The following is a 135,261-nucleotide window of genomic DNA, read 5'->3' on the forward strand; positions in this document are numbered from 1 at the left end:
TTAGCCCTCTGCTCTTCCCCAGTAGCATATTGGACACCTTCTGACCTGAGGTGCTCATCTTCCGGCATCATATCTCTTTGCCTTTTGGTACCATCCATGGGGATTTCATGGCAAGGATACTGGAGTGGGTTGCCATTTCCTTCTCTAGTGGATCACCTTTTGTCAGAGCTCTCTGCTCTGTCCGTCTTGGGTGCCCCTGCACTGCATAGCTCATAGCTTCATTGTACTACGCAAGCCCCTTTGCTACGGCAAGGCAGTGATCCATGAAGTGGGTATAACATCAGATATGGTAAATATCTGACATGGAGAATTTGCTAGTTGTGCGAAGGGATCTGTCATTTAGAAAACCATGAGATCATAAATTATTTTCCCAAAGTCCAGAGCAAAGAATCAGCTTTTTTCTGGGTGCATCATAGAGGCTACAATACAAAAAAGCCACCAGTGTGGGCACAACTGATCATCTGTAATTAAGTTATTTGAATATGCCTGTCCCTCAGGATTATACTGTCTATCAACATATTGAGGAAATCTCTCTCCTTAATTTGATAGAATACATCATGTTGCATTGTCCTTATAGGATCAGATAACTTATTTTGATGTTTTCTATTCTCAGCTTATCTTAACCTGAGCTTTACCTGTAGTCCCATCTAATTGTAATAAGGAGCTAGAAAAATCTAATCTTTTTGGTTCATGTGGGCAATTTCCTTCCATTAAGTTAGAATCTTTAACTTTGATCCTGGGCAAATACATTCCAAAGGCATTGAATCTGCTTCTGCACTGAAAAATGAGTTTGGGAGAAAAAATGGAACAGATGAAAGTGATCATGAAGTTTATTTCTGTGAGAGAGTATTCAGAATGTAATCTGTATCCCTAATTGGAGTTTCTTGTCAACTGTGTGTGTGCAGTGGTGTACAGCTGCATCTGTATATTATAATAAACCTGACTGTTTTTCATACTTTATTAACTTGTTAATAAATAATCAAACAAGTTTCTACTTGCTACCCCTTCATACTGTAAATATGCCTGTAGCAGTGTGTTAATGGCATCATTTAGAATGCTGTAAGCTTGAAAGCATTTGAGCCTAATTGCTAAGCAGCAGTTAATTGTGTAAAATTGAACTGTAGCGGTTTTTGAGTTTTGCATTATTGCAACATGAAAGCACATTAAAAGATGTTCATTGTATGGCAAATGTGTGTTCATACAGGTCTATACAGAATCTGTATTTCTTAGGGAAATTGACGTGTACTACAAATGTCCTATATTGTACAATACATACATGTGGCAGACATATGAGTAACTTTCCAGGGAGTCAACAATAAAAAATCTATAGATAATCTGTGACTAGGTGAAATAACATTTTTGTGGGTTCAAGAGTGAACAGTGGTTTTGGTTCTGTTGACGCGTTGCAGAAAGGTTCATCATCTAGAATGGGAGGAATCCTTTTTTAAAAGCTACAGGATGTTTACTTTTTACTAGCAAATATTATTTCTGTTCATTAGTAACCCAGGCCCAAATTTCCAGTATAGCAATCATCTGGCACAGTCTGTAATATGCATTCTGTTTTGTTGCTTCCTCTTCTGTATAAATAATCAGTATGTCTAACTGGTGAAACTTCTGCTTCATGTAATCAGTTGACATTATCACTGTAAAATAACATCCCTAATTCTGTTTTAATAGGATTTGGTCAATACTGGACTCTGCACTTTCTTTTTTTTCATTGCATCTATAGTACTCGCTGCTCTTAACCATAAAAAAGGAGCAGAAATTGCAGCTGTGGTAAGAAAATACTACTTTTTAAATATTGTTTTGCAGGAAACATAAATGCTTCGCTTGTGCCCTTCTCACAATGCAAAGCCGCATTATATGTTTTGCTCAGTTTCTCATTCTGTAAATTTAACAGCCCCGTTTGCAAGAACTGAGAAGACCACAGATGGAATATGCTTTCCTTAGCTAATATTTTGCAAGTAATAAATCCTAGTGCCTGTTTGTTTAGGCTTTATTGCAGTCACAAATGGGCAGGGTCATGTCAAAATCACCATTTTATGCAGCTCTGCCCCCTTTCGGTAATGAGCTTTATGGAATTTTCAAGAATCTTCACCAGTTCTAAAGAGTTGGTCTTATTGAACCTTCCTCACCCTGGCAGCTTCCAGATGTGTTATACAGCCGTTGCTAGCTTTCCTGATAGTCATGAGAATTGAGGGTGATGCCCAAAACATCTGGAGGATACCAGATTGGGGAGTCTAGTTCTAATAATGCTATTTCTATTGGGCATTCATGTTTGGGCTTCAAACAAAGCTGTTTCTCTTTATGCTGGCTGCTATAGGAAGTGCAGGAAAGTCTCTGGAGAAGGAAGGATGAGTGTAATGGTGACAGTTCAAAAAAATGTGAAAACTCTATGCTCTCATTAAAATTATCCAATATATTGCAAATTTGGAGGATTTTTCCTTATTACATATTAAAGGAGTTCACATAATAGCATTTTTGAGTTGACACCATTGCTACAATCAGGTAAATAATTGATATATTTCAGTGTTAATAGAAACAGATCAACTCCATCATGATTGAGATTATTATTCAAAGTATTTTGATCATATCCGGAGCAGGGATTGTTGGTTTATTTCTGACAAGCCTCAAAATCTATCTGTGATTAATGCCATCCATATTTTATATAATTTTAACTTAAAGAACAAGACTGAGACATCACTATACCCTTTTATTTTGTGAAGTCTCTTCTGAGACCTTAGAGTTTGTTGCTGTACTCTCTTTCTGGTTAAATCATTCTTCAAGAGAATCTGTCTCCAGAATCACAACTGACATGTTTCTAGTTTTTAGAGACATTCTTAAAATAGCTCTGGAGATGGGGTTTAGCCTAAAAGAAGCAGAGAGCCACAAACAGACTATAGGTAATATGAAGACCCTCATACCTAATAAATGCAGTCTTGTAGTACATAAAAACTAACAAATCAGATGCATGAGGAAGTTTTTCCTTTCTCTAACTAGCATAGCTATTAAATATTTCTGATGCATAAATGGCTATCCTGTGATCATTAGTGGAAAATATTTGTGGTACGTGGATTCTTTAATTTATGGCTCAAATGAGGTCATATTAAGAATGGTCAGATATCTTGAGTTTGCCCAATCAGAAAAGGAACAGGCATAATATTTCTTGGTTTGTGTTTAAAGGACTTTGCAGAGGCATGGGGTGTGACTATGCTCTGTATTTTGGGCATTACAGTTCTACGAAGTTGACAAAAACGTTAAGGCAGCAATGCAGCTGCAATGTTTCTGCATGAAACTGCTGAAGTCTTACTCTGTTAAAGGAGAGTCACTATTCATGTCAGTAAAATGGCCTTTCTCTGCTTTCCCCCTTTAGGTATTTGGCTTTCTGGCAACCACAGTCTATGCTGTGAATTCATTTTTAGCAGTTAAAAATTGGAGAATTAACAGCCAACCACAAAATACACGACAGACCAGTGATTATATGCGTGCTCGGACAGAATCCAGAGAAGTAGATCATTGCCCAGAGATTCAGCGTTTGGATGGGTGAAAATCATATGCAACGTGGGATTTCCTTAAGAAAAAGAAAAGTAGAAGCATGCAGTCCTTTTTTTTCTTTAACAAGTTATTCACTTTTATAGGAAATGAAGATGAAGATGCGGTGGCCAAGAGCATCTGCATGCCCAGAGAGGGAGGATTGAGAAGCAATTGACATGAAGGTTACAGTGGCTTACCTTTTCTAATGAAGATATTTGTCCATAAATATGGAGGAGAGGAGGAGACATTGGAGGGAAGATCTGTCTTGGTGCACAATATTTTCTTGAGATTGCAAACTCAGAAGGACTTGGTGTTTAGTCTACATTCCTGTCATTAAGTAGAAACATTAAAATTAACACTGGCCTTAGATTTTACTTTTGGAATGGATAATTTCCAACAATAGACATAATGCATTGGAAAGAAAGATAGCAATAACATACATCAGGTATTGGGTTACATAACTGCTACATAACAAGTTTTCCCAGATAACTTCAGTTCTCAAACTCTTACAGTTCTGCTGTATATCTTCAACTTTTTATTGAGAGCATCGGGCAATGTTAACTAAATAAGCTTTCAACTACAGAGAATGAACTAAGTTTACTTGTGGTCATAACCATGTGTCCATTGGTATAACGCCTCCATTTACTACATTTCCTTTTTTGCTTTGTAAGAGAGTAGTGCAAAATTGACAATGAGCTTCTTTGTTTATCAAAGTCTGTACCAAGTCTTTTTTTTTCTTTTTATAGTCAAACATAGGAAAGTCTCATTGTGGTCAGCGTTAAGGAATGTTTGTGTTGTGTCCATGTACAGCAGTGTTTCCGAAATCATGTAATTAGGCTGAGAACTTTTGTTTGGCTGCAAATTTCAATTGCCCAAATCAGGTTGATTTAAAAAAATAAAATTATATGACTAATTTAGTTGGGGATAGTTAAACAATAACTTTTAGGCATAAAAGCAAATCTACAAAATGTGTCAGTAATTGACTACAGATGAAAATTTATTTTTGCCAGTGAACACGAACGGGATAGCATTTATGTGGTCCACTTAGTTTACATACCATTCTATATAACTCCAGGTCTCTCTTCATCTTCCCAGCAAGATTTCATAGGGGAAAAAAATGCACTGTGTGGTAGGGAACTTGGAGCCGGTAATTAGAATCTCTTTAGCTTTTTGTTTTGTGTCTTTGGCATCCGGTGTTTAGGTCAACCACAAGATTAATATGTGAAGTTAATAAAAATTGATAGCCATTTTTCTCAAAATGTCAGGAATGTTTCCCTAATGATGGTGTAGACCAGCATTCCAAAAGTGATTTCCTCCAGATGTTTTGGATGACAACTTTCCCATTGCTGACCATTGTTCATGTTGATTGGGGCTGATGGGAATTTGTAGGCCAAGACATTGGAGGGTACTACCTAGGAAAAGGTTGGCATAGGCTTCTGCTTTGTGTTTTTCCAAGATCACATTCTGTTTGTGTCTTGATAAAGCCAGGAGATAGAATACTGAATGTTGGTTGACTGTTGCTAATTGCAGAACACGCGATTCCCCATTCCTATATTTGCTGACCATGCTGGATGGTATTGGACAGAAGTCAGCAAGCCTTTTGTCCCCAAGGGATATATCCATGCACACATCTGTACACATCAGTTAAAAGGTGGAAATTTAAAGCTTTCCTCCCTTTTCACTGAAATCTGGACATGGAGTCACTCGTGGTAGGAAGTGTGTGTTAAAACCTCTTTCCTTCCCTCCCTGTCCTCACCCAGTAGTGAGGAAGTCACAGCTTCCACATCTGGATGCTTGGGAGGGGACAGGCATAAAATATATTCCATCCGTCCACCTTCATAGAACTGTTCTCTACCTCTCAGCTGAAGGCTGATTTACCTCTGGGCAGTGGGGAAAAGTAGAGGAGCTTTTGTTTGTTGAAAAAGCATGTTTGGAGCATGTCGTCCCATGGAAGCTGGAGTTAGGGAAATCCATTTCTCTGCATAGATCCAGTGGTTAGCAGAAGCAGTATGAGGTATACCAAATTAATGCATACCCAATTTTCATAATTGGTCAAAGAATTTCCCTTCCATTGGGAAAGAATCATCTCTGTCTCAACACACAGAGAGCCATTTTTTGTACATGCAGTCCTGATTTCTTCAGAAAGATTTGGATGGTTCATCAGACTCTTTAAATGGTGGTTCTGAAAGCCAACAGCTATACTGTACACTTGATTTCACACTTGATTACATGATGTACATGATACATTCAGCAGGTGAGTGGTTAGGGGCTGCTGATTCTTCACAAATTGGTTGCAGAAGGGTATCACTTTATGGACTGAAAACTGTTTCTGGTGATCAAATAGATACCAAGGGTAGTATTTTAGCTGGGTATTACTATTTTGGTCATTGCTGGAGACAGTAAAAACAAGATCATTCATGTCAGTTCTGAAGCATTAATTTAAAATTGCACACATTTAAGCGACTGGACTCAGTGGTTTAATGTAGCAATATATTTTAGTAATCTCAGATGCTTTTGTCAACATATTACACACTTTTTATTAATTTTCTAGTTTTGGGTGAGAACTTTTCTCAGAATTGAGTAATGGGAGGACACTGCTTGTTGGCTTGGTTGACTTAGTCAAATAACAGAAGTATACTCAGTTTGTTGTCTGGTTTTTAAAAAGGGTGGAAACTCCCTGATAATCATTGTATGATCCTCCAGTAACCCAGTGCCCTTAATTAATCTGTTTCTGCAGGAGATCTTGTGAACTGTCACAAGTAAACATGGAAATTAATGCATTAAATTTTTATCAGAGTGAGCACTTACAAAATACCCTTCACGACTGCTGGCTGCTTATTGAGCAGGAATCCTTGTAAGCTGTCCTGAGATTTTGGTATAATAGGACGGCATACAAAAGCATTTAATAAACAAACAAATAAATAAATACTCAGTTTGCTTGAGCTTACATATCCTGATAACTATGTATTCTTTGACCTATATGTATGGTATCACATGTTAGCAGGGTAAAATGTGAGTTATGGAAGCACTCTTATTTCTCTGTGATTCTTCCAATACAGTATAATACGTATCTTCATTTTCTGTAGATAGTTTGGCCAGTACCTTTTGTTTTTTCCTTCATAAAAATCCTGGCTACATTAACAATAACAAAGAAAATACATTTCTAAAGCTTTTGGTTAATGTACTGGGCTTTAAAAAGGACTTTTTGAGGAAGGACTTTACATGTACAAATAAACATGCAGTTTTAATTTACATTTTAGAATATTCAGATTGGAGAGGGATTAAAATGTGAAAGGGTTATGTGTGGCATGAAGGTATAAATAACAAAAACAAAATCCCTTAACCAAGTATTCTTTGACAATATGATTCAGTGCAATTAAGGCAGCCATGGAGCACAGATTTGCAAACATTTTTGTAATGTTTCTACTTTTATCTTTATCACTCTCACTGCAATGTTATTTCTGTGCAACACTGTTGTAAAGTGCTGGGGCTTTGATTTTAGAATTCTGTTCAGTTTGAGGGGAAGGAGGGTTGATTATTAGAGTGTGATTCCCAGGAACCATGTACAAAGCTTAGCATACAGAGGACTTTCAAAAGCAGAGCAGTTGGTGGAGGAGTTTGCTATTCAAAGAAAAAAAAAAAAATAAAACATTGGACTGGGTGTGTTGAAACCACTGGGCACACTCAAAATAGCTTTCTAGTTTCTGTTAAGAATAATTATGTTAAAATGGAAATATACAACATGACAAGGATATTCAAAAGACTTACAGATGGTAACAGGATATTTCCTTGTAAGTTTGGCATATTTTCATCCAGCTTGTTGCCTTATTCTAAACAACTAGTTTAAGGGTTTCTTTTCTTCTTTTGCAGCTAAGTACAATTTAATCTGGCACTATCTTTAGGACCATATGGGTTGAAGATCTATATGGGAAGGCTAAGTATGATCAATATAAAACTGACACTTGATTGTGTACAGAATGTAAAGTTGTCGTGGGGAAAGATGGCTGAAGTGACTTTGGAGGCTGAATATCCTTTTTAACAAGGCATTTTAAGGTGAAACTATCTTTAATGTAATAAGGTATGAGATTCTGTTTGAGTATTTATATATCTCAGTAGAGTTTTAAAATTCCATTGTACATGTTTAATCACCAGTCCAACTGATATGTTAGTATCTGCACAGTGTTAGGAGAGGTGCTGGATTACCCCACTGCCATGACTTTCCTGGTGTAAGAGCTGGATTTGCTTTCTGTAGCTCTTGGTGGGTAGGGAGTCAGGGAATCCCCAGATGCGGCTTTTGCTGTGCAGTCACCCTGTCATAGACTTCTATAAGCATCTAGACTTGTTCTTCCACTTTTAACTCTCCAATGTCCCCCCCTCCCCTGCTGTACATTCTTCTTCTTAACACCAAAAATTAAGGAAGAAAAGATATAATAGCTGTATTATAGTCACACTAGAAGCCTCTAGTCTGGAAACATTCTCGGACCGTGCATTTGCTCTAGGATGGATACGTGGGACAACTCGCACATTTTGCCTAGTGGCACTGTTTCAAGGCAAGTGGTTTTGTTTTTCAAAAGGCTGATTGAATCAGTTTCAAGAACCAAATAAACCACTTCATTAATAATATGTACTTCTGTCGAGTTTGTGAAGTGCGTACAGTAATCACTCATCTAATAGACAGCTTGTCTTTACTTGGCTTGGAAGTCTTTACTTGGCTTTTAAGCAGTTAAGCAATTTGTGGTACCTGAATAACGCTTCCACTCTCCATATCTCCCTGCTTTGGGCTTCTTCAGTCTCCTGCCCATATGAAGTATACTATTTTAAACTTGGCAAAAAATGCATTCTGTAGCCTTGATTCTTTGTTAATAATGAAGATGTAAGAACTAAAGGCAAAATTTAGATCTTGAGAGTTGTGGTTTCAGTAGCCAGGTCTGGTCTTTACAGTTATACTAAACCTCTAGTTCAGCCTTCTCTAATCTTGCATCTTCCTGATATTTTGGAACATATCATGCATAATCCAGATCATTGATCATGTTGACAGGGAATGTTGGGTGTTGTAGTCAAAATAGCCGGATATCACCTGGTTGGGAAGGCTGCCAAGGTGATAAACAAGAACTTGAAGATCTACCTATGTTTGGCAGCTACAGGCGATTGTATAGAAGACAATACGGTTTGCTATTAATTTTATTCATGGCTTGAAAAGGCACAGAATTAGATGGCTTGAAGGAAATATGACTTGTGATACGATCAAACTAGTTAGTTTTGTGATTTATATTCTACAAAATTATTATCTTGGAATCGCACTATTGAATGTCAAGGTCATAAATTTACCCAGAAGGAAATTATTTAGATCAGGGGTCTCAAACTCAACTTACCTGGGGGCCGCTGGAAGTAGAGTCTGGGTGAGGCTGGGCCGCATCAAGTATTCCACCACCGCGGCGGTGGTGGGCTGCTCATCCCACGGCCGGCCTGGGCACCGCCGGCGCTTTGAAGGCCGCAGGGCCCCTCCCCCGTGCTCCGCCCATCCCGGCAATTGGCCCGCGGGCCACGAGTTGGAGACCCCTGATTTAGATTGTAATCTTTAAAAAAAACCCACCTTTTATATGTATGATACAATTTGAAAACTCTGGATTCTTGATGTGGGCCTTTCAGTAAAGGTGCAAGCAAAGGATAAGAAACCTCTCACTTAGTATGTCCTGCTCAGCCTTAATTGAACTGGAAGGCAGTGCCAACATGACAGGGACCTCTGTGTTTTTTTTCTTTTCTGTTTTCTCTGGCAGAGAATGCATGTGCGTGCACGCACCGTGGAGGAAAATCCTTTTTTTTCTCCTTGGACTTGAAAATCCATCTTTTTTTCCTTTCCTTTTCTGTTTCTCTGTCTGGTTCTTATGCATGAGACAGGAGTTATGAGCTCTGCCGAAAAGTAAACTTTGTCTTTCATTTGCTTTATACCCACTTACCTGAAAGCAATGGCATTTGCTTTAAGTTGATCTATATAGGGCTGTGTTGTGAATTATAGGGAGGTTCATCTCATTTGTGTCCTGCCAGAGAGTCCATTTGTATTCTGCCAGAGGGTTTGAGAGCTTCCATGCTTAAATTAAATACTAGTAACACTAAATGGAGCTGATATTTCCAGGGCCAGAGTAGTTCTCACACTATAATATCCCAGCTTGCATTTTTAAGTGCTGACTTCATTTGTCCTGTGTTTGTATTTGGGACTTGCATGTTTACACTCCCTTAATTGTATGTCATGGACTCCCAGGGCACTGTTGCTTGTGCACCTTTTGGTGAAAGATTGTCGTTTGTGAACAGTAGTGCATGCTTGATATTTGTTTATTGGTTTGATGACCTCTGTGATAACTCCCATACAGTCATTTAGTCTGGAATAAATGATGCACTTAAATTGTCTTTTGCAGACAAGTTTCTCCTCTTCTGAATAATTGTGGATGGAACTTATTTGTATATATTGAAGTTTATGTAACTGATATAATACAATAATGAATTGTAAACTGTATATTTATTACTCATTTTATTGTCCCAGTTTGGATTTGAGAAGTTGATCCTTGTCCTGCCTTTCATATGAGTTGTCAAACATATTTCACCTAGGGTGCCTTTGTGTGTTTTGTGTATATATGGTGCAAGTACTTCTCAGTCAAATAGAGGTCCTCCACGCAAACACTATTTTTGTAACCATGAATTGCTAACACATTGTGGTTTTAAAATAATTCTGTTAAACAGCAGCCTTAATGGATTCCCCAGGCTACTTTTTGGCCTGTGCACTAAATCTTGTACTTCCTAAGTAGAACTGGAAGGTTTACTCCTGCTGTGTTGCCATGATGCAAATCCAGTATTTTTAGCAGGAAGTAGAAGTAGTTTGGTGAAAGACCCGTATTGATCTGTGCCGAATATAAAAAAGGTTTGTTGGGCTATTGGTGGGACCAATGGAAACAGGGAGGAAAGGGGAAGTACCCAGTTTCTGGGCCAGCCCAAGGCAATACTTTGAAGGTCGTGAACAGGCAATTCTTCCATCAGCTACAACAGTTTCCAGTCTATGCTAAGGTAAAATTGCACATTCTGTTTCCTTGTCCAGTCTAAGTAGTCCATATCTGTCTCCGTTGCATTGACTGAAACTGAGCTCCAGCTGGCCTCTTCACAAAGAAAAGGTTTGTGACCAAAAATGTTACCTGAATTTTCCATGGATTTTGTTGTCTTGTGTTTTAGGTATTTCTCTGTCAAGATCTTTGAGGCTTATTTGTAAGCATATCTGGAAGTCAAAATTTGGGTTGCTTTATATTAAGTTATATAGTTTATTATATATGCTTTAAAACCTGTGCATTGCTCTTAATTTCTTGCTTAGAGCTTTGTGTTTCAGTCAATGTCGATGACAGGAAGCTCAAAAAAGGCTTATAAAAATACTTTAATCTGGAGTTAAATTTATTTTTAATTGGGCAACTCTTGGGTTAGGTAGAATGGGTCCAGTTTTCTTTTATGGTAGTGTGCAGCTGCTCTTAATAATTCTCTCTAGATTTATTGGGTGCTGTGAAATAATTCAAACATTCCTAATGAGTACAGAAGAGGGTAAGAGAATCCAAAGCCTGGCTCCATTATACGAAACACTCTTGGAAGCAAGACCCATAGACATGAATGTTCTAACTTCCAAATTGCTGTGGTTGCAATCATGTGCTTAGAGCTATATTACTAGGTTGAGTCTGAACAAAAAATGATAAGTGAAATGCTTGGGACTTTGCACTTGTACTTAGAACTAAGGCTAAAAAGTTGTTCGAGTTGTAACCTTGTTGTAGGTGTTGCTACGGATTTCAGATGAGCTTGCCTTGATCCTGGGTTTTCACATTATTTTGACACAGACTGGTCAAATTTCAGAGCTGATCTAGATAGAAATTGTAACATGTTTACACTAGCAAAATCCACCCTCAGAATGATGTCGTTATTACACAAATTTCCATTGTAATCCTTTATTTTGCTCTCTAGACTGGTGTCATTTTTGAGCCATTTGGGATCTGTATCCGCATCTGATGCGGCCATCATAGGTCTGATTCACACATTGCCGGGGTGGCACAGGATGGAGTGATGTTTGGCATGCCTGCTTGCCTTCCTGCCTCCTAACAAGCATTCTTAGAGTAGGTTGGAAGGAGCTGCATGGTGCTCCAGTCATATATAGTAAGCGTTTGAGGGCCATCAGTTTGTGTGGCTGGTCTAGAGGTTGATCTGAAACACCATTGCAGCTGTGGTATTCCAGCCCCACTTGCATCCTTCCAGTGGGTGTGGGGGGCATTTTAGTCAGGAGCACCCTTACCATTTTAGTCAGGAGTTGTCTCTTTGTTTCTTGCCTTTTTCGTTTAGTGCAGAAAGTAACAACTTGAGCATATAGGAAGTTCCTTCTGGGTCCATATATGAGAGAACTTGTTTGTGCTGTGAAAGCCTTTCTAAAGTTTAGTTCAGCCACTCCGAACCGTTATCAAGACAAGTAACAGCTGCATGTCATGCACTTGCTTTTCATTTGCAATATTAGTACACAGGTATCAAGTTTAAAATGAAGGATTGTAATGATTTTTACTTATTGTGATACTGAAGGCAATCACTAAATTGCTGCTTGATTATGTGTTTTAAAATTTATTCTCCTGCAATGTATTTTATCAGTATTGCTTTGTATATTGGCACTTTTTTGTAATTTACAATTTAATGTTGCTATCTTCCTGCCTTTTGATTTATGCTAATTTTTCTGTTCTATTTGATACACCAAGATACTGAACTCTCATGGTACTTGTTTGTTTTCATAGTGTTTTTTTAAAAAACTGTATTTTTGTATGTAGGGAAAATCATAGATTTTCTGAACACTAATCTTGTATGGAATCATTGTAAAGATTTGTTTAATAAATGGATAGAAGTAAAAAAAAAGTCTGCGCTTCCTTTGTATATGCATTTGGTAAACTAGGGAAACCAAATAGAATAATGGCCACTGCTTTAGATTTCTGTAGGTAAACTACCAATGAAGTTCAAGAGTGTGTAGATTTTTCAAAGACTGAAGCTGCAATGGAGATGGCGCTACGGAGAGCTGAACACAGAACACTCTCAAAACAAGGCCAGAGACCTTGTCACTCATGAGTCCATTAAAGCATTCATGGACAATTTAGGTACCTGAGTATCTAGTAGCTTGGCCCATGTAACCTTTCTACACATCACAGCTTTGGACTCAAGCAAGACCTTGAGTATAATCAGTGAGTTTTATCTATATAAATATAGGAGATTCACATACCAAAATGTGGGTCAAATATCTTCAGAAACCATTCAAAATGAGAAAAGGCTGGATTGTGTTCCTTCATTATCTGCTTTGGAAAAGGGGTAATTAAACCAAATATTGTCTAGAAAACCTACTACAATCCCTCTCCCAAGCTACCCAAATATTTCTGGACTCAAGCTTACCTAGTGAGAGCTGACTGAGCATTCAAAGACCTCTGAAATAAAGCTACATATTTAATCTGGTATCAACAGTTTATTCCAGCATGATTCATAAATGCCAACCCAGTGCTGGTTTTGACATACAAGATGAAAACTGAAAATACATGGGTATATATAAAATCACATTCAAATGCCTGTAGAAAGAGGGAGAAATATAAAATGTTTAAGGCATATGCCTCAGACCATGGCAGAGCTGCTAGTTACACTGAAGGAGCCAGCCCTCAGGAACACTATTCTCAAGCAAAGCCAATTCTGAAAAGCACCTTGTCTTACTGCTAGGGAGCCTACTAGCAATATACACTGAAGTTTTATCTTAGCAACCTCTCTATGTACAAAGCTATTATTTCATGCATTGTGACGTTGTATAAGTGGTAAATACTGTATAACAATACATTGTGTGATAATTCCCTTCAATAGACGGAAAGCTGACACAAAAGGTTGGAAATGTCCTCAGAAGTCATCTAGCCCCTCTTTGCTCAGTGCAGGATGTGACTACATCATTCTACTCTAAACAGATGGCGATAAAACCTCTCCTTAAATATTTCCAGCAAAGGTGAGCCCACAACTGCCTGAGATGATCTGTTTCACTGTTCAGCAGCACTTGTTATTAGACTGTTTCTTCTAATGTTCAGCGATTATCTACTTCGTTATAATTACCACCCACTGGTTGTACTCCTTTCCCCCGGAGCAGCGGATTCCATTTTCTGTGTGATGGCCCTTCAGATATTTTAAGAAGGGCTATCATCCCATAACTGCTAAACAAATACCCTCGTCTTCTGGCCAAGCATATCCAGCTCCTTAAACATGTCTCATAAGAGTTGATCTCCTTTGCCTTGGTTGTTCTTCTCTGGACATGCTCATTTGTTCAAGTACTTTAAAAAACGTGTTGCCTCAAAACTGCTCCAGATGCTGCCTGTCTGGTGAAGAATCAAGTGGCATGATCTCGTGTGAACAGGATTCTGTGCTTCTGGTGGACGGGCTTGTAGGCATAGGCCTAATTATTTATTTGTGTGTGCACATGCACAAGATTGCACCCTTAACGCATCCCAAGTTTCAGTAGCTTTTTTCTCCTGTATATTTATAACATAGTGAATGGAACTATTCATGTAGCTCATTAAAAAGGACCTTTTGTGCCTGGTTTTCTTTATGGGTATATACTCAGGTAATTGTACCTTAGAAGTGATGTTCCCATGTGTGTAGCGATTCTTTAGAACTGCAGCTGCTGTTTCAGTTAATCTTTGGTACTGTAAACTATTACAATTCTCATATATCTGTACACCAGTTTTTTTTCCTTTTCACCTCTTCTATTACACATTTTGTATAAATAGGAACAGCACTGGGCTTAGAGAACTAAACTTAGAAAATTTAGCAACGTGCCAGACTTTTGTTGCTACAAGGCAAGTTCAAAGGCAGATCTTTGGTACCTGTGGCACAAGCCCACATACAACACAGCTGAGGCACCTTCTGCTTGTCGCCATGAGGTTCTGTGCATACTCTTAAAGTTCCAGACATTACACTTAATTCCAGACATACAGTGGAAGAACAACAAATTTCCTCAAGCCAGTGCTTGAAAATGTCCACTAATACCTATCCTTTCCCTCTTGTAATCTAGTAATTTCATGAAAGCACAGAATAGTTGTCACAAGAACCCAGTTGTCTGAGTTGCAACAGCCCTTTGTGTCTGCAAGACAAACTGCATGCGATATTAAATGTACCTTTGCATCTAATTTGCAGGCTTTTAAAAATGAAAATGGCACTGGGGCAAGCAGAGGATATGTTTAACTCCCTCCTCTCCTGCTGTGGTCATATGGAAATTACTTTTTCTGAAGCTGGTGAGGGGAGTCACCCATTGGTGTCAGTGGGAGCTTTTCTCCCAGTGCAAAGAGCAGCTTCCACAGCGTACGCTGCACTACTGAGCCATAACATTTCCTTTAAAAAGGGTCAAAACAGGATGTGTACAGGAAAGCAAGACTATGCATAACTCAAGTGTGCCACACTTTAGGGACTTCCTACATGGTGCATGCAAACTGGGCAGGAACTCTGGGGCTGTTTTCCGCACAAGGAGCTCTAGAAATGCAGATCTTGTGGTGAAGAGTAGGGAGGCTTGGCCCGTTTTCTAGTCCTCCATTCCATTTATTCTTCCAGCATTCTGGTGGACGACTATATCTTTTTATACTTTGCAGAGGAGGAAATGGTTTGGGGCGCTGTGTGTGCACAGAAAGGGGGGCATATACAGTACAGAACTGGTGGACAGGAGGTGGCCTCAGTGGTGGTGCGACTCGGCCTTGAAGCACAGGGCCCCCGAGTCTAGGGGTCCCCCAAATGACCAGCCAGGAAGTGACAAGCAATAAGGGCAGTAGATGCAACTCCACTTTATTCCTGCTGTCATCATGATGCCGTGATAGGAGTGCAAAATGCACACGCTTAGATTTTTAAAATTCATGTTTGGTGAAGAATGTTTTTCTGACATTTCAGGAATGTAGCAGCAGTTATAAAGCGCTGAATGTGGATAGGGAAAAGATCAGAAATTGAATTGACCCACAAAAGGGACTCAGGATCTGATTCCCAAAGACAGCGCTGAGAATTGGAGGTGTTCCCCCTCCCCACACCCACACACACAGTGTAGCTGGTGCAGAAAGAACTCCACTCTTAAAATGCTTATCTTATGGAATGCATTGCAAACTTGTTAAGTGTGGATTTCTGATGACAAATTGTGTTTAGTTTCTTGTTACGGGGGTGCAACTGGGTAATTTTGCATTAAAATGTGAAGGCAATGGATTTCTCATCCCTACATACTTGCCTGACAGAGTTGTTCTAAAGTAATAAAGGACACATTTCTGTGGCTCCCAGACAGCATCTGAGGGACTGCAGGATAGTTTGCACTGCCAGACGAAGAAGATAGGTTTTCTGACCTCAAAGCCCGGAATCTGAGTTTCTAACCCACTCTCTTTCCCCCTTGCAGCTGACACGAAAATAACTGTTCTAGCTGCCTCCAACATCAGGAACTGACTTTGCAGGTGAGTAAAAAGGCACAGGAAGAGGAAGAAACTGGAGAGGCCAGGATACGAGGTGTCTTGCGGCTGCTTACTCCATTACTCCTCAGCTGTGAGAATACAGCCTCTTTGCATTCCTCTATATTTGCAGCAAATATTGACCCTTTTTGTGTCCTCTTCCAAACTTAAAAATGTAAAATGTCTCAGTGTAGAAAACTGATTTTTTAAGGTTGCCAAGTTCACATGGTCTGTAGAATTCTGTGCCTAGCACCAAATTCCATGCTTGCTTGGTGCACATTCTTCTATATACGCTCAGCGCTGATGATAGAATCTAAGTCTGTGTATAAAAGGTTCAGTTTTAAAAATATACCTATGCATTATACCATAGGGTCAAATGACGAAGGGTAGAGGAAAACCAGTCTAGGCTCAACCAACAGCTGGCCAAGTTTGCCTGAGTAAGTTGCCCATGAGATTGGAGGCTCTTTGGCAGCGGGTTCAGTCATGTTTTGTACAAAAGTAGAAAAAATGTTCGTAAGAAGGTTACAAAGGCAAAAATAAAAGCCACATTCCTCATTCTCTCTCCAGGTTGTCCGGCGTTCATCAGTGTGTTGTGCTTCTGTCTGAGTCCGAGTATGAATCTGAATCATCTTCTGAAAAGAGAAAGGACAAAATGGGGACTGGGCATATTCTTCATCCACACACCGTGCAGACATGAAATCTGGACTGGGGGCTCACCAGGGTAAGGACAACGACCAGTTTCATCCCCCCCTTCATCAGGTACAGGTCAGGACATGGCTGCCCTGATCGAGTGCTTGGGCAGAGGAGGGCAAACAAACAGAACCTCAAGTCAGACAAGACAATGGCAAGGGCTGACCTGCATTTTAGAGAAGTCTTGTGCACATATTCCAATGGTGGGGAAGGCTCAAAGTGAATACTGGGGTGCCGCTGAAAATGCTACCATATTGTAGCTGAAAGCTTTTTATGTATGTATTATCCCCTTTTTTACATTTATGCCCTTTTTTGTCCTGCAAGAAACTCCAGATGGCTTGCATTATCCCCAATTTATCCTCACAGAGCCCTGTGTGGAAAGTGAGGCTGAGAGCCAGTGTCTGGCCGCAGGCAACCAAATCTCAAACTGCTACACCACACTGCCTCTCAAGTTACTGTTGCCAGTGCATGAACACTGGGAGAGACATTGTAGTCTCTGAGAACAGGAGGAAAAACCAGCACAAAAGCCAGTGCAGAGAAGGAAGGGTTGGGGCCAGGGAAAGGAGGCATGACCATCTTAGGGGCCAGAGGTCCAATTTGGTCCTGGGTCTTACTCTTCTAAATCCCTGCTCCAAATGGTCAGCTCTGGAGGTATGTATTCATCGGACAGAGTCATTAGCGCCTCAAGGGATCCTGTGGCCCCAAGCACATTTTTTCAGCTTTGACAGATAACCCAGCTGCAAGAATCCCTAGTTTGAGACAGCTCACCCACAACTCCAGCAGCCTCTGGCCTAGAGAACCATATCATGCCTTTGAGGCCGCTTTGGAGATGGCAGTTTGCAAACTGGGGGGTTTTACCCACATTTCTCCTGGACTTTGTCAGCTGCACTTGCCCCAAGTTCATTTCCAGCCCAATTTAAAATGCTGGTTTTAATCTTTAAACCCTGTCTTGGGGCCAGGTTACCTGCAAGGCACATGTACCTAACTGAGCCTAAAGTCTTTATTCGTAGACCCTGCTCTGAGTTCCCACATCATGAAATGAGGAGATTAATCTTTCTAGCAGGGACTCCTGTGATGTGCAGCATGGAGACCTCCTGAGGCTCACCTAATGCCACCACCTCTGTGGTATTTTCGGTGCCGAGGGAAGTCTTTTTATCCACCCAAGCAGTGTACATCTCACAGGCAGCTCCACTCAGCTGAAACACTGCTTTGGTGTTCGCAGTTTTGCATTGTGTGCTGCCGTGCATCAGTGCAAGGCGGGCCCAGCTGCTAGAGTGATGCAACTGCCTCAGGTTGCCACGGGTGACCTATTCCCCGAGCCGCCTCAGTGTGGCTTGTTTGTGCTGCTTGTCCATCTTGACAAATCGCTTCCCCCCATACATTACAGAAAGCATCGCTGGGAACAGCCTCAGACCGAGTGGAGAGGCAGCTATTCCAGCACGGCACGTGCACTCGGTGTGCTTGAGCAGGCAGTGCCTGGGACTGGTGGTGGTCGTGCAGCAGCAAGGGCCAGGGAGAGCCGGGTGTGCCCCGCAGCTGGCACTTACGCCCCAGGCTAGCCTTGTGCCCTGTGCTGTGAGGGAGGCTGCCTGCACGTGTCCTGCACCTCAGGCAGAGATGTGTCTTAGTCCATCCCTGATCGGTGCTCTAATTCACAGGCTGTCAACTAGTGGCTCCCAGATGTTTTGAATTCAGCAAAACAAGAATCTACCCCCAAGGTGCCAAAAGTAAACAAGGAAGTGAAAGAGGTGTGTTACTTCACGAACATCAACAGTTCAGACCCATTTTAGATCACTTGTAAATCCTGCTTCAGGGAAATACATAAAATAATGCACAAAATGTAAGTTAGAGGCTTTAAACATGTCCCTGTAGCTTAAAAATATGTACATACATACATGATTACAAAAATACCAATGCAATTGTTTATCATAACTAAAGACATACTCAAAATTGTGCATAATCTGAATAAACTGAATAACATCTCAGAATAAACTTTGGCACAATCCTATCCATGTTGAGGCATAAAAAGTTTACAAGTCACAGCACTCCAAGCCAGCCACACTGTGTGCAGAATGCTGGAAACTGCAGGCCCCTTTTCCAGGTAAACCCATGCATTTTCCATCTAAATCCATGCATAGGACTGTGCCTTGATGCAGTCCGACCAAGCTCACAGAAGACTGGAATCGGAAGAGCAAGCATGGTCAAATTTGGTCTACAACCCCCATCACCCCTCACTATTTGGTTAATTGGTTAGGGATGATGGGAATCATAGGCCAAAATATCCGGAGGCCCACAAGTTGCTGTTTGTTCTGTGAGCTGCCAGGATAATTCATGTTCTGGGGAGACTATACCAGTACATTAAATGAGTTTGTAATCCAGCGCATGGTTAGACAGACAAAAAAATCCCTACAACTCCCAGCATGCCATTATCAGAAAATTCCCAGTCTGGGAGTTGACCTGGTCATCTGAGGCCACATCCAGCCAAATAAACAGCCATATCCTGCCCTAAGAGGCACTTCCGGGGTCCTGCAGGATACAGGAGGCCATTCCAGTTTCAGTCATTCATTTTTCTTCTCTGCCTTGTACAGCCCAGTCTGGCTTTTTTGAAAAATAGAATTAGAAATGTGTGACAAAATACCCCCATACAAACAAAATATTCTAAAGGCAAAAGGTGGTGTTTTGTCAGTGCAGACTGCCCTGAATTGGGCATGCGCTGATGGGAAGGGCTTTGCATGTGACTAGGCAGACCAGCTCACATGGTTTGATGGAGTTCGATCTGTGGTAGGTGGCAAGGAAAATCTGGTTTTACCTACCAGTTGATTTATGTGGCTCAGGGCCCTCAGAAGACTCTCCTTGCTTGAGAAATGTCACCAGGTCGTTAAAGGCAAAGTAGACATAAACACAATAGACAATTGTGGCAATGAAACCAAATACCTAAAAAAGAAGAAGAGATGGCATTTGAAAGGAGGGTGAATAACTTTGGAGGAAACTGAATTCATACAGGATTAGAATTCCTGTCTTCTAGAATTTGACTTGGGCCAGGAAATAGGAGCATCTGGGCAAAATAGTTTGGCATTTCAAATTCAAATATATTATTTGCACATACCAGAGTGGATTTAAATCAGAATTTAAATCACAATGTAAATCAACAGTCAATAAGACTAGATTTAAATCATGGGTTTGCAAGTAGGTAAAATGTCATTAAAATATTCCCAAACTAGGTTTTTTCTGCCAGGGAAAGAATAATATGATAAATCCCAGGCCATACAAAAAACATCACAGACTCATGGAGTATTCTGCTCAAAGGTTTCACTTTCATTTTTACTGCTTGTCTCTCCCTCCTCACACTTAGCGTCTTCTACAGATCTAATCCACTCCCCACAATCTTCTTCTATTCATTGAATGTTTTGAAACTTAGCATTTTAGAGATAAGGGATTGATTCTGTGTATTTAGATTTGCAAAGGAATAATGGGATTAATTATTAATTCTGTATGTTTATTTTATAACATTTCTGCTGTGAAGAGGCATGTGATCTCTGCAGGAACAAATTCACAGTTTTGAGAACTGTAAAACCAAGCATCTGTGATAGTATCTTCTAGATAGAAAACTGCCCAATAATCTTACGGAAATCTCTGGAAAAGCATGACATTGTGAATGGATTAATGGAATTCATTTAGCAAAAAAATTAAACATTGCATGAACATGCTACACAATTAAAAACAAATCCTTATTATGTGATGAATAGCCTTTGGACTATAATGTATCTTAAATAGGAAACTAGGTAGATTTTTCCTCAAAAAAACATTTTATTTTAAAAAATCCAATTTAAATTAAAAATCCAATTTAAGCTAAAAAAAATTGAGTCTTTTATTTAAAAAAACCAATTGATTTTTATCCACCCTGGCACATACAACCTGTTAAAGTGAAATAAAATATTTTTATCATAAAAGATTTGTTTACACACACCATTCATTCTTAATACAGAACTAGAAGAAAGACTGATGACAAATTTTCGGCAAAGGTCACAGAAGTTCTTCTAGAGTGGAAAAGAAGATAATAATCTCACCCAGCAGGTAACCTTTCTTTTTATGCTCATTAAGCCATCTGCCAATTTTGCTTAAAGCCTAAGTGTTGTGCTGCATGGCAGAAGCGCTTCTCCTCCCTCTAAAGAGCATTCTTGCTTAACGGAGGGGATCTCAGAACGTGTGTCCCACTATGTTGCATGAGCTTTTGGCCAGCAGGCCCAAATTCCAGTGCAACACAAGTCGTTCCTGCAAGCTCAGAACCGGCCCACTCCTGTTTCAGCACCCAATCTCAGGCTAGCCTGAACCAGTAACTTACTCCTGCTGCTTTGGATGCGGTGTCAGAGTACTTGGAGACTGCAGCAATTGAGATGGCAAAGTATATAATGGCAGCGATGATACCACAGATGAAATCCTGCAAAATAACGTGTTTGGAAAATCTGTTAGCAAGGAAGCAACACCCAGGAGACGTGTCAAACTCCACTACTTCCACTGCTGCAGAGTGTCTTCAAATCATTCTCCTAACTATCCCCGCTTTTCAGAGTTTTCATTTTCCCTTCCACTGGGATTCCTCTTGTGCCTCATCTTGATGTTGCACTTCTAGCTTCTGTCCTCCACTTAGCGGTTGCAGTTCTGTCTAAAAACCGCTCTGTCTAAAAACTCTCCAGCTTCTCTCATTCCTTTGAGGGTGGGTACTTCCCTTCTAACGATCTCACTTCAGCCTTGCACTCATGGCATGTGTAGGCCATGCTGACCTCAGGTCAGAAAACACGAATTCCTAGACTTTGCTGGTCTCTATCACTTGAGTGTCTTCTTTGTCCATACTTTCTGCTACCTTTCTGATTCTACTTTGGTGTTGTAACCACCAGTACTTTCTCATGTCTTCCCTGATGGTTAACAACATAGTCCTACCAGTAAATGAGAATGTGGTACAAGGATGAGAACGAATAGGAAAGAAGAAGAATAGTTAGGCGCCTTCCCCTTGGCCAACTCCACTGCCACACTCCTGTTGGCGTTCGCACCGATTGCTTGCTGTCTGAGAGCCTGTATCTGGTAGTCCCTAGATGAGCTGAGACAGCTTCCTCTGATCACTAAGAGTAATGAATTGGAATCAGATGGATTTTCCAGAATTTATTCTACAGTCTGGCTAGGTGTGAGGTGGATAGGCTAGGTGGCAAAAAACACATTTCCGGTTCCAGGACCACATTTCCATCGAATGGATTCTTAAACAGGAAATAAGTTGAACTAAATCGATGGGCCCTAAGAGGTCCCAGACAGGGATGGGACACTGACTCAAAAAGGGATGCAGCTAGTTCAGTATGGTCCAGATGAACAGATGCACCCAGAGCGATTTTGTGCATGTGACAGCTCACAGGTGGTACCTCTGGCTAGGCTGCGCTGACAGGTGCTTACAAACAGCCTCCTTAGCTTTTTAGCAACAGGAGGTGGGCTGTGGCTCAGCGGCAGAGCAGCTGCTTTACAGGCAGAACGTCCTGCGCTTGTTCTCCATGATCTTCCCCTAAGGCTAAAAAATTTCCTGAACCCAGGAAGGCTGCTGCCAGTCAACTGTCCGGGGTTAGGTGGACCAAGGGACTGAGCTGATAAGGCTGCTTCTGGAGCAAGGGTGCCTCAGTTGTTGCAAAAAGCTCGAACATCTCCGCTCTTGAACACGTGGGAAGACCAGAGTTTTCCATTCTGAAAAGCCAGTCCCTTGGAGGTAGTAAAGGGGATTCCCTACTTGGTGTAATTCTGCAAGCTGTTCATAGGCTTCACGTTCATTCCATTTTCTCTTTGATACCTTTCCAGAACATTCCAAAACAACAAAGGGGAGGTGAGCTAAATTTTATGCATTTATGGGCAAGTCATCCATGGTTTTCTACAGGACATGACTAGCACTGCCCTGGCAAACCAGTTACTGCTTTAGGAGATTAGGTGCCTGGTGGAAGATAACAGTCAGGGAAAAAGTAAACTGGAGTGTGACTCTGTGATTCTGTTTTCCCAATCTGCTTGGCTGAACAAGGCCTTTGTTTGGAAGCACAGCAGCATCTAGTGGTCAGTCTGAAGAATAACCGGTATTCATGGCAGGATTCTAGGGAAGCGGACAATACGCCCACCCAGTCACGTTAAGAGGCGCTGTGTGGGGTCAGACTACCGACCCACACTGTGCAAGCAAGGCAGGGATGCCACAGCACCTTCCCCGCGACTGGGGCACAGGAGCGTGCTGCCTTCGCGAAGGTTGGCTGCTGCAACGTGAGTGGTCGTCTGTGCATTCACACATATGGGGCTCTGCACGTGAGTGGGGCTCGCTCAGGAGGATGCTGAGGCTAATGGATGTATATCCCCCAGGCACACCCTGGCATGAGGGTGTGGGCCTGATAGCCATGAGGCCACCATGGTGGTCCCCAGCCCAGAGACACAAGACCCCAGGCGCCCCCGTGATTTCAGAGGGGGCACTTGGCTGCCATGAGGTGAAACCAAAGCGGGGAAGGCAGGCGGGTTTGTGTGAATGCACGGAGGACCACTCAAGGAGCCACCGCTGCAGGTAAGCAGCCTGCCTTTATTCTTTGTGGCCTCTGTGCCTCACGCCGATGGGCAACTGGCGAGCTTCCCTCGTGGAATTAGGCAGGGCTGCTACCAGAGGATTGAAGCATCGAGGCAGGAGTGTCTCGCGAAGCTCAACGGGTCTGACCAGGTGGCAGCCTTGCTGAGGTCTGGCAGGGGCACTCTGGTGTACAGGTGCGGGGAGGTGGCCACAGCTTGCGGCTTACTGGTCTGGAGAGCTCGTGTCTGGCCAGTTCACAGAAAATGAGATCATGTATCTCACCCTCCAAAAACAAGGTGGCCAAGACCACCTGGCAGGGCAGTGCCAAGGCCTCCCGGCCTCCCCCTGCAGCCAGGGAAGAGCAGGGCTTGGTGTCGGGCTCTTGCTCCATGTCCAGGGCGTGCAGGGAGGGCAGCTTATCACAGCGTTTGGCCTTGGTGTGTCTGCCGTCATCTTTGGCTTTAGCTGTGTCAGCCATTTTGGAGGCGCTCGCCCTTGGTGATATTCAGGGTGTGGCCTGGGGCTGGGGAGAGTGCCAGAGGCCTTGCCACCCAGTGGTGGTGTGGAAGAAGACACCTGGCACCCAGTGCTGCCTCCCGCTCTGGCGGTTGTGGGAAGCCAGCCTCGCAGAGGATGCTGTAGCAGAGCTCCGCTTTCTGGCAAGCAGCCCAGCGTGTTCTTGCTCGCCGGGTGAAGGCTGAGCGGTGGTCGCAGGCCTCCACCAAGTGGCTCTCCCTGAGGCAGGAGAGGCAACGCGAGTGGCTGCTGGCTGCAGCCTGCGCAGTTTCTAAATGGAGCTTTGAGGCCAGGAGGGCAAGACAAAGCCAGAGACGGACAGAATGAGGTGCAGGGCAGTAGAGGGCAGTGGGATGGCGTATACAGATATTTATGTTTTTTAAGGGGGTGGTTAGGATGAGAAGGCAAGAGAAAGGAGATGAGAAAGAGGATGAAGATCTCAGTTAGAGGAGGAAAGAACTCACAGAAGGAAGGGAAGCATATAGCTATGAGGAGCAGAGGAGGAACTTCCCGATGCCCCCACAGTGGTGGTCAAAGAACTGAGGATTGGGCGGGAGCCCCTCCCTCATACCAGGGCATGTCCAGGGAAGGGGCTCCAGCCAAGAGAAATTAATTAGCTTCAGAACCTTCCTGATCAGGCTCCATGCATGTGCACAGAGCCCCATCTGTGATGCTCAGAGACCACAAAGAAGAACTGGAAGCGACTTAGGACTAGTAGCTGCTGATAGCCTTATCATGCATGAATCTGCATGATACCTTTCAATACTCTTAAAAGGTATTCAGAGCCACCAAGCTGGCAAATTCCTGCTCAGCCATGCACTATGTGAAGATGTCCCTCCTATTCTGTGTCCTCAGTCTCTCACTAACCCGCTTCCAAACGTTGGACACAGTTTGATGCATGGGTAGCCCAAAGAGCCTGAGCTGAGCAGGCGTGGCAGGTGGGCAGCTGCCTCCCCGCCCCCGCTGCAGAGTCAGAACTAGGAGACCCAGCGGGCCATGAAACTCTCAGCAGATGGCTGGCCCCTGGGGAGTGCAAACAGGAAAGAGGGAGAGGCAAGTCAGCCAGGCACAGCATGCCCAGCTGTGATTTCTGTGGCTGTGTTGTTAGCAGTGGCAGCAGGAGCGCGGAGCACGTCTGCCACGTGAAGGAGCCAGAACGGTCAACAAATATTGGGCTTCAGGTGCTGCTTCTGCCCATAAGTGAAAGTACTTTGCCCATCAATGAGCCCCCATTCACTCGCTTGCCCATCAAGGCTTCAAGGAGCTTTGCCTTGGTGCTCCCCAGATGTGTCAACCTGCAACTGCCAGCATTCCCCAGCTAGGCCTCCAAATCTGGAGGGCACAAGACTGGGGAAAGGTGGACTATAAGCAATGGAAAGTGACCAAAGTGTCTGCTTACCAGCCCGTGGCGGAAAGAGTGGAGCCGCAAGACACCAGCCCCCCAGTTCGTGTGGGATTACAGCCTCTCTTTCTGTTTATAGAATCAGAAAAGTGGGGTATGGGGTGATGGGGAGAGGCTGCAAGTTAACTTATTTCGGCTCAGGGAGCCCTGCTGATTCGTGTGAACTTTGTGCCGCAGTTTACAACATGCTGATATGAAAACAGGAGATCTGGAAACGGTGAACATTGGCCACTATGCACTAGGAGCATCTTCTGGCATGCTGCTGCAAGCGAACCTTAGTTGTGGGGTCATGTGGGGATGGTGAGACTTTTTGCTCTGGCTGCCATGAGAGCAGGTGGCCAGGAAAACTATACCCATTGACACAGGAGACCCGCACAGGATTCCCACTTTATCATCACACTCCCCTCCCCTCCCCATCTTCAGGTATTCCAACTGAGAAGGCAGAAAAAGCCTTCTCTAAGTGGGTGCCTATCAAAGGCTTTGGATAACAACTCCCATTAGCCCCAGCCAGCACCACCAATGACCATGTTGAGTGGGGTGATGCGATTTGTCTTCTCATGTGTTGGGACTGTATCGGGTTTAGGAAGGAGAAAGGGAGAGAAATCATTTTGCAGATGCTTTTCCATTTGTTCCCATGTGTGCATCCACTTACCGCCAGAAGCCAGTAGATTCCTTTGAACCTTTCATTCAGTTTTAAGGAATTCACGAAGAAAAAGAACAGGGCCAGCAGGAAGGTTAACAAGGGTACCATCAGGAAAGCTGCTGCTTTTGAGGCAATATAACAGATGAAGATGATAAACGACAGCACCTACAGGGCAAAGGAAATGATCGATCGTAAGTTATCTGTAACACTGGAAAGATGAGTCTGCAGTTGCCCACCTCCTGAGATGGTTTTGAGGAGGAAAACTCCAGGCATGGTTCTTTTTTATTTTAACCCTGAAAAATCAAGCTAGTATCCACAGTGCACGTTTGTAAGTTTGAATGCTGAAGAGCTTAATAAAATCCTAAGAAGGTAAATAGTGAAAAAACCCACTGCAGAACAGATAAATTTTGATCTTCTCCCGAAGGGAACCAAGAAGCAGTCTAAGATTTGCAAATTGCCCAGGTTTAACCAGTAGCTTAAATCACTTGAATATGGTAGATAAAAGTCTAGTGGCTAGGAAAGCTGGAAGTGGCAGTCTGGCACATCTGGACAGCTCTGGTTTGCCAAGGGCTGTTCTGTTTTGTCACTGTTTTCCTCGCCATCATTTCCATTTCCTTGTCTATACAGCCCCAAAGTCGAAGGTCTCTGTGCAGCCCATAAAACAAGATAATAAAATAGCATAAAATCAGAGAAACACTGAAAAGTTTAAAACAGCAAAAACAAACACCAAAAAGGGGGACTCTGTAAAAACTCCTGGGATGGATAATCCCCCCAGGCCTCTGGGTTCCTAAGTAAGTCTTTACAAGCCTCCCAATAAATACTTGCATGCATTGCATAGCAGAACTTGTAATTTAGGCAGATCTCCAAGTTTGGGAGTGGAGTTGTAGGAAATTCACAAATCTGCAATCCCTTGGATACACAGAAATAGTTGTGCTCTTCAGATCTTGGTCATTTATTCATTAATTATTACATTTATAGCTCCTGGAGTGCACCAAAGAATTTCAGAAAATGACCCATCTATGTGTACAGACTATAACCGAGGCCTTAACTGTCTAGATCACAAGAAATCATGGATGGTCCTGAAAACTTGGGCATGCCTCGGCACTCAATGTTCCTGCTGCGTAACCTGCATCATGAACAAGCTGCTGCATATGGAGGAAACAAATGTTTCCCGTCCCTTTTCTTTGCAAGCAACCAAGGCTGTTTACATGGTCTTCCTCCTCCCTTTATTCTCAGAACAACCCTGTGACATAGCTTGGGCTGAGAGTCAGTGAATGGCCCAAAGTGAGCTTTATGGCAGAGCAGGGGCTTGAACTGAGGTCTCCCAGATCCCAGTCCAACTCTCTAACCATCACACCACACTTAACTTTAAAAAGCGCACTAAATGAAGTGTCTACAATGATTGGGCATCACACCTTTTGACTGGGGATGTCAGCTCCATGGTTCCAATATTGCCCTTGTATCATTAGATGCTTTTCTACTGTGACTGCTCAGTAGAGGCACTGTAGACTTTCTTGGAAGTGCGACCTCCGTACTTCCAGTCACGTGAGGCCAGAGCATATGAAATGTTTCAGCTGATGCTGGTTCTTGGCTGGCATAAAGCAGGGTCTCGGCAATTTGGGGCCCTCCGGATGCATTTGTCTGCAACTCCCATGATCTGTAACCATTGCTATACTGATGAGGGCTCAGGAGGCTGCAGACCAAAATTCCCAGAACCACAGTATTCAAAATGTTTCCCCAAAAGCCTGGGGTTCTGTGAGAATCCCCGCGGGATTCACTCCTGTGATTGCACTGAAATGGGAAGATCACCATTCCTTTGTTTCATTTAAAAGAAAGTGGGCAGTCTGACAAGGTAAGGTCTTCATTCATTTTAATACAGAACCTTTAAAAACACACCTTTAAAAGCAGATTAATTTGTCTTAAATCCAAAATGATTACATTCAAGTGGATTCAGATTGCAAGGAATAACAATCATGCTGGCTAAATACAGGCATAAAACGGGGGCAGAACCAGAAATGTGCCTGCAACTAACATCAACACCACACATGTATTTTCTTTGTGGCAAAAACCAAGCACATCCAAATTGTTAAAATGAAGTATGATTTTCCATACTGTTATACTAAAATTTAGTATGTACTCAGCAATGTCTCAATACCACCGATATAAAAGCTATGAATAAATAAATGTAATTACTTAGTTACCAAATAATAACTGAGTTCTTTAATGTATTTATACTTTCTGTTTACATTACATGAAATATATTTTTGCAACATTGATGGTAACTTTTTTTCAAATAAAATGTATTACATGAGGCGTATTTATGAATGGCACTGATTTTTTACTGAAATCAGCACTTGTATTTCACATTTAGAAAGGTTGAGTATCTCTTGATGAACACTGGACTCGAGGGATTGAAGTTGCCCAACTCTTGTGGGAAGGGAAAGAAATACATTTTGCAGCATATACTGTCCAATATGCCAGCAAAGGGATGGGATGTTTTATTGTACCAAGTATTAAGCCAACTCTAGAAATTTGGATTTTCCACTTAATAGTCGAATACTGCTGATTCAGCATTGTCACTTCTGCTTGGAAAGTCAAATCTCTGAATTTCTGCTTACTGAACATAGTTCAGATTCTGAAAATAGTTTGAGAATTAGGCATTCTGATGAGGAGGGGCCACTTCCATCCTTTTGCCCCTAACTCAAACAAAAACAAATAGTTTTGAGATTCATATAATCTCTTTTGAGAGAGAAAAACAAGGACCTGCTATTACGTCCTTAGGCAAATTTCTTTGCTGCGACGGGGATACCAGGCAAAGCCAGTGACTTGGCCAGTGCTGGGAGAAGTGGATTGTCCACCAGGGTCCACCAAGTTGCTTTCTCCATGCTCAAAGAGAAATGCTGAAACTGGCAGAAAGATGATATCCATGGGTATGGATACACCCAGTGAATCACACAGGCCATGGAGCTCCTGGAGGTGGGGAAATCTGGCCCATTCTGTAACAGAGCTCTGTGCCCCCACCCCGAATGGATTGCAGCCCAAATATCTGAAGGAGCATGTCCTCCTGGAGCAGATGGCCTGAGATGCCAGACCTTTCTTCGAGGGGCTTCCCTATGTGCCTTCCTCAGGGTGTGAGTAATTTATTTAGACTACGATGAGGTTGCCACACTGTCAATGAGCGACTGCTCATGGTATCAAAGAAAAAACAGGAATAAAAAGCATTCACAGAAGTGAACCGCTTGGTCTGATTTTTACTTTCTGCTGAATTATTCTAAACAAGGAAGCCTTTTACAGGAAGAAGGCCTCTTCTTCACAGGCAGAAGTTCCTGCATTTTTAGACTCAGGAAATTGGTCAGACATTCAATGCAAGCAGCACATTGGCTGCCTTTGTGAGAGAGCTGCAGCAGAAGGCCCACTGGCTTTTTGGAAACAATTATGCAACCAGTTTTGTTTAGAATCTGGAAATGGTTTCTCCTCTGAAACAGCTTGTGATAGGACACTGATGTCTCTGAGGTTAAGCAGTGAATCATGAGTGCTGTAAAAATAATTTAAGCCTTGTATAACCCATGATTTCTGGGTTCACACAACCTGGCAAGCTCTGAGTAGGGGCTACATATTCAAACCAGTCACCATGAGCATGACTACAATCTCCTAACCACTTGCCTTTGAGTAAGCCCCATTTAATTGCGGTCCTGCGCACGGGGAGGCGGTGAGCGCGCACGTGGCGAGGCAGCAGCTTGCTCACTCGCTCGGAGATCAGTAAGAAAAGTGGGGGGGCGTGCTATACATGGGGGCGTCTTATAGACGGAAAAATACAGTAAATGGAAATTTCTCAGAACTTAAGACTGGAAGATCACCAGAAAGTGATCTAATTTAAGATAAACAACAACAATAAAAAGTATCCCATTCCAGTTATGAGTTCTAATACACCAAAGGAATTTGGCTTGGAATATCTGACTGGCCTTGCTAATGTGCGCTGTGCGCCCAATCCAATAGTGAAGAGTGCAAGCCCCAAACTCGGAGGCTTATGCTTGTCCTAGGCAGGGTGGGGGAAGCAGCGGAAACAATCTTCACCTCCTTGGCTCCTGCCCTGAGTTTCTGCCAAACAAGTCAGCTAAAACGTTTGTGGGAGACTGGGGAAGCTTCAGGACGATTCACTCCAAACTCTTCCCTTCTCTGCCTACCAAAGCATCCCTTTCTCCCTTCCCTGAGGCTGCTTTCCCAACCCTGGAGAACGGGTGGCACCGTTCATTCTGCATAGCGACACGGGTGGGGGTGGGCCCTGAGCTTTGATCCCCAGCTCCAAGGGCAAGTCAGTACCTCCAAACTATGATATGGGAATCCCAAATATCCCATGAAATCACAGATACTATGTAATGGCCACAGGATTAGTCCTTTAATGCTTAATGTTACTTTATCATCTTTTATGGTAATACCTCTCAAACTTTAAAGACAACAGCATGTGCTTCCATTACATCAAACACAAGAAAACAACAAAAAGTACTAAAACTTGCTGATACCCTAATTTAGTTTATCATGATCTAGTGCCCCAAGAGGTTGCGTTACAACTCCTGGCACCCTTCAGTCAGCATGGCTAGCTGGATCGGTTGGGACATGTAGCCCAATCCATCTGGAAGGCAAGACCCTCATCCCCTTTCAGTGAGAGAGGGGGGGGACCATTCACACAAGTTCCTCTGCGCATGTGTGCACACACGCCAGACCAGACACAAGAAGCAATGTCATGTGGTGTCAATATGAAACTTCACTCTTCCTTCCTTCCTGAGCACACAGCCTTTCGGGCAGCCTCCTGCAACCTGATGCTGCCAGATGCGCTGTGCTGTGATTCCCATCGCTGCCACAGCAGAAGCCACTTTCCCAGCTCCAGTGCCCTCAAGGACGGACCTGCATGTGCAGAATAATCCCTTAGTGCAGCCTGCAGCACTTGCGGGGCAAACTCTGCTGCTGCTTTATAAGTACGGCTTCCAGAAAACTTCTTGGACGTTACCTATCCATTATTATTATTGTCATTATTTCATTTCTATACCTTCCCACAGTTGAACCTCTCTGGGCTACATCCACAAGGGTACAACCCAGAAGGAAACCACCACAGAGAACAACTAATAAAGAGCCTTACAGCACCTTAACGATGCACAAATTAAGGCCGAAGCTTCCATGGACAACGTTTGGTGCCAGCTGCAGGTCTTTGGGGGTCGGTGCACAAGGCCGCCTCAGCTGGTGTCTCCCAACAGGTCAGAGTGAGGAAGAGGAGCAACTCCAGGGGCTCAAGCCCAACCACACCCGCCCCAACACTGCCTCGGCTGCAGTCCAGCAACTGGAGAGATCGGGGTGGGCCAGGGCGGGGAAACGGGGGTCGTTCACTTGGTTTGCACGCCTTTTAAACAGAAAACATCACATCTTGTTTAACCATTACTTTTACGTTAAAAAGCGGGGTGGCGAGAAAGTCGGAAGGGGCGACGCCCCAACTCAGGCTGCTTACGCCTTCGCACGGTATCCCAAGACCCATGACTTGCCGCAAACGGGCTCACACGCCGCCCGCAACACGCGAGCCCGCCGCCGTGCAGCGCCCAAACCTCGGCCGGGTGGGCGTGGCGGGCAGGGCACGGCACGGCATGGCGCGGGCTGGGCCGGCCGCAAGGAGCGCCTGCTTTCCCGGGCGGGCGCGTGCGCGGGACGGATCCTCGCACGCGGCGATCCGCGGGCCGGTTCCGCTTCGGCAGCCCCGCGCCCAGCGCGCGCCGGAGGGGGCGAGGGGAGCCCTGGCGGTGGGGGCGGCGCGGGGCAGCCCAGCCCCGCTTTGTTGCCGACGAGCGCCGCGGCCCCACGCCCGCCCGGGTTTGCAAGGGGCCGGCGGCCCGCTCGCCCTGCAACGCCCGCGCCCTCTTACCGCCTGGGCCAGCAGGAACATGCCCTTGCGAGAGCGCAGGAACTCTTTGACGGGCAGGAGGAGGCTCGCCCCCGGCGGCCCCTCGGCCCGGTCGGGGTCTTCCCCGGCGCCGGGTCGCTCCATGCCTGGGCGCGGCGGCGGCGGCGGGCTCCGTGGGCGCCCCGCTGGTCTGCAGGGAGGCGGTGCGCAGCTGCCGAGCTCGCGGGCGGAGAAGCGGAAGTGCTGCAGCGGCGAGGCGGGGGGCGCAGCAGCAGACGCGCGGGAGGGAGGCGGCCGGGCAGGCTCTGCCCCCGCCCCCGCCGCGCCCCTCGCCCCGAGCCGAGCGAGCCGAGCCGAGCCCGCTGCCACGTCGGGTCCCACCCAGCCCCGACCTCCTCCCGCCGCCGGGGAGGTGGGGGAAGCGCGCCTGCTCCGAGGCGCCTCCTTGCGCAAGCCCCGCACGGCAACGGGGCTCGGCGCTGAAGGGCAGCGCTCGTCCTAACGGCCCTCGAGGCCGCGCTGGGTCCGCAAGGTGCGCATCCGTGTCAGCCGGCCAGGTGTGGGCGTTTCCGTCCGCTTCGGGAGCTGCTCTGGTAAAGCGAGGGGGTGCCATACACCACCGGCAGGGGATGGAAGCGAAGGGCGTCCCGGCTTGGTCCCCAGATGTTGGGATTCCAGCAGGCCAGGTCGAGGCTCGGGCCCCCACCCAGCCATAACGTTTGCTCGGCGACTTTCACCTGAGGACAGTCACTGTCAGCCCTACCTCACAGGGTTGTCATGAGGATAAAATGGAGACGAGGTGCGTGCTCCTTGCAGGAAACAGTGGGATAGCAATAGAATGAATGCATACAGGAAATATCATAGTATGAAATGCTGCTTGTCCAGAGTTTCAGCCACCTCCGTGCATTTGCTTGCACACCCTCTTCTGCCCTCCCAATTAATTGAATAATCAGGGCAGGTTTTGGAGACTACCTTTTCTTATAGCTCTCCTAGGCTAGTGCAGAGTTCTTTTGCACTGACAGCTTTGGATGCCCCACACAAGACGCTTCCCTCTTGAGTGTGTGGGTGCTGATGGCTGTATATGCAGATACTTTATTTAAAGGCCAGGCATAGCACTCATCATCACAATCCCCACAGCTGCCCAAGGGAGCTGGAAAGCACAGGTACTTGTGTTGATGTGTGTGTGTGTGTGTGTGTTGTGTTGATTTGTATCTATATATATGATGTGTATGTAGCCAGGTCAAGGTACCAGGGAGACATTTTTTCTTCAGTAGAAAAACGTTTTAGCAGTTTTTATTGCCACCCAGGGCAGGGTTCATGTTTAGACAGAAAAAGCAATCCTAAGCATGTTTAGACAGAAAAAGCAGACTACATCCCTGTGTACCCCAGCCAGTATTAACTGTAGCCCATAATTCCAGTCTAAACATGCATAGGATCATGCTCTTAGCTGCTTATTCAAGACCAAGCCATCCCAAGTTTTTGCATTGTATCAGAGACAGACCTAGCCTGAAGAGCTGAAACACTGAGCACTGCAAAGGAACCAGCAGCATCTCTGCGTGTGCTGGTCCGTTTGGACCCTGCTCACTGGGTGACTTTGCACTGTGCACTGACTTCCAGTCTGACCCACCTCATAACTTCGTTGTTGTAAGGATAAAATGTAACGGGGGGGGGGTTGTGGGTATACATGTAGTATCATCATAATCTTAATAGTTCTTTCTCAGGCTGGAGATTGGCTTGAGTAAACAGAGGTGTGAACCAGCAAGCTGAAGCATGACCAAAGGGCACTGGCTCATTCCAATGAAAATATAGACACTTTTATACGTCACTTTCTCTGCCTTCTGTAGATGTTCTTGAGTGGGATATGAAGAAAGGCAAACTCTTATCTCACACCAAGCATGTGAGAAAGTGCTTCTTTGCACCCCTTTGAGCTGGGCTAGTAATGCATGTATTCCTGTCTGTTCTACAATACATACTTACAACTGAATAGCATTACATGCAATTCTTTTAATTCAAAACATTAAGATTTAACAAAAACAAGTTCAGCAAGTATCACTTGATAATCATTTGAAATGTAATGCTGGTTGGAACTTTCATAAAGTACATTGGATCATTTTTTGTTACAGATTTTTCATACTGGTAAAAAGGAATTTTAGAAAACAAGTGTATAAGAACAAATTTACATTTGTTGATGCATATTTTAATATAAGGGCACAATCCAGCTGAAATTAAACACTTTTTTATAATGCTGATTTTGATAGAAGAATTAAGCATTTGCTTAGCATTTTGTTTAAGATCAGTAAGTTTTTTAAGTGCTTGACTGGCTGGCTTGGCTCTTAGTGTGTAGAAAATACAAGAAAAAAGTGACACCAACAGCCTATTGTTGACTAGGTTTTCCAAACAGATTATAATGTTATTTGTTGGACATTCTATCTCTGAGAAACTGTCCTTGGGGCACCTCTATTAAAATTAACCTTCAACATAATAAGAGTTGCATCTGTTACGCAGAGAGCACACAGAATCAGACAAAATACCTGCAAATGGAAAAAAAATCAGTTCAGATTCCAGAAAAAAACATATGGAATATTATAAAATCATTGGTTTACAGGAAGTGACACAGCTCAGTTACTTAGTTCTGTTTGTGAATTTGTGATAAATAAGAAATTGCTTGCATTTCACATTCAATAAAGTAATTTCTCTCCTTTTACTTGGCAAACACTTCCTTGGACTTCACCTGAATAATAATACCAAGGACATCTTGATAAGCTACTCTGAAGACACAATTCTATGCATGTAGTATATTTTTGTCCTAAAAAAATCAGCTCCCAATGTTCTTCAGCTGGGGAATGCTGGGAATTTTAGAGCTTTTTCCCGTTTAAACAGGCAGAATATTGTGAGCCACCTAGGTAAAATGGAAATCTCACTAGCTGAGATCCCAATCTGGATGGAGCCTCACACCAACTATTTGTATCAGGTGCAAAGCTCCTACCAGTGGTTGAGATCCAAACATAGTTTACTAGCCAAAATTTAGCAAGCTGGGAATATTGAAATTGAAAAGGACATACTGACTTGCACTCAACTTTATGGAACAAAGTACATGGGAAACACCTTACTTAAGTTACTGCAGTCATCATCAGAGTCTGTTAGTAGGTTTAGCCTTCAAACCGCCGATGGCCTGAAATAAATGGTTTACATTCTTCCATGTAAATGAATGGCTTACAATGGAGGAAGGTAATGCACTGTCTTGGGGCACAGTTGCAGTAAGGGCAAAACCTACTCTGACCCTGAGCAGTGTGGTCCACTCAGACAGACGTCTTTGACAGGTGTATTTTTATGTGTATTTTTATTTCTTAAAGTGGTGTGTTACTTACTCCTCCAACTAAAGATTCAATTAGGATCTTCTTTATTACTGCGTACAGGCCCACAATGAAGAGGAAAAGAGCTGCCACCAGAGAATTGAAGGCATCCTGCAAAATGCAACAATGCGCTTACATGTCAGCCAGTGCTGGCTGATGCCATATTGCTACTGGCAACAGAGTAGTACCTGGCACCTGCCCCCAAGCCCACTCCAGGGTAACTAAGTTACTTTGGCACCTGAGGCAGAACCCCCCCCCCCCGTTCCCACTCTCTGCTATAGACATACACATAAATGAACATAGTAATGTAACTAATACCTACCTGAATCAACTGCCTGAGATGGTTGCCTCACTGAGTCCAATGGTACACCTCTGCTCAAAATGATCCAATTCCCATCCTAGAATGAGTGTGGGATAGGAGACCTGCACCTCTTTAGTAGCTGTAGCCTTTCAGTTGAGAAGTAATTGCAATGGGAACAGCAATGAAACATGGCACAGTGGACCATGTTTCATTGTTCTGCTCAGTGTGCCTGCCCTGGGTCCTCCTCCAGGGCTTTCCTCGCCTCCACCCTCTCAGCATTCCATGCTCACCGAGCATGCTCAATCCCGGCTAGGCTGTTGGGACTGTTTCTCTCAGGAGTTTCCCCCTCTAACTTATGTTATGCAAGTGTTGGGAGCTTTCCCTACAAACCTGTTGACACTTTGTTCTTGAGTGCGGATGATGCTGTTTTGGCTATATAAGGATCAGCACGTGGAGAACTAAATTTGTCGTTAGTATGTATGACATAGTCTGCACAAAACCTATGCACAGTGAAAGAGGCCCAAGAATTATTTATGAGTTGCATGACTGGACTCCCCTGCCTTTTCCCTTAATGCTACCTTCCCATCCATTGTATTTATCTATTCTCTTTTTTCTGTACATTTATTCATTTTGACCATTCTTTTATTGAGCCAAAATGTAAATTTTATTACAAAGTAATAAACCATTGCTAAGAAAATTTTACATGCTTGTTGGGACTGTGATTAATCCTATACTGAGCAGCAGACAAGCTTCTATGGTGAAACAAGTTTACTTTAATCATTTGAGCCCTTTCTTATACTAAAGCAAAAGATGTATAATTTAAATCCAGGCAACAGTGCCACCAAGTGGCTTTCCACCAGTAATGCCCAAACTGCTTAAGATTTCACCTTTACTCTCCAAACATATCCCAGCTGATGAACATGTGAAATAATACTAGGATTAAAGGCTTGCAAACAGTGCATTTTCATTGTTAACATTTTGCTATATGTGGTACAGAGCCTGGTTTATTATGTGACTAAGAAATAAATTTAATGATGATAATGATGATGCAGTTCTGACATTCAGGACAACTTGATTAGCAGAGACTTATTAGCTGGAGTACCCAACATTATTTCCTAGAATACATAATGGATTTAGCTTTCTTAGCATGGGGCAGAAAGGATGTATTCTGCCTCTTCCAGTCTGGTGCCCTCAGATATGTCAGACTACAGCTTCCATCATTTCCAGCCAACATGCCCATCACCCTGCTGTATGCACTCTCATTCTTTGGCCATGCTGCCTGGGGATGATAGGAATGGTAGTTCTATCAGATTTGCAGAACACCAGGTTCTTGGTTTGAAAGGCCTTGGTATGAATATCAGCATGTAATTATGATAGTTTCTGTGGAGCCCAGATCAGTTTTCAAGTGAAGACTGGTGAAGCACAGCTAAGAGACTGTAATATGAATCATGGAGATGCTGGTTTGAATCTTGCCTCTTTCATATACTTGCTAGGCAGCCTTAGCCTTGGACTTCCCATTTTCAGCATGGCAGATGTCCTTACAACCTTGAAATAAGTAAGGTTAACACACAGAAAATGCTTTTAAGATTGAGAATAAGTTACCTTGGAAAAGTGGAGATAAATATGAATGCATCCTCTGACTGTTGTAATTTGAGAGCTTTTCAACATAATTCCATTGCAAATAAAATGGAAAGGGACCAATTTCAATAAGGAAACATTTTTTAAAATAGTGACGGAAAAGAGCCAACAAATTCTCAAAGTAGATGTGACATGGTAGATCTGTGATCTTGCTATTTTAATGGCTCCCTGTAATGCTGCTGCCCTGGCATCTTGAAGCTAGGGAGGAGTAAGATGGAGGGACTGATGCACATCCATTCAGTCACTCAGTAACATGCCCTTGCTCTTCTAAACACTGAACGGGGCTGAAAATTAGTTCAAAACATCAAACAAAATGGGGCAAATCCTGATCTAGTTTGGTTCTTCAGGAATGGTGTCAGCCCATCTGTGCTGTTTCTAGATAAAGCTTTAAAGATGCAATTCTATGCACATCTAGACAGAAAAAAGCTGTCATTTCCCAGCACTGAAGGGAAATGTTGGGAATTGTACGGCTTTTTTTCTGTCTAAGCATGCATAGAACTGGCCTGCATCCCAACTGTTTGGCCAGCCTGTTTCACTCACAGAATGCTGAGGGGTCCAAATGGGAATGGCTACCATTTTTAACCATCCCATGTTTTTGCAACCCTTGTCTTCTTCTTATTGCAGAACATCTGTTGAAGTAGGAAAAGACAGAATATCTGCCTGGACGCGCTCCCAGTCTGGACTGTTCCCATCTGTCTGTTCTTTGTTTTAGCTAGTGGCAGCTGACTTCAAACCACTTGCTGGACTGAATTTTCTGCAATGCCCCACAGTGAGCTATTAAGTTTAAAATGATGAGTGGATTACAACTACATGTCTCAGCTTGTGGGGGCAGTGCTGCCAGTAAGTCCATCAGGGTGACAGACACCACAACAAGGAGTTTAGTCAGCCGTACCCAGAGATGCTGAGGACTGAACCTGAAACTTACTACATGTAAAACATGAACCTGGTCCCTGAGCTACAGACTCTCTTTTGTAAATAGATGAAACCTTCTCAACCATGTGGATTTGAGAGAATAGTGAAGGGCTGAAACATCAGTTACACAATATATTACAAGTAAGCATGTTGCACCATCAGACAGAAAAAGACAAAGGATCAAATCTTGACTAGCAAAAAATACACAGAACAATTCCAGTTTAGATTTTGACTTAAAACATTTGTCCCTACTTTGTGCCCGTAGCCTTGAGCAATCACTTCCTTATATGAAATGGCCATTGCAATTTAAAGCCCAGGGCCAGAGTTTTCCTAGTACAGAACAGCGGAAATATAATAAAGAATGCATGCAGCTGTGAAGGCCATTTCACACATTGTGGTAAAGGCAGGCTCAGCTGGGCGCACTGACAATATCATTTGACAACTGTACCAGTTACAAATATCTATTTGTAACATTTTAGGCCCTAAAAATTTAGGCCCTAAAATTTAGGGCCTTAGGTGTACACTTAAAACATCTTAGGTAAGTTATTTAGGACTGCAGCCAAAGCAAAATGTTTGCATATATAAATCAGAGTCAGAACTGTGAATTAAAGAGCAAAAACTATTTGTACCTAGCCTATTTTTCAAGAATTATTATATTCCCTAAGTTCTAGCTCCACACCTGCCTTTTGTATTGGCTTCAGAATGTGTACATAGATTTATGCAAATTAATACTTACAATCAAGGGCCAAAAGAACCAGGTTAACACTTTCTGCAGATCCAGCAGATACAAAAGGAAGAATAATGAATCAACTACAAGTTCTATGATAGTGAGTGTTAGAAATGCTTCCTGAATGTTGGTAAGTCCAAAACAAATGGTAGCTATGAAAGCTGCAACCTGCAAGAAAAATGACAAAGTAGATATTTAGTATCATACAGACATCCTAAAAATACAATTGTTCTGCCAAATTAACTACCTGAATCAAACACAAAGCTTAAAACTCCCACTGAAAGCATAGACTTTCAAAATGTATTATTTGCTTATTCAATGTTCTATTTGGGACTAATGGAATATATAGTTGTTTGAGTTTTGATGGATCTTGTATTCATTAATTCATTTTCTATTATATTTGTATCCCCAGCTGAACCTTCTTAGCAGCCAGAAGAATCAGAACCAGAAGTAGATGAAGAATGGTATATAAAACCCCTGTTTTGTGAGGAACTGGATAGGGTGAAGTTCAGGGAAATCTGATCTAAAGTAAAAACTATTGAGAACTATTTACCTGAGGAAGACCTTCTCACCTTTCTGGAATGGTAAGCAATCACATTTAAGAACCTTTAAGAAATTGCATCTTATTACAGTATTTGAAGAGTAACAATTTATTTATTTATTTATTTATTTATTTATTTAATTCTCCTAAACAATTTCTGTTAATAAACATTTTTTGTTCATTCTCAAGTTTGCCTTTAGTGGCAGTGTCAATCCCATGTCTACACTATATAGCAATCACGTTGCTATAGATAGAGGGTTATTCCAGTGGCAAGGTTTAAAACAGTTTTATAGCTGAGGTGACATTCCCAAGCAGAGAAGTCTAACAGGGACTTTATTAAAAACTGTGGCAGTCAATTCCATAGACGAAAAACTAAAGGTTAGTATTTTAAAAAATGATGGAATATTTCAAATGGTTTTCTGTTAAATCTTGCAGCAGGAGTAAATGTAGTAAGTAAAATAAATAAAATATAATGGAAAGGATGGGTATCTCTCAATCAGTACACAAGCATGTACCTACATACAGTACTGGACCGCATGTGCAACTTTTAACCTGGGAAGGTTTGTAGTGCAACACCAGAAGAGCTCGCACACACTCAATAGAAGCAAATGAGAGAGGAAAAACCGTATTTCCCAAAAATAAGACTGGGTCTTATATTAATTTTTGCTCCAAAAGACGCATTAGGGCTTATTTTCAGGTGATGTCTTATGTACAACAATCTACATTTATTCAAATAGTCATTCCATCTTCTTCTGGAGCATTCTCATAACTCTCCAAACCTCAAATTGTCTTGCAACAGACATACTAAACGTGTCTGTCTGGCTGACGATCTTAACTGGGGCTTATTTTGGGGGGTAGGGCTTATATTACAAGCATCCTGAAAAATCATGCTAGGGCTTATTTTCTGGTTAGGTCATATTTTAGGGGAAACAGGCAAGTAGCAGAGTTTTGCTGAGAATAGCTTTCAAGGTTTTTGCTGTTTCCTTGCAAATTATTAAAGGGCTCTGCAAATGCCCCTTTCTAAAGAGAAAAGAAATAAACTGCGGAATGAAAGAAAACAGTTAAAGTATCCACAGTGGCACAGGAGCAGACTAGTAGCATGGCCCAGCAGCAGCTACCAGTGAGCAAGCCCCACAGGAGTTGTTTTTGCAGAAACGCTGCCGTTACTCACAGCAGTAGAATATAGAGGACTGCTTGCTGGGTTTAATGTGTACAAAAAGTAGTAAGCGATGCCAGAGCTTTAGTAGGAGTCCTCCACCCCAGTCCTCTTACATCTGTTGTTCCTAAATCCCCGGCTGGATGGCAGGGGAGGCTGGGGATCGTGTTCATTGCTTCTTGTCTCTTGGGAGCGACGGTCGTCGTCCTTGGCGGACCCATCTGGGGGGTGCCGTGCGGCCCCATCGCAGGATGCAACCTTTAAAACTCGCAGAAATATGACGAGAGGAGCCTTACGGGCAGAGGCGCTACCGACTTCCCTTGCTGCGCGGAGGCTCCCCAGTGGTGGCAGTGAGGGAGCGAGAAATGCCCTCTGCACGCGCTCAGAGGCACCTCCCCCACTCCTGCTTCAAAAGTGAGTGCGTGGGGCTGAAAACTGGAGGATGCAAATGGAGAAGCCCGGATTCAGGGGGCAATCCTAAGCAGATTTAGACGGGGAAAAGCCCCACGGCCCCCAGCGTTCCCCCCCAAGCCCACTTTTTCCGGGCTGAAGCGGCACGGGACAGCGCTCGCGATTCATGTTGGGAGAGAAGCCGCCCCGAAGCAGCCCGGCCGCCCACGGGCCTCCCTCCGCCTGGCCGCCTACCATGCGGGCAATCTTCAAGGCGCCCTTCACGGAGCGCAGGAAGGCGCGATTCACCTCCACCATGGTGGCCTCCGAGGCGCCGCGCCCGGGCAGGGAGCGCGCCTCGGCCCGGGCGGGAGAGCGGGAGGGGGGGCGGTGCCGGAAGGGCGCCCGTTGCTCTTCGCGCCTCCGGGCGGCGGCGCGCGGGGGCCAAGGCGGTGCCCACCCTGCGGGGGTGTTGTGAGGACACCATGCGGGAGGTGGGGCGCGCCGGCTTCCCCCCGCTTCTGGTACGGGCGGAGAATTGGCAGCGAATGGGTAGTTTGCGAGAACCGTTTCTTCTATGGATTGACTTAGGCTGTCGGAGAAAGGTGGGCTAGACACGTGTCACAATATTTAGTCCGCCTTTCCTTCAGGGACCCCAAGGCGGGTTTGTGTGGGGCAAGAGGTCGACATGCAAGTTCCCTAGCCCGGCGGCGTTGCAAATGGCTCTGCTGGCTCGTCTCAGGCATCCTCAGGTGGAGGGGGAGCAACATCCCAGGGCAGGGGTCAATCCCGGCCCTCTCGGGATCCCAGTCCAGCCTTCAGGGGTCTCCCAGAGGCTGTATGGGTGGCTGACTCTCTAGGGTTGGAGCCCTGAATTTCTGGTAGGCCCTCTGCCTCAGCACCCTGCTGGCAATGGGCACTTGTTGAACAAAGGTCTAGGAATTAAAGGATCTCTGTTGCATCGGATTCCCCTGGGCGAGCGGGCTCTTTGCCACGGGTGTGTTCCCTCTTTGAAATTTTCTGCCTGAAGTCTTTTTCTGAAATCAGATGCCCTCCTCCCTCCATTCACAGATCCCTTTTTAAATATAAGAGTGACCCTAAGAGACTAGGTCCTTTATGCACACAGACTTTAGAGTACATGTGAATTAGCACACAACTCTGTATTTTTTGTTTTGTTTTTGCATTTTTTATTTTTGGTCCTGTGAGGCTAAGACCTGAATCTGCCCCGTTCCAGGTGGTAATGGCAGCTCTCCTCCAACCACTGCCCATTTGGTGTTTTCCCATGTTTTGTGCTGTCCCCCCAACAGTTGGATAACATGGCTTTTTAAGGCAAAGAAGTGCCTGTTTTTTCTCCCTTGCAAGGAACCCAGGGTGGCTGGCATAGTCTTCCACTGTTCTATTTTGTCCACCCAACAATCTAGTGAGGTAGGTTAGGCTGAAAGTCAGTGACAGGCTCAAAAGGCACCCAAGTGTGCCTTCTGGCTGGGTGGGGACAAGAGTTTGGGTTTTCAGTGCTCTGGTCAAGCACTGTAACCTGCATCAGTCTGGCTTAAATTAGGCTGCAATGGCTAATGGAGTAATTTCTCAGATTCATTGCTAAGAAATATTTTGGATTAATTAAAAAGGTGTCCCAGTTTATTGGCTATAATAAGGATAATTTAAACATTAAAGTGAATACAAGTGCAATGCAGATGGTAAGTGTTGGCTTAGAAGAGGCATTCCTGTTTACAGATGAAGTTCTTTGAAGTTGCCTAGGCTGAAGACTCTGCTCATCACATTGTTTACTAACAGCATACTAGTCGCCACACATGCCCCCTCCCGTCTTCGTTAATCAACTCCTAAATGTCTGTACTGGGGCAGGAAACCCTTTTGCAAGACCTGTTGTGACAGCTCTCGGCTAAACTGCAGAATTAGACCTCACCAGGAAGTCTGATTTTATCTGCATAGACTTGCATCTAGGCAGTGCGTTGAATTCACACTTAGTGAATGCTTGAAGTAGACATTGAAGTCAGTGAGGCAAGTTAGTCATGAATAACCCTAAGGATTATGAAATTTGGGTTCAGCCATCCTGGCTGGGGAATGTTGAGAGATTTAGAACTGTTTTCTGTTCTAACATGCATAGGATTGCTCCTTTACGTTATTTCTGCTTTATTTTCCTGTTGCCGTTCCCCTTTTGTTTTTGTTATATTTGAAGTATAATACTAATAACATAAATTTGGATCCAATGAAATGATTTCTTGTTGGACAATTATGTAATCCCCAGTTAGTGCTGCAATGAGCAGCAATATTATGACTGGCAAACATAAGCATGTTCGTGAATATAAACATGCATAGGATTGTTTCCATCATTATTAATTTATATCACCCTTTTCCTCTCAAGGTGATGTATGTGATCCTTATAGGAAAGTTTCTATACAATTGTTTCAGATGTGTTTTTTGTGGGGGAGGGAAAGGGGATTTTAAAGCTATGTACTATGTGGTTTGTTTTGACCCCTGCCTCCCCCCCCCCCCACACACACTCATGTCTATCTTCTAGTCAAGGACAACACTTTATGCAGCTGTTGTGTGAGCGCTGTAATGCTGTGGCATATCAATGCAAGTCTACCAGGTGCCAGAAAATGCTTCTTTTTGCTGCAACAACGTATGGATGCTTCTCGGGATAATACATGGCAAGAGCTGCGTGCATCATGTACCCTAACTTAAGAAGGGAGCAAGTTTCATGATGTAGTTTCAATGTTTTGGTTTAAGCCATGCATGTTTTTCTGAAATAAGGGCTACTTAGTGCAATGGATCAGCAGGAGAGGCCCTCCTCCGGGAGCCCTCACTGAAGGAAATTAGGAGGGTGGCTACTCGGAGGAGGGCTTTCTCAGCGGTGGCGCCTAAGTTATGGAATGCGCTCCCCAGAGAGGTCCGCCTGGCGCCGTCGTTATTTGTTTTTCCACGCCAGGCGAAGACCTTTTTATTTAAACAGCATTTTAAATGTTAATATTATTGAATTTTATTCAGCCAGGGCGGCTTATTTTATTTTACTGTATATATTTTAATTGTTATTGTTTTAATGTATTTTGTATTTGATGTTGTAAGCCGCCCCGAGGCCTTGGCAAGGGGCGGCATAGAAATGTTTTAATAAATAAATAAATAAATAAGATTGCATCTAGAGTTTTTTTTTTAAGCATTAATTGAAGAAGTTGTATTTATGCAAGGCACTGAAAAACAGCTTTGAGCCTGTTGTATATAGTTTGTTCGGTCATGGAGATATATATGCAGCCCAGAAATTGAAGGACAGTTCTGGTATTCATACCTGATAACGTTAAAGGCAGTTTTGGACGTTAAGGCGCAATCCTATGCGTGCTGGCTGGGGAAAATGGGGGGTTGCAGAACTCTCTTTTCCCCTGTCTAACCGTATAGGATCGTGCCCTTAAAATATTTTTCTCCTTCTCGAGCAAAAAACAAAACAAAACAAAAACCCCGTTCTTGGAGCAGCTTACAATCGGTGAAATAAGGCAGACCCTGCACGCGGTAAAAAGATGACACGCAAAGAAAGGGATGGGCGAGGGAGAGGGGAGAGCAGATTTTGAGCGGGACCGGTGGCCCCTGCTGCACCTCTCGTCTAGTGGGGGCGGACAGTCCGGGTGGAGCACGCCTTGGTGTCCTCCCGGTCTGCTCCTTTCTTCCTCAGCCCTTTTTCATTCCCACAGGACAGCTGGCGGTGTGCGTGTATCCAACTGGATATTCCCTTGGCCTGCTCCTCCCAAACATCAGTACAATTAACAATTATCTAGGAATTCACTTCATTGCGGTTGCTTATTTGAAATGGTCCACTCCGGCGCTTTGTCGGACGGCATGCACGTCCAAATGATGGCCGATGACACGCACGAAGGGAGGCGCTTGCCCAGCTCTACGCCTTGCGGACTCCCCCTTGCGGAGCTTCGCGCAGGAGGCGGAAGGAAGCATCGCGGCGAGAGGGGCGGAAGGAAGCGAGCCGAGCCGAGCCGAGCCTCGGGGGCGACGCCGTAGCCGCTGCTTCTCTCGCGTCTCTGCGCGGCGGGCGGCCCCCTTCGTGTGAACGCTCCCACGTCCGGACATGGGCGATGCCGCTCTCGCGGGCGCTCCGCCGTTGTCAGACCTTGCTGGGCCTGCCTGGCCGTGCCTTCCGCCACTGGACGGCCCGGCCTCCCGAGCTTCGTCTGCGGGGAGATCAGCGCGGCCACGGCTTGAGGGACTCCTCTCACAACGCCGCCTGTACGTCTCTGCCCCTGCCTTGGCCCCTGCATGGCTCTGCGCTCCTTTACATCCAGCCGCGCCGCTTTTTTCCGACCCCCCCCCCCCGGTTTGGAGGATCCCAACAGGATCCCCTCCTCGCAGCGGGCTTGTTCCTCGTAAACGTGCCTGCCTTTAGATCCAGGCAGCAGCCCCAGGGGCGCTATTCTGTTTGTATTTATAGAGAGAGATTCCCCCAGGCTCTAGCATTCCTCAACCAGCAGTGGAACTCACATGGGATCGTGCCCTAAATAAACTTAACAGTAAGCTAGGGAGCAAGCCGTAAGACTTTCTGCTGTGTGAATAGGATCGTGCTGTCCATAGTATAGCAGTGCGCGAATTTTCAGTGGATTGCAAAATTTTAGATATGTTTTAATCTTTGTGCACACTTGCTTGGGAGTAGGCCTCATTGCGTAGAGTAGGGCTTATTTCTCAGTAAACATGAATTTATTGAGGGCACAATTCCATGTATGTTTAGACAGAAAAGTGCTACAGCTTCCAGCATGCCCCCAGATAGAGATTTTGGCCGGGGCATGTTGGGAATTGTAGGATTTATTTTGGTCTAAACCTGCATAGGATTGTTCCCTTCATTATTAATTAGAATCACACCTTTTAACCCATACAATCCTCCTCTCCGTTTTCTTCTTGCAACAACTCTGGTTGAGGGTAAACAGTTGGCCCAAGGGCACCCAGTAAGCTTCATGGCAGAGGGGCTTCCAACCGCAGTTTCTCCAGTCGTGGTCCCAACAGTTATGCTTAACGTGTATCAAAATACGATTCTGCAGCTCTTCCTCCCTTGCCTCCCCTTTGCTTGTGTATGTTTTCATAAGTTTATAGCTTTATCATATAAAACTCTGTCTATTGATATTCTTGCTTCATTTCCCCAACAGTGTGTATGCAAATTAACCTGAGACCATGTACCAAATGAGGGAATTTTCTTCTTAAAGGCAAATCGTTTAAGAGGCCATTTTAATTGGACAATTTCATGACTCTCTCAAGTTGGGCTGTGGAACCTAAGGCCTGGAGTTCAAATCGGACCCTCTTGGGATCTTGATCTGGCCTTCTGGGGTTCCCCTTATAGTTATGTCCCTTCTCTCAGCCACAAGCCAGACTGATCGGTGGTTTCCCACCTTTTGCACTTTCAGTAACTCTGAAAATTTGAAATGCCGCTCTCAAGGCTTTGTTCCTGGCAGTAAGGGCTTCAAGACAGTATACACGGGTATTTTTGGCCCTGTCATTTTGGCTCAGCTCACCAGTGGAATGCAGACCCACAACAGCTTTTTTGACATTTAATTCAGCCTTCAGGCTGAAAGAAGTTAATCACTACTGATCAAAAGCATGCTTGTGAAAGGTCTGCATTGCACAAGCAGTAGCCCACGTTTTTTCCTTTTAAAATGAAATCTTGGGTTCTTTTTTGTGGGCTTTCCATGTCACAGGTATGGATTCTGTTCTCCTGCTTGGTTCCTTCTGTCAGTTGGAATGGTTAAACAAGTTTGTTCAGCATCAGGTCGGAATCCACAACTCTGGCTTGCCTTCTTCCCAGCAAGCTGGAGCTGGAACCCGAGTGGTTTATCTATCCAGTGTGGTTGCAGGACCAGGAGAAAACACTGAGTTGCCCTGCCAGAACCAAGCACATGTTTCTCCCTGTACGGAGACATTGAAAAAAATTGACATGTTTAGCCTCAAGAAGAGAGAAGAATGAGGGCAGACATGGCAGCACTCTTCGAGTACTTGAAAGGCTGTCTTAAAGAGGAAGGCCAGGATCTCTTCTCGATAATCCCAGAGTACAAGGCATGGAATAATAGTCTCAATTTACAAGAATCCGGGTTCTGGCTTTATTGTTTAGTCTCAAAGCCATGTCTGACCAATCACGACCCCATGGACCACATTCCTCCAGGCTCTCCTGTCCACCATCCTCCAGAGTCCACCCAAGCCCACACCCACCGCCCCAGTTACCCCCATCCAGCCACCTCAACCTCTGCTGTCCCCTTCTTTTGCCATCAATTGTTTCCAACAGCAGGGTCTTCTCCAGTGAGTTGTTCCTTCTCATTAGGTGGCCAAAGTATTTGAGTTTCATCTTCACTACCTGGCCTTCTAAAGAGCAGTCAGGGTTGATCTCCTCTAAGATTGACTGGTTTGATCTCCTTGCAGGCCGGGGGACTCACAGGAGTCTCCTACAGCACCACAGTTCAAAGGCCTCCATTCTTCGGTGCTCAGCCTTCCTTATGGTCCAGCTTTCACAGCCATACATTAAAACTGGGAAAACCATAGCCTTGACTATACGCACTTTTGTCGGCAAGGTGATGTCTCTGCCTTATAGTATGCTGTCCAGATTTGCCATAGCTTTCTTCCCAAGGAGCAAGTGTCTTTTAATTTCTTGGCTGCAGCCAGCATCTCCAGTGATCTTGGAACCTAAGAAAACAAAATTTTGTCACTACCTCCATTTCTTCCTCATCTATTCCCCAGGAAGTGAGAGGACTGGCTGCCATGATCTTAGTTTCCTTAATGTTGAGTTTCAAGCCAACTTTTGTGCTCTCCCCTTTCACCCGCAGGTTCTGGCTAGATACCAGGAAAAATTTGCTGATTGTTAGAGCAGTACAAAAAAGGGACTGATGACTTAGGGAGGTTGTGGGCTCTCCCATACTAAAGGCATTCAAGATACAACTGGCCACCATCTTAGAAGGATGGTTTAACAGGGAATTCTGCACTGGGCACAGTGTTGGACCCTGTGGCCTTCTGGCCCCTTCCAACTCTGCTGTGATGCTATGATATAGTCTGTAGTCAAGTCACACAGTGCTTACCATTTCCTGTCTTCTGATCCATAATATAAATTGAATGAAGTATTTATTATAATTAGGACCTGCAGCAAATTGTTGCAGTGTGGAATGCTTCTGCTTCTGGATTCCATTCCATTCCATTCCATTCCATTCCATTCCATTCCATTCTTCTTTCTTAAAAATATTTTAGGAAATATTTTGCAAGCATTGGTATTTACCTGAACCATGTGTGTTTGTTCCTGCTTTGATTACATGTGCAATGACACTTAAAGCTTGAATGTAGGAAATAGAAGAAATGGTTATTACAAATTACATGCATGGTTCTGCTTTGCATTTTAGCTGCACAGATGCTTGTGTTTTAGGTTAGGCTGAGAGCTAGCATGTGGCCAAGTTTGCCTAGCAATTCCTTTAACCATGACTGTCCACTGTCTCTTCAACTGTATCACTAAAATTTAAGCAAATGGACAGCCCCAGTTACTCTTCCATAGTTTACTAATTAGTATTTTTTATTTTTTTTAAAGATAAACACCTGGCAAATGTCGGAGAGAAGAAGACAGTTGTGAGTATGAGACCACCCCAACACCCTACTAATAAAGGCAAAATTAACAGTACATGAGATTGTTATAAAATGCAGAGGGAGGCAGTAAATAGAATGGCCAGTGCATTTGCAATGTATTGCAGATTCAGCCTGCAATACATTATAATGGAGACAAATAATTCTGTTCGCATAATATCTTTTTGAAGCAGGTTGAATTTAAAAATGCCAATGTATTCAATAATTTTTGATGATTTAAAATCTAAACTGATTTTTGCATTCTATAACACAGTGACATCAGATTTTATTTGTTTATTTCATATGGCATTGGTTCAATTGAGCCAGGAAGTCTGCCCTGCTAGTGCAGAGTAGTTTGGCTGCCTAAGATAGCTGTTGCTTCAGTCCACGCTTGAGCGCGATCCACAGTGCACCATTGTGGGGAGGGGGTGAACTAGCTTCATGCAAAGCCCCTAGCATTAATCTGCAGGAGTGTCGGTCTCTTCCAGGGTCTTTCTCTGCTGCTGCAGGTCCATCATGGACTGGTCTTACTAGCTCACTAGCTCCCACCAAAGTGGATACCTATTTATTTACTCATGCTTTTGCACACTCCTGAACCGCTAGGTGGGCAGGAGCCGGGGCAAGGAGTCGAACCACTAGCTTTCCGGTCGGCAAGTTCAGTGGCTCAGTGGTCTCACCCGCAATGCCACCTCCCATCCCACTGACATCGTATTAAAAAAAGCCTGGCATTGTGAATGAAATAGGACAGGGGTGACTGTATTGGGTTGCCACATGCTAGGCACAAGCTGCTGATCTCGGAGGCTTCTGTGGTTTCTAAGGTCTGGGAGGCTGCTGCTAGCAGAGCAAGAGAAGGATGGAGGCAGTTTCCCCCCCGTGCTCTTTTCGTGAGAGTCCCCCGAGCCCGTCTGGTGGAGGTGAGCTGTTGAGGGCTGACATGGGGCTTGAATGCAGCGTCTGGAGCATCTTGTGCTTTCCTACTCCCACCCCTCTGTGCCCACCAGCTTGTCTCCTTTTGTGACACCCAGCTCAAAAGAGGTGCCCTTGTGGAGCTTACTGCAGGAGCTGGGAACCAGCAGTGCTGAGAGCTGAAATGAGGATTTTTACCTATAAGATTCTAGCACCTTCTGTGGCCTTGGAGGCAGAAATTCCTGACATGCTGCACTGCCTCAGACAATTTCTGGCTAGAGGTGACAGGATCACACCGAAAGTGATATCTTACTAATAAAATAAAATAAAATAAAATAAAATAATTGCATGAAAAATAGGTCAGAGTGTATTTTTCATGATCACATTTGTAGGATATAATAAATATGTGGGACTTGTGATAAAGTATTTCCGTGTCTACTGTTTCTGTTCAAAATTTATTCAGCCAGCAACGGTCTCTTCCAGAATACTCCAATCCTTTTACCCCTCTCCCAGCATATTCTCATCTTCCCCTTTACACACATGCAACACTTGAAACACAAAATGTTTCACACACGAATGTCTGGTTTTGGTTCCTCGCTGCCCTCCTAGGGTTCTCTCCCATTCCAAGCTTTTTATGGTACTTCGGCAAGCCTTGAATCTGTCCTCATTAGCCTCTTAATCTTGTTCTGCCATCTATGGATAGTGCTGGTTTGATGACAAAAGGAATGGACATGCACCCAGCTTGGGGTGGGGGCACATGGAACAAGGAAAACCCCCCTCATCAATGTTTAGATCTAAAAATATGTGGTTTGCTCAGTCTTGCTCTGAATGCTTAGGAAGAATATATACTCACAGCTTTCCCTTCACAAAGTTCAAGCATCACTCTTCTTATGCTTAATTTAATTTCTGTACTGCCCTAAAGTCAAAGCTCTGTGGGTGGTTCTATGTATCATCAGAACGCCATCCTCATCTGCTGTTTTTCTCCTCCCCAGATTTGTATCGAGGGCAATATCGCAAGCGGGAAAACAACATGTCTGGATTATTTTGCTACAAATACCAACATTGAGGTGACACATTTTGGATTTCTGTCAAATTTATAACAAGTTTTCTGGGCTGAATTGTGATCTAAGTCTGGCTGCAAAGAATTGAATGCCGAGGGAATTCTGTAGGTTAGGATTGGGTTTATGTTGTTCAGTGGAACCCCATTTTTTGAATATTGTTTCCTTAAATTCCTCTGAAGTCTACGTTGCACTAAATGATCTTGGACCATCACTGGTTTTTCGGAAAGGCTGCTTAAGAAGTGTCTGAGCTGTTTGCTGGCTGCACTTACTTCTGTTTGGTCACTAGGTTGATGACAAGAGACATGGGAGTAATATGCACATTGCCCAGAGTTAGTTTAGGGAGCTCAGTTACCCACCAGTGCAGAGGTGGTCAGATTTCATTCTTATTTCTTTATTACGAGAACTCTACGTTCCCCTGGTGTGCTTGTTTACACAGTGTGCATGTCTGCTGAGCATCACCTCATGCAGATGAGTCATGATTTTCATGTTGTGTGATCTGCCATTCTCACTGAAGGGTCTTGTAGGATTTGTTCAAGATCTGTCTAATTCAGAAATATTCATATGAAACCAAGCAGGCATTTGGTGCTAGGAATCTAAGCAGGAAGGGACAGGAGAGAATCAAAATGGGAATTCAATGAAGTGGGATGGCAGGAAGACAAGTGGGAATTCAAGCAAGCTAGGAGGATACAAAAGGTCAGAATCCAAGCACGTGCGGTTAAAGCGTAGTTCACATGAAATGACAACCCATGATTAAATGGTTACCTGCATTCTACTATGGGGGCTCTGCATATGGGCTCTGTGCCTTATTTCTTGTTTGGCTTTTCTTCTCCTCCCAATGGCACTCGGTGCCCTTTTGGAAGTGTGTTTGTCTCCCATGGATGGGTACCCCTTGTGCCTCCTCTGTTTGGCAGAGGAGCACTGTGTGGATGCCTGTGCAGACATTCATGCTGCAAGCCTGGAAAAACTGGGCGGGCCGATTTTGGGCCAAGCTTTGCAGCTGCACCCTTTTAGCTATCAGCTCAGCCGCAGTGGTGCTGCCTGAATGCCCATCCACCCTGTGGGCAGTTCTTCCTTCCCACCCTCCATCGGCTGCCCTGTCTGTGCTGCACTCACCTGGGCGTGTAGAAGAAGAATACCATGTGAAGAAGCTGGCCAAGAAGACCAAAAAGATGGCAGAGGCTCAGAAGGCCAAATACAAGAAGTGGCCTAAGCTCTGTTCTCCACCAGCGTTGTCTGCACATGCTTCAACACCAGCTCCTTTGACATCTTGACCTGTCCTGACAACAGAACTGGTGGGTCTCCGTTGTCTGTCTGTCTCTGAAGAGGAGATTCAGGCTTCACCACCCTGTACTCTGGTCCACCTACAGTCAGTGATCTTATGGGTGAGAGTGTTGTTCTCCCCTCATTGGGACCAACTGCCCATGATGCTGCCAGTGGGTTCAGCCGCTGGCCCTTCGCCACATAGAGTCTACTCTCCCACACCATCTTGTGCCTCCAGCCACAGGCTGAGAGAATGGTCCAGGTCTTGGCTGCCGACCTGGAGCCCGGAGGCCTAGAGGGTGCTTCTACTGCCACTGCTGCACTTCTGCCATGGTTATCCAGGAGAGAGAAGCCTCATTGACCCTCAGTTCCTGCAATGGGGGTGTCGTGCGCACTGACTCAGGGGACTCTTTAACGCGCGCACGAGGGAGAGAAGCTTCCCGTGAGAACCAAAGGCCTATAGACGAGGCTCTGTATTTGGTGCCAGCAGATCAAATGACATACTCATACTCAACATGGTGGCCCTGGTAGGCATGGTTTACCCACCTCCTCTGCTTGTCCAAACAGCTTGCATGGCTCCCGTGGAGACCAGACATCAACTCTGGCACCCAGGCACCATCCTGCATTGGTACCATCAGCCTCATGGTGTAGACCAGGAGATCCCTCTCTGTCCCGAAATGCAGGTGATCCCAGATGCCCTCCTGTGACCAAACACAAGGTGTTTCTATACAGCGAAATGTATAGGCTTTGCAGCCTTTGCCCGGGGGGAAGCCATCAGTCCACATCAGGCACCCCTCTGTCAGATCCTTGGCTTCCTCTATATGCTGCACTCCAGAGGCTTGAAAACGTCCTCCGTTAAAGTATGCATAGCAGCAATATCATTGTTCCACAGGACAGTGGATGGCTTCTCCATGTTCTGGCATCCATTGTCCCACTGCTTCATGAAAGGTCTGCCTAACCAGTCCTGCACCCGCATCTGTTTATGTCAGGACAGAACCTGTCGGTGGACCTGCAGGCTCCCCTTGAGCCTCTGGCCACTGTGGGCTTGCTTCTCTTCTCCAAGGAGGTTGCTTCTCTGGTGGTGATCACATTGGCTGATGGAGCACGTGAACTTTGCACATGGAATTGCCAGTCCTCACTTTCCATAGGGACCAGACAGTCCTTCGCTGACGACACTTGCCTACCTTCATTTCGAGGCAAACTTGCTAGTCACCCATATATGTGATGCACAGAAGCCACAAAGAAGCTACAGTTGCTTCTCTGTGGCTGACGTTCTTTGAGTGGTCATCTGTGCGACTCCCCCACCAGTCCCACGTCAGTGTCAACAGTTTTGGGACCATAGTTTTTCCTTTGGACCTGTATTGAGATGGTCTGGGTTGGCTGTTCACTGGCCTTTTCCCCCAGTTCAAAGGCCGCAACTTTGATCTTGAAAGAATTGGAGAAAATGGCAGGAACCCTCCTAGATATACCGGGAAGGGAGGGGCTGCCCCTGGGACGAGTCTAGCTTGGAAAACCTTTCTGACAACAGGTTCCACACAGGCACAGAGCCCACATGTGTGAATGTGCAGATACCCACATAAAGAGTGTCAGTTATAGGTAAATAATCCCACTATTCTGTGGCAAGCCATATTCAGTGCTTTGTTGTTAGTTGTGAATTCTGGGTTGTTTGAGGCGAACAATCCATAGCTATTGTAGTGCATCATCACACGTAGCAACAGTGCTTGATTCAGTGACAACCAATATTCCGTGTGTACTGTGTTGCCATTACATGTGAGCCAGGTTTGTATGTCTGTATCAGTTGATAACATCTGTACTGAAAAATACATGCTGGTAAATATATATTTTTCAAACTCAGGTTTTGACTGAACCAGTGTCTAAATGGAGGAATGTTAAGGGTCATAATCCTCTGGTAAGTTCTCAGATACATTTTTAATACCTTTTCTGTTGAAAATATAATTGAGTATTTTAATAGTTTGAGTCTATGTTGCTTATGGTAAAAAAACATTTTTTTTGCTGTTATTCCCCTGCCTTTGTTTATTTATTTTAAACATTTCTATGCCGCCCCATTCGCCAAAGCCTCGGGGCGGCTCACAGCATAAATTAAAATATAATACATTAAAAATATAAAATTAACAATATAAAACAAGTCGCCCTGGCCAGATAAAATAAGCAAATAATATTAACAATTAAAATGCCCTGGTCATCTCCCCGTTCCACAGTTCGACTAGAGCCTCGACAGGAGCACCAGTCTTGTCAGCCGGAAACTCCCCCAGGACCTTCAGGAATCCATCTGGATCCATCTGGCTCCGGGAGCGGACCCACACAATCGGGTCCGCACCCTTGCAGAGGGAGAGGTCGCTCTCAAGCACAAACCTCACCAGGAAGTGATCTGACCGTGACAGGGGAGTCAAACATAAATTCCTCACCCTCAGACCACCCTCTTCCTGCCCCGTCAAGAAAACCAGGTCCAGAGTGTGTCCACATTCATGGGTCGGGCTGGTGACATGTTGAGACAGCCCCATGGCCGTCATGGTGGCCATGAAGTCCTGAGCTGCCCTGGTCAGACCAGTCTCGGCATGGAGATTGAAGTCCCCCAGGACCAACATCCTGGGGGTCCTCAACACCAGGTCCGAGACGATCTCCGTCAGCTCAGGCAGGGAGACTGTTGGGCAGAAGGGTGCACGGTACACCAACAGAATCCCCAATCTGTCGCTGTCGCCCAACACCAAGTAGAGGCACTCCAGCCCTGGTCTCGGAGGGACTGGAAGTCCCGTGAGAAAGATGGAGGCTCTGTAAACCAAAGCGACCCCTCCTCCCCTCCCGGGCGTGAACAGTGCTGAACCAGATACCCAGGCGGGCACATTTGAGAGAGGGCGACATCCCCCCCCGCCCCGTCCAGGTTTCCGTTATGCAAGCCAGGTCGGCCCCCTCATCCACAATCAAGTCATGGATGAGGGAAGATTTATTGTTGACCGACCTGGCATTGAGCAGCAGCACCGTCAGGCCCGAGGGGCGGTTGACAAGTCTACCTGGAACCCTCTGGCTGGGGGCAAAACCAGAAGGAGGGACAGGTGTCAACCATCTGTCCCTCCTTCTTCTACGCGGATACGTTAAGCCCCCACCGCTGTTACGTCCATTGCCCATGACCACCCCAATGGTGGTGCCCCTGCGTTCCCCAGGAAACACAAACATCGACATGGCCAGGGATGACTCCATAAAAACAAAACAGATTAAAATACAATAAAATTATAAAAACAATCAAACCCCCCCCCTTCCCTCATTGGAGAGAGTATGTGCTACAATCTGTTTTTTAGTGAAATATGATGAACAAAAGCCAAATTTTTATGTATTTTCAGGAGGTAAAAATTCCCCAAATTCCTGTGTGAGGTGTCAGATGAAAGACACTGTATGCATGCATGTTGTGAGTGGCCCAGACAGTCTTATGGCTAATGGGGCGACATACAAGTCAAATTGAATAAACGAATAAATTATTTTTATACCACCTTTTTTATACCGCCCAGTAGCTGAAGCTCTAATCTAAGGCACAGTGCTTTGCATCTGAGAAGCTAAAAGTACTGCAAGTCCCCACAAGCCCCAGCTGTGTGGCTGGGAAATACTAGGAGTTGTAGGACCCCTTTCTTTGTAAATATGCTTGGAATTGCTCCCTGTCTGCTTTCCTGTTTGAAATACGGTTTTGGATCATTCGTATGCAGTACTTTCCACTGTCTAGGCCCAAAAAAACTCCAGTGATAGAAATCCATATACTTGCTGGGCTAGGTTTTTGTCCCAATCTCTTTGGTTTTCAGAAATAAAACTGTATGGGCAGTTGCTTCCCTGGATCTGCTTGATCTGAATAATATTACCTTAATATTTGATAGATAGATAGATAAAAACTTTATTACGGTCAAAGACCAACTCCATTCAATAAATAAATAGATTTTTAGAAAGAGAAAAATACATTGAAGATTATCCGTCATAGAAACCCCAGTTGGATTTTTATACCTTAATATTAATCTTTAATACCTTAATATTTTACATTGACTGAGACAATATAAAACCTTAAGAAGAATCCCAAGAAGAACTTTATTCTAATTAAAAGGAGACAATAAAAATACAATTGAAACAAAATAACTGGAATATGTGCGTGTAGATTTTTCCTTCTTATTCCAGGGCTTAATGTACCAGGATGCAACGCGGTGGGGAATAACATTGCAGACTTATGTGCAGCTTACCATGTTGGACCATCATACAAGAACACAGGTATAATTTGAAGCTTTGTTTCTCTTAATGTGAAGAGATTTCATTCCTGACTGAAATAATACCTCAGTGTATGTAACTTGCATTGACTTGTATTCACCTCTTACTACTTTTTCTTCCTCTCATTGCTGCTCCTGTTTTCTTCTCCAGTGTTGAAATTTAAATTATAAAGTTCCCTAGGTGCTCTTTCTATAAGGAAGGCATCATTTATCGCAGGGCCTCTGGACTGGATATGTTGATGTGAGGGTTGCTGTTGTTTTGGTCCCCGACCCTTTGTCCTGGCCTCTGCCTGCTGTTGCCTTTGCCCTGCCCACCGCCAAGAAGGCAGTCCCTGAGAGCTTCTCGGAAATAGACGTCGGCCCTCAGAATGGAAAAGGTTCTGTCAAGGTAGAATCGTGTTTAAATCACGATTCAAATCAATAGTCAGTAAGACTAGGTTTCATTCATAGTTTTGCAAGCATGACTGCCTTACCCATAGGTAGAACTTCATTAAAATATTCCCAAACTGGCTCTCTTTTAACCCAGGGAAAGAATAATATGATAAATCCCAGGCTATACAAAAAAGATCAAAGACTCATGGAGTATTCCATTCAAAAGGCTTCATTTTCATTTTTACTGCTTGCCCCTCCCTCCTCACACTTAGCTTCTTCTACAGATCTAATCCATTCCCCACTATCTTCTATTCCAGTGGTGGCGAACCTATGGCAAGCATGCCACAGTGGGCACACACAGCCCTCTCTGTCGGCACATAAGCCAAGTCGCCCCAGCATTGCCCCAGCAGCTGAGCATCGGATGCTCAGAAAGGAGTAGCTCCACCAGGCAATGATGTCACGAGCTGCGACTCATTAGCCGCGACTCATCCGAGCTTTCTCATGGACAGTCAGTGCGCTGCCAAGGATATATATATATATATTTGCTTGGACTGGCTGTGAGTTGTTTTTTCTAAACTAAAAGCTCAGTTTTCAGGTTTTATTGTAGTGTTGGCACTTGGTGATAAATAAGTGGGTTTTGGGTTGCAGTTTGGGCACTTGGTCTCTAAAAGGTTCACCATCACTGTTCTATTCATTGAATGTTTTGAAACTTCACATTTAAGAGGTAAGGGGTTGATTCTGTGTACATAGATTTGCAAAGGAATAATGGGATTAAGGTCTTTTGTATGTTTATTTTATAACTTTTTGCTGTGAAAAAGCGACATGGTCTCTGCAGAAACAAATTCAGTTTTGAGAACTGTAAAACCAAAGCATCTGTGATAGTATCTTCTAGACAGTAAAATTCCCCAATAATTTTAGGGAAACCTCTGGAAGGGCATGACATTGTGAATGGATTAATGGAATACATTTACCAAAAAAAAAATTAAACATTGCATGAACATGCTGCATAATTAAAAACAAATCCTTATTTTGTGATGAATAACCTTTGGACTATAATGTATCTTAAATAGGAAACTATAGCTAGATTTTTCCTCAAAAAGCATTCTATTAAAAAAATAAATTTTAAAAATCCAATTTAAATTAAACAGTCATTGATTTTTATTCATCCTGGGTTCTACATCCTGATGTACAGTAATTCAGCTGCATAATGAGAGAGGAGACTTTTCTACTGAGGTTGAAACCTGGCATGGTCTGCAGTGGGTGGGGATGGAGTTTGAAAAGCAGAACAAGACCAGCAGGCACGTAGTCTGAGGTTGACACGGGCCATCAGGGTCACATGTTCCCTCCCGGGGCATAACCAGTACCATAAACGAGTGAGCTTGCTTGCACGCAAACTGTGATAACCTAAGACAATACATTTTGGAATTGAGATCTGTGTAAACTGGATTCCACCTTGTGTCCCAGGATTTGATCTGAAGTTGTTGTCTCTGGAATGAACATGGAAGAAGCAGTTTGTGGTGGGAGCTGTTCGTGCCTTCAGGCCGACGTCGGCCAGAAGCCTTCTTAATAGCCATGCCGCTAGTGCTTCTTTCCTTCATTTAGGACTGCCTTCACCCCTGGGTTAAAATGGAATCCCCGTCTTGTTTTGCCATTTTTGCTGCAGTGGACTCTGTCCTACAGCCTTTAGAGCAGCATTGCAAAGCGAGTGCTCCTTGCTTTTAAAATTCCCCTGCGCGTTGCATCAGCCCTGAGCAATTAGGGTCACCAGTCGGGTAGGCAGCATGGGGCACTTTCTTGGAGCCCACAAAGTTTCCCTACCCTCCCGCTTAAAGCGAAGTGAAAGTATTTTTGCAGCAGCAGCTGGATCTCTTCAGAGCAAAGTGAGATCTGCTACCAGCTGCTGTTTCATTTCCTATGAACACCTCTGGGATAATATGCCTTTGGCAGCCATCCCATGGCAGCCATTTTGTGGTGATGCCCATGGCCATGCCTCATATGGCCAAATAAGTCAATGGACCCCAAAAGTTTGCCCTTTCCTGTACTTGCAGAAGTAGAACGACAAAGCAAACAGATACACGTACAGGGGAAAACTAAGGGCTGCCAACTTCTCCTTTCCCCAGTCTCATGATTAGTGGCCACTTAATTTCAAGTATCTTTTAGAAGGAAAAAATGGAAAACTGAGGGCAGGGCGATTGGAATGGAGGGCCTGGCTTGAGACGGGTGCACCACATGGCAACATTTTATGGAAATATTCATGTACGGCAATTGGTTGGAAGGCATCTGAAGTTGTGCATTACTGAAGCTGACTAAGAAAAGCTTTGATTAGTTCTTTGGGTGGTGGACTTCTTGGAAGCCTGTGTGAGTGTGGTGTTATACAGGAAAAATTAATGCGCCTTTTTGAAAAAGAAGCAGTGATACAGGGTTTAGTGGAAGTTGTAAGTGTCTTCTACTGCTCCACTGGAATTCTTCAGTCCTCAGACAAGGCCAGCTAATATTAGATTCCAAACAGAATAGAAACGTCATCCAGTAGCTCTGAAGAAAACTGTTAAATGACTCCTGACATTTTCATTTTGCAGATTTCCCCCATAAGAATGATGGAGAGGTCAATTTACAGTGCAAAATACATTTTTGTAGAAAACCTCTACCAAAGGTACAATACTCAGTGTTGCTTTTGTTGTTGTTTTAATGAACGTAGTTCATATTTGCATTTTACATTTTTGCACCTGGATTTTAATGTATATTTTTATTACATTTATATCCCACCATTGTTCCTTTTGCAAGGAACTCAGGGCAGCTCACATGATCCTCCTCCTTTCAATTTCATCCTCACAACAGCCCTGTGAGGTAGGTAAGGCTCAGAGTTGGCGACTGACACAAAGTTACCCAGTGAACTTCTGGTTCAAGTTTGGACTAGAACCCAGATCGGAGTCCTAGTCCCACACTGACAAGTTCACCACAGGGACTCTCCATGTATTCTGTTGTAACTTGCATTTTAATTTTACTGTACTTCAGTGTGTTGTGTTTTTGATTTTATGAAGGACAGATGAACAGATTTGATTAAAACGTTGCTGCAAAGAGCAAGTTGAGGAGCACTTTGAAATCTTATGATAACTAAGCCCGGTCCTAATATATAAACATTTGAAGGAGGCTTCTAAGGTTGTTGGCATGTGGTGAATCTATTCTGAATAAAGAAACACACAGCAAGAACCATGAGCCCGATGTATGTTTTATGTGTCAGGTGCATGTGATGAACATTATGGATGTGAAAGCAGGGAAAAAGAGAAAGATCGGTTTAAAAAGGTCCTCCCCCAGGCACTCTCTTGCTTTTCTCCTGAAAAATGTAGGGATGCTCTAAGTCACGCTCCGTTTCGTATAACACTGGGGATACAAGTTTTAAGAAATTCTAATTGGGAATTTCTTTTTGTAAATTCTCTGTAAGAGACCCAGCATGGTTTATTTTTCATTTCTTATAAAAAGTACTGTTGAAATGTATCTTCTGTAGACATTTAGGGATGCTCCAAGTCATGCTTAATTTCCTAACATGTCATGACAATGTGTATTGTTGACAGTTTGGGATTTATTCTGTTTCTGGGCTTGTTCCGACTAGACGCTGTAGGAGTCACTGGCCTTGTTTGTATGTAATAGTGGGTTTTGTGCTACATCTGCTTATATACTCAGCCTCTGCTTAGACTCTATCATAAGCAGTGTGATGTGCAAACCTGGATTCTTAGGTTATTTGTAGGCTAAGGAGCCCAACCTTTATTTATTTATTACATTTTTATATGTGCATTTATTGATTAAGCTTTCAAATACTGAGAGTCTTGTACAGATTTGGAGGCTGTGCATCAGTATTACTTGGTGTGCAGTACTATGCAGAAAGAAAGGACCACAACTTCCAGAATCCCCTAGCCACTTTTTCTGCCTAAACATACATAAGATTGTACTCATATGAGAATTGATGAATGATGAATCTAAAATCTAACCTAAAGATTTTGTGTTTCACATGTAATGAGCCAAGCATCTTCTTCAAGTTTTGTTGAATTCATTGCTACAAACTGCAGCATAGCAAAACAGCCTTGCTGGTTGCATTTCAACCAGGAAATCTTTAAAGCTTTGAGAGGGAGAGGGGTGATGACAGACAGCTGCAATGGGGCTTTAAAGGCTAAAATTACTCCATGGCAAAGGATAAGCTTCCCTCCTTCCCCTTTCATGAATGTCTCAGTAATAAAGATTCAATAATTATAGATAATCTTTTTTCATCAAAATTATTTGGAACAAGTTTGTAAATAAGCTATCAAAATTTACTAGATGGTAATCTTGTTTTTATTTTTATCGGTCTCCTAAGAAGCAAATGCCCTGCATTTCCATGCAGCTGTGGAAGAGGGGTCCAGTATGGAAATGCAGGCTGCTTTCCTCTTAGCAGGCTAATAAAAAATTGACAAGTACAAAGCAGGCCATTCTGCCTTCTCCTTCATGCAGGTCACGGAGGCTTTCCTTCTTCTGTAGCTTGAGCAGAAATCAAGCAGACTGGCAAGAAAGGGATAGAATAACCTGTACCTTCCTCATCACCCAGCTTATTTGCCCACAGGGAATTCCTGGTCACCTAGAGGCAATTGATCAAATACAAGGTTGATTCAGAATCTCACTGAAGTAGTTTCAGTGAATGCTGATTGTAGATGCAGCCAGCTTTTAGGGAAATATTTTGGCAGAAGTGTGGGTGTGGTAGAAGACAAAGCTGGTTTCTGCTGGGGGTTTCCAAGGGAACAGATGTAAAATGTGTGTTGAGCTGCAGGGCAGCACCATCTGTTGTGTGACAGATGGGCACTCTCTTAAATTATTATTTAAGTTGTACAACTGTGCACGTTTATTCAACTATGTATTTCTTATTTGTTGTAGTGGGAAAATGCCTGAAGTGGATTACGTGGTATTGACGGAATGGTTTGAGTGGATCCTAAAGAACATTAATGTTTCAGTTGACCTGATAGGTAACATGCATGTGTCTTGGCAGTCTTTTCTTTGAAACCTAACCATGAGTTGGTTGCATGAGATGGGCTGTAGTTGTAATTTTTGTCTTATGTTTAAGGGACTAACAGCATATTTTAGGAGAATGTGAAATGGAGCCCAGCTTATTTTCTCCCATTGAAAACAGAGGAGGAATTAATCCTTTTCCTTTCAGGCCTTTCTCCGCTCTAAAGCCCTTCTCCCCCCATGTAGTTCCCTTTGTGCAGTTCAAATGCATATTTGCCTGCTTTGGAAGCCCTACAATGTGTGTAGGATAAACTGCACGCTGAGTGATTTGGAGCAGGGATAAGGGGCACAGGCAGAATGAAGCCTGGCTGACCCAATGCACCTACCCCCAGCCTTACCGTCTCATCACATCTCCCTTACCCACATTTCCACATGACAGTGTTACTTCCTATAAGCATCAGCATACCCTACATTTGTAACAGATTTCTAAATTTCTTGGATCGTTTATTTTTTTTTCTGAACAGTGAACTATAAATATAATTTGTCTGCAAGGCCTTCCAGAAAAGGCTTTTGAAATGCTGACACTGTTTAATATGTTTCTGAATGTTTTAATGGCAGTTTATCTACAGACATCTCCTGAGACATGTTACAAGAGACTGAAAAGGAGGTGTAGGGAAGAAGAGAAGGTCATTCCCTTGGTAAGGAGGAAGCCAGCTTCAAACCTTTTGGAGTGGCTTTTCCTGATGGGGGTATAAGGGCTGGTTTGCATGAAAACTCACCAGGATGGAAGGGAAATCACATCCTAGCCAGGTTGTGCCACGTATTCCCTATGTGACAGGAAGCGTAAATGGTCCGATGTCACTAGTCCGCTCCACCTGTGAATCACCATGCAACTTCCTCCAGTGTCTGTGTGGCTCCCCTTCTTTGAGGCCTGCATTTTAGGCACAGATGCTGGCAGGTGGAAACTTGGTGTGCACAGTTTTCATGCCTAGGCTTTCCCCTTGCCTAACACAGAGAGGGTGGAGGGACTATGCTACATTCGGGCTGGTGTCAGTGAATTCCCCTTTCTTACCTACGGAGACTGCAGGGTTACTGCTGAAAGGTAGGTTGTGACCTGAGGGCTTGATGGGGCAGCAGATGAAAGAGCTCTAAGTTTGCCATACAAAATTGCAGTGCATCAGTTCACCCTGGGAGAGGGCCCTGGGGCCATATGAGCATCACTGCTTAGCAACAAAACTTTGAATAGCTGTTAACCAAAAGGAGCACTGCACTACATAAACACCTGGTAGTTCTTTAACACAGTCAGAACCTGCACAGCACCAACCCGCTTGCTTCCCCATTCCCTCCTCGCCCCATCCCATCACCCTTGCAGACATGGCAGATGCAGATTGGCTGGGCAGGTTTGCATGTCACACTAAACCACCTTGTGGCTAACCCATGGTGGGTTGATGGTTTGCAGAACAACCCATGGCAAGTTCCAACAGATGATTTGGCTTGTTTTGGCTATTCTTTCCCTCCTCCTCTCTCAGTTCTCTAGCTGGCTCCAGTATATATGCAGGGCAGAACCTGTCTTGTTTCTGCAATTCAGCCCCTTCCCTGCCCTGTTTATGTTCCCTAGTTTTTAATTTTTTTTCCAGTCTCCCAAACATTGACAAATGGGGTTGTATTCTTCCTTCCTTCCTTCCTTTGCTGGTCTTGCACAAGTTATTGCTATCCAATATATGTAATCCAATACATAAATTGGATTTCCTTGTATGTCTTCCTGTCAAAGGGAGCAGCAAAGTAGACCAGGATACATTCAAAAAGCATGACCGGTGAGGTTTCCTATTGACACAATAGCAAACTGCTGGGGGAGAAATAACAGGGAAAGAAAGGAGAGACCCCGTCACGTAATTCAGTAGTACCAGAAATTTGGAGGAAAAGGAGTCAGTGCGCGACAGACATCTCCTTAACTATGCGATCCAATGTACAAAAGAAAAAGGGAGGAATCCTCCCCCACACTGCATGTTCAGTTACCGTTTTAAAAAGTTAGGGTAGAGTTGAAAAAAGTGCAGAACATGGTTGCAACGTTTGGTGTGCTGTAGCGAGTGTGTAAACTTTTGGAAAGAATGAATATAAAGTGGAAAATTATCTCCTCCTCTTGTACCAGAATGCAGTGTCATCTCACAAAATTGATTGGAGGAAGATGCATGACAGACACAAGCAAACACTTCTCACAGCATGTAGTTAAAGGGCGGAGCATGCGACCACAAAATGTGGTGATCGTGCCAATCTGGATGACTTTCAAGGGCAGTTAGACAAATTCATGGAGCATAACAAAGTCTGACCATCATGGCAATAGAGTGCCTCCAGTGTCAGAGGCAGCTGCCTCTACCTGTCTCTTGCGCTTCCACAGGCCATTTTGAGCAAACAAGAATTTTGTCTAGGTGGGTCTTCAGTCTGATCTTCTGAGCAGCATAAGTGATCTTCTTATGCTGTTATGAAGAGCTAACCAAATCTGATGGGAGTGTTTGGCATCTATTTCAACTGCTTAGCATTTTAAGTCTGGGTTATACAGATTGGTATGAACTGAATTTTTCCAGGCTTCATTGATCAAACCACAGCTCTTATAGAAGTTTTGTGTTGGCTGTAAACAAACATCTGTTTCCACCCATTTCTCTTTTTTGGATAGGAATATTTAGAAGCTATTCATCAGCTCTATGAAGACTGGCTAATTAAACAGACACTGTTTAAAGTTCCTTCTCCAGTGCTTGTAAGTACAGTAGGACCTCTGAAAAGGTGAGGGATAGGTTCCAAGCCCCCCCTCTCCCCCCCATAGATGCCTGAAACCACAGATAGCAGCAAACACTACTGGAGTTTGGTGGCCTGCTGCACCACAGATGGGCATGGGGGAGCCGGGCGAGAGGGAGCAAACAGCCAGCCAGACAAAAGAAAGTACTTGTTCAGAGCATATAATTAAACCTTGAAATTCACTTTCACAAGGTGGAGTGATGGCCAGCAATTTGGAGGGCTTTAAAGGGGTCTGGATAAATACACAGAGGAAAAGGTTATCACTAGCCACTAGTCCCGATGGCTTTATGCTGCCTCAGGTATCAGAGGCAGTAAGCCTGTGTGCACCAGTTGCTGGGAAATATGAGAAGGAAGGTTCCGTAGTGCTCCTGTCCGATTGTGGGTTTTCCACACGGTTGCCCTGGGTCAGCAGAACACCGAAGGAGATGGACTGTTGGTCTGATCCAGCAGGGCTTTTCTTGGCTCGTATTTAAATGAAATTGTTCCCACTTTTTTTGAGGGATTCATGATTTTAATGTTTGGTTGCTTGTTTGTCAGGTGCTTCCAGCTGATCATGACCTAGAGGACATGATGGAAAAATACAAAGAAAATCAGGACCAAATATTGTCCCTCTGCAACACGCAGCGTAATCTTTAGGAGATCTGCCATTATGACTAGTTTGCCATTTGCAGGAACTGATTCTGAGGTTTTTGTGTGATCCAGTGCGAGAGAGAGCAGGGAGTGGGGAAGCTGAGGAAGAGTTGAGAGGAACAGCTTTAGAGGTCTTCTGGATTGTGACCTGTGCCAAGGGAAAATGGACTGCTTGCTTGCACCTTTGAATCTCAGTTTCTTTTTCAGAAGAAATGGCCGCAACCTATCCTGAGTTGCGCTCCCCCAGCTGTTCTTGGAACTGACTGTCCCCAGATTGATGATTGTCTGTGAGACATTTCCAGAAGGGAAAGATTGCTGGTGTAACCTGTTTTATGCCCCCTTCCCCAAGCTGCTTTTGACTTCAGGCAGATGTTTTGCTCATCCTCCAAACGGTTTTGTGAGCTTCGGGCAATCTGAAAGAACTCACTGGGGGGCAGCTTTGCTTATGCTTGGTGTAGACACATTTCATGTATTTTGTGCTTGCTTTTTGTTTTCATTTACAAACTACCTTTCTGTTGAATGAAAAATGAAGGATTTGAGATTTTTCCAGTTTTTTCTTCAATTTTTGTAATTATACATTGACTCCTCCTGTTAGTCTAAAATGCTGTGGTTTTTATTACTCAGCTGGTTTAGCATCTGCCTGCATTTTTAAAAAGAATGTGTTTAAAACGGTTGTGAAGAAAAAAAGTTCAGATGTGTCAATGGATAAATTGCTTTAGATATATTAGCTATTTTAATTAAAATTGTCTGCTTTTTATAGCCATGGTTGTAAAATTCTGTGTGAACAGGAGGGATAGAACTCACGTAATGTGAATGGCTAGTTTTTTTCCAGTGCTTCTCATAACAGTTCAGGGCACCTGTTGTATCCTTACCAAGAGCTAGTTTGCATCTTACTGTTGCTACAAGATCATCAAGGTGAGTTTCCAAGGGTGTGTTGTTTAAAGAGACAGTGGTGTTTAGTGGTTAGAGTCTGTCTAAAACCTGGCAGACCTGTATTCAGAGTTGTCATGAAATTTAGACCTGTCACCATCCTTCAGTGTAACCTTACTTCAAAGGGTATTTGGTTCTGGGGACAGAGTGGAAAATACATGCACCACCCTGAACTCCTTGGATGAATGAGGAGAAAATGAAATCACTCCCAGTAGCAGATTCAGCTTGTGTTAGCAGTGCTGTAGCCAAAACAAGGTTACTGAGAAAGTCAGTGTTGTCCTTACTAAATTGTAGTGTTGTAGCCTGCTATATTTTTTCAGAATATTTTTTAAAGCATGGGGTGGATGCAGCACTCCCTGGTTGCTGCTGCTGCTGTTTTGCAGGGAGAGGGTGCTCGTGTGGCTCTAGGTGGCCGATCCAGATGTGGGTAGTACAGAGGCACTTTAAAAGCCAGACTGCAGCCAGTGATAAAGGAGTTCCTGTGGTTCAGGGGACCTCTTGGTGCTCCCTGCAATAAGTATCCCTCAATCATCTGTGAGACACAAGGGGACTTTAAGTGTTGGCTTAAAATTCCCAAGGGATTTAATATGGGGTGTGAAGCCAGAGAGTGTACAAGTTGAATCTTTCAGCTAGATTCTCTGCCCCGTAATCCAAGTTAATTGCATTGTTTCCAGAGATGTGGCGATTATGCTCAATTGCAGAGACATGCCTTGATGGTTGGGAAGAGTGGATGCAATTACCCACATGTCCATTTGTGCTTGGAACTAATTGTGGGCTATCATGCTATCTAGAGTAACTGCATAGGAACCTTGCGCAGTTTTGTGTTGCAAGCACTGCCACAGCCCTCCTGCAGCCCATCCAGTGCTGAAGGAAGGAAGGAAGGAAGGAAGGAAGGAAGGAAGGAAGGAAGGAAGGAAGGAAGGAAGGAAGGAGCCCACCAGCAGTCCAGGTTGTGGGATCACTGTGGAATTTCTGTTCCTTTTCACCCACCTTTAAAGGGTTGAATCAGCTGCAATAATGCTGTGGCACTTTCTCTAATGGAGAAAGAGCACTTTGGCAGCTGTGGAGAAGAGTCCCATGTTGTCAGAGTTAGCTTGACTGCGACAAGGAGACGACTAGGAAATTGCACAGATGCTGCACGGGGAGCTTGGGCAGTGCTTGCAACATGAAGCTCATTTGCAGAACTCTATTAAATTGTAAGTGGCACTATTGCGTAGTTCTAAAAACATCTCACATATAATGCCTGAGTAATCCAGACATTTGAGTAATTTCAGATTTAGAACTTAGAACTTAGTAATTTCAGATTTAGAACCTTGTATTCCTTGGGTTTCCCCCACCTACACATCATGAGATGATCTATTTAGACTGGTTATTTGCATATGTTCATCATCTACTGTGATGCCTTCATGACCTGAACAGGCGTATTTGTTCAATGGCCTGTATTGATCCAGGTCACAAGATGACCGTCTGAGAGCATGTGTGTTTAAAAAGGCTGCCTTTCATTGTGGCTCCAACCCTGATACTGTTCTGAACTCTATGTACAGATGTGGGTGCAAGTTTAAGCAATTACTGTAAAGAACGTGTTTCCCCTTTGGGAGATGTGTGCATGTTGTATCGAAACAATAATTGAGTTTACTTGATTTTTTTAAAGTATGCATTTTTGTACAGATGGCTATGATGTGTGTAAAATGTACTGTTCAGAATTGTTTCTGGAAAGTAACCTTGGCATTTCATAAAACTACAGTTCTGCAGTATGGAAAGAAATGAACGGAGGAGACAGAAGTCAAAAGCTATTTTATTTACTGAAGCATTTTTGCCCCATCCTTTAGAAGAGTCACATTCTAACATTCCTCTTCTTACTTCTTTATTAAACACCTAGTGATGTTGAAAGACATCTTGTGGTTTGTTCTTTTTCAGATTAAATGGAACAGTTTGAAAACTGGTTTAATTATTCATTGGAACAGTATGATTTTAGAAGTATACTAGCAGATTTATGCTTCTTTTTAGCTGAACAGACAACATCTGAAATACAATCACAAGAAAAAACACCCCTCTAGAGGGACCATCCTTGGGATTTAATTCAAATACACTCTACCCACACTGAGCTGAGGCAGAGCAAGATACAAATTTGTATCAGAGGTTTTTATAATCTAGTTAATTTAATGACATTACCAAGTGGCCTGCCTTGTGTCAGGTTAGCCCAGGAAACAGCACTCACTCCCAGGATGCTTTTTCATGGATGTAACTTTTCAAACGTTTGCAGCAAGCATAGTTAGGCCTACGCAAATCAGCAAAGCTCAAGCTTTTCAAGGTTCTCTGAACTGCATCTTAAAGCTTGCTCCATCTGTAACAGATTGCAAGTCTTGGTTTTTTTTCCTGTACGTATTTTTGTAAGTTTACAGTTCTGTGCATTTTTGAAATATGCATTTTCTTGTATCGATTAAAGTATTTTTTTTTCAAAAGGATGCATTTTTCAAATGTGCTGCTGAACACATTTTTCTTTTTGCCCATAAATGACATTGCAAACTTGGAATGTACGGGCACCAGTTGCCCTTGCGGCTTAGTGCTCCTTGTTGATGATGACATAACCCTCTGGGTTAGTTTCAGTCACAGGCGCAACACAAGACTGGAAGTCTGAGAAGGAGAACTGGAAAGGAGAGCCTTCTCTGTATGGCACTCTGGCTGGAATGCTGCTGTGATACTGAGCCAAGGGGTGGCTTGACCTGAGCAACTCTTGGCAATGCCTGCAGTACTGTCCAGCATCACATGCTCCTGGAAGGCCTGCCAGAGGCCTGCTGTAGTTTGAACCAGCCATGGTACAGCCACAACCAGCAATGCTGCAGAAGAGGTCTGATGAATAGAGGTCGACATGAAAGCCTTCCCTGGTGCCACCGGGCAGATCTGCAAGTTTCATCTGAGAATGACTAAAATCTTTGGCTCTCCCCTTGCTTCCTCTGGACTCTGTTTGTGCCGTTTCCTCTACAGGATGCACAAGTCTCTCCACACAGTCTTTCTTGGACTGCGTCTTCTCACTTGAGGACAAGTCAGTGGGTCTCTCTTCCCTCAAGCAGCTGTGCCCCGCATGGTGGTTGTCATGTTGCATGTTGTCCCCTTTCAATTCTTGGGGATGGTCCATTAGATTTGCTCTGTGAAGGTTCAGGCACCTCATGGCACCACAGATTTTGGATTCAATGGTCTCTGTGGAAGATTCTGGGCTTCCATAGTCATAAGGGACCTTGCTTTCTAAAGTGACATCATTCAGTATGGCTAAAGCCTGCGGGCCGCTTGCACTGGGGGACAGAAGAGTGAGGGAGGGTGCCCCGTTTGTTGGTAGCCCTAGCTTTGTCCCCATGACTCCCGTGTTTGGAGTTGCATCATCTGATGCTTTGGGAGGGACATCTGCAAAGTGGAGAGGCTTCTGGCCAATGACAAGGTCACTATACTTAATCAGGAAATCCTCACTATCGGAGCCTTTGACAGGGCAGCCTGTTGAGGCACCTGCTTGGATCCATTGGTTTGCATTTTGCTTGCAGACACATTTGGAAGGGGCTGCCCGAGGCTCCGCTGTGGTGCACTGGAGGCCAAGCTCACTTCTGAGCTCTGTGTTTTTGGCTTCTTCAAAAGTCAATTTGCTGGGGGCCACATCTGTCTGTGGAGGACTGAAGCCTCCTTGCCTTTCGTTTCTTCCTCCAACAACCACATTTTCCTTTCCCAGAAAAGGCGGGGCCTTTCCAGCTAGGTTCCCTGCAGGATGCCAACGCCTTTGGGCTCTCTTCTGCAGTATGTCCCCCAAATCACTGTCCCTCACATCTTCAGCCATGTCAAGGAGATCCTCGCATTCGAGTCTGGCAAGGAATATTTCAAAGGCTGCTTGCTCGGCTTCCCCCTCATCCGGCTTCCTCACCAGTGAAAACTCAGTGGCCGTGGTTGGGACGTAACCTATTTCCTTCAGCAGTCTTTGCACCACCCCTTCTGGGAGAACAGACTGTACGTAGTAGACATAGTTTCCTGTAAAAGTCTGGGGAGGGGAAACACAAGGATGGGAAAAGTTAGCACACCCCATTCCCCACTGTGGCTTGCAACCCTTGGGGCAAACCCAACTTGAGTTTGGCCCTAAGAACCCTTTTGCAGCAAACCTAGGACTCAAGGCAGTCCTTCCCAAGGGTTCCTAATTAGAATGTGTGGCACTCAAGATTTTCCCCTCCTGCTCCTTCAATTTGGTGCCTTCCCATTTTTCCGTTTTCTGCGCCAGAAACAAGGTGGCCAGTCACATACCTATTGTGGAACAGGACCTCAACAAAATGAAGTGTTTAATGCCTTTAAAAAATTATGGCCAGTTTTATCCAGCCTAGTTTAGTGAAGAAAAAACTAGATGTGGGACATTCAAAATGTGTGCAAATGTGCCAGTGGCACATTCACACCAAGGTCCATGTTGGATATTCTCCAATTTGCTACCCTCTAGATCAGGGGTGTCCAACCTTTTGGCTTCCCTGGGCTGCATTAGAAGAAGAAAAATTGTCCTGTGCCACACATTAAATACACAAACACTAACAAAAGCTGATGAGCAAAAAAAAAAATAAAAATCTGTGCATAATTTTCGTGGTATCTGTCACCATGTGTACAAATAGCAAGAGCATATGTACATTTATTTTATGTGACATTGCAACACAACGAAGTTAATGCTTGAGAACTGCACAATCGAGTCCCCTCCCCCCCCAATTGCAAAAAAAAAAAAAAAAATCTCAATGTTTTAAGTAAGTTGGGCTGCACTCATAGCCATCCTGGGCCACATGCGGCCTGTGGGCCATAGGTTGGACACCCCTGCTCTAGATGTTCAGACTACCATGCCAATCAGCCAAAATGGACAATAGTCCATTGACCTATAATGCCCTAAACGGCTTGGGACCAGGATACCTGAAAGAACGTCTCCTTCCTTATATGCCCTCATGTCCCTTAAGATCTGCGGGAGAAGTCCTGCTCTGGGAACCCTCTCTAAAAGAGGTAAAAAGGACATCAACTTGGATTAGGGCCTTCTCTGCAGTGCCGCCCAGACTGTGGAATGTGCTCCCCAGAGAGGTACACCTGGCGCTGAGCTTATACTCTTTTCACCACCAGGTCAAAACCTTTTTGTTTAAGTGGTATTTTAAAAATTAATAATTTTAATGGTTCTGAAGTTGCTTTTGCTTTGTTTTGACTTAATCTGATTTATTTAGTGTTTATTTATTGTACTACACCGTGTTGTTGTTTTAATTGTTATTGGATGTTATTAGATTTTTTTTAAATTGTTCTTTTAAATTGTTGTAAGCCATCCTGAGATATTTATATAAACTAACTAACTCGCTCACTCAGGGGAAGTCCTCGACAAGCAAGGTCCACTTAGTGGGCAGACTGTCGTGTAACCTGCACTGCCTGTTCTGGGTCACTTCGGGACTATGTGAACCTGTGCTAAACATGGAGGATGGTGCTGCAGCACTGATACCAATCACAGGAACCCAGTGTCCTCCAAGAGCACCATCCTACAGACTGGATGCAATCCTATAGTCCTCAAGAGCGTGGACCAGCTCCTTGAGCAGCCAGGCGTGTTTCATGAGTGCCACCCTGAGTGCCACATTAGGGGCTCCGTGGGTATGGATGGTTCAGATGCTGCAGCACTGATGCGGCTCACAGGGGCCAAATGTGCTCAAGGGCCCATGCTGCCTCCCTGGTATCAGAGGTGCAATGAATAGAGGGGTGCATAACCATTTTGAACCACAGGCGGCATGCGTACATTCCAAGGGATCAGTCTTTTTCCCCTCTTTCCTAACTCGCTTCATTTTCCACCGAAACACATTTTTTAAAAGGCTAGAATGTGGCCTCCCCGTCAAGCCACCCCAGATACTTCCAATTTGTGTGTAACCACTCTTTTCTTTCCCCCGTTCTGCTCGCCAAATCCCTCATGCAAACCCTCTCTCATATGTCAGCTCCTCATTTGCACTGATTATCAAGTTCATGCATTGATACACCCCAGAATTTCTTCCTTTGTGTAACAGGACACCGAAAAATTTTGGTGAGAACTTTCAGTGGCAGGCAAACATTCAACCAACAGCTGCAATAATCTGATGCTTTGGACAATGACAATCAAACTCTGCAAATGTTTGGGATCTGGTTAAGAATTGCTTGGGGAAGTTCTATAGCTCTAGAAAGATTTTTAGCCCTTATTGTTAAGACATAGAGCTTCAGCACTGATCCCTTTCCAATAAACAGAATATAATAATAATAATAATAATAATAATAATAATAATAATAATAATAATAGCAAATAGTAAGGAATAAGTTTAATTACAAAGAATGAAAAATACAGCTTTTGGGGCAAAGAACTTGGATCCCACTCTTGCTAGGGAACAAATAATCCTAGCAGCATGGTCTCTGGAGTGCTGTTGCCATTTATAGCAGTTGCAGAAATAAGTTTCTAATCAAAAGGACAGACAAACCAGAGCACCGTTCTTTTCCATCAAATGGAATTTCAGCAAAACAAGTGCTGGCACACGGTTAAGCTGTGTTAGCCTAATTTTTAAAAGTCAGGCAGTTAGCTAATCTTTAACTCTGGACTTCAGTGGTCTTACAGCTCCTGCCTTCTTTCTGACTTCACTTTATATTACATCACTGATTTCAAAATTTGGTAAGTCAGTTGGCTTGTGCTGGGGGGACCTCCTGCTCATTCTCCTAAGTAGCAACCTAGACTGTCTTGATGGCACCACTGTCGTTATTAACTCCATTGGACAGTACAAGTGCAAGAATTACTGGGGCTCAGACTGGACCCAGTCTCCTTAGTCTTCAAGATAGCTTCTTAGCCACTAGGGGGATGGTGTGGCTAAACTGAAGGAGAAGATGAGGAAGGGGCTTAACTCTCATTAGCTTTCCCCCATGTTTTCTCACATGACTTAAGCACTGGGGTGTGCCCCTTTCTACAGGGAGAGTTCTGGGGAAAGCCTTTTCACTGCTTCACAGCAAAGTTTACAAGCTTGGACTGCATGGTTGGACATCCTAGAATAGGGAACCCTTGTATTGATGCCCTTGCTTGACCGTCATTGGCAACCTGGAATTGTGTGCATGCAAGCACATTCAGCATAGAAACCAAGTGTGCCACCAGAGATACAAAACCATCTCTACTGTACCCAATGTAGAAATGCCCTTCCTCTGAGAGTCCACCAGCAGTCCAGTAAATGAGAGGCCTTTCCCATGGCAGGCTAGGAAAAATGGTGGGTGTATCTGCGAAGCTGTGACATGAGGTCTGCATTCTATGCCGTGAGAACTTGCGAATATTACACCACAACTATGGAGACATGGCAATGCCACTTCTATCAGCATCACTGTTGCCAAAGAAACCTTAGTTCAATGGGCCCTGTTGCAAAACGGGACTCTTGAGTTTATTTAGTATGGGCCACAAAATTACTGGAATATAGGAAAAGATCTTGGAAGTTGTTTAACAGCTACACCCAATTATTTCCATAGGAAAAAGTAAGAGTGCTTTGGATTGAGAAGGCATGCTTATTAATTGACTATATTAAATCTGCCCCACTTTTGGTATTGCCCCTTTAGGGAGAGTTTTTGAACAAGACAGAATGCTTGCAGCAAGCATCTACACTTGTAGCCATGGGAAAATGTAATTTAGGACACAATCTTGTGGCCCTGAGACACTGTCTAGTTGAGGAAAGGCTGGAGCTCCAGGTTGTATTCTCTGACCTCAAACACCCATTCCCTGCAGCCAGCGCCAGTCTTTCCACACACAGCGTGGCTCAGAGGTTGCATGAGCAGCTTCTGAGCTGGCTTTGGGGTGGCCCGTGCACGAGCCTCCCCTGGAGACCAAGTATCCTGGCAGAGCCCAAGTTCATCTTCCTTTTGAGTAGGCATGAAACACTTAAGGCAGAATCCTATCTGAGGCTAGACAGAAAAAGGCCTGCAATGCTTGGCATGCCTTCTTTTCTGTTTGAGTTTGCACAGGGTTCTGACTCGAGCTGGCCAAAAGCAACCATGCAGGTGTTTTGTGGGGTGGGAGAAGCAGAGAAGGGATCTGCACCTTGCTGCTCCTTCCATCTTCGACAGGACTCTCCTCATCCTCTGAGTTCAAAGTCATGGGCAACCGTATTGGACTGCACACTTCCTCAACTAATCACTTGCCAGTGATAACACTGTTCCCTGTGGTTCCACAGTTCAGTTCCTAAAGTTACTGCTTGCAGAGTGAATGGAATATTTTGCAGGCAGGAAGATTTGCAACATAGTTCCACTTCAGTAAATGGAAACTAAACAAACAGCATGAGTCACCCAGCCTGATGATACAGTGACTGGGCCAGGTTATTACACTGCAACCAGTACGAAATTCTGCAATTCCTCCCCATGTACATTAGAACAGGGAAAATGTCAGTCTTGCAACTCCAAGCATGCCCCCCCCCCATGAAAAATGCACAGGGCTGTGTCATTAGTCTTTAAGGGAGCTTTTGCAGCTTGTGCCCCAGCATGGCTTGATAGGGCATGCTAGGAATTGTAGTTCAGCACATCTGGAAGGTACCAGGCCAGGGAAGGTTGGTTTAAGTTGCTCCAAAACCTTTTGCCATTTTTCTGGCAATAAACAAGGTCATGGTCTACCCACCTTGAAAATACAACTCTAAAAGCTGAAAGCTATTTCAGCATGTAGAAACCATCTTCATTTCAGGAAGACTTCTTGGCCATTTGTCCTTTTTATTGATATTTCCTTTTTAATACTGTATTTCACTCTTTTAATGTTTTTATTTTTACTGCGAAAGTTCACAGAGTACCTCTCCCAAATGCAATGTACTTGGACATTACAGTCATCCTTGGAGGCCTTCTTTGAAGTGCCAATTGTGGGGATGCTCAGAGGGCAGCAACAAGGGGGAGGGCCTTCTTGGGTGCCAGCCCCACAACCGTGAAATGATCGCCCTGCCGAGTCCTGCCAGGCACCAACCTTGTCGGCCCTTTGCTGCCAAGTCAAGGCGGCCCCCTGGGCTGGGGCACGAAAAGGCACCTCAGCATGATCGAATGGCACGATGGAGCACCTGAGAGCCAGTGTGGTGTAGTGGTTAGAGCATGGGACTGGGACTCAGGCGATCTGGGTTCGAGTCCCCACTCAGCCATGGAGCCAACTGGGTGACTTTGGGCCAGTCACAACCTCTCAGCCCAACCTACCTCACAGGGTTGTTGTTGTGGGGATAAGATGGAGGAGAATGATGTAAGCTGCCTTGAGCCCTTTGAGGAAAAAGGCAGGATATAAATCGAAAAAAAAAATATCGCACGGCTCTGACCCGGCGTTCCCAGTCCCTCGCCTACTCCCCGGGGCTGTTCAGGCTGAAAAGGGGAGGAGGAGCGCGCAGGGGGCTCCCGCGCCTCCCCCGACCTACCTTCAGCGACTTGATCTCCCTCCTCCACGGCGAGAGGAAGAGGTTGGCGCACACGAGCTCGAGGAACTCGAAGGCCCGGGCCAGCTTGCGGAAGACCACCGCGCCGCGCTCGCCCTTCATGGCCAGGCAGCTCTCCGCGATGCCGTACACGTCCCACCTCCCCCAGCCGTCGGGCAAGCCGGCGCCCGAGGCCAGCAGGCGCCGGGCCGGGCTCGTCACCGCCGCCTCGTTGCAGACCGAAAGTTTCCCTTCCGCCCAGTTCGCGCGGTGGAAGGAGAGGAAGTCGCGCAGCACTTCGCGCAGCGCCGCCGCCGGACCCCGCATCGCGCCGCCGCCGCCGCCCGCGGGCTGCTCGGGCAGCGGGGCGCGCCGGCTGCGGGCACCGGCCGAGGGAGTTGCTCGTCGGCCTCGTTTCGGGCCGGCGCTTTGCGCCTCTCCCATTGGCCCGCGGCGGCCCCGCGCGCGCGCTCGCTGGCCGCGCGCGCTGCCACTCAGGCGGCCCGCGGCGTCGGTCCTCGCCCAGACCAGGAAGTGGGCGCGGGGCGGGCCGAAGCGGGAGCGGCGTGGGGCGGGCCGTCCGGCGCCGCGCCCAGCCCAGCCAGCCCAGCCCAGCCCGTGAAGCCGCGGCGAGCGCGCCCGGGGCCAGGGGAGGCACGGGGCGGCGGCGGGCGTGGCGGGGGCCTTGGCCTCCTCGGCGGGGGCGGTGTTAGCCCCGAATCTGGAGCAGCCCGACGCGTTTGGGGAGCCCTCTGTTTCAGCGCGCGGCTGCCCGTGGGGTCGAAGTGACGCGATCCCCCTGGCTTGTTGTCCACGAGCGCTGCGCCCACCCGCCGGACCGCACATCCAGTTTTACAAATGGGGTGCGGGTAAGAGGAGCCCGGCGGGATCAGAACGAGGGTCCGCTGAGCCCCGCATCCTGTTCGCGCAGTGGTCAAGCGGCTGCCCCGGGATCCCGCAAGCAGGCCACCAAGACAGGCTTCTCCGTGAATTCATGCAGTCGCCCTTTACAGCCGTCCAAATTGGTGGCCAGCGCAACTTCCTGTGGAAGTGAATTCTGTGTGGAGAAGGAATTCTTTTTATTTGCATCTGTGATCAGGCTGCTTCATGGGATGACTTTGGGTTCTAGTATTATGGGAGCATAAAGCCTTGGTGTGGGTCTAGAAAAACTATCCTGGCTTTTAGCTGCTGGGAAAGTTCACTATACTACCTGTTGAATCATAATGGCCACACTATTCTTCTGGTACAGTCCATGCAACGTAATGTGGCATTCAGTGAAAATGAAAGAAAGTGCAGTTTCTTCTGATACAGTGGTACCTCGGCTCACGAACTTAATCTGTCCCACGACTCTGGTCACGACCCAATTGGTCATGAGCCAAGTCAAATTTCCCCACAGGGTTCAATGTAAATATTTATTTGTGATATTTATATTAAATAAGTTTAATCCGTTCTGTAAATATTTGTTTTAATCACAGGGAAGACGGGCACAATTGCAGGCATGCTGGGGAGGAGACGGGCATGGTCGTGGCCATCTCCCCCCCCCCCCCCAGCACGATCGTAACCATCTCCCCCTCCACGAGCATGATCGCGGTCATCTCCCCCCTGCCCCCCGCATGACCGCGATCGCGCCCGTGCAGGAAAGACAGCTGCAATCGTGATCATCACCCAATGCAGAGTTCGCGACCTGCGGCAAAATTTTTATGAAATTTCTGTTCGCGACCCAATTTGGTCATGAACTGAGGCGTTTGTGAGCCGAGGTACCACTGTATTTTGCTATATCACAGTACCCCTTAGAGCTCATGTAGCAGGAGAGCAGGTACTCACTCATGAAGTGCTCAAATCTCAATTCTGACAAAACCCAGAAGTAGATACAGCAGACAAACTGAGTGTGTGTCTGTGTGTGTGTACAAAATTGTGGTCTGGAGCAAGTGGATAAGGAGACAGTTTTCTCTCTCTCCCATATTACTAGAACCCAGGCAGGCCATCCTATGAAGAGGACAGGTGCAAGCTTCAAAAGAGATCAAAGGCTCATGCATGTTCACGAAGAATGTGGGAACAGCGTGCTGGATGGGGCAGAGAACCTTGATCTGAGGTAGCATGGCTCCTCATGGTGAGAGAGTCCTACAGCACTATTAGTGCAGTATATACAAGCTTAATAAATAATATGGTGATATTCTTATGTACCTAAGTTGGCTCTTGCTGAATTTTACCTAGTACACCATATTAATCTTTAGCTTTGTCAATATGAAAAGTAATTTCTTTCTGCTTCTGCTTGCCATCTATGAAGGAACCTTTGTGTGTTGCCTAAGGAGAGACAGATCCAGGTAACAGCTGGATTTTCTAGAAAGGAAAAAGGATCAGCCTATCTCTGTTTCTTATAGAGTGTAATTTGAGATTGATGCTTAAGAAGTCCTACAATTCTTAGCTTGCTTCAGCCAACACTGGGAGTTGCAGGACTCTCTTTTTCTGTCTAAGCATGCATCCGATTGTACCCTAGACTCAGTATAGACTCTGTGGCTGCAATGTTGGCCGATGTTCCCTTCTCCCACAATTATTTTTGTTTTGTTTTACACCTAGCCTGGTGAAGAGAGTTTTGGAGAACTTGTAAAGCTTGCACACTATTTGTGACCGATGAGTTGGCCTAAGAAAGGTTTTGCCTTAATGAGAATGTTGGAATTGTTATTTAGGGCAGCTTTCCCCCAAGGGTTATTTTTAGAGTGTGGGCTGGATCTTTGAGGTTGACAGAAGCAGGATTAATGCAATGATGTCCTTTCCCTTCCTTGAGTACAGAGCTTACTGTGCATTGAAGTTTTGTGCCACATACCAGTATTTCTGTGAAAAGATGAACATCACCTGCGAACTAAAGTACACCAGGCTCACACATGCTGTGTCATACATGATAACCCATTATCACTGTGAGATTGCCTGGCACTATAGCCCAGTGTGGTTGTTATCTTGGTGCCTGTACTTCTGCAGGAGCAGAAACGTTTTTGCTTCAATGTTTTTCATCTATCCTGAGAATTCTAAGGGCATCTCATAATTTTGATGTGACTTTTAGCAATCATCATTTCTGTATGAAGTTGTTATGTCCTTTGGATATTCAGCATGGCTTTCTCCCCATATACATCTGGCAACTCTCTCTGCAGAAGAAGGGAGTGTTTCAGATGAGAACCATTTCAGAGAGAAACTAAATGAAGATGGGAAGAATCTAAAGTCGCTGCTGTTTCAGAAAGTGGGAAATGATATGGGCTCTTGCCAGTACATATAAGAACATACTTCCATATTCACTGCCAGACTATCCAGCAGAGATAAAACCCAGAATGATATTTGGGTTAAACTGTGGACATTCTGAACACCAACTCAAAACATTCTGAATAAGAAAAAAATTCCATGGTAAGTTTTTTCAATTTGCAGGATTCTTGATTTCACATAAGACAACTTTGTTAAAGTGATGGTTTGCACATGTGTAAGTTCAAGTGGCTGTGGTCTAATACAAACCATCAAATGACCTTTGGGAATGGTAAGAAAATACACAGTGGTACCTTGGCTCACGAACTTAATCTGTTCCACAACTCTGGTCGTGACCTAAATTGGTTGTGAGCCAAATCAAATTGCCCCACAAGGTTCAATGTAAATAAGGTTACTCCGTTCTGTAAATGTTTTTTTAATCACAGGGAAGACAGGCACAATCATGGACGCACTGGGGTGTGGGGGAGAGGTGTGATCGCAGCCATCTCCCCCCCCCCCACCCCCGAGCGCACCCATGATCGTCACCTGATGCGGAGTTCGTGACCTGAGGAAATTTTTTTCCTAAATTTCTGTTTGCGACCTGATTTGGTCGTGAACTGAGGCATGCGTGAGCCAAGGTACCACTGTATTAGTAATTTATATAGTGTCACCAATTAACATTTTGCTTATCTTGCACTGTAAATAGCATGTGGTTCGGGTCTAGAATGTTAGGCTGGGACTCTGGGGTCTTGCACACGGCCTGCTGGAGGGGTCCTGTGGGAGGCTGGTTTGCCATGGTGTGTACAGAGTGCTGGACTAATTAGACTTTTGGTGCGATCCAGCCCGGCTTTTCTTGTGTTCTTGTTCTTATTCCCCATTCAGCCATGAAACTCACAGGGTGATGGGGAGGGCGGGCTGTTACCGACTACGAGCCTGACCTGCTTCGCACACTTGTGAGAGTAAAACAGAGAAGCAGCTGAGGATCATATAAGCTGCCTTGGATGCCTTGGGGGAAAGAGATGGGATGTAAATAAATAAAGTGATTACAGTCTGTAATTTTTGCAGTTCATGGTTAATGGACCCCACTGTATCTGCCACACCCCTTTCGCTCCATGTGCCTGCAAATTAGCAGTAATGTGTCATCAGCCTGTTGAGGTAGGCTCCCTTCAGAGCTCCCACGAGATGTTTTGCTGTCGTTGCAGAGCTGCAAATGATTCTCTCAGCCCTCCCAGATAGATACTGAAGATGAAACTCAAATGCTTTGGCCACCTAATGAGAAGGAAGGACTCCCTTGAGAAGAGCCCAATGCTGGGAACGATTGATGGCAAAAGAAGGGGATGGCAGAGGTTGAGGTGGCTTGAGTGGGGTGACTGGGGCAGTGGGTGTGGGCTTGGGTGGACTCTGAGGGATGGCGGAGGACAGGAGAGCCTGGAGGAATGTTGTCCATGGGGTTATGATGGGTCAGGCACAACTTTGTGGCTAACAACAACAAACTCAAAATGAGTTGAGCGTTGCTGACGCATGAGGCAGAAAATCCCACAGCCACCTCTCTCATTCCTGAATGCAATTCCTAGATTGCAACTTAACATGCAATAAAGAATTGTTGGTTATTTAATTCCCGCTCCCTAAGGCCTCACGCCCCCCTCCCCCGGAGGAGGGCCAGCCCTGAGCATAATGCATGAAAGCCAATGCCACATTGATTGGTTTGGGTGACATGCCACAGCTTATTGTGGGTTATGTAACCTGCAGGTGGGGTGACTGTGGGAGATGAGCTGCGTATCCACACCTGCTCAGGGTTTGTCCAGTTGTGCACTTTATTTGAAGTTTTTATATGCCACCCAATATCACAGTCTCTGGATGGCTTATGAAAAAACAACAATCCAACAAAGAACATACTACATCCGACCATTAGTGATAAAATCAAAGATAAAACCAATTAAATATTAAAATGTTGGGGAAATGAAAAGGTTTCCACCTGATGCTAAAAAGAATAAAGCGATGGTGCCAGGGGAACCTCCCTGGGGCACATGGGCCAAAGTCGGAGTGCCACTGCCGAAAAGGCCCTTCTCTGGGTAGCTCCCCTCCTAATTTCCTTCAAAGAGGGCTCCCGGAGAAGGACCTCTGCCCCAGATCACAAGGGGTGGGAGGGCACATAGGGAAGGTGTTCTTTCAGGTATCCAGGACCCAAGCCATTTAGGGCTTTATCAGCCATGAGCTGTGTGAAGGTTACGAGTAAATACCCCTTGCAGAACCCTAAAGCTGACCTTGGGTTATGAGAGGAGATGCGTTTAAGCTTTGCATAACACATACTTGGTGGGTTGGCTCCAAGCTAAACAGATCAGAGGAGGCTGCCCCAGCTGGTCTCCCTAGAGACTCTTGTATCTCTGGGTTGCAAGCAGCCAAGCTCCCAGAGAGTGAGCAAACAGGAAGAGCTAGCAGGAGTTTGGCAGCAGAGCTGCAGTGGAAGAGGCAAAAGGATGGGGGCCGGACTAGCCCAGCAACAGCCTCTTCCAAGAGGCCGTGTGTGCCAGAGAGCTGCAACTGAAGGGGCGCAGCCTGAGGAGCTGAACCCTTCCCTCCCCACACTGCACCCCTATCCTGCTCTGCCGCCTCGGAACAGCCTCCCTCGCACGGCCTCTGCCGCATTCGTGCCTGCCTTCCAGGATATGCTGCCACACAGTAAGACTTGGAGCCACTCGGAAGTGAAACATGCAGAAATACTGAGTTGAGTCCGAGTTGGGTTGCTGATATGACTTGAGGGAGCTTCTTGGTTTGAGTCCCCAACTCTGCTGATTAATAGCAGGAACTGTGTGGGTGGGGAGATTTATCCTGGTTCCTGACTTCTACCATATTTCCTCGAAAATAAGACCTAACCAGAAAATAAGCCCTAGCATGATTTTTCCAGGATGCTCATAATATAAGCCCTACCCCAAAAATAAGCCCTAGTTAATATTTTGGTCACCTAATGAGAAGGAAGGACTCCCTGGAGAAGAGCCTAATGCTGGGAACAATAGATGGCAAAAGAAGAAGGGGACGGCAGAGGATGAGGGGGCTGGATGGAGTCACTGAGGCAGTCGGTGTGAGCTTAGGTGGACTCCGGGGGCTGGTGGAGGACAGGAAGGCCTGGAAGAATGTTGTCCATGGGGTTGCGATGGGTTGGACACGACTTCGCGACTAACGACAAAGATCGTCAGGCAGACGGACGGGGAAATGTGGTAGAACGTCCATTACACACAAGGGACATATTGAATTATGTAATAATAATATCAATATATAATTAAATATACATAAATACTATTATTGACATTGATACTTAAAATAAATGATAATATACATTTTAATTAAGTATTTGTAAACACCAATGCCTATGTAAACAGATGAACTTGAGACTCATTGCCGAATGACCAATCGGAGTTCAGACACAACGCACAAATAACGTGTGCTCTTGATAACGAACAGACATTTTTCATAATTCAATACATTGTGTGTTGTAATGGATGTACTTAATGCACTTGTGTGTTGCTACTCCTGTCTTGTAAATCTTCGTTTAACACCTGATTTAATGGTAGATTTAAAGGGAATAATATTTTGACCTCCAGACAAGATGAGTGCAAAAAGAAAGAGCTATTTTGTCCAGTACAAGAAAGGAATCATGGAGGATTCCAAGGACAAGAATCTTACAGGTTTTGTAAGGAAAAAATATGACATCTCCTGAAAATAAACCCTAATGCATCTTTTGGAGCAAAATTAATATAAGACCCGGTCTTATTTTTGGGGAAACATGGTAGCTGAACAGCTCAGAGGAATTTGGTGGCAGAGTTTGGCAGGGGAGGTCAAGGGAGAGGCCCCTCAAATTTTTTCTTCTTTCTTCCCTTACTCCCCCTCCCCTTTTCTTCCTTGTAACACTGGTTACTGGTTGTTACAACAGGTCCAGCAAGCTAAAATCAGAAAGGTCGCAGAAAGAAAGGACCAGGAAGAGTCCCCAGTGGTGGTGACCTACAGCGTCCATGCAAAGTTTGTTTTCTTGCCTGAGATCAACATGGCCTAATGGAAGAAGGAGTTTTTAGACAGAGTGATAGAACTGTGGCAGCTGGGAGCAGGACAGGAGCTAGAAGTGCAAGCTGAGACAGTAAAGGAGAATCCTGAGGGAAGGGAAAATGGGAGGAAACTCCTTGGAAAAGGGTGGCAAGTGCAGAAGAACTAGAAGGCATTGTGCACCAGTGGAAGCCGTGGAGCTCTCAAACTGCTTTCAGTTACTCAAGGATGAGGCTGTGTCAGGATCCAAAACAGCTTTGGGGCTCCATCTGTTGGCTGAGCAGCAGAAGAGCAGCCCAGGTAGTTGCAGGGTTACTCCCTCAATCCCTCAGCTACCAGGGCCCTCATCAGCACCACCTGGGAACCCTGGGGGAGAAGCTATAGAAGACCTGTCTCTCTCCTCCAGAAGCTGCCTTGAAAATGAAGTTCTCTAGACTTTCTGCAGTGCTCTTTGCTTGTTGTGATCTAAACTTTTGGCCCTTGCTTCTGTTCCTGGACCTTGGTCCTCCTGCTGCACCTCCTCCTGCTTCAGCCCTCAGGTACCTGTTCCTGTCTGCATTGCTTCCTTGGTTTCTTGACTCTTGGCTTGCTTGACTACACTTTTGCCTCTTGGACTGGACTTACCTTTCTCTTTTGCTCCTGGCACTGACCTTGGACAGTTGGGTAAAGTTTTGGACTTGTTTGGGATTGGACTTTGGACTCTAGTGTAGTTGCCTGGGTCCTGGTGTGTGTATTGCTTAGTCAGCTGCCTGTGACCCAGATGCTGACAGCCCGGAGGACAGCCTGCAGTGGAGGAACTGCAAGCCATCCTGTGCAACACTGAACAAGAGGCTAAGCGGACCAAGCAGTGGCAACGATACCAAGGCTTGCAAGAGCAAGAAGAGTGTTGGTTGTTGGAGACTTCCTGTTGTGTGAAATGAAACACATGCATGCCAGGAAGACCCATGGACTCATCAGGTATGCCATCTCCCTGCAGGACGAATTAGTGATGTAACAGAGAGTGACAAGGCTCATCCAGCCCACTGAAAGGTATCCCTTTCTTCTTACACATGTGGGAACAAATGACAACTGCCAAATGGAGCTTTGAAGAAATCATATCAGACTTTGAATCTTTAGGGATAAAAGTCAAGAACTTTGGGGCTCAGTCAGTTTTCTCTTCAATCCTTCCAGATCAAAGAAGTAGAATAGACAGGGAAAGAACAATACTTCATGCGAATGCCTATCTATGAGGGTGATGATAATGTGAGAAATTTGGATTCTGGGACCATGGGCTACACTTCCTGGAAGATGGACTGCTGGCATGAGATGGGGTTGCAGCTTACAAGGACTGGAAAAAGTATATTTTTCCACAGCATGAAGTTTATCAAGAGGACTTTGAACTGAATCCTACAGGGGAGGAAGAAGATAATCTAATTGGGTTGAATGAATCCAAAACTCCAAAGCCCGATGAACTCCATCCTACAATCACAAAGGAACCGATGGAAGAACTCTCAGAACCACTATTATCTTGGAGAAATCATGGAGGACAGGGGAAGTGCCAGATGACTGGAAGAAGGGCAAATATCCCTATCTTCAAGAAAGAAAAGAAGAACCTGGGAACTACATACCTGTCAGTTTGATATCAATCCCTGGGAAACCTCCAGAGCAGATTTTGAAGCAGTCAATCTGCAAACACCTTGAAAGCAATGAAGTGATTACAAGAAGCCAATATGGATTCCACAAGAAAATATCTTGCCAGTTGAATCTGATTTCATTTTGGATTGGGCAACCTCCCTGATGGCCTGTAGGAATGCTGTGAACGTAATAATCTTGACTTCAGCAAAGCTTTTGACTGAGTCTCCCATGATCTCCTGGTTACCAAACTAGCTCAGAGTGGGCTAGATGGAACAACAATCACGTGGATCCACAGTTGACTACAGAATTGGACTCAATAAGTGCTCATCAATGGGACCTTCTCAAACTGGGGAGAGGTATAAGTGGGGTACCTCAGGGGTCAGTCCTGGGGCCAGTGCAACATTTTAAATAATGATTTAGATGAGGAAGTGCAGAGTTGCAGATGACACAGAACTGGGTGGGATAGCTAAAGCCCTGAAACTCACAAAAAGGATTCAAGGTGATCTTGATAGGTTGGAATGCCGGGCTGAAAACAGCAGAATGAAATTTAGTAGGGACAAATGCCAAGTTCTGCACCTAGGAAAATGAAACCAAATGCATCATTACAGGAGGGGCAATACTTGGTTGGCTCAGTAATACTGCAAGTGAAAGGGATCTTCAAATTGTTGTAGATCACAAGCTGTAAATATGAGTCAACCCTGTGATGTGGCTGCATGAAGGGCAAATGCTACTTTATACTGGATCAATGGAAGTATCATTTCCAAATCCCATGAAGTACTAGTTCCCCTTTGCTCAGTACTGGTTAGGCCTCATCTGGAGTAGTGTGTCCAGTTCTCGGCACCACAGGTTAAAAAAGATGCAAACAAGCTGGAAAAGTTTCAGAGGAGGGAAACGAGGATGATCCAGGGACTGGAAACAAAGCCCTGTGTGAAGAGATTGAAAGAACTGGATATGTTTATGCTCAAGAAGAGAAGACTGAGGGGAGATATGAGAGCACTCTATAAGTACTTGAAAGACTTCCGGAGAGGAAGGATGGGCTCAATCATCCCAAAGTGCAGGACACAAAATAATGGTCTCAAGTTACTGAAAGCCAGATTCCGACTAAACATCAGGAAAATTTTCCTGACTGTTAGAGCAGTAAAAGCATGGCACCAATGACCTCGGGAGGTTGTGGGTTCTCCCGCACTGGAGGCATTTGAGATGGACGGCCCTCTGAGAGGGGTGGCTTAACTTGAAGTCCTGCACTGAGCAGGGCGTTGGACCCGATGGCCCTGTGGCCACTTCCAACTCTGCTTTTGAATGATTCTTTGATTCTACAGCTCTATGACATGACGTGCAAACCCCATGAAAGGTGTTCCCTATTCCGAATGGCACCAAGGGTGTGTTATCCTGTTATATGGAAAGCCCCAATAAATGTGTTAGTCTTTTAGGTGTCACAAGGTGTTGTGTTGTTTTTTCTGCTGCAGGCAAAAACTTCTACCATCTATAGATGGGAACAGTTTTAGATTGCAAACAAGTAAACAAACAGATTTTTTCCCTAAGTAATACTGGTAATTTATTATGTTCTATTGTATTTCAATGTATTTTATTGTGTTGTAAGCCGCCCCGAGGCTTCGGCAAGGGGCGGCATAGAAATGTTATAATAATAATAATAAAAAATAATAAAAACAAAGCAACACACAGAAGGGAAGCGTATCAGTGGGAAAAAGTGCATGGAGATTGACTGATTTCTAGAGCCCTCATTTGTTTTGCTTGTGTTGGTTGTTTTACTTCTCCCAGTAATCTTGTCAGTGATTTTCAACACTGCTGCTTTCAAGGAACTCACCCCACAGAGATTTGTATCCCAGACTTCCTCTTCGTTGGGGCCCTGTGCTTACAAGGGTTCTGGGAGGGCGATGATCTTGAGTGCTTCACTGCTTTCTCTGCGATTCTGCTGGTTTTTTCACCTGCCATTTCTGGGGGAGCACGTAGTGAGGAGACAGGGTTTGCCTTGTCCCTTTCCTCTAACCGGTTGTGTGGATGGTGCCCAGCAAGAGAGGGCAAAGGAGTGGGTACCATTAACAATGAATGAGCTGGTGGGGCTTCCTGCCCAAGCATCTCCAAAATCTGGGGCAGGAACAGACTGATAGCTACCTATATATACCACTTTAGTTTTTTTTGCTACATTTATACCCTGCCTTTTTCTCCAAAGAGCCCAAGGCAGCACACAGAATACTCCTCTCCATTTTATCCTCACAACCCTTTGAAGTTGGTTAAATTGAGAAACAGAGGGTAGCCCAAGGTCACCCAGTGGGCTTCATGCCATTCTGAGAACTAGGAGCCACAGGCCTTGTACAACCCTTTTCAGCTTGTGCCTTTGGAGAGGAGCAGAATTTCCTACCCCCCCCCTCCCGCCACCAAGAATCTCCAAAATTAAGGTAAGGTAATTCATATAAAAGAAACAACAAAGCAGCAGGGCAGGTTGGTGTCTCCTGTGTCAGTGGAAACTCCTTAGCAGTTGCAGTTTGTATCCTGAGCTTTACAGAAACTATCCGTGGTGCTTAAATCCATCTCCAAAACAGGTTTACCTTCATGGAGTACCATGGGTAGCTCCTATAAAACTCAGGATAAAAACTGCAATGGATGGGGAGCCACTTCTCTAGCACAGCAGCAAAGCAACACTTCTCACACCAAGAAGCAGGGTGGTGGAGGAGGAGGAGGAGGAGGAGGAGTAACTTCCCCTTCATGCCTGAATCATGTTTAGTGCTAAATGGCTTTCAGGTATGATTGCCAAATGGAAGCTGCAAGAACAGAGGCTGTGTATCTCTGGAAACCAGGTGTCATGGACAGATCACAAGGGAAAGTTTTTCCCAAAGAAATATGTGGGATGAATGCTTGAAAAGGTTCTAGTGACTCTGGAAGTGAGATAAAAAGAACATGAAAATGAATTTTTAATACCCTAAACCCTTCTCTCTACCCACTGCATCACGCTGGCAGGGTTCAGACATGAAAACTCTCACTCAAGGGTCAAATATGGGTTGTTGAGCTGTTGGTTGATTTTGAAATGTGGGTTACTGTATTGTATTAATCCAGCTGAGATAATAAACCATGGGGAACAAACCACAGTTTGCAACCCAAAAACAAAGCATGGGTTCTTTTCATGGGGTGTTTGTAGTTAACAAGCTAGTGCTGCTGTGTTTAAACTGCACAATCACCCATGTTTCAGTAACAATCTACAATTCAACAACTGACAACCTTTCATTGTGCTTGGGCATATGTTCAAATCCAAGCTCAGTTAGAAATTTAACAAAGAAGCTTCTCTCACCTTCAGCTCCTTTTCTGTCAAATGGGAGTAGTTAAGATATAGCATTTTTGTGGAAAAAAAGAAGCTGAGAAAATGTTTCTTTCCTGAGCTGTGCTCTAAATATACACAAAGACACATTTTCCTCCAGTGCTGCAAACAATTGTTTTTTCTCTTATTACTAACATCTACTAACAAAGTAGTTTAAAAGACAGATGCAGCCCTTTTATATCTTATTCCTTTTGTTCTAAGACATGCAAAGCACCATTACAAATCTGACAATTTGGCCTGAGCATACAACAGGCATCTATCTACCTATAGTGCTTTTAGCCAGAGAGGCTTTCAAAGGCTACAGAGCCACCCAAAGACCCTAACAATTGTATTGTTTTACGCTTTGAGGAGAACAAACTATGATGAACAAGTAGGGAACTTTTCAACATGAGTTGTGTCCCCTGCACCTCCCAACTAACCCACTTGAGCCCTGTTAAAAGTAGAAAAGTTTTGCTAATCTGCACCATCACCCTTTCTTCTCCTTGAAGGGTTCCTTCAAGGCATGTGGCAAATTATTTTGCTTTACATTGTTCTGTTGACAAAGTTCTGATAATAATTTGTAGAATTTTTCAGTACATCCAGTGGGACCAGTGGAATGGGGATATTTTGTTCGCACACCACAGTCTCATACGGAGGAGCAGCCTCCATTGGGAAGGATGATGACAAGGAAATAGAAGGAATAGGCTCCTGGAGATCTTGTGGTCCAGACAAATACCCAGCGTCCCTTTCCATAGATGTCCCAAGAGACAACTCTTCATCCCAGGGAACGTTTAGAGTCTGTTCATTTTGTCGACAAGGGTCAATCAGGGAGTAAGGCGGAGGGTCATCTGTAGGAATACAGGTCTGAGCTGCTTGGTCTCCAACACACTCATCATAGCTGAAAGAAAACAGAATCTTTATTTATCTTCACTCTGCATCAAGATCAGAGGCGAAATATGCTTACAGACCATAAAAAGAGAAATAAAAGCTGCAGCTTGGTATAAAATTCTGTGCTCCATCCATAAATAGGTTCCATTTATGTGTCCAGTGTAAACACCACAATCTCCTGTATGAAGGGCTGCTAGAGGGCAGTCGTCTGTTTGAAGAAGGGAGGGCAGGGCCCCCAAAGCATCTGGGGAACAGGCCAAGCAAGCAGGCCAACAGGGAGGCTCATCATAGCCTTCCTCAATATGTTGAGATAGGCTGTACCTGCAGCAATTATTTCTAAACTTGCATCTATACACCTCAGGCAGCACATTCACATTTCATGCAAGCTGGTTTCTTCTTTTTGGTGGAGCATCTCCTCTTTTTTCATGTGTGTTAAGTGGCCACTCCAACATTATGCTGGGGCTATTCAAAATGCTAGTTTTATCTTTAAAACTGTCAATGGCCACGCCTTGGTATAAGTTAGAGATAGTGCCTTTTCATCTATGCTCTACCACTAGGAGGAGTGAAGTGGCCCCTCACATGGGAGATGGTGGGCAGTAGTGGGAATATAGTGTAAGACTGAGCTCTATGGACCATTCATGGGCCGCCCAGGATTGCTAAGTTAACCTGTTGCCCTCAGGTGTGCTGGAGAAAACCGTCCCATCACCTTTGTTGAAATAAGTTTCCACTGCCCATCTAGTTGGCTTCTGTACATGGAACGTGGGGGCCAGAGGCCATCTTGTTCTTGACCTAAGAAAGCACAATGTCTTGAGCTAGTCCCGCACACTAAATTTCCCTATTCCTTTAGATGTAGGAATGAGGGTCCATCCAGGGCTGGTTCCTGGAAAAGGGCTGAAGCCACCATTTTAATTTCACAGAGTGTTTTGGAGTTCATTTGGGAGCACTACACGAAACCAAAATGGTGGAAAGACCCAGCTGCCCGTCACTGTTCTGAAAGCCGGGCCCATTTTATTTTGGAACTGGGCAGGCCAGCAACAAGGTAGATCCCGCTGGGGCAGCTGCCCATGAAAGCTGCGTCACAGCATTATCCCTGCTAACATATAAATTGTCGTTTAAGGCCCTCAGTTACTTCAGTTTCTTCCAAACCAAAAAGCTACAAGTACCTTTGTTCAGAAAGAAGGAATGCTTGCTTTTGTTAAAATGGCCACCAGCATGGATGAGTTGGAGAAGCAGCAGGAAAAGCTGTCCAGCTAAGTATTTTGTGTCCTCAACTGTTTTGTTCTTTCCTTGATGAAGCCAAGATACCAGAAATGGGCTCCATCTCTTGAACCATGAAGAGGAGCTGGAAACAGCAGGCAAGCAAAACACCATTTAGCTAGTTGCTTGTCAAGCATTGTCCTTATAGGACAGAGTGATAAGGTATTGTAGTGGTTGGACTGCTGGACCAGGTCTCAGGCCTCAGGAGATCTGGGTTCTATTCCTCACTTAGCCAAGAATGACCTTGGGCCAGTCATTGACTGTCAGAGCAACCCACAAGAGAAAGTTATGAACAGCACCCGTTCCAGGCCTTTTGTGCTCAAGGCAAGGCTAACTACTTGTGCCCCTCCCCTCCCCCACTACTAACCAATTTTGAAAAACAGATGGCTTGTAGGAAAAATGAAAAGCACAAAACTTGAAATTGCTAATTTAAAAAGAATGTGAGAATAAATAATACAACAATCTTTGATTTTCTTTCTCAAAGACAAAACAGTTTTAGAACACAAATCACAAATCATTTTGATAATCCTGTGAATTATGATGTTAAAATTTAACTCTCTTGAATGCTCCCATTTCAGGCGTATCAAAATCTCATTTTGTGTCCCTTTTCCTTGACAAATTTTGTCACTAGTTCTTTAAGGTCATAGAATTATAGAACAGTAGAGTTGGAAGGGGCCATGAAGGCCATCAAGTCCAACCTCCTGCTGTTGCAGGACACCAGGTTACACCATCCCACTCAGATGGCTCTCTAGTTTCTTTTGAATGTCTCTAGTGTGGGAGAGCCCACCACCTCTCTAGGCAGCTGGTCCCACTGTCGTATTGCTCTGACAGTGAGGAAGCTTTTCCTATGTCCAGCCTGAATCTGGCTTGTCGCAACTTGAATTGATTATTCTGTGTCCTACACTCTGGCATTAGCAAGAAGAGATCTTTGTGACAGCCCTTGAAGTACTTATAGAGAGATATCTTGTCCCCCATCAGTCTTCCTTTCTCAAGGCTGAGCATGCCCAGTTCTCTCAGTCTCTCCTCATAGGGCAGTGTTTCCAAACCATGGATCATTTTTGTTGCCCTCCTATGGACCCTTTCTAATTATTCTGCATACTTCTTAAATCTTGGTGCCGAGAACTGAACACAGTATTACAGGTGAGGTCCGACTAGTGAGGAGTATAGGGGAACTACTACTTCTCATGATTTGGAAGTAATACTTCTGTTAATGCATCCGAAAATAGCATTTGCCCTTTTGGCGGCTGCATCACATTGTTGGCTATTGTCGACACAATAAGGTCAAGTGCTTATGCTTGGGTACATTAAATTGATATAGTTGCCAAACTAACTAGTCTCTTTTGCAGCATTGTTGAGCGTGTGTATGTTTGTGTAAGTTTGAGCTTTGAGAAACTGCATTCACCACTTGCCACTGACACTGGAAGTGTGAGAAGGATCCTTATAGCACAGAAACATTAGGCACCCTATCCAGGAGTTTTTGTTGCAGTCTATGCAGTGGTGGCATATCTGGTGGAAGTCTTTGAGCTATTGCTATAAATTCACAGGACAGATCTTCAGTATCAATACCTTTGTTTCCATTGTACATCAAGGATTTCCCCAAAATTTTGCAAGTCTTAAGAACATTTTCATTTTTTTTGGCTGACACTGAATATATCATACAGGAAGTCAAATAGGGAAATCTATTGTTGCAGCAGGTGGAATCTCATTCCAACAGATTGAATGGTCACATCTAAGAAATCATAATAGAAAGAATTTCTGCTTTGCATCTTGTGGTGCCTCATCTTGTGCCTCATACTCAAACTGCTGTTTTGTTCTCCTTTCCCTCCCTAACTTGTTCTCTCTCAAAGCTGGGTAATATTTCTAGCTCCATTCAATTCTCGGTAGCATCTATCAAAACTTGTTGAAAATCCTTATCACACCTACAGCCCACAAGGTAATTATAGCTGAATTTAAATCAGTGTCCTCCTTATTTTGTAGTAGTTTGCTTGTAAGACTGATTTTCAAAAAGATGTTGTACCATGTAACAAGGGATACCACAAACTTGAACTTTCAAATTGCATCAGCAAGAGCCCTAGCTTCCATTTGAGAAGCATTTCCAGATAATTTTTTAAGGTTCATGTCCTCAAAGATCTCCATCAAGGCATCGTATATACTACCAAGATGATATCTTGGTGGTTTCGAAGCATCAATCTGACCCTTCCATCTTGTTTGACTCAATGGCTTTACAGTCATGCCTGAGTGTTCCAACTAACAGTGGTTAGTTAGAACTTGAGTTGATGCAGATAACTAATTATAGATCTGGTGAAACAAACTGAAGAAACTTGCTGCTTCCAGATAACACTTAGCAGCATCATTGACCACCATGTTTAAAGAGTATGCATTGCAGGGCATGAAAAAGGCACATGGATTTATGTCTAGCATTCTCTTTATATGACATTTTTTTACCTTTCATGTTACTCTCATTACTGTAACCTTGACTACACAGATTCTCAAGTGGTAATCCCATTTGCTCAAGAGTTACTGTCATAAAGGCATCTGAAGTCTCCTGTAGTGGAACAAATTCTAAGAAAAGTTCTTTTATCAGAACCGCAGGTTCAGACATCTCAGTATCTGATGGTCTGAGTACATCAACCTAATGTACAACCATTGACATTTGTACAATATGGCTAATGTCTGGTGTGCAGTCCAGAATAACTGTGTAGTATCTGGTTGAGTTTAGCATGCTAAAATTCTCTGCTTTATAGCACCTGCTAGAAGTTGTATAAGCTCATTTTGGATATCTTTTCCTAATTAGTGAATCATTATTCACCTTTAACTCTGTGCAAATGTTCACTCATGATAGGATCAAAAAGGGAAAAGGGCTAAATATTCTACAACTTCAAAAAAATTCCATTGTTAACACTGTAAAACTTTTCATTTGCATCATGGAATGCCATGTTTTGCATGCCAAGAACTCTGACCAAAGCAACCAAGCATTCCAAGACTTGTTTCCAATGTTGTTCTTTTTGCCTGATTTTCTGCTGGTTAATATTATCAGTAGTTTTTGCTTTATATAACTGCAATTCAAGTTCTCTTCAAGACTGGTAGTTTTCTAAATGGGAAGTATTCCACTATTGTAAAGACAGAACTGCTTCAATATTCTTCGTCTTTTAAACCTGGTTCTTGTAGAGCTGATGCACCATTTCTTTTGCTGAGCTGCCAACAACAACACAAACAACAACACACCTTTTGCGGTGGACTAAACCAGCCATCGATAGCACACTTCTTCATTGTTTGCTAGTATCCTCCTGTAGTGTATAGGAGAAAATCTTCTGTTGTTTGAGTCTTTGGGAAAATCATATGATAGAATCTGCTGTTACCCATGTTGTAGTATAAGCAGTCACAAATTATCATGGCAATGGTTAGGCCAGTAAGCAGGGCCACTGTAATTCAAATCTGGCACAATGCCATTTTTTGCAGTCTTTGCAGTACTCTCACTTTCCTTGAAATCCTCTTTTTCCTCTGTGGGCTTTACTGAAATATCTCCACATTGTGAAACTTCTTTCTTAGAGTGGTAGCTTCCTCAGTGGTAGTTTCAACAAGAGTATAGTCCTATTCTTGTTCTTTAACTGCTTTCCGTGTACAAAGGTATTTCTGGAAGAGCCCCTCTAGCTTCGCTTGCTCCCTACCTCTTTCTGCTTTTCATTTATGGAACTTAGTCCAAGCCAAGCGAGACCAGGAGACAGTTAGATTTAGGGCGGAAGGTGTTGCGTGGGGATGCAGCTAGCTAACCATGAGGTGGGCAATGGTGAGCTTAGACTATGTCAACCCATATCATGCAAGCCCTTCACTCCAGGCTTTGTTGCTGGTGGAACAGATCAACTAGTGGATTGGAGGGTCCTTGAAAATTATTCCACAACTGTATCCCAAGCATGAGTCCTCCTCCTGCTGCTCCTTCCCCCGTTTATTACTTTAACTTGCCATCTCTCAGATATGTGTGGCTGAGATCATCCACCACAAGCCATAGCTGCTGCCTCCCAGGGCCTGTTATTGCTAACTTGTAAGTGGGGCATTTGTATAGCTTTAGGGAAAGATGTAGGAGCAGCTGCAAAGTTCTTAGTGCAGAGGTATTTTCCCCCTGCACCTTCTCCTCTGCAGCAAGATGCTCTGCACACAGCTGCAGCAGAATTTCCTGACTTTCTTCCCCTTTCTTGCAACCATGAAACCATCTTTCTGCCCACTTCTTTCCAGACACAGCAGAATAGTCGTGGAGATTTTTGTGTATTCCACTCTTGCTTTCCTCTTGGTGTTGTTGGGGTGCAGTTTGCTGCATGCAGTGGTTTCTTCTCACGTTGATGAAAAGTTTCTTTTTGCAGCATTGGACACTATCCGCACTATTAAAAGCTGTTTTTTCCTGGCGGACATAATAGAATGGCTTCTGCTTCCCCCCACTGTCCCATGCTTGTTGTGAGACAGCAGGAGGGAGAATTATGTCGTGCTTGACAAGGATGTATTCTCTGCAATTACTTGTTATGTTGGCTTTCTTCTTTTAGCCAGCTCGTTGGAGAGCTAAAAAGGAGTAGTTTCAGTGAGTTTCAGTATCACTCAGGACTGCCTGGAGCTGGAGAGATACTGCCTTATAAAGAAATGATATGTTTGAGACTGGTCTAAAGTTAAGATCCAGGGTGTTCAAATTAGGTTTCTTGAGGAGAGGCTGTACAATAGGCCCCTTCAGGCAAGCAGGGATCATACCCTCTCTGATGAGAAGGGGTACTAGCTTCATCAGTGCTTCCACACCCTGGACTACCAGCCAGGATGGACATGGATCAAGAGGGCAGGTGGTTCGTATCACCAGTCCAAGTAGCCTGGCAACATCGTCAGGTTTTTTGGCGCCAGGTAAAGACCTTTTTATTTAAACATCATTTCAATTGTTAAAACATATGATCTGGCCAGGGCAACTTCTTCCTTCTCTTTCTCCTCCTATATTTTTATTTTATACTGATAATTTTAATTTTATATTTGTAAATCAATGTATTTTTTGTATTTTTGTATTTAATGGTAATTTATTATGTACTATTGTATTTCAATGTATTTTATCATGTTGTAAGCCGCCCCGAGGTTTCGGCAAGGGGCGGCATAGAAATGTTATTATAATAATAATAATAATGATGATGATGATGATGATGATGATGATGATATATCCCCATTCACAGAATCACTGGACTCCTCCACTTGTACTTGTAAGGATCACAAGTAGAAGATGCATGTGAAGTGTTTTGCATACTTGGAAGAACTATACAGAGGATATTCTTTATTTTCACCATCATCACTACCACCACCATGTATGCACTGACTAAAAAATCCTTGTTTGGGGCATGTTTACAGAATGACACAGGTTTTCCTCTAGACCTGCTCTGTATTTGGTGCCATTCATCTTGCCCTCAATTCTGACCAATTTCTCAGTGTCTGCCAAGGAAAAACAGCCTCACAACATGATGTTGCCCCCACCATGCATCTTCACTGTTGACTTTGCGCCACACCTAGCATTTTGCAGCAAGGCCAAAAAATTCAATTTGGGTCTCATCAGACCAGAGAAACTTATCCCACAAGTTTGCTGTGTCTTCTACATGCGCTTTTCAAGCACCAAATGGGCTCTGATATGAGTTTGTTTCAGCACTGGTTTTCTGTTCACCTTGGTTGTTTCTCCGGCTAAAGCTCTCCTTAGAAAGACACTGAGTTTTGGTGAATGGTCTTCTCTAGGTGGAGCTGCAGTTGAACCACATTATTTCATTTTGGAATAATGGATTTAATGGTGCTCCACAGGATGGTCATACTGTAGTTTGGAATTTTTTTTTAAATAACCCAACCCTGAGTGTTCCTTCTGCATAACTCTATCCAGGAATCCTTGTGATATTTTTTGATCTTCTTGATGCTGTTTGTTTAGATATGCTCTTGAACAAGCTCTGGGGCCTTCCAAAAAACAGGTGCATTTAACCTGAGATTATGTGGCCCTGGAATTGGACATGTGTGGACTTCATCAGGTTGCACTGGACTTATTTAATCAAGTCCCAGCAAAGTATAGTGATGCCTTGTACATTGAACTTAATTCACTTCAGGAAGCAGCTTGAATTCTGAATCATTCAAAGTCCAAATCAATTTTCTCCATTAGAAATAATGAAAAGTGAATTAATCTGTCTCCAGACCCCAAACAATACCCATTTCAATAAACTTAAATTCAAAATGCACATTGCTTCTGGTACAGCAATTTCTGTTCAATAAAAACATTGTGGTATGTTCTCATCCACCTCATTCACCAGATCTGGTACCCTGTGACATAACAATCATCACCAAAGTCAACAGAACCATGAAAGGCAAGTGTTTTGAATGGATCAGGACATCGAGGCAGCAACTGAAGAAACTTACCAAAAAGGGCTTCCTGAACCACTTCAGAAAGTGGCAAGAACAATGGGATACGTGTGTTCGAAGACATTATTTTGAGGGGGATTAATGGCAATGTGTCTTTTATGCTAATTTTTTAAAACATTTACTGTATTTTTTGATCACACCTCATATATATTCATATATATAAAGGCTTATATTCTTTCTGCGCCTTTTTATTTGAATGTGATTTTAAGAATTAAGGATTTTAGATGTTTAAGTTAACAGTCACATTTTTATTTTTTAACTTTATTTTAATTATTTTTTGAATGTGATTTACTCATTTTTTCTTATTTACAATTTTAACTCTATTGTACTTTTATTATTACTGATTGTATATATTGTTACTATTTATTTATTTATTATTTATTGTATTATTGATTGTACTTTTATTCTTATTGTCGATTTTAAGCTTTGTAAGCTATACTGAGACATTGCTGTGAAGAACGGGATAGAAATGTTTTAAATAGATAAATAAATAAAAAATTAACCAAACAATAAAGTGAAAAAAGCACTGAAAATGTACACACTAAACAGATGTTGCATTTATGTTGCAACTACATTTTTTCACTTCACTTGCAGTTCAAACATAGAAACATTGTTCGATCTTTGGAGCAATTTTATCTCAACTCTAACATTTGAACTCTGGATCATTTGAAGTTAGAGTCATTTGAACTACGAGGCACCACTGTACAGGAACATTTATGTAACCAATTGTATAAATTGTTTTTGTTGCCTTAACTTGCATGCCCAAAAACTAATATTGTGTACCATCACTGTGCTGAGCATCTTGTCTACATCAAATGGTGCCACTGCCAGTTGCATCCATTTGAATTCCAGATTGTATCCTAGCAAAATGTGGCATAGGAAAAGCAAATACTTCTGCGAGGCACTGTGGACTTGCAAGTTTGGGGAATGTGAACTGGGATGAATTTTATCCTTCGGGGTATCTGAAGGGCCACTTCTCTCAGTATTTATCAGTCGGCACATGAAGAGGCACATAGACTCAGTGGTGGAGTCTGTGCCTTACAAGCAAAAGGTCCCAGGTCTGACCACAGCATCCCCAATAGGGATGGACAAACTCCTGTCTGCAGCCCCGAAGAACCATTGCCAGTCAGCCTTAACAATAACAGGCTCGATGGACTGATGGCTTGGTCCCATCTAAGGCCATTTCTGTGGTCCCAGGGTCAGCAGTGAAGGGCCTGCTTCCCCTGCCCTGCCATCCGAGGCAAGACAGGAGGCCCCCAGAAAGGGGTTTTCTTGGTGATGGTGCCCCAGTTTTGGAAGGGTCTTCCAAGAAAGTTTGTCTGGTGCCTCTCATAGCCATTCTGAGGTCAGGAGAAACCCTTTTTGTTCGTCCAAGCTTTAGATGTAAATTGAATCCTGCTGTCCGTGTTATGAAACTTTTATCATTTGTGGCTACCAAGGGCTTTTTCCCCCTTTGGTATTTACTTTTTCATTGTTTTTTGTAAAGTGCCCTAGGAATAGAATAAGATGGAGGTATAATAGTGCATATTTATAATAGGAAGGTTTGGAGAATTGGGGACAAGGGAGAGGGCCTTTTTGGTGGTGCATCCAATTATGGAACACTCCCTGCAGGTGAGGTCTGCCCGGTGCCAGCACAGCCTTCCTTTTAGCACTAGGAAAAGAGTTCCCTGTATTGTCAGGTATTTGAAAGCAAGAGAATGTTTTAATATGTCCTTAGATGTCTATTGTTGATTTTGAAAACACAATGATCTTTGCATTTAAATGTTTTATATTGTGTTTTATATAGTACCTTTTTAGGTTTTAACCTCTTGTAAACTGCCCAGAGATCTTTGGCTTTTGGGTAGTATAGAAATGTTGTTCTTGTTGAGGACTCTGTATTGAGACCAATGGCTCATCATGGCTTCGAGGGTGGGGGGGTTGGGAAATCTCCCAATGCCAAGGGAAAGTGCCTCTGGAAGCAGGAAAGGGACCCAAACACTGCAGAGGTAGATGATGAAGGACAATCAAAGAAAATCCAGACATTTTTAAAACTCCAGAGCTGTCATTTTAAAATGCCTCTTGTGTCAAACCAATCTGACATGCTCCTGGAGATCTCAGGTCCACGAGAAAGCCATTAATTCACCTAGAAGGACATTTATGGATATTATTACCATCTAGTTAGGGCTGTCAAGACAAATTGACTGCATGGCTTCTATTTGAGTGCCTGGCAAGCATGGCAGGAACATGATAAAAAAAACAAAAATGGAGTGAGATATAAATCTAGTGAGTGTGAGAACTGATTAGGGATGCATCCAGAGAGATAATCACACTGAATTGTAAATGAGATTTTCACAGCTCAAACATCAAAGCAATTAAATTATTAGCACCCCTAAGGCATCTTTCATAAATTAATTTCCCAATTAGAATTTTGTATAAATAGTATTCCTTCCCTGGACATCCTTCAGAAAGTGGGGGTGGGATGGGGAGCTAGTGAGTGAGCGAGCCAAGACCGTACCTTGGATTCCTCCTGCAGAAGGCTGAGTGATACAGCTGGTCTCATGAGGGCACAGCTCTTGATGCTAATTCTGGACCAGGTGCTGACTGCTGCCTTAATTAATAACTCTACTTTTATGCTGTGAATTCCTTGCTGGGCAAGGGCAGGACAACCCTAATTGCTTGTGTGAGTGTCACAGGCCTGATATGTTACGGGTACACAAATGGTACTGGGCAAAGAAGCTTGGAGATCCGCCATCCCTAAACCGGAGTCTGCAGATGTCATACACCAAAGTGCTCAGCATTCTTGGCCATTGGACTTGCTGGCTAGAGCTGATGGGAGCCAAAGTCCAAACATCTGGAAGGAACTAGGCCATGCCAGTTCCATGTTTTGGAGGGCTTTTGGGCGAGGCTCTCTCCATAGGTGCTCTCTCTCAGTGTGTGTATCTTCCTTCTCACCTTCTCACTGGTGTTGCCTCCAGCTGTTCTTCCTCCTCCTCCTCTCTCTCATCACTGCTTCCACTGACTGGCTTGACAGCCAGAGAGCCAGAGAGAGAACTGCTTACTCATCAACAGTCTCTGGCAGGAGCTTGAACCAGGGAGGACTCTTAAGCCAGAGCTTCACCTCATTCTAGTATCCCCTTGGAGAACAGAGTTTTAAGTGTAAAAAAGAAAAGAAAAACACAGTCATGTGAAAAAAAGAAAAGTCTAAAAAAAGAAAAGACAAACACAGTCATGTGAATAAGCCATGCAGGGCCTGGAAAAGCCGAAACCAAAAAGAAAGCAGAGTCCTCTCAGGATGGGTGGTACAATGTTCTGCACTCAGTTCAGAGCCAGGGAAACAAATCTCACTTTGCAGCAATGAACACACCTACTCCCATTTCATTGTTTATCTCCATCCACTGGATTGCTTGCTCCAGAGAGGTCCACAGGAACCTCTGAGTACGCAACCTGATTCTGTGGTTGAGGCACTTTTCTCCACCCGCTGCTAATATCAAAAGTACATTGAGTAGGAAAAAAAGAAAGGGCTTTCTCAGTGCAACCTCGGATGGCCCAGGATGCTAGTTGCTCTTTGCTGGCCTTTATCAGATGATAACAATTTTTCTGTTCAGGCAGAGTTCTTGACCTGCTGGGTGAAGCTTTCTTCTCTCCTGAGATGAGGTTTCATTGAGCCATTATAGTAGTTTATATACCATAAACAAACACACTTTGTGTTGGGCTGGCTGCTGTTTTATGGTCTTTCTGGTTCATTGTTTATCTGTATTACTGTCTGGCCATTTTCTTATTTTAAACTACTTTGGTTTCTTTAAGAAGATAAAATGTGATACTGTTTTCTTAACAAACCAACATATTTATATCTTTTTGCAATGGATGAATCATTACTAGTCTGTCTCAGTTTCTCAGGGATTTATTGAAAATCCCGTTCCATTCTATTTCCACATTAAATTGTGGTTGTTCTTGTTGCTGGTTTTTAATTTGTATGAAAATTCCTGTTTGGATACAATGCATTTTAATGTGCTTCCTAAATATTTATTGCTAACTGTATTTTCCTAAATGTTTTTGGACATCTGCAAATAGCTGTTAGTGCCTCCCTCTGAGGCACACATGGGACACCCAGCAAGGTGCTTCTGCTTCTGCCAGTTCTCTGGAGCCCTGCAGCTTCTGTTGGGCATGGTGTGGGTCCCACCAATCCTGGTGTGCCAGTGAGACTTGTTCCTTGGCAATCTTTACAGCTTGCTCTCTGCCCCATTTTATAGCAGAAGTGAGAGTGCCCTATTTCCCTCACATGTCTGTCTGTCTGTCTGTCTGTCTGTCTGTCTGTCTGTCTCAGTCTCAAAATAAGAAAGGGATTTTATGGGGGAAATTATTTACTGGTCAGGGCAAAGTTATTCCAGTTCATGGAAGGTTTTTTCAGCCCTCCTAAGTGAAGGCTGCATCCCACGTGTGTACACATGAATGTGTTTATGAATATGCAACTTTATTATCTTTGAGAGTAGAAGTGTGTGCAGTATATGAGAACGGATGCATGAGAATGGCTGTGTGCTATCTGCCTGTGAATTAATGAATGGTACCAAGGCTGTTGACATGATCACAGAGGGGGAAATAAGCCGTGGTGGTTTGCTTCCTTTGCTAGGCAAGTGGTACGGAGATTGGCACTGGCAGGCTTGCTGTGTTGCACAAACGGACAACTGGCGTGTTGCCACGTTTGACCAGCTAGCACAGAGCATGACAAAGCCCATGAGCTCTGGTGGCTTACTTGTATGTCCGTCCATGTACTGTTTGTATCTGTATTGGGTGACATTTGCAGAGAAGCAGTATATACATGTGAGGAAGGAATAAATGAGAATAATGCATGAAAAAGGAACTTACCGCGGAGGGGAGTCAGGATGTGTGAGATTGACCCGGGATAGCGTCTCCATGGACGGGCTGAAGTAGAACGATGGAGGGGGCTCCTCAGTACAACTCGATCTGCGTTCTCCAACTGAGCCTCCAGAGGAGAAGCAGTCTGGAGCTGGGAGCAAGCAGCAAGGAGCAGCCCTGTTACACCTCAGCGGGCATTTAATTTATATATTTACAACATTATTGATTTGATGTATTACATCTGTATGCCACCCCATAGCCCATAAGGCTCTCTGGGCAGCTTTCCAAGAAGTATTGGTGTGCACTGCTGTCAGGCCCTATGAAAAGGGCCCCTCAGAGTGTCTGATGCAAGTACAAGGATAAAGAGCAAGCAAAATTGTGGTGTACCATCACTGCCTTGGCAGGATCAGCCCTGAACTGTGTAAGAAATCAGAGGAAAATAACTCACTGCTAATCCCAGTACTGATGAAGCTCCAGGGAAGTCAGTACAGCCAGTCCCTGAGTTACAAATGTCCAAGTTATGAACAACTCCTACTTACAAATGAACTGCTATACAGCCTATTAATTTTTAAAAATTACTGTGGACAATTCTGATCACCCCAGAGAGAGAGGAAGTGAGAGGGAGAGAGGGAGGGCCTCCAAAGCCCCCTTTCCTGCCCTGTCCATCCAGAGAGGGAAATCTCTGACATTTCCTTGATGTAAGGAAATGAGTTGGGCTAGATTTATTTATGGTTTTTCCACTTTCATGGGGGTCCAGCGCCCCTAACCCCTGTGAATGTGGAGGGCTGACTATATGTGATCCAGCTTACATACCAATTCAACTTAAAGATGAATTTCCTTTATCTCAGGGACAGAACTCAACCAATCCTCCACACCAGCATTCTCTTCAAGTAGGGGATCACCTTGGGGTCTTGCGAGGGTTTTTAGCTGGTAGTTCCTCATCCATTGCAGCTTTTCTTTGCATGTTTAGAGGATGGTGCTCCATGGTGGTGTTCCTATTTTGGGAACGGACCTCAGAGTCCTATAACACTCAAAAGAAAAGCTACACTGGATGAGGACCTAGAAATCACTAGCCTCCCCTGCTAAAAACCCTCCCAAGACTCCAAGATGTGGTGATTCCCCCACCTGAAGAACTTGCAGGTTTAGAGAATTGATTACATGTTGACTGGCTTCATCCTCTCATGCCAGACTCACAAGGCTTCAAGGAAGGAGGCAGCAGTATGGAAAGCCAGTGCTAGAGAGACATTCTGAGCAAGGTGCTCGACTGCCCATGATCAGGGCCTTTCAGCTAGGAAGGAGTGGGGAGCAGCTGCAACGCTAAAGCTGCTCAGCAGATGCCTACTGGTTGCTGAGGCAATGTCTAATCTGGCTGGGCATTGTTGGATCACTTCCCTATAATTCCAGATCTCCTACTCACGAGGCAGCTTTTGGTAGGGTTGAGCTATGTGGCTGGATGGAGACAAAACACAATTAAAACACAAAGCAATGGACAATAATAAGAACAGTGAAGCCATTGCTTTTATTCACACAAGAAAGGCAAGAAAACGGAACAGTCATGCATAAAGATGACAGCCTCCCATAAAAATAACGGCACAGCCTCAGAGGACTGGGAAGATCCAAGCAAAAAATGTCCAGAATGCATCTGATTGGTTTGACTATTTATTGGTGGCCTTTGCCAATACATTTCCTTGGATATGTCAGCCTTGCTGTTGCAGCCACCAAATTAGGCATGGGGATAGAAGTGAGGGTTTAAAAAGAAAAGAGAAGGTGAGATCTGAGTTTGAAGGCAAAAGCACCATGAAGGAGAGGTGCACAGGAATCCCCTAACCACACATCTCCCTTCAGTCTCTCTCACCAAACACTTTTGTCCCAAGTGATTAAGCTTCTGGGATCAGAGCTTGGCTATGGGGAAAGCATAAGTCTACTTTTTACCTTTGCTATTCAAATTGGACCTCTTTCTAATGCCCCTGTGGGACTAGTCCAAAGCGTTTTACGTCCTGAAGTGGAACAGACCACCCCACAACCAGGTGAATCGGCAGGGCACCCCTTTAGCTTTGGGAGAAAACCCACCTCTTCCCATGGGTACATTTCCTTTTCCAGGGAGTACAAATGAAATAATAAGAATGAATGACCGTATCAAGGATTTGTGTCCTTTCATGACACCCAAATCCACTTGATGGAGCCATCTCACTCTGCTTCATGGTAAGGTCCCCACAAAGTCCCCACCATTCTGTCCAGTTTGTGTCTCTAGTGCAGGGATAGGCAATCTTTCAGGTTTACAGGCACATATATTATTTTTGGCCTGCCCCATGGGCACATTTCTCTGAGATTCTCTCTTTTCTTTCTTCCCTTCACCTATTGTCTATTGTGAGGAACAACGTTACAAGGGGGAAAGACTGGACATATTTGCATTGTCCCGCTGAACTCCTAGCTTTGGGGGATGCCATAAAAAGGCTGAGACCATAAAGAGCTGCCTTACGGTAGCTGTCATCTCTCTGTAGATGGAGATGCCGGAAACATCTGTTCTTCCTCAGGCTGCCTAGGATGATGGCCACACAAGAAAGGAAGAGCACCACTCCGATCACTACCCCAGCCACCAGCACAGAGGAATCCAGCATGCTAGTGTGGCGGACGCCTTCGCCACAGCGAGCACTCTCGGTCTGGTTCAGGCCAATTTCTGCAATGCAGTGAGGGACAAAGAGAGAAAAGACCATTGAGGGAATGCTGTAGAACAGTAGGCAAACCGCCCCCAAACTATTAGATGAGGGTGGTGCGGTCTCTGAAGGACTGGGGCTTGTGCTTGCCTGGGGCCAAGCAGAGCAAAGGCTGCCTGGTTCCAAACTGAAAGCCCACGTTTGGGTGTCTTCCTTGCCCCATCACTATGGCTCGAGGTCTAGTCTTCCGGTATGGCCTGCCTCCAAATAGCTGTCATTGATTAGAACGCCACAGGACCAGGAGGGACCCCTGGGTATGACAGGCTGTCCTACTAGGCACCCCTTAAAGTTATCTGTCTGATGCTTCAGACCTGCATTTTGCAAAGCAACGTAATTATCATTTTATTTATTAGATTTTTATCCCACCCCATTAGCCACTAGAAGATACGTTTGAGCATCCCGTTTTGCAACCGTGCAAATCACTCTGAGCTACCTGCTTCATCTAGGCCATGAAATAAAGCCTGCCAGATGATTTGTAAATTTCTATATGGATATATTTTCCCACTGCAGTACACAGTAGGTAGACAGAAATTCTTTTTACACTATATCCCCACACTAACACAAAAACCTACACAGCAACCATTCCTTTTGCACTCTAAAGGAATCTATTTAAGGAAATTTGAAGTATGTTAATGCATAACAAATCTAGCAGAGCAGTTGAGCACCTCATGCAAAGCAAACAGGATGGCTGACCCCTCTGAAGTAGCCCAGCTCCAGCTTTATTCTCACGCACAGCCCTCAGATAATAGCTTGTGCCTCGTGTGCTGACATCCTTATTAAAGACTCAGAAGGAATCAGATTGGCTCACTGGCAGCCTGCAAATTGGGAATGTCAGAAATAATGTGTGTGTCCCAGCAAAAACGCTCAGGAGATAAATCATTTCAGATGCCCGTGGCTTCAGGGTATTATGTGGATGTCACCAAGGCTTTGTATAGAAGCTCATTCAAATTAGCAGGTAAAAACCCAAGCCACACAAACACTTTCCGATCTTCAGAGACTGTGCCTCTCTTATAACATGATAAATACCACGGTGGCAGATGGAATCTCTTGGGAGGGAGAGCACAGCCCATTATATGATCCTGTACCCTCACCCTCTTTCTCCAGGAGAAAACCATTTTGAAGCAACAGAGCTTTGTTAGCAAAGCTGGGGCTTAAAGTTTTTTTCAGGAACCCTTCCAGCCCTGCAAGAAAGGGTGACGTATGATCCCAGTGGGTATGCTGGGCTAAACTCATTGGCTCTGGTTTGTAATGTCTCATCTGCAGTCAGCTGGTGGTCTCCAGCCCTCCAGATGTTGGAGAGTTCTTGGGCATGTCCCACTCAGTGCCTCCCCCCCGCCCAGCAAGTCTGCCTTCTCACCAACTGCTCTTGCTCCTCATCCTCATTCTCTTTCTCGTCTTTATTGAGACTTGCTTGAGAGGCAGTGAGCCAGTTTGCAGAAGCATCTGCTACTCCACTTCCACCCACCATCACTGTCTCCTGGGCCAGAGCAAAAGGTAGGTGAACAGTCAAGTTACAAGGCTAGCAAAGAGGACCAAGTCCAGGAGGAGGTTCCCAGTGTCCTTTTAACAGAGCCTGGGATGCATGAAGCCATGTAAACAAAAATTCTGCACTGGGTGATGGACCATCAAAAAGCAACACAAGGTAGCAAAACATAGAAATAGAAACTGAGTGAGTCAGAAGGGATCTCCCGGGCCATCTAGTCTGACCCCTGACTCCAGCCAGCTCCGCTCATGACATTCCCACCATGTGCATGTCTAGCCTATCCTTGAACACCTTCACTGATGGGGCCGTAGAAATGGGCCCCATATATTCAGGGGCCATTTCTATAGCCCCTAAATATTTGTAGTTTTGCACAATTTGGGTGGGCAGGGCTTCACTCCCTTCCCAGTTTTCCAAGCAAGATGCTTTACTGAGCACAGATGTTTCACTGAGTTCCCAGTGGACCCAGTGCTTGCTTAGTGAATGCATTCCACTTGCTGGGCTCCCTGGAGCCATGCTGCAAGCGTGCGCAGCTTTGGGCCAAGCGATCCATCACAACGGGGATGCCTGACGTGCCACCAGGCTTTTCTTGGAAAGCGATGAGTGACCCAGGAGGCTGCCCTTGGAGCAGCTTAAGCCTTTCTACTCCAGCTGTTGGTTAGTCAGTATCCATGGGATACCTTCCTGTGCAGTCTGCTCGCCAGTTAGCCTGTATGTCTGCTCTCCTGCTCCACCTGCCAGCTGCCTCAGTGGGGGGTTGTGCGGGAAATAGGAAGACCTGGCATTATTTCCCTAGTGCAGAGAAAAGCAGCCAGGGAGGATGTGCCCTTAGTAGACCAACGGGCAGAGGATGCTTCCCAGCTTCAGGAGACTGATCATGAATGTCAAGTAGCATCTAGCTCAGCTCCTTTCTCCAGGGGCAATTTGTGCCAATGGCTACCAATAGTGGTGAGACCCGACGTTTAGTTGAGCCCTTTCTGAGTGAAGTGCTGCATGTTAGATCCCCTGCAATCTTTCTGAAAATCCCAATTTTCCTTCAGTAACATGCACATTTATTTGAAAAAGACATACTTTGTCAAGTGTTTGGTTAACGCTGAAACTCAGCCACAAACAAGAAATAAAATCTACCTGGAACTTAAAAAAAGCTAAGATGACCGCAAATGGATAAAGGAAGAGTAATATATTAATTTATGACCCTTATCATAATGATTGCTGGTGACATTAGTTAAGGCCTGATTTCCCCTGATGAATGTGTAGTTATAGCCTCATTCGCTCTGATGAATCTGGCACTGAATGACATTTTTACTACTCCGTTGCAGGCAAGATTAATGTCATCAGAGAATAATGAACCTGTTGTAATTTCTTTCACTGCTTTGCTACTATCTTTAAAAGACAGAGGGAGGGAGGGACACTTACTATTTGCTATTTACTAGGCTTTGTAAAAACCCCCCAATATATCCTGGGCTCCTCAATGAAATGCACATGCTGTTCTTTCATTGCATGTTCAGCTGGAAGCTTTCTAGTTGCACAAAAATACCAGTTGCAGCAGATAAGGGAGCGACATTCTCCCTGGCACAGGAGCCATGTTAATTTATTCACCATTTGTTTTTTGTGAATGAAACACATCAGGTCTTTATTGTCCAAACTTCCCTGCAAATCCAGTCTGGATTTGGAGTTTCAAATGGATGGATCGGTGATGCAATGGCTTCCATGCATTTTCTGTAAAATGCAGCCATGGAGAGTGGTCAGCTTGAATTGTGGGTGGGGTGGGAGGGAGGAGGGCTGGAGGTCTCTGGGAAATACTGGGACAGAGACTCGGCGCTCGTGGAGGCTGCTAACTGGCTGCCTCTATTCTCCCTGAATGATGCTAAGACATGGCCTATGAGCACAAGTCTTTTGGGCACGCTGGGCTTCCTCTCTCGGAACACCCCTGGTGGCACAAGGAGGCACTGCTCCAGAAGCCCTCTGTGACCAAATATGAAAGCTGGGAAATGGGGGCGGGGTCTGTATTGCATGGGCTTTGCTGGAAGAATGGGGAGGAGGTTATTAGGGTTGAACTGGTAGTGTAGTGAACTTTCTAAATGTCCAAGAGCCAGGAATGCTTTTTGAGCCACAGGAATGCTCCAGGGCCGTCAGCTTGTTAGGAAGAGCCCCGGTGAGCTGGAGTGATCATTCTCTAGATCAGGCGTCTCCAACTCGCGTCCCGTGGGCCAATTGCCGGGAAGGGCAGGACACGGGGGGGGGGGGGTGCCCGGGCAGGCCTCCAGAAGCGACGCGGGATGAGCAGCCCACCACCGCCGCGGTGGTGGAATACTTGATGAGGCCCAGCCTCACCCAGACTCTACTTCCAGCGGCCCCCAGGTAAGTTGAGTTTGAGACCCCTGCTCTAGATAAAGCCTGCTTTTGGTGTGCAGTCAAGACTGGAGCAGCTTCCTTCCTCTGACTCCCCCACCACACATGTTTCAGGAAGTGGAATTAGATTCTGCATGTACGGACAACTTCTGAAACAGCAGGGGAGAGGACCTTCATAAAATCCATGTCTTAAGGGCATTGTCCTTTCTCCTCAACTTACAGAGAATCATAGAATCATAAACTAGTAGAGTTGGAAGGGGCCAAGAAGGCCATCAGGTCCAATTCCTTGCTCAGTGCGTGATTCCAAGTAATGACTGACACATTGCTCACCCAGACAACTTTGGAAGGCTACAGAATATCCCCCAGCCTATTTATGGAACCAACAAGGCCACAGATAAGGAGAGTGCAAGCTTTGGTTTGCTTGTTTACAGCTTCATCCGCATGTTATCATGGTATTCTGTAAACACAGGTGGGTTGGTTTCTCCCTAAGAACCCTCAGACTGGAAGGCAAGTGCTCTGTCATTGGCCCTGAGGACACATCAGGCCTTGACCTTAAGAAAGGACGAATATATGAGGGAGACTGAAGCCACGTCCACTCCCCCAGAGACCCCACTGAGCATTGGTGGCTTTGCATCTGCTGCACAGTGGCTGCAGGGAGGAGGTCGTTTCCATTTTGTCCTCTGCTTTCCAGAGACCTGATTTGCATCAGTGTTTTCATACAATCACCAGTGATGGGGAAGCAGAGATGCAGCCCATGAACCACAAGTTGTGTACTTCTAGGGCAGTGGTGGCGAACCCATGGCACACGGGCCACAGTGGGCATGCAGAGCCCTCTCTGTCGGCAAGCGAGCCACATCACCCCAGCATCGCCCCAGCAGCCGAGCATCGGAGAACAGCGCACAAAGGGGCCATGTGCATGCTCGGAAAGGAGTTGCGGCACCAGGCAATGATGTCATTTGCTGCGACTCATTAGCCATGACTCATCTGAGCTTTTGCATGGCCGGTCAGTGTGCTGCCAAGGATATATATATATTTGCTTGGACTGGCTGTGAGGTGTTTTTTCTAAACTAAAAGCTCAGTTCTCAGGTTTTATTGTAGTGTTGGCACTTTGCGATAAATAAGTGGGTTTTGGGTTACAGTTTGGGCACTCGGTCTCTCAAAGGTTCGCCATCGCTGCTCTAGGGTATTATGCAGGAAATTCTGAACAGCGACTGGATGGTGGGCCTCCCATGTTCAAACGTAGCATTCTCTGAGTCCTTGTCAGCCTGTCTCCAATGGACCTTGACACTGCAATCGGATTTGGTTTTTTAAAATTGTATTTAAATGTGATTTTAACATTATATGTAAACCACTTAAGGATTTTGTTATACTTAGTGGTGTGTGTATATATGTTTGTATGCATGTATAAAAATAAATAAATAGATTTGTTTCCTCTCCAATCTGCTTCTGGAAGACACACAGCACCTCCTACAAATATTAACTCTTCCCTCACCATGTTGCATACACTTTATGACAAAACTCTCCCAAGAGCTACTTGGATGTTGCTGGGGCAACATCACCTTCTGTCCAGCTCCTGGTATTCTGGGTTGGGTGCCTTCCTTTGATAGTTTCCATGTTGCTTCAGCAAATCTTTGACATAGATCTTACAATTCTGGACAGCTCTCTAGCTTGGTTAGCACAACAAGGAAACCAAGGCTCAAGAACGTTTCAACAATATTGGAAGGCCTGCAGGAAGATGACAGTTCCCAGGGATGATGGATGGGTCACAGAATGATATTCTTCTACCAGTTGAGTCCTGGACCAGTCTGAGAACTTTGCAAACTGTGATCCAATGAACCAGTGGTAATCCAACCAACAGCCTGATATGGTGAGCTATTGGAGTCTATCTAATGGTTCAGCATGGCAGAAGAAGGCGCATAGCTCAGGGATAGAACAGGTGCTTGGCATACCAAAGGTCCCAGGCTCCAACCCCATCTTCTCCACTCCTGCCTGAAACCCTGAAGAGCTGCTGCCAGTCAGTGTTGACAATACCGGCTGGATGGACCATGGGGCTGACTCAGTGGTCTGAGGAAGCTTTGCTATCTTTCCACGGCTCAGCTGCAGTCTTTGTTTCCCCACATATAGAGATTTTCTATAGGAGGTATTTATTGTTCAGTCATCACCCCCTATGCATTTCAGTTTTTAAACAGCACTTTAAGCAATGGTGGGGTGTCGTTAGGGAAAATGAGCTACGAGTGGAAGAAAGCAAGAGAAAACCTATTTCCACTGACATATTCGAACTTTTCTGCTGTACCACAAGGCCAGTTAGAAGTTATATAACAGAAAGGGAAGAAAAGAAATGCTGTTGATGCAGAATTTAGATATCTGTTATGTGATGAATCCAACAGTTGGATTAACAGCCTGGTTAAGCTCATGGACCCCTGCCAGAGAGCTGCTGAGGTCCCTATTACCCTGTGCTGGGAAAAATCTGGCAGCCAGACATTCCCTTGGCCTTGCCCCCTTCCTCCTCCTCTCTGCCTTCTTGCTCCCTTACTTTGATTCAGAAGCATATGTTGTGGGTCCTTGCCGATGCCTGGGCAGGTAGGGGAAGCACAATATTTAATTTTCAACACTGACATGAGAGTCTTTTTACATATTTTTACCATTGGTAGCATCTACAACTGTACATAATTCTTCCATGGCATACTTACCATTGGGTTGTTCTTTTAATGTGGCTGTCTCTATTTTTATTCTAAAAATCACAAACACCAAAAATAGGCAAACCAGCCGTTCTAACAACCTGCTGTACTTCTCGCACGCACGCATGCACGCACGTGTGTGTCGTATCACAGACTCTAACTGTGAAATGTTACCAAGCCAACATTAATTTGGAAATACCTTCGCCAGCAAGTTTGTCACAGCAATCTACATGCTGAAACAAGATCTGCTTAGGGTGTGATCCTGTGAACACTTAGACAGAAAGAGGGCACAGCTGCCTGGGGCTTGGCAGAAGCTGTAGACCCTTTTTCTGTCTGAACTTGCATGGGATGGCCCCTTTGGTCGAAGAAGAGGCAGCTCCCCCTTGATCACAGTTTAGCTCCTGAAGGCTTATGGTTATGGCAGAAAAGTGTGCAATTCTAGGCATGTTTACACAGAAAAAAGTCCTGCACTTCTCCACATTCTCCAACCTGCATCTCCTTTTCCGAACATGCAGAAGACTGTGCCCTTAAGGGGCTTCTGGACAGAGACTTCCTAGATGGAGGGATAACAGTCTGAAGGCACTGTGATCCTTAATACTGAAGGCATCATGATCCTTAATAGACACTTTCTGTTAAGAAAAAGGGTGAGAGAAATGGCAGAAAAACACCGGAGGGCTACAAAATGGATGATTTCCTCTGGAATTTTTACAAAATTAAGAAGAACTAAACAACAATTATTTTCCCAATTGTTAAATTGTATTTCTAACCCTCAATGTGATTTATTTTAAAGGAATTAAATGGAAGGGTAAGGGGTAAGACTGAAATTGCCTTTCCCCTGTCCCCATCCTCTTCTTCCCTTGTTTCCTGGCATTTGTGCATTTCTCCCCATTCTAAAATTTATATCCATGCTAAAAGCTATAAATGCTGTTCCTTAATCACTAGCAGAAAGGCTTTCAAGCTACTGCATGATGGCCTTTCTTTTGGTATTGGATTTGCCCCTTTTGAATTAGATTGCAGCCTCTTGGTCTGCCCCACTGACACTGGAATATGGGCCACTGAGAACTGACCTCAAGTTGACTTTAACCCCCTCTGAATGTACTTGCCAGTGAACGAGTCTCATCGCCCCCACTGGGACGTGTTTCTGAATGGACACACAAGATTGGATTGCAAGGATTCAGTCTTACGCCTCTCAAAGTCCACTGAATTTAGGGAGAGCTCACATATACCCAGATTAGGATGCAAGGCTGCAATCTTACAGATGCTCACCTTGGGGTAGACCCCATGGTGCTGCGTGAGGTTTGCACCTGAGCCAGTTTTCATCAGCCTGAGATGTACAAGGGACAGCATGAGTTCTCTTCCCTGAACAAAAACAAGAGAAAGGCCAAGAGCCTCACAAGAGCGCAGGCAGCATCAAGCACTAGGCAGGCCAGAATACATACAGGTAGATGGCATTTCAGAAGCTGGCTTTGTGGAGTAACGCTGTTAATTTTTTATTACTTTTTATTGTGAATGTCAACTGAAGAAAACCGTAAGTTAAAAAAATAGCAAAAGGAAATACAATTAAAACCAATTGTATTTTTCTTTCTTTTCTTCTTATGGTTCTGTTTTGTTTCACAACAAAATTAGGCCTGTGTTGAAATATATATTTTAGTGAATTAAAAAACAGGAATGGGAAATGATACGGGTAAAGACAGGCAAAAGTGACATGGATTGGAAATAGATGGATCATCCATAAGCAACTGGAAGCCAGCTGACGATGACTCAGAGTTTAAAAAGTCATTACTGAAATGGGATGGAAGGCTTCAGCTTTGCATTTATGGCCACAGAACATCAAATGGACAGGCTGAAAACTATCCATTATCAGAGAGCTGGACTGAGTGAGGCTGGTAGAAATCATGTTACTAGGCTGGTGAGCTGGTTAACCGAGGTGAGCAACTTCTGGTCATGAGGGTGTCTCCATACTTAAGTTTGTAAGCTCCCCCCTTGCTGTGCTGCACTTTTCTTTGCTTGTGAAGCTTTTCCTGAAGAATTCTGAAGGTTGCCATTAGAGGCTGGACAAGAAAATAAGAAATGTTTGCTTATTGAATTTGTTGTTTTTGCCTTAGACAAGAAGTGTTTGCCCCAAACCAAAAAGTACTCACTTTGCTAAGAAAGCTATACTAGTAACTAGAATCATGCGACATCTTGTTTACCTCATGCTATACAAAAGAGGAACCGAGAGTAGCTTGGGGCCTCAGCTTGGAAAAATCCACTGTGTACCATTTATTTTGCAAAAGAAATTTTGAACTTCACAACGCCTGTCATGTTTTCACAGCACACCAGCCTCAAACCAACCCAGATTTGGACAACACTGGGAGTTAGGAGCTGCCTCGCTGCATCCCAAGAAGGGGAGCATGCGCCTTCTTTCCCAGCAGAATTGGGCTCCCTGCATCCCACCTGACAGCTGTTTGGAAGCCCTGTTCTTCAGAGAGAGAACATGCAACACAGAGACTGCCCCACGTGCCATGTTCCTCTGCCAAAACTGCTGGGAGATGGCATGTCATAAGCACCAGCCCTGGTCCCCACCAAACAAATGGTGACTTGTTGGTAGCTAGATTTTCCTGGGAGACAAGACATGTGCTTTCCCCCACACCTTGTTTCTCAGCAGAATTCCAGGCTTGTGGCCTGCAAAGGTTGCCTGCCCCAGCTGTACATCAACCAGCAGGGCAGCAAAGAGTTAATTCAGCATTTACTCAAGAGCCAACTGCTGCAACTTGTGTTTCTCCCTCCAAGCAATATCAGTCTCACCGGTGTTTCTTTGCTTGATGATCTTTATTGTCACGCACAAGTCTCTGAGTGTAAGTGGAGTGTTGAACCCCATCTACTGTTCCTTTCCCAAAACTCTCCTTGTGAGCCCTTCTGTGTCTCAGCCCTGTAGGAGGTGCACTGTGGAAACAGACATGCCTCTGCTGCTCCTGTTGTGCCTCTAATTGGGCTTCCCTGTGGTGTTGGTGGCAAGACACCAGCTCTGCCTCCCCGAGGGGCGAGGGCCCTCCACTGGAGAAACGTCCCATGCCAGTGTCTCCTCCCTCCCTCCAGTGCATTTTGTGCTTTGGCACGCATTCCAGATTTTTATTTCCTCCCGCTGAGCTGCCCCATGTAAAGAAGCATTGCATTTATTTCCATTAGCTAAGAGATTGCTTTTGATGAATATTACATGGGTTAAATGAAGGGGGGAAAGAGGAGAAAGAAAAATAAGGCTGTAGCAGGCATTTTATGACTGAGATGAGGATGGTCATTTGGCATTAGCATCCAGAGTGTTCGCTTTATTTTTCACACACTAGTTTTCATCTTGGTCTCTGTTTATAGTAAAGTTTTGGTTGGTAGGTGCAAATCCATAATATAGCAAAACTGTATCTAATATTGCTTTGAGTTCTACCCTAAAGACATTTCTCCTTTCACTGAGCTTTCGAGGTTAAGGGTTTATGCCTGCCCTTTTCATTTATTCATTTTCATCACCAGACAACCCATATAGCTTTCATTTCGCTCGATCCAAACCATTTTCCATTTGTCCTGGGCCCAGTCTCTTGGGGGAGCGCAAGCCCCAGTGAAATGGGTTAGGGTGGCACAAGGACATAACAAGCTCTTCCCAGTGTTCGTGCTCCTCTATCAGCAAAGCCAATTTTTGAGTTCTGTATTATTTATGATTTCATTTATTTATAACATTTCTGAACTGCTGTTTTCTCTCCTGCAAAGAGCCCAGGATGGCTTGCATAACCCTCCTCCCCTTTCCATTGTATTCTCATGACTGTCCCACCTTTCTTGGTGCAGGACTAGGGCACCCTTGGCACAGAAACCTGCCTACCTACCTCCGCTTCTGTCCCCTGCCCCACACTCTCTTGGAGTGACAAGCTTGGCGAAAGCACAAAAGAAGCTGTCTCTACTCCATCCCATGTTACTCTGCTTGAGAGACGCAGCCAGGGTGGTGTAGTGGTTAGACTGGTGGACTGGGACTCAGGAGATCTGGGTTCTAGCCCCCATGAAGTTCACTGGGTGACTTTGGTGGACCACTCACTTACTCTCAAACAACCCTTTACGGAGCTACTGGGTGTAATTTTGGGTTTTATTTTATTCTCTACTGTAGTTTTAAATGTTTATATTGGATTCTATCATACCGCATTTAATGGTTTTAATTATTGTAACTGCCCACAGAGCTTCAGCTATTGGGTAGTCCAGAAACATAATGAATGAATGGATCAATAAATTAATCAATCATTATGAATACTATCATTATTATTCTAACACATTATACTAAAATGTAATCAAATTATTATTAATAATAATAATATTAATATTATTATTATATACTGTGGTAAGAAATGCAATCAGTCCAACATTATTGCTACTATTATACACTCCTGTTGTACAACAATAAGATTTTCTATATGTGGTGCATTATTAATATTGGAAAGCATTATTGTTGTTGTTGTCATTATTATTATTATTATTAGTAGGAGGAGGAGGAGTGACTGTTGCAGCTTGCAGTGATGCAGTCCATTCCATTTCTTTTTGTTGCACCGCAACTGGCTTGGTGAGCTGAGATCCAGCTCTCACCAGTCCAAGCCTAACCATCTGTCCACTGCTCAGAAGTGCCTCCCCCAGAAAAAAACACAGCTCAGAAATTCTTCTGGCACTTGGGATGAATTCTGATTGCTTGCTTCATAAGTTGCCATTCTCTGCACTGCTTGCTTTGCTTTCCAAGGCATCCAGAACCCTTTGCTTCCTTCAGAGGGAGACCTTTCACAGCACCGTTTTCTGGAATACCCCTGACTTGTAATTAACTATCTTTCCTGACCATCTACATGCTCACTGATCTTATCTTTTAATTAAGCATTTGACTGCAAAGTTGAGGTTGAAATTGCACTTGAGCAAGGAGCACAGGGATGGGAAGGCAATTCTTAGGGGGACTCCATGGCTCCAATCAGGAGGAGGAAGAAGCCAGCCAAGACCCCAAGGAGCTCAAAATGAACGAGTCAAGGTCATGAGATTTGTTCATATAGGATTAGGAATGACAAGTGGAGCAATTTCTACGATGAGATATAGCGATGGTCACTCACATATAAAGGTGCAGTGATGGCTGTAGTTAAACTATGGAATTTGCTACCATAAGATGTAATGATGGCTTTCAAAAAGCATCAGACTAATTCATAGATAAGACAAACAATAGCTATGAGTCCTGCTGGCTATATCTAACCTTTGTATCAGAGGCAGTATGCCTGTGTATTCCAGCTATGGAAGGCAAGCTGAAGGCTGATGTCCTTCTTCGGGGGTTTCCATCAGCAACTGTTCAGCCACTGCTGGAATGGAACTCTGGATGAGATGGACCTGTGGCCTGATCTGTCAGGGCTCTTCTGAGGTTTATGGTTCCTGGAGTGGGGGTGAATGGGAGAAAGGGTTTTGTGCCTTGGCACTGGATAGACAGCACATTGGCTACAGGCCTCTGGCAAGAAGCAACATGTTCTGAATCTCCCCAGTGGCACAGACAACATTTCAGAAATACAAAGGTGAAAGGGAGATGAGTCAGCTCAAGAACTCAAGTTCTGCCCACTGAAAATATCTATTGGAAACACAGAACCCCCCAGTGATTCTCGTTAGCAGAACTATCAGTTTAGCAGCTGGTTCTAGTTCTGCTTATCATGAAATTGCTGGCATTTTCAGCTTGCTGTCATTCGAAGGAGAAAAACTTCATTTCTGACACTGAAAAAGCACCTGTTACAGCAGAAAGAGTGGAAGGACTGGTAGGCATGTAAGAAATCCAAACTTTAGTTGTCTTTTGCTGAGGATTTTTAAAAACAAAATCTACATTCTAAATGAAAGGGAAAGGAAAGCAATGCCAATATTCAGCCAAGAAAGCAAAAGGACCAAATAATTTCAAAGTGATGCTAGATGGAATGCACAATGAATTCAGTGTTTATGGTAATTTCACAGATATTTCTTCCTTTAAGTACACAATGCGAAATGCTCTCCTGTTTCAATGAGGAGCTTTTGCAGAGTTCTTATTCCCAAAAGGCAAGTCTCAAAGAATTTATTGAACTAAAAGTCTCTTGATGAGATAGTGATAGCTTAAGTTCTGTTTCTGTTACCATGGAGCACAGGGTGAGGCACTGGGGGAAGCAATGCCTACTGGCTCTCATGGGGAGCAGGCCTTCTAGCTATTTGGATCTGTAAGTAAGGCAACCGGAGAGCTTTGTTAGGGGTCAAGGAGATCGCCACCTGTCCTGCCGTGGTCTGTTGATGAAAGGAGACTACCTAATCTGATAGGCTGATCACTCTGCAGCACCCTGTATTGGCTGATGTAGGTGATTGGACAAATGTGTGAGGAACCTGTTTTGGAGATGGGAATCCACTGGATTCCCTGGGCTAGGCTTTCCAGGGCTTGGCCCGCTTTCTCGTGGTGATGAGCCACACTTCCTGGTGAGCAGTCCGAATGCTCACGTGGCACTCGGTGGGAATGAAGATGCATCCCTTTGCTGCATGTGATGCAGAAGAAGGTTGCCAGCTGTGCAGCCAGAAGCCCACAGCATTCCTGGACTTCCTCTCTGCTTGGCTTGCTTTCTGTGACTGGGCTTAGAATGAGAGGAAGTCCAGGAATGCTGGAGGGATGGATTCCATGGGACTTTGTCATAACACCAGTGGTTGCACGCAGACCAAATCTCAGCCTGACATATTCTAGGGCCTCCATTCAAGACCTGATATGGGCTCAGTTCCTGATAAGCCAGGACTTGATAATGTGGGTGGTGTCTTGATTTATATCATTTATTTATTATTAATTAATTTATTGAAAGCTTTTGTATGCCATCCTATTATTAAAAATCTCAGGATGGCTTACAATATTTAAACGAACAATTAAAACTACAACAATTTCTAATAGATAAATTGAAACAGAATAATATATACAACAAAACAGTAAATCACAAAACAAAACAAGAGCGACTGAACATTAAAAGTTGATTTTAAAATACCATTTAAATAAAAAGGTTTTGGCCTGGCACCAAAAAGAGTATAAACACAGCGCCCGGCGTACCTCTCTGGGAAGTTCAGCATATTAACATGCTGTAATGGAGGCAGGGAATGTCTTTTGGCCTGAGGGCTAAATTCAAGTTTGGAAAGCCTCTTGGGGGTCATGTTCCAGGGACATGCTGAGAGAGGTAAAAGTACCTGAGCCAAGAGAAAAAGGTGTATGTGCAATCACAAACAACACACGGTTATTGTATCTTAAAGCTCATACTATCAGTAACTAAGCCTTGCAGGAGACATTTCAGCCTTACAGAACAAAGGAAAAATACCTTGGAAACCTCCAAATGACTGATGGACTCTGCTGGGAAAACTCCAGACAGCTGGTGGGGACTCCAGGCCTAGGTTTTCCTGCCTCAGTATATGAAAAGCCCCTTTCAGTCTTTCCTGCTGCATGTAGATCAAATGCATGTGATGGAGTATATTTGCTTATTTAGGATTATCCCCCATCCAGCAGTGGCCAGTGTCTCCCTCGCCAGTGGGTGGTGCATCTACTCTGGCGTTAACTCTGAATGCAGGAGCTCTCCACACATCTGAACCTAGTCTGGGTGGGAAGGATCAACACCATGGACAGCTCCTTGAAGTCTAGATTAAAGCCTGCACTGGGCTCATTCCTCCACTAGCACTGAAGGTACCAGGCAGGCCCCACTGTTGGGTCCCTAAGCAACAGCTACAAGTCTGCAAGTTGTCTGGAGAGGGGTGCCTCTTAAATCGTTGCATGTGGAATGTAGGAATGGAAGAAGCTGCTTTATACGCAGTCAGATCCCTGGTCCTATAGCGCCGTGTTGTCAGCAGTCCAGGCAGGAGTTCCTCCAGCCCTGCCTGCAGATGCTGGGAATTGATTCTGGGACCTTCTGCAGGCAACACAGGGGTAGTAGCAGTCACTTTTGGTCCCTGCCACCCCACACGATTGGGAGCCTGGGGTCATTGGTGCACATGACTGCATGGAGTGCCTAGGCAACGCTGCTGTGGGTGCCAGGGTGCTCCTCTTCAGGCCCCCTGATGGATGCCCTGATGCTTGGGGTGGGGCCAGCCAGCAAAACCCAATTGTCTCCTCCGGCTTTGCCCAGGGAGTGGCTGGAAGGAAGTGACATCTTCAGCCTCCATGGCTGATGACACCCTTCTGTCTTGTCAGGTGTAAATCTATCTTTGCTTTGCAGGATGAACACCTTGGCTTGGAAGAGGCTCTGAAGAACTGATGGGGAATTTTCATGGCTCCCATTGAGAACTGTGGCATAATGGTGAGAGTACTGAATGGGGACTCGGGAGAGCCAGGGTCAAATTACCACTAGGCCATGAAGCTCACTGGTGCTCACTGGCTCTCCACCTGACCTCCAAAATGTTGTCAGGAGAATGGGATGGAGGAGAGTGATGATGGCAGCTTCCGGGGGCTCCTTGCCTGAGGAAGAAAGGAGGGATGCGCGTGCATTGAGGACTTTGGTGGTAATAATCATACAGGCACCAAATTACATTTGTAGGACAGGACTGGAAGATTTGCCCCAGTACATTCTGGAATGCTTTCTATGGAGCCAGTGTGGTATAATGCTTAGAGTGATGAACTGGGACCCCAGAGATCTGGGCTCTAGACCCTGCAAGCCACAAAGCTTACTGAGCTGCTTTGTGTCTATTGCTGACCCTCAGTGTTCCCCACCTGAAAGAGTTGTTGTGAGGATGAAGTGGAGAGGAAACATAAGCCCCCTTGGGCTCCTTGCAAGAGGAAAAAAGGCAGGATGTAAATTGAATGTAACATTAATATTAATGCAAATAAATCTTTTGCTATCCCTGTGGCACAGAGTTGTTGTGGACCTGTGTACATGCAGCACTAGCTAGAATCAGACTGATGGTAAATGTCAGGCTGGTGGTGTTTTGGTAAATGGCAAACTTTCCTTTTCCTGACTATACAGTGTCAGCTTTTGGACTTGAAAGATTGCAGGCTGTGACAAACTTGAAAATGAACAACGAAAGATAGCCTGAGAAATTACCAGTGAAGCAAAGCAAATGCGTTCTCCATCATCACAGCGCTGGCACAACATGCATCACTTTGATATTCACTTAAAAAGCCTTCATTTCATAATGAAGCACCTGCTGTTGCCAGTTTTACTTTTAAACCCAGCAGCACCAGCTTTTGAAAGAAAGAAAACAGAAATACTGTTCACAGAAATACTCCTCATACACATACTCCTCACGGGGGGGCAGAAGGTCTTGCCCAGTGGGTGCACACTGGGCACATGTGGATCTGCCCTAGATGCAAACCATCCAATGTGCTCGGGCATGTCACACTTTGAACATTTCATTCACTGGCTGAACATGCAGCCTGCAGGGTTGCATGTGCTCACCTGTGATTAGCTTGCAAGAGTTAAGGATTCCTATCACCCACGCTTCTGCAGCAGAAAAGTTTAATTCATGGCAGGCATGTCATGAGCAAAGCTGGCTGGAGCTGTGGGTCAGACTAGATGGCCCAGGAGACCCCTTCTGATTTGCTCTGTGTCTCTGTTTCTGTGTTTCTAAACTCTCTGTTATCATGCACCTTCTTTCACTGGCTTCACATGTTATGATGCTCACTTTTGTTTTTTAAAACTGTTGTGAATTTGTCATATTGTTCAAACACCACAATGATATATCACTAGGGCTTGTTTCTGGCCCAGAGACCAGGATAAGAAACAATGGTTTGTTGCATGGTTTCTGCTTACTATGATTGTCTGCTATGATGTACAGACATGGAAGCTCCATTTTCTATTTGTGGTAAAAAAACAACAACCCAACAACACACACACACACACACACAATTGAGTTCTGGCAAAAGAACTGCAGCAGAAGGGGTTGCTCCGGGGGTCTCTATCACCCATAGATTCCTAGTCACATGTATGTCATCACTTGCTTTGTTCCTGTTGGCTGCATGCTTGGGCCCATCACCTTGTTTACATTCTGAAGCTGGGAGAAAATGAGTAAATGAATGGAGGGGAAAAGTGAGGATTGTAGCAAAAGTATTCATTTCATTTTTTAAAAAACTTTTTGGTTAGGAAGTGTTGAAGAGATGGAAGTAAAATCAGGAGTGAGAAAAGGAGAACCTGCCTCAGGACCTCAGTGGACCAAGCAGGAGGAGAATGAGTAGGGAACCACAGAGTGATGTTCGTGTTCTCTTTGGGACTGCTGGGATGTGTGGCAAGAGCGGGGGAGCAATTATGGGGTCAGCCAGGCCATCTGTCAGGGAGACCCCCCCCCCCACTCCTTGTCATGGCACGCAGACCCAAGCATGGCCTCATGCCCAGGGAGCTGTCCGTGGTCCTTAATATGATTGCGTGTTCAGATTAGGAACTTAAAACAGTGATTTCTCCATTGTGTCCTGTTCTTGCAGATGAAAAAAGGAAATTGCTATGAAATACGGCCTTTTCCTCCATTCTCACATAGAGTAGATCTGAGGCCTGCCCACCAGGATGATACCAATGTAATAAGAGACCTGCATTGTGATCCTTTTGCTGAAGCCACTCATGTTTTAGTGGCTTGGTTTCTGTTGTTTTACATCTGTTGCTGTATTTTAAATCTTTTCACTGCTATTAAGTGTAATTTTGGTTTTTATTTTAATTTTATACTGCAGTTTTAAACTTTGATATTGGGATTTATCATCTCATACTTTATGGCATTACTTATTGTGAACTGCTCAGACAGCTCAAGCTATTGGGTAGTATACTAATGTAATCAATGAAGCAATTATTATAATTATTAAAATAATATTCCTTCTCCTTTTTACAGATAATAGCCACTTTGAGCAGTTAGCATTCCTGGGAGGGTCAGGATACAATGATAATTCATCCCTTCCATTGAATTTGTATGGAAAATTAAAATAGTTGCTCCATGCACAGGAGTGAGGGCCACTTTGCCCTGGAAATATTGTACCTGGGAAACTGTCAAGGACACTGTGTACAAGAAAGATGGCCTCCTCCATTTATACTGTACATGAAATCGCAAACTCTTCTTCCTATGCAACGTCTGTAAGTACTGCTGCTACCAGGGTGGTGCTGTTGCTGCCTCATTTTGCGCATGATTGTGGTGGCAGCCAAGTGTGTGGAGTGGTTGCTTCCTTTGCCCATCAAATGAAGCCTATAAAAACATTAAAGGCAGCCTGAGACCAGCAGTGGAATAAGGGGAAATGGTCAAATAAGGGCAAGACATTTGTGTAAATGAGAAATCTAGAGAGTAACTTGATTCTAATCTGTACAACAGTCTGGGGAGAGAGGATCAAGTTGTTTGGCTTCTGCATACAAAGTGAATAGCTTCCTTGAGCATCCCCAGCCAAACAGATCTATAGGCAGATGTTATCAGAGTTCATAATGGAAAGCACGCTCATTAAATCACTTTGGAGACAACCTACTCCACCGTGGATACTTGTGTTGGGAAGCAAATATCCACACTGCCTTCAGAATGCATAAGAGATATTTGCTTCATTATTCTAACTTAATATATATTCATGTCAATGATTAGTCTAATTTCACCATGGGCTGATCCACCCACCATGGGTTGGGTGATCCAAACACAAGCTGATTTGCTGATAGTATCAATTCTTCACACAAGGAAGTGCAAATCTGTGCATCCATACCACATCGCCTTTAAAAAGAAATATAGCTTGGAAGCAATGAAAGGACTTCACTGGCTTCCGGTTTATTATGGGACACAATTAAAAGTGTTGGCACTTTACATAGCTCAGGATCTGGGTACCTGAATGGTACCTATAACAACATGTCCATATGTTGATGTCATATGTGGTGACTGTCCTCTGGGTACCTTCATCGCCTGAAAAACATGGGTGGTGACCAGTAAGAGAGAGTCTTCCTAGTTGTGGCACCCCAGTAATAAAGTGCTCTCCTCAAAGATGCCAGCTGTCATGGGGCCACTCAAAAGCAGAGTTGCCCAGAAACAGCTCCAGGGAGGACCCAGAAATGCCTCCAAATAGGACAGTCCTCTGGATTTCACTAGCTGAAATAGGATCTCACTACCTCTAAGGGAAGCACCACTGCATTATGTTTCCAAAGGGTGGACTTCCAAACTGGATCCTCACTCCTCGGAGCCTGTCTAGAAGTCTGCAGATAACCAGATACAGCACATGAAAGGTAGAGTTCCCAGAGGAACTCTCAAGGCAGTTGCTTCAGGCTAACCTGGCTTGCACCTGAATTCAAGCCAAAGGCCAATTCCCTTGGTACTGTCCAGGGTCCTGAACACGCTCTGCTTCAGATCTGTACCACGTAGCAGTTTTCCTTCATGCCTTCTCACCTGAGCGATTAGCTCAGAGGAACGAGGGTGTTCCTGCTGGATTAGGGCATCCTCTTGGTGCCTGCCAAAGATGCTCTGCTATGTAATTCATTTTAATATTCTAATCCTTCTTTAACCTGTCAGTGTTATATTCTAGTTTTGAATTGTCTTCTTTTTGTAAACTGTCCTGGAAGCTTTAATGAAGTGATGTGTGAACTTTTTTTAATAATAATCAAATCCTGACCTTCACTAACCACCTTCCCTAATTAACATTTGCCAATTCTTGTGAAACCGTCTCCTGCCCACCTGCCATGTGGGGTGCAGAGCCCCCTCTGAGCAGGGCCCAGGTGGACTGGGGCTCATTTCCTGCCTCCAGCAGAGAAAAACATTCTATGGCATTTGCAGTCTGCATGATCCCTTGCAGATCTTGCTCAGTGGCAACAAATTAACTACTACCCGGCCTCCTGTTTCCACTGCTGGATAGCCACTAAACAGCTGGCGAATAAGGGGAGAGGCAATGGGCTTTAAGCCTCCTGAAATCAACATTACAGTATTTGATAAGATGTAAGCCTGCAAAATGAAAATTATAAAAATTAGTCTCATCTCTTGTAATAGTTAGTTTTGAGAATAACATTGCCCTGTCATCTTCCCCCTCATTTTAAATGGGCAGTTTTCATTTCCATCTGCATCTCATGAGCAACCGTGGCAATTCTACCTTCCTGAAGAGCTACCTTTGAAACACATTTTCAGTACCTGATGGCCACAAAGACTCCTTTTTGAGCAGAAGCTGTGGGATCCAGTCTCTTTAAAAGACAGAACAAAACTACTCTATCATTTTCCTTCCTATGGCCACTAAATATATGAATACAGGATATTGGGCTAGGTGTTAATGACTCAGGATTTTAAAATTATTTTCAACTTTATTCTGTGGCAGTGATGCAATGCCAATATCTCCCTCCTGCAATGTCCCTTTCACCAAAGGAATAACTTCCCCACAGCCCCAGGGTCTCAGGCTGTCTGGGAAAACTGAGAAAACTTACTCTTCTTTGAGTTGACTAAAATGGCATTGTCAAAATTAGCTGCAAGGAGCAAGGCAAAGATACAGGGCAGATATACCCCTGTTAAAATGCAAGTATTTGATTTTTTACCCCTGGCTATATTGAAAGCACTAAAGGCTTTAAATTTGCCTCGAAGACTTAAAGCTGGATCATGTTTCTGAGGAATACAGATACATAAGTAAAATAATAAGATATAAATTGCCTGAGCAGATTCAACTGAGTTTCATCTAAATGTTTCATATCCTTAGGATCTCATCATTGGGCCCAAAGGTGAAGCTTGTTCTGGGTTTGCTCCAGGAGCCACTTTTCAGAGACATGCTGACTCTGAGCATGGAGGTTCTGTTTCGCTGTCCACTCCATCCCACCAGCCTCTTGGCCACACCAGCTTTGAACTACATGCGTCTTCAAAGGAAGACCCAATGGCTGGTCTGAATCCTGAGAGGGTTCCTGAGATCCCCACATGGGAAGAAGTGAGGCTGAAGATTTGGAGGGGCTCCTTAAACCCTGACAGCTCTCACTCACTTGATCTTGTTCCACTCAGTTGTCACCCCCCACCCCCCAGCTGAATTGGTGATATGTCCAAATGGAAACACAGAGCTAGCAGTTCAGGTCTCTCTGCTGGCATGAGGGGAATACTCCTTGGGCCCTGCACACCTGCTTCCTTGAGAGCTCTGAGTCAGGACCCTGATTACAGGCCAGGAATGGGAGGGGCAGCTTCAACTATACAACATTGAATTCAAAGCTTAACCAGTGTGGGAGCAAAATCTAATCTTGTTAGCTTCCTTGGTAAATCAAGCTGTTAAATCACAAGGCAGAATTGAAACTATCATGGCTTGCTCATGTCCTGTGACTGTAAATTCCATAATGCATCATCCCACATTCAAATCCATTCATTCCAAGTGACTTGCAGAGAAATACAATGGAGTAATGCTAAAAGCAAACTATATCAGAGGTGAACATAAAACATGGGAACATTCAGATAAGCAAAAGCTATTTGAAACAGCAGGAATCAAGTATAAAATGCCATCATGAATTAAAACAAAGGCAGGCAGGAAGGGAGGGAGCATTTTCAGTAGCTCTTTCGAAAGTAGAGTGGCACCGTGACTGCCATGGCTCTGCTCTGTTATGGTACACCAGTACACATTTGCCTTTAGTGAAGGTTCCTTAGCAAAATTGTTATATACTTTCAACTTAATATACTTTTAAAAATCACAGGGCAAACTGGACTCTGGATACAAGAATATATCAGTTTCCAAACATTTTTCTATTCTACTCTATGTCCCAGATGTATCATTATTCACCATATAGTTCCTTCATTTAAGTTTTATGGTTATATCCTCTCTCTTCCCTGACCTACTAACATTGCATTTGAATGTTCATCCATCCGTCCATCCTTTCTTTCATTTTAAAATGTTCTTTTTACCAGTAGAATTTATAAATACAGCCAGTCTGGCCTGGAGTCACTTTTTGCTACTGTGTGTTTGTTCCTGCCAGCAGCTAATCATTTCCAGCACTCACGACAAGCTTCTTTGGCATCCACAGTGTTTGGATTAAGTTGGCATTTTTTCCACTGCAGAACTCTCTGCTATGCAATAGCTAAATATATTGCTGAGCAGAACTGGACCTCTTCCTCCTCCAGCTGATAGCAATGATTAGACTGGTTAAATCAGCACAAGGGAACAACAAATACAAACAAACAAAACTGTGCACCATCACCAGGGAAAGCTTCCTTTAAAACTACCTGTGGTTTTTGGCCCGTTGGAATAGCTGCACACAGAGATGAATCAATGTCACCCATGGGATGCAAATTCTGGGGCAGTTGGGTTCACTGGAAATTTACCAAATGTATATAGGAGAGATAGATCATCCACTGTTACAGTCAGGGGCACTACTGATTTGGCTTGTTATGATGTTAAGAAGACTGTAATTGCAGGCACCTGCTTAGGGCCTGCATCCCATCAGAGACCAGCTGGCAAGAGCAGCTTGGATCTGCTTCTGCTCATTCACTTCCCTCTTGCTCCTGCTCAGTACTAGTGGTGGTGAGAAGGAGAGGCAGGAGATGCTTCTGCCAGCTTGCTCACTGCCTGCCGTGCAAGCCATGGTAGCAATGAGGGTGAGGAACGGCTGCAGCTGGTGACAACTGAGTAAGAAGGCAGGCTCCTGGACAGGGTGCCTGGCCCAGGAGTCCTCGGGGCCTGGGAGCCAGTCTTCCCAAATATCACACTTGTACATCCAAAGTGCTACAATGACAAACTTCAGAAGAGAGAAGGTGAAATATCGAAAATAACACAAACTAAAATTACTGATGGTAAATGTCAGTTTTCTGAGATTCAGACATGCAAATATACTAGGGTAGTTTCTGAAAACTGGCTTCAGCTGGAGTCAGAGCTTCCCTATCTGCACCCGTGGTATCACGTCAACCATATTATGAATATTTTGATCAATGTTGCTTTATTTCTAGGGACAGAACATCCACCGCTCTGCAAAGGATGCTAGGATTGTGTTGTTGCCAGTGACTTCTGTTGTGAGTGGTTATTGTGCTTGTTTTGAATACATTTTGACTCTAATTAGATTGCTACAGACTGCGCTGATGACTTTTCACAACCATTTGGCACATTACAGTTTTTTCCTCTATAGTTGTGAGTGTGTGTGTATTCTCACCTGTCAAATGAACACAGACTCACTGAATGAAGGGGTGCTTTTTTTGATTATTCAAGGTTCCCCAAGTTTTTCTTGTTTTTGCTGTGACAGATTTGCTCAGTTACCCCACTGGAAATTATTCTCAGCAATAACAACACTGATGAATGATGGATGAAGAGTATGGTTAAGACTGCCTGTTCACAGGGAACAGAAAATGCCATCCCACCAGATAATTAGTTAAATCACTGGGGGCTAATATTCAAGCAGATCATGCCTGTTTACCTGCCTTACATGTCACATTATATTATATGCAATGGAAAAAAAAAACCCTTAGAGACAGAAAGTCTATCTTAAGTCATACCTTTGTTCTTCTCATTAATGAGTGCAGAAAACATGAAATACTCCCATCCTTACAGAGTTACTGACACAGATTAGAAATGCCATTGATCAATAAACACATATTTTAAAACCCACCCTTTTCCATCCTCACTGCAGGTATGTCATAATGATTACCTGCCATCAGGGGCTGATTCATCTACTTCAAGCAAGCTCTTTCAGGTATGGCTCAGTTCTGCAGCACCCCCCCCCCCAAATTTCTAGGCCATGTGTAAGCTGAGATTTGCTCAAGTCAGCAGGAAGAGTCTCAAGGCATGAGGGTTCCTGCAGTCTCAAGAAGGTTCTACCCTTATGAGAGTTTCTCTTCACAGCCTCCTTCTCCCTGATACTCAAACTCTTCTGTTCCCCTTGGACCAAAGACACTACTTCTTACACATATTGTTTGGTTTTAGCTGTTTTAAAAAATCAAAGTATTTCTGATTTTATATCTTTTATTGCATTTTATTTGTTTATGGGTTGTTATGAGCTACACCAGAGAGCTCCTGCTGTGAGGCAGTATTGAAATGAAATAATTCATAATTATCATTGTAGATTCTTGAGCAGTGTTCAGGCAAATCACCCCTCCCCACCATTCTGAGGTGGCACAGTCCAAGGAAGGCTAAACCATAAGATTCTCCTCAGCTATCGTACTAACACCTTCTGGTAGAGACCATTTTAACTAGCCTTACCTCCATCCACCCCCTAAAGTATGAAAGGAAGCAGCTACAAAGTTACCAGCCCCTGTATGAATACCAGCATCCCACTGAAGGATCTGTCTCACCTGAACATGTTACTGTGATAGACACATGGTCTTTGCCACAGCCCTTCTTGTAGTGGCCAGGTGACCAATTCATCAGGCAGAGTCCATCGCCACTCTCAAGTCCCCCCTTTTGGCAAGGAAGGGTGCCCTTTGCATCTGGAGGAAGAGAGGAAAGAATTACAGTGCAACAGTTTTGCTGAACAACTAAGGAGATCCATGTGTTATAAGCAGCCAGATTGTTTGGCTGATGACTTTGATAGCTGATTGATAGTTTTGCTTTGCTGCATACCTGGGATAAAACTAATCAAGTTTGTCTGTTCTTTTATCATTGATGAGAGACAGAATAGCACTCGGGCAAACATGAATCCCACAATGAAAGTATTAATCCCCCTTTCTATCACTACTACCTCATTCCTCAAGTTGTATATCTGCATGTCTTTGTGATGTGGAGACTTTAGAATTTTTGTACATTTTCAGATATCTTCATACAGGGTAGCATCACCAGTGATAGATGAATCTGTCTAGTTCATGTCTTCACGGAAAATTATAAATGCTTCTGCAGGCATTTCTCTTTAAAATATACATTTTTGTAAGCGATTGCAGTGTTGTATGCCATTTCCCCTAATATGCACATTTTAATGCTTTGCTTTGATTGGACAGCTGCTTTGTGAAATTCTGAGAAGTGTGCATACTGAAGGATAATTGCATTCTGGTTCACATATTAGTTTGGGAAGCATGAATCAGGCCAATTTACATTAAAAAGTGAGCCAAGCAAATTTCCCCCCATCCCTAGCCATCACATCTTTCTACACAATATACAGAGTTTTTAAAGGCAACTTGTCAGTGTGTGAAATCTTTTGTGTATCCCAGATTTCCTTAATCTAGAAAGGGCTGATTAACTGGCTTAATTAATGCAGAAGTAACTCCAGTCTGGAAGATCCCTGCTGAGCCGGCAGTAGGATATCTTTCCTTTAAGTCTCCACTTGTGTATTCTGATTGCAAATCAGCATGGGACATATTCTCCTGTGTGTCTTGTGATTGGTTAACCTCATTGATAAATCTAAGAGCAGGAAACTTGATGACAACAAGAGATGTTCACTGGACTGGTTGATTTCTCTACCATTATCACGTAACTCCCTCCTGGTATAGTGACTGGGTCCGCTCCTCCCATCACAAGCCTTCAAAGACTGACTCGGATTCTGATTCAGAAGCAGAGAAGAAGGGGTTGGAATTCATCACTCAAATGCCAAGGCCAGTAGATCCAGAGATAAGCCAGACAGTCACTAGATCCAAATGTTTCAAAATCAGTTAGAAATTCAAGAGCGCAAGCTGAGATGGGTGAGGGCTGATTTAGCATCATCAGTTCAGTTCTACAGTGTTAAATGAAGATGGTGGACCAGCTAAGAAATATCAGATGTTCCAGGCCATAAGCAGCATGGAGAGAGGAGAGGTCTCTAGTTTGGAATCAGCTTTCCAGCATTAAGCCAGCCTTCCCTATCCTGGTTCAGTTCATATGTATTGGCCTGAGATGTTCACCAGCCACTCATCGTGGGCAAGCTTGCAGATGGCTTTGCTCCCAGCCCTGGCTGGCTCCAAGCTCACAGCTGTGCTCTCCTGCCTGCTGCCAGCATCCCCTGGCAGGACAAAGGCAGAATGCAAATGCCTCTGCCTGGGACACAGAGATAAATAGATGGGACACCGCTGGCGAAAGCCTAGAGATTCCTGGCTCAGAGCCAAACTAAACTTTCTTGTAAGCACACATAGGTGACACATGATTGGCAGATTTACTCCAGAGTAAGACTCAGAACCATGACACTTCCTCATCCCTGTTTTCATCTGAAATCCCACCACTGCCACCCTCTGGGTTCTTTTTTCAAATCTCCTGAAGGGAGGAGAATTTCAGGATAAAAATGCTTAAATCCATCCTCATAGTGTCCCATGGTGCCAGTCTGAACTGGGCTGAGGTGTACTTACTCTGGAGTAAAGAAACCCATCATGCACAGCTTGGTTCAAGAATACTTAGATTAATCCCCAGAGGCCAGAACTTGGGGCCCTTGTGAGGGCAAAACAAAAAGTAAACAATGTAATACTCGCCTCAACCCACCACCATGTCTGAACTGGTCCAAAATGTGCCAGTTGCAGCATGTGTCTTGTGGGGAAATGCTGCAGTCCCCCGGAATACGATGTCCTTGGCACTGTACAATTTTACAACCCTTCTTCTGCTTGTGGACTGTATGGATTCCTAAAGGGACTGTGAATCCCTGGTTCCACATTGGACCGTGGTGTTGTGCTGTGCAGAGTGCCTTAAACATTACTTAAGAGCTTGCTGAAGAGATATGTTGCTCAGGAATGAGTCCAAGTTGGTTATTATTTCTTATTAAACAGGAGGTGGCCGATTCCTACAGGGAGATTTTCTGTCTGAGCCAAAAGGCAGCAGCAACAAAACAGGGATAAGAGAGCATGCTTTTTTTTTTTTTTTTTGCAGAAACTGCAGAGCCATTTCATACACAATGCAGACTTCGTTGAAGTACGGAAAATGTTTGCAGATTTTCAAAAAGCATCTATCTCCATCTACTTTTGTATTCATTCTTAAAACCAGTGTACTTTTTTGTGTGTCATCTTTGACTTAATGCTATCATGGTCAACTCAACCTGAAAGGAACTGTGAGTGCGTATGTTCCCACCCATCCTTTGTTACCTTTGACTTTCTAGTCTTCTCCTCTCAGTTTTGCTTGTTACCAGTGGTCGGGTTCACACACCATGACAAGCAATCCTGCACGGTTCCCACAGTGCATTGTGTTTTGTGTGGATGTGCCTCAAAAACTATCTGGAAACTCTTCCCTCAACCTCCATTTTCTTCCTTCCAGGTGATATCCCAGGATGCAACTTGAGAAGAATCACAAGCCGAGATCACAAGCCAAGCAGGGATTCCCCCACTGCCTCCCTTTCTTTCTTTGGCTTGCCAGAGAGGTGCCCTGAACCCAGCCTCCCACAAAGCCAAGCAGTTCCAGGGTTCCGGCTTTAGCATGCTCACATGCTGTGTTTTCTGGTTCACACAACACAGCACAACCAGCAATCATGGCATCAAGAAACCACAGAACGGACCAGTGCTGCCGTCCGTGGTTTCTCTAAAACCACTGAGATATCACCACAGGGTTTGGATGACACTGCTGAACAAAGCAAAGGTAAAAAGGACAAGGTTGCTTGCTGTGTTGAGTTGAGCCATGTGAACCTGCCCAGTCTCTCTTTCCCTCTCTGGTCTCTCCTACTAGAGCAGTACCTTTGATTTCAGAGGTTCCTACTGGATTGCGCCCGTGTTGTCATGAGAAATGAGCAACACACTGACTCCACCTGTCCATGCAAAAGTGTCATTGTGGAATTGTGCTCAAAGTCTGTGCTTTTCTACTCTTAAACAAAGAAGCCCACTTCTGTTTGAATTAAAGTTCACCAATAACTGAGCACATACGCCACAGCGCGGTGAATAAAAAGGAGATTTCCTGCAGCAAATCCCCAGCAAGGAGGTACCACTAGAAACAGAGTTATTATAATTCCTAAATGACAGTGCTTCTTACTGCAGTGCTGGAGAGTTTTTATAAATCCTGTCTGAAATTTAGATTACTAGTGGAGACATAATTAGCACGATAATCTTGATTGATCCCTTTATTTTTTTTAAGTTAAAATACCAAAGCACAATAAACAACAAAAAGTAAAGGCATGAAATTGACTAGAACAGAAGCTGCTTGTGATCCGATTAATTTCAGTGCTTCATTGACTTGTTCCAAACTAAAGGATCCACCTGCATTTAGGTAATTGAAACAGAAAAATTGAAGGAAAAGCCTTTTTCCACATAATGAGTTTCCTCCTTATCCTTGCTTGATTTTGTAAAGTGCTTGATCAGTGCCAGGGAACTAAGAAAGCCTTTCAATTAAGTGGAAAAAGTTACTAGCTCACAAAAATTTAAGGAAGCTAGCTGGCCTTCTGGGGGCAATTGAGCTTATATACAGGTTTGTGCTGAGGGAGACTGTTGGGAATAGCTCTGATCAACCAGTCACATGTTTAGGCAGAAAAACCTAGAACATCAAAAGGAAAGCTTGTGTCCATATATGCCCTCCCGCCCCTTGAGATCGGCAGCAGAGGCCCTTCTCCAGGAACCCTCCGTGAAAGATATTAGGAGGGTGAATACCCGGAGGAGGGCTTTCTCTGCAGTGGCGCCCAATCTATGGAATGCGCTCCCCAGAGAGGTCCACCTGGCACCGTCGTTATTTGTTTTTTGGCGCCAGGCCAAGACCTTTTTATTTAAAAGTTATTTTAATTGTTAATTTATGAACTGTATTTATTGGGTTTTTATGTACGTGCTGAGATGTTTCCGGTTTTTTAAGTCTAATTATATAACTGTTTATTTATGTTTATTTATTAATGTTGTAAGCCGCCCCAAGGCTTTTTGTGAATGGGGTAGCATAGAAATGGTTTAAATACATAAACAAACAAACAAACAAACATGCTGGAAATTTTTTTGCCTAAACGTGCACAGGATTTCATCTTAAATTTGCCATCCCCAGTGTGCTGCCCTCCACATGTTTAGGGCTGCTCTTTGGGGGCTTGTAGGGTTTTTCCTCTTGCAACATGTTTAGGAATGTGGCCTTAATCATTTTATCCTACAAGTGTTATGTGATTAAATGAGGAGAAGAATGTCTCTTTTAAGATTGCACCTACCACCTTTATTTTCTTTCGTTTTTTTGGAAACTTTGAAATCAAAATAATTTAACTAAATTTAAAATAATTTAATAATTCTGATATTTAAAAAATTAACAGCATTTCCTCTACACTTAATCTTAGGATACCTTTTTATTTGATTGAATGATTTTGGTACACCGCTGTAGGTAGCTAAATCAGAACAATATCCTTTTTCAAACCCACCATAAAGTGATTCTGAAGGAACATTCTGGGTCTTTTTTGCCTGCCTATTTTCACATGGCCCCAGCTTCCACTGCTGTTCAATTCCAGTTGATTCCATCTTTTTTCTTCTGCTTCTGTTCTCCCTTAAAGATCAAATCAGTTTCTGGAGCTCTCCTCTCCAGAATGCAATTAATACAATTTGCCCAGTTTCAGTATCTTTGCTGCTATTTTATTTCGGAACTCAGCTTCAATACTCCATGAAACAGCATGCAAAACCAGCAAGCGTTTATAATGAAGAGAAAAGGGTGGGAAGGGAGGTACTGACAGCACTAACAAGAGCAGATGGTTTGGCGAACTAATACTATTATTGCAGAGGAGATACAAGGCGGGCAAATCTTGAGTTTGACAAGATTTGTATCAGCAGTAGAAGTGCATGCAGCGGTATGAAGAGGAGGAGGAAGCGGCGGTGGCAGGACCACGGCCTCTATTTGGAAACAAACTCATAGAAATTAAGACATTCAACTGACACCTGCAATTAAATGCAAAAGTACAGGATTCCCTGCATTCAGGCTTCCAGCCAACTGTGTCTTTTCCTAAAATACTCCATTTCCCCTGCCCAATTGTTTATTTTGTTTTATATTGTTATTTATTTTATATTGTTAATTTTATATTGTTATTTTTGTATTTTATTGTGTTGTAAGCCACCCTGAGGCTTCAGCAAGGGGCGGCATAGAAATGTTTTAATAAATAATAAATAAATAAATATTTGTCCCCCAGCTCCTCTGCCAGATCCTTTGTGCTCCCTGAGCATGCGCCATGCCATTTAGGTGTTTTGGAGGTGGTTTCATGATGCCTTTTATTCCTCCAGCGGAAAGCAGAGGAAGGTACAGGAGGATAGGATCAGCTGTCCTCGATTTAATACTAACTAACAGGGATAGCCTGGTGGACAAAGCAACAACCACAGGAACACTGGGGGAAAGTGACCCTGAGACACTTGAATTCTCAATTATAAAAGAGACAAAGGGTAACTGGAGCCAAACAAAAGCGAAATGCCATGAAAAGGAGTCCAAGAGGTGTGGAAAATCTTGAAAAAGAAGGTTCTTCAAGGACAACTACAAACAATTCCATCAAGAAAAAAGTGTAGGAGAGAGCAGAGGAAGGCCGTGTGGCTCCACAAAGGGTTAAGTGACAGCCTTAAAAAAAAGAAAGAACATATACAGGAAGTGGAAGCAGGGCCAGGCCACAAAGGAAGAATATAAAGAAATAGCAAGGAGTTCCGGGGATGGCATCAGGAAGGCTAAAGCAGGAAATGAACTGAAAATAGCAAGAGATGCTAAGGACAACAAGAAAGCCTTCGTCAGAGACATCCAGAAGAAAAGACATGAGAAAGAGAAGGGTGTCCAGCTACTTAAAGTAGATGGCTGAATGATAACAGACAAGGAAAAGGCAGAGGTGCAGAATTCCTACTTTGCCTCAGTCTTTTCCCACAAGAACATCTACAACCAAGAGAAAGCACAACCTGAAAGAGAGCAATGGCAGCCCAAGATTGACAGACAAATGGTCAAAGAATACCTAGATGGAATAAACGTGTTTATCTCCAGGGTCTGATGAACTCCATCCCAGATTCATAAAAGAGCTAGTGGAGGAACTCTCAGAACCACTGGCTATAATTTTTGATAAATTTTGGAAGACAGGAGAAGTGCCAGACAACTGGAGAAGGGGAATGTTGTCCTCATCTTCAAAATGGGGAAAAAAGATGAACCTGGGAACTATAGACCAGTTAGTCTGACATCAATCCCTGGAAAAATTCTCGAGCAAATTATTTAAAAAATCACTCTGCAAGCATCTTGAAGAAAACACAGTGCTTAATAGAAGCCAACATGGATTTATCAAAAATAAGCCTATCAGACTAATTTAATCTCATTTTTTTTTGACTGGGTGACCTTCCAAATGGACAGAGGGAACACTGTGGACATACTCTATCTAGACCTTAGCAAAGCTTTTGACATAGTGCCACAACTCATTCTGATAAGCAAATTAGCGAAAAGTGGGCTAGATAGAAAAACTACTAGGTGGATCCAAAATTGGCTGCTAAATTGGACACAAAGGGTGCTCATCAATGGCACCTTCTTTAATTGGATGGAGTTAACTAGTGGGGTGCCACAGGGTTCATTCCTGGGCACAGTGCTCTTCAGCATCTCTATTAATGATTTAGTTGAGGAAGTACAAGGAAAGATAATCAGATTTGCAGATGATACAAAACTGGGTGAAATAGCAAACATCCTAGAAGACAGAAAGAAGATCCAGGGTGATCTTGATAAACTTGAACACTGGACTCAAAGCAACAGAATGAGATTCAACAAGGACAAGTGCCAAATCCTCCACCTAGGAAAAAGAAACCAAATGCATCGATACAAGATGGGGGAATACGTGGCTCAACAGAACTGAAAAAGAAAAAGATGTCAGAGTAATTGTAGATGAAGTATGAGCCAACAATGCAATGCAGTCTCAAAAAGGGAAATGCAATTCTGGGATGCATCAACAGAAGTATTACCTCCAAATCATGAGAAGTAGTAGTTCGCCTATACTCCTCACTAGTCAAACCTCATCTGGAATACTGTTTCCAGTTCTGGGCACCAAGATTTAAGAAAAATGCAGAATAATTAGCAAGGGTCCAGAGGAGGGCAACAAAAATCATCCAGGGTTTGGAAACACTGCCCTATGAGGAGAGACTGAGAGAACTGGGCATGTTCAGCCTTGAGAAGAGAAGACTGAGAGGGGATATGATATCCTTCTATAAGTACCTGAAAGGCTGTCACAAAGAGGAAAGTCAAGTTCTCTTCTTATTGATACCAGAGTGCAGGACATGGAATAATCGATTCAAGCTGCAACAACCCAGATTCAGACTGGATATCAGGAAGAGCTTCCTCACTGTCAGAGCAATACGACAGTGGGACCAGCTGCCTAAAGAAGTTGTGGGCTCTCCAACAGTTGAGACATTCAAAAAAGAAACTGGACAGCCATCTGAGTGGGATGGTGTAACATAGTGTCCAACAGCAGGAGGTTGAACCTGATGGCCTTCCTGGTCCCTTCCAACCCTACTATTCTATGATCCTGTGATTTCGACAAACCAGTTCTAGCAGTTTTATTTCTGCTAGAAGCAAGCTGTAAAGCAAATGGGTCTTTATTGCCCATTCCAGATCAAGCCACCCCGAAATATTTTTCATTACAATGGGGAACACTGGCTGTGGAAATGCATCCTTGCCCCAGTCCTCTGTGGGAGTCAAAGCAAAGCAGAGGGAATATTTATTTATTTATTTATTAAAACATTTTTATGCCGCCCCATTCGCCGAAGCCTCGGGGCGGCTTACAACAAAAAATTAAAATAACATTTTAAAATATATACAATAAAATGCAAATATATAATATAAAACAAACACTATAAAACAAGCCGCCCTGGCCAAATAAAATTCAATAATATTAACATTTAAAATACTGCTTAAATAAAAAGGTCTCCGCCTGGCGCCGTCGTTATTTGTTTTTCGGCGCCAGG

The 135,261-nt window shown here is 44.2% G+C and overlaps 6 protein-coding genes across 9 annotated transcripts in view; 2 read left to right on the plus strand and 4 right to left on the minus strand.

Moving 5' to 3' along the window:
* Positions 1-3,908, plus strand: part of CMTM4 (CKLF like MARVEL transmembrane domain containing 4) — a gene marked incomplete at its 5' end in the record, with an annotated part of 19,567 nt that extends 15,659 nt beyond the window's left edge. The window contains 2 exons of the mRNA XM_044433899.1: positions 1,678-1,776; positions 3,374-3,908. Of these exons, the coding sequence (XP_044289834.1) occupies positions 1,678-1,776; positions 3,374-3,547 (273 nt within the window). The remainder of the gene's footprint in view (positions 1-1,677; positions 1,777-3,373) is intronic.
* A 9,119-nt stretch (positions 3,909-13,027) lies between these two features.
* CMTM3 (CKLF like MARVEL transmembrane domain containing 3) lies at positions 13,028-31,863 on the minus strand. Of its 2 annotated transcripts, none has more exons than XM_044434110.1 (5): positions 31,741-31,863; positions 25,845-26,000; positions 21,052-21,147; positions 19,523-19,643; positions 13,028-16,648 (listed from the first exon to the last, which is right to left on the minus strand). In XM_044434110.1, the coding sequence occupies exons 1-5, from the start codon at positions 31,861-31,863 to the stop codon at positions 16,602-16,604; spliced, it is 543 nt and encodes a 180-aa protein (XP_044290045.1). In that variant the 3' UTR covers positions 13,028-16,601. The 2 variants fall into 2 exon arrangements, with proteins under 2 accessions (XP_044290045.1, XP_044290044.1); XM_044434109.1 differs by having other exon boundaries at positions 13,028-16,651.
* Positions 31,864-33,703: 1,840 nt separating this feature from the next.
* Positions 33,704-41,076, minus strand: CKLF (chemokine like factor). 2 transcript variants are annotated; one of them, XM_044434323.1, is made up of 5 exons: positions 40,993-41,076; positions 40,464-40,782; positions 38,660-38,818; positions 35,088-35,183; positions 33,704-34,250 (listed from the first exon to the last, which is right to left on the minus strand). In XM_044434323.1, exons 2-5 carry the CDS (start codon positions 40,590-40,592, stop codon positions 34,146-34,148), a joined length of 489 nt encoding a protein of 162 aa, XP_044290258.1. In that variant the 5' UTR covers positions 40,593-40,782; positions 40,993-41,076; the 3' UTR covers positions 33,704-34,145. The 2 variants fall into 2 exon arrangements, with proteins under 2 accessions (XP_044290258.1, XP_044290259.1); XM_044434324.1 differs by lacking the exon at positions 40,464-40,782 and having other exon boundaries at positions 40,993-41,074.
* Positions 41,077-44,710: 3,634 nt separating this feature from the next.
* On the plus strand, positions 44,711-67,394 carry TK2 (thymidine kinase 2). Of its 2 annotated transcripts, none has more exons than XM_044434071.1 (10): positions 44,711-44,979; positions 48,296-48,333; positions 50,226-50,300; positions 53,410-53,463; positions 55,725-55,814; positions 58,759-58,832; positions 61,079-61,167; positions 61,769-61,848; positions 63,822-63,902; positions 64,478-67,394. In XM_044434071.1, exons 1-10 carry the CDS (start codon positions 44,829-44,831, stop codon positions 64,574-64,576), a joined length of 831 nt encoding a protein of 276 aa, XP_044290006.1. In that variant the 5' UTR covers positions 44,711-44,828; the 3' UTR covers positions 64,577-67,394. The 2 variants fall into 2 exon arrangements, with proteins under 2 accessions (XP_044290006.1, XP_044290007.1); XM_044434072.1 differs by having other exon boundaries at positions 64,778-67,394.
* LOC123025395 (spermatogenesis-associated protein 2-like) lies at positions 67,280-75,217 on the minus strand. Its single transcript, XM_044434070.1, has 2 exons — positions 74,893-75,217; positions 67,280-69,518 (listed from the first exon to the last, which is right to left on the minus strand). The coding sequence occupies exons 1-2, from the start codon at positions 75,214-75,216 to the stop codon at positions 68,061-68,063; spliced, it is 1,782 nt and encodes a 593-aa protein (XP_044290005.1). The 5' UTR covers position 75,217; the 3' UTR covers positions 67,280-68,060.
* A 12,402-nt stretch (positions 75,218-87,619) lies between these two features.
* Positions 87,620-121,521, minus strand: BEAN1 (brain expressed associated with NEDD4 1). The gene is made up of 6 exons (XM_044433900.1): positions 121,516-121,521; positions 110,950-111,042; positions 110,173-110,236; positions 102,939-103,136; positions 100,469-100,610; positions 87,620-87,974 (listed from the first exon to the last, which is right to left on the minus strand). The coding sequence occupies exons 1-6, from the start codon at positions 121,519-121,521 to the stop codon at positions 87,620-87,622; spliced, it is 858 nt and encodes a 285-aa protein (XP_044289835.1).
* Positions 121,522-135,261: the final 13,740 nt, after the last annotated feature.

Source organism: Varanus komodoensis, unplaced genomic scaffold, assembly GCF_004798865.1.
Source record: "Varanus komodoensis strain SLA01 unplaced genomic scaffold, ASM479886v1 scaffold27, whole genome shotgun sequence".
In the NCBI taxonomy this organism is placed as follows: Eukaryota; Metazoa; Chordata; class Lepidosauria; order Squamata; family Varanidae; genus Varanus; species Varanus komodoensis.

Bases quoted from the DNA above. Each gene is read 5' to 3' on its own strand.
- TK2 (XM_044434071.1), top strand. From the start codon at position 44,829: ATGCCGCTCTCGCGGGCGCTCCGCCGTTGTCAGACCTTGCTGGGCCTG. The intron at 50,301-53,409 runs GTGACACATTTT...TTTCAAACTCAG, and splicing joins CTACAAATACCAACATTGAG to GTTTTGACTGAACCAGTGTC. The intron at 63,903-64,477 runs GTAAGTACAGTA...CTTGTTTGTCAG, and splicing joins AAGTTCCTTCTCCAGTGCTT to GTGCTTCCAGCTGATCATGA.
- CMTM3 (XM_044434109.1), bottom strand. From the start codon at position 31,863: ATGGAGCGACCCGGCGCCGGGGAAGACCCCGACCGGGCCGAGGGGCCG. The intron at 26,001-31,740 runs GTAAGAGGGCGC...TTTGCCCTGTAG, and splicing joins TGTTCCTGCTGGCCCAGGCG to GTGCTGTCGTTTATCATCTT. The intron at 19,644-21,051 runs GTAAGTTACTGG...CTTCTTTTTTAG, and splicing joins CCGCATCCAAAGCAGCAGGA to GTATTTGGTTTCATTGCCAC.
- BEAN1 (XM_044433900.1), bottom strand. The intron at 103,137-110,172 runs GTTGGAGAATGT...ACTGCATTGCAG, and splicing joins GTTCGGAAAAGGAGATGCAG to AAATTGGCCTGAACCAGACC. The intron at 100,611-102,938 runs GTAAGGCAGCTC...GCTTGCTCCCAG, and splicing joins ACAGAGAGATGACAGCTACC to CTCCAGACTGCTTCTCCTCT.
- LOC123025395 (XM_044434070.1), bottom strand. From the start codon at position 75,216: ATGCGGGGTCCGGCGGCGGCGCTGCGCGAAGTGCTGCGCGACTTCCTC. The intron at 69,519-74,892 runs GTAGGTCGGGGG...TCCCCTCCCCAG, and splicing joins GGGAGATCAAGTCGCTGAAG to ACTTTTACAGGAAACTATGT.
- CKLF (XM_044434323.1), bottom strand. From the start codon at position 40,592: ATGGGGCCGCACGGCACCCCCCAGATGGGTCCGCCAAGGACGACGACC. The intron at 38,819-40,463 runs GTAAGAGGACTG...TTTTTCTTGCAG, and splicing joins GGGATTTAGGAACAACAGAT to GTTGCAGCTTTCATAGCTAC. The intron at 34,251-35,087 runs GTAAGTAACACA...TTCCATTTGCAG, and splicing joins TTGAATCTTTAGTTGGAGGA to GTATTTTGTCTGATTCTGTG.